The following is a 123969-nucleotide window of genomic DNA, read 5'->3' as shown; positions in this document are numbered from 1 at the left end:
TGCTGGGCTAAACCTCCAGCCAGGACGGGTTGTTCAGGCCCTTAGTTCGAGACCTCCAGTGCTCCTCCATGGACCGGTTTATCCTGTGCCTCTTCCAAGGACCAGGCCTCCAGTAGATCTCTCCAGCCTGGTGAGTACTGTGCCTGTTCTAAGAACCAAGTCTCCTGTCTCCCTCCAGTCCGGATCTGCCAGAGTCTCCCTCCAGTCCGGATCTGCCAGAGTCTCCCTCCAGTCCGGGTCTGCCAGAGTCTCCCTCCAGTCCGGGTCTGCCAGAGTCTCCCTCCAGTCCGGGTCTGCCAGAGTCTCCCTCCAGTCCGGGTCTGCCAGAGTCTCCCTCCAGTCCGGGTCTGCCAGAGTCTCCCTCCAGTCCGGGTCTGCCAGAGTCTCCCTCCAGTCCGGGTCTGCCAGAGTCTCCCTCCAGTCCGGATCTGCCAGAGTTGCCCGTCTATTCGGAGCCCGCTGAAAGGGTACCCAGTCCGGGGTCAGCGGCGAGGGTCGCCGCTCCAAAGGCGCCTAGACTAAGGTGGGCCTAGACTAAGGTGGAGTCCCACGCCAGAGCCGCCACCGCGGACAGATGCCCGCCCAGACCCTCCCCTATGGGTTTAGGTTTTGCGGCTGGAGTCCGCACCTTGGGGGGGGGGGGGGGGGGGGTGTACTGTCACTTCCTGACCTTAGTTCCTTTTTTAATATCTCTGTTTTAGGTTGGTCAGGGCGTGAGTTGGGGTGGGCATTCTATGCTGTTCTGTTTGTATTTCTATGTGTTTGGCCTGGTATGGTTCCCAATCAGAGGCAGCTGTCAATCATTGTCTCTGATTGAGAACCATACTTAGGCAGCCTGTTTTCACCCTTGAGTTGTGGGTAGTTTTCTGTCTCTGTACCAGACAGGACTGTTTTGTTTGTTCTGTTTTGTTCTAGTGTTCAGTGTAATTAAAAGATCATGAACACATACCACGCTGCACCTTGGTCCTCTCCTTCTTCCACCAACGACAACCGTTACAAGTTGACATCATGCAAAATTACAAATCCCTGCAAGCTCCTGCACGTCGTCTCTAGCAGACACCTTTGCTGAATCAATTTTAAACTTGTACAAGACAGTTCACAGAATTTTACATTGAAATAAATATTGCCAATTTATTCATTACTACATCAGATAATCAATCCAGAGATTCTTACCTTTGCCTCGATTTGGCAGTCTCATCCAGATCATCGTGGCATTTATAGTTCTTTATGATCGCCACATTAAAAGCTAATTTGCATTTAATTTAGGGGGGGGGGTAAATACAGCCGACTGTATTGATAATATTCACCTTGTCCAAGAGATTTACACTTATCAAAACGTCCCGCCAGGGTAAGCCTACACGTGCTTTTAAAATCCCCTATGTGAAAAATGAATGGTGGGAAAATGATTGGAACCATTTCCCTGTTTGATCGCTAGGTTTTATGGGTATTATGACTCATACTGTGGCTATTGTATGACTGAGTAAGACGTATGACGCAAGTGTCATATGAAAAACAAGGTCTTCTGGTGCACTTTGTCCATAAGAAAAATATGCCTACAATCTTTAGAGCTTTGCTTGGTGAGATAAGAACACTTGTCACAACAGTGAGTTTAAATAGTGCATTGGGATGTGTCTGCCTAACCTGCATATGGTATTTCACAATTTTTTCAAACCGCTCTATGGTAAACATTTAATCTATAACAATGTATTATATACATATTTTTACCTCTAACAATGTATCATATTTTAAAAAATGGCTTACCTCCTTTTTCGTGATTTCCAGTCTTGTCCCAACCCTGCAACTCCCGTACGGACTCTGGAGAGGTGAAGGTCGAGAGCCATGCGTCCTCCGAAACATGACCTTACCAAGCCACACTGCTCGCTTAACCTGGAAGCCAGCCGCACCAATGTGTCGGAGGAAACACTGTACAACTGGTGACCGTGTTAGTGTGCATGCGCCCGGCCCGCCACAGGAGTCGCTAGAACACAATGGGACAAGGTCATCCCGGCCAACCAAACCCTCCCCTAACCCGGGCGACGCTGGGCCAATTGTGCATTGCCTCATGTGTCTCCCGGTCGCAGCGGGCTGCAACACAGCCTGGAATCGAACCCGGGTCTGTAGTGACGACTCAAGCTGACTGGAATGGTCTCCTGCCCCCCTCACATATAAAAGTACTGTTTCACTCCCAAAGTATTTCCCTGTCTAGAAAATGTCACTGGACCAAAGAAGTTCATGAGTGTTTTTAAGCATTTAATATGCTTTGAACTGTTTAGTAAGACCCTCAATAGTTTGGCTATAAACAAAGAATACGCCTGCAAGCAAAGTTATAATAAAATGACTTCAGTTTATTGCATTTTGTGCAGACAAATCTATAAAATGGTTTGAGGAAACCATTAGCCATTGATGTATACGCCTTTGACATGGTAAAACAACACAGTAAAACAACTGTTTATATATCATTATTGAACACAATAGAGAATACATAGTTCTATATCTGTAAAATATTAAACTTGCATTGACACACAAATTAAACATCTAAGCTCTACTTTGATAATTACTGTTTTATTTACAGATGTCCCATCTTTATTCTTCATCTTTTCATTAAATACAATGTCCTCTCTCAAACAAACACATGCATACACATACACACACACTCAGCAGACACTGACATAACTGAACACGCCACTACATTTTTTTCTACATCATCACTCCTTGTTCCTAGGAGAGGGAACATAAAATTGTGAACACAAAACAATTACTAATCAAGATAGCTATTCATAGATCTACATAAAGGTCTACATTTAAAAATGCATTACAATGCTCTTATGGACCCAGTATAAATACAGTATCATACGTGACGATTTAGAAACACTAGCTTTAGTTTTTTTTCTCCTGCTTGCGTTAAGTGCTCACACTTCTTGAGATGATGAAGGAATCATGAGGGTTGCACAACAATTCAACCTTCTAAAAAAAAAAGGAGGCTTATTCAACATTAATACAATGTGTTGAGGTTTACTTTACTGTCATGAAAACGGCACATCTACATGCATATACTAGGTTCTAAAGTCTTAGGAAACCAGAATAGAGAACACACAGTAGTCCATTCTCAGTAAAAGCTACAAAATCCCCCTCACACTATGCATTGTTATCAGTTAAATCAGCAAAACAGTTCCTTGCTTAATCAAGAATAGGTCTGTATGAAAAACAATTGGTATTTTAGAAGAATATGGGTGGAAGTGCAATGCAGCAGTTGGAGCTTGTACATAAAATGGCAGTTTTTTTCTTCTTCAAATTCATCCATATAGTGCACAGATTTTGACCAAGTCCAAAAGTGCCCAACATTGCAAATAAAGGGTGTCATTTGAGACACAGATGTAGAGGAAGGTTCTACGAATAGAATGATGTGTCTAGATTTCCTTGGACTGAATAACTCTTCACAAGGGTTATGATTGATTAGAGTTGTATTTCCCCTGTGACTTGTGATTACACTGGAAGCCGCTGACATACTTGTATTGGGGGTCAAACTCAGTGTTTCAGTTAAATAATTACATAATTATTCATTTTCAATCTAAATCAACATGTATCAAGAATTATTGAGCAAATGTGCACAGTAAGACCATTGCAGTTATATTACCACTGTGATTTACTTTTTGTGGCCACAAATGCTTTACCTAAATTGTAAAATAAATACATTTAAATAAATATAAAAATGCGGAATATTAAATTGCAGAAACACACTACATTACGTGCATGCATTAAACCAATCACAATTATTCACAATTGTGCACATATGCGCTAGAACTATCACAGTGAAAAGCCTGTCCCTGCTTTGGACTGACACAAATAGCCTCTCAGCAATATAACATGTTGGATTCTAAATGAATAAATCAATGGTCTAAAGAAATTGGCTGAGTTTATTCAGGTTCTTTTACAGGGTTGTAAACAGAAGTGCATTCCAGATGAACACTTTCATAACTTCAATGTAGTCTGCGCAAGTAAAGGTCCAATGTAACAGGGTAAGGATACATGGATTTGAGAGCCCTTATCACACCCTGTTTGTTAAAAGATTTAGATTATCTGACATCTTGTTTTACTCAAGAGAAGGTTTCTAATGTACACTGAGTGTACAAAACATTGCTCTTTCCATGACAGACTGACCAGGTGAAAGATATGATCTCTTATTGATGTCACGTTAAATCCACTTCAATCAGTGTAGATGAAGGGGAGGAGACAGGTTAAAGAAAGATTTTTAAGCCTTGAGACAATTGAGACATGGATTGTGTATGTGTGCCATTCAGAGGATGAATGGTCAAGACAAAATATTTAAGTGACTTTGAACAGGGTATACTAGGTGCCAGGGGCACAGGTTTCAGTGTGTCAAGAACTGCAACGCTGGGTTTTTCACGCTCAACAGTTTTCCATGTGTATCAAGAATGGTTCACCACCCAAGGACATCCAACCAACTTGACACAACTGTGGGAAGCATTGGACTCAACTTGGTTCAGCATCCCTGTGGAATGCTTCAACACCTTGTAGTCCATGCTTCGAAGAATGTAGGCTTTTCTGAGGGCAAAAGGGGGTGCAACTCAATAATACGAAGGTGTTTCTAATGTTTTGTACACTCAGTGAATATTTCTAGGGCTGTCAAACAATTAAGAACATTTCATCGAATTAAATTGCAGGATTTGCTGTGATTAATCTCAAATTCAGAATTAACTCAAATTGAGCAGTAATTTAAGATTTCTTTTGTACAGAAAAAGCATTACAATAATATTGACACCTTGATTTTGTCCAAACTAATGGTAAGCAAAATTAGGTACATTGTTAAAGCACATTTTCTTTATCGTCAATGTCAACTTGTTTGTCAACTTGTCAACTTGTTTTTTAGCTATATATTAGGTATTTTGAACATTTCCAGACAATGCAATTAATTAGTACACTACAATTACAAAAAGTTAACTCAAGTTAACTCTGACAGCCCTGATATTTGGGACATGATACTTGGGAAACACCTGAAGGATGGTAGTTTTACTGCAACAATTCTGTCACTGACATCCTTCCCCCTTCTAAAGATGGAGTCATCAAACATGTGAATATAATACCATACTGTAAAGGTCTCTCTGACCTCTGCCAAAGGTGGAAGCCCTGGTTTTGTTGTAATATTAATAACTACCACAGTCAAACTGCTGGTGAATCAGTAGGTTGGTTGGTTATAAGGGAGGATTTTATGTGTCTATAGAAACCACATATCTAAGAACCATACTGTAGCCAAACATACAGATGATCTGCACAACGGACATCCATGTGCCAACACACAGCCATTTTCCAAAACATAGATATTCTAGTTCTATAGTTCGATGGCTCCAACACTCGTCATCTCATGTACTCAATAACTCCACACACAAAAAAGCTATGAATCTACTTGATTCCGAAGATTGCAGCATTTGAAACTTCAGCTTCATGCAACAACAATAGGCTCAGCAGTGTACTCCCAAGCCCGGATAACATCTTTCACCCATGTCAAACTGTTGATATGGCGATGGACACAGCTGAACTTTGCACATATTCTGACAAAATATATGTCCAAGAAATGCCTTATGTTTTAGTTTTACAGTAGATTTGAAATGCATAGATACCCAGTTGACACAAAAATTCATATTCCAAATCGCCATATCTTTTAAAGTTTTCTGTAGTTAATTGATGACTGAGGCCAAACATATTGAATCAATTACTAGTCTCCCTAGCCAGGCGGGTTGTAAACAATGTTCCAGCTGTGTCTGGGTTTTCCGAGACTAAACAATGACATATTTTGAGTTCAAAAGATACTCTTTGGACAATTTACTTTATGCATTACTCAATCCAAATAAGATTTCAGCGAGAATAAAACGTAAGAAAACCATATGAAACTACTGTTACAAACACCATGCAAACAGGGATATAATACATTATTTTTAATCATATTAATATTTTGAGTTACTGTATATACATTATAGTATTTTAGATTTTATTTAAATAGTTAGATATTTATATATACTGTATAGCTAAATATTTCCAAGATGATATTATTTTGATTGTAGGTAGTATTTGTGTGACACTTAGTAAGTGTGCTGAGTGAGGTTAACTATTTACCACTAACTTCTAGAAAAGACCCCAGACCTAATCACCTCTTTCCCAGCTAAGAGCTGTCAACAAAACGTACTGGCGTGTCTTACTGGGATCCAAGGGACCAGTCAAACACCTAAAAAGGTCAGTCCCCTCATTGACTTCAGCATATTTTAAAATCTATTTGGGAAACACCTGAATATTTTATATCTCAAATAAACTCTATATATTTTTTATCTGCCCTCAGAACTGCCCTTAGATATCTAGTTCAAATGATTGTTTCAGGTCTTCAATCTAAACTTAACTTAATTGAGCAATATTCGTCAATGTTGGTCCTCAAGTAGGCTGCATTTGCTCCAACTAAATAATGCTCAGTAGAGATGTTGGTTGACTAATGTCAGCTGTGAATCCCTTTGTATATATATTTTTTTATCACAAAAACAGCGTCATGTCAACATCAATAGTCAGTTAACAACTCTATTGACTATGTGATTTGTTGGAGCAAAACGTAGCTGACTGTTGAACCTCAAGGACAGTGTTGAAAACCACTGACTAGCTGCCTTGCTATTCAAGTCACCCCAACCCTGTATGCCCTTTCTACTCCCCCATATGTTTTTGGTTCAATATTTACACATGGATCAGTATAGCAGCTTTTGAAATGTTAGAACCTCTATAATGTCCTAATATGTTAGATAAACGATATCCTTCACATAAATACAGTGCACATCACACAAAATATCCAGTTTTTACATAAACTATTCAATAAATAAAATTCAACAATTTTCTTTTGAAAACAATATAATACAAAAAATAATTGAGTTATTTATATAGATAAGACTTTATATAATATGTTTCTACCACATGGTAAACAGTGCCCTCCACGGCACAGAAACTAATATGTGAAATACTTGCAAATATGAGGTCTGTATGTACACATATGTATCTATTTCCATATAATATTTGTTTACAAAAATAATTAATGATTCATGTATTAGTTCAGGGTTGATGCTTTAGACATGACCTTGTAAATATGCAGAACTTAGGAATTGACAGTAATATTATATTTAGCAAATAAATAGCTGTGCCACATTGAAAATAAATGATGTTTCTTCCCATTCTAGTACAAAGTTGTGAAGATTCGCAGTAATGCTGGGTTCAAAACTATCCATTCAAACCAGTTGTAATTTCACTGCTAAATTCCACCTTACACATAGTCAATTCGATACACAGTTTTGCCTTGGTACTACAAAGAGGTTTGTATCAAAAAGGTATTTATTTTCATATGGCACAATTTGTATGTTTGTATTTGGCAAGAATTATAGAATTCACATTTCTAGACTGGAATTAGTGTAAACCAAATCATGATGAAGAAAAATATGTATTTACTAAAAATATATCACAAACATAGTTTGAGTGTCTCTAAATTAGCAATTCACATTTTCTAATGTAAACTACTACATGGTAAAATATTGAAATGTTTGCCATTTGGTATGATAGTATTAAACAAATATAATGTTGTTTTAGATGATAACACAGTAGTTTCTTGCAATTACTATCTACGTTATATCAATACATTTTTCACGGTTTCTTCTTACAGTCCTATCACTGGTATAACAATAGTTTATGCCACCTAAAAGTCTTGTCAGCACTCTAGGTATAGCTAGTAGTAATATATATTAAATGATTGGACAAAGGACACTATTTACAGTAATCAGCTTTTTTTTGAGGGGGGGGGGGGGGGGGTCAAAGGTTGAGGTCATGATGTGTCTCTTAGCAACTTCAAATATCTCATTGTACTGTTTTCTTCACAGTATCACAGTATAAAAAGCCAGGGTTGTGATCAACACCAACTCCATCATAATTGAGTCAATTCAATGACAAATTAAATGTATTCAATTCATTAAGCACATTTCAAATACCGCCTGTGAACTGACTGGTATGAACGCTGTTCCTCTCTCCTTCCTTCCGACTGTAATATACTTCACTGCTGCTCAGGTGTCCTCAAGGTAACAATCCATAGGAAGACATGTTGCTGATGACTGATGAATTCTCGACCCACCCTCCTCCCTCAATGATTTCAACACATCGTATCGTACATAACATAAAACAACCAAATGCACAACAAAAAAACATACTGTATTCTCTAAATAAATTAATGCATACATTTAAAAAAAAAAGTAAAACATGAAATAGACCAGCAATGAGAATATATCCATCCTTCTCTTGCAAGTAACCCACATCCCTACAAAAATAAGAAGAAAAGCAACAAGATTGACAGACAGATAAAATAAAACACAAGGACAAACACAACAAAAACATCTGACCTCTAGTTTGGGGAATAATTTGTCTTTTGAATATGTCCACTCCTCTGTATAAGAAGAAACTCATGTGCCATTTGACATCTAGTGATCTGATAGCCATTGAAGAACCTAAACAGGTTTGATTCCACAGCTTTCTAGATGATGAGATGAGCAGACATTATGCTGGTAGAGGTGATTGAGAGTAAAGGAGAATTGAGCTGGTGCCTTTGGGGGGGGGGGGGGGGGTACTAACTACGTAGTGCAAAGTGAGCTGATATGTTTTGGGACGGGTTTATGTGTATATGGGTATGTGTGTGTGGGGGGAGGGGTGTTGGTGGGATGTGAGGGATGTGACTGAAGTAAAGATGCAGGGGGCGTGGAAGCAGGGGCCATAAACCATTAAGATGCAAGGTGAAGGGGTGTGGATTTGATTTGAGGTCTCTCAGGAGTAGATGGTGATGACCTCGCGTCCACCACCACGTACTAGGAGGACCCGGTTGAGACCCTCGGTGAGGACTTCCAGGAACTCCATATCTGAGAAAGGATTAGAGTTAAGGAATAAGCAAGTTTTCACATCTGGCTTTTGTAGCCTATTCATGCTAGCTATCCTGTTGAGCCTTTTGGTTTCACTTACATTTATGACAGTAGAAGCTACGTATTGTTATAGTATTATAAAATAGAGAAGTCTATAATATAACATATCTATGACAAAGATATGATAGGATACAGTTTTCCTCTCCCATGCGGTTCTTGGGTGGTCCAGGCATGTTGAGCAGCACTAGCTTGGCCTCCTTGGACTTCTTCATGATGACCTCATTGAGCCTCAGCGCTGTGTGCATGCGCCTCACGTTGGACTGGTTCCTGACGGGAGTAGGTTACAGAATGCATGTTGCATCATTACTGCTATTTCACAACAAGCATGGAAAACATTTAAACATCATGCTAATATAATACTTACAGGCTCTCCCACTCCCTGCAGCATGTTAAGAAGAGAATGACAATGCAGAGATCTTTACAACACTGAACTTACATTGAGAAGTTGTGTTGTGCGGATGACACTCAAAGCCTTTCAAACCTTTGTGGTATTACTTCTGAAACTAGCTTATAAACAACTGCCACCCCCCAACAGTAACAACCTATAAATACTTTGACCTTATTTTCTATTTACTTTAAAGGGAAAGGGGGATACCTAGTCAGCTGTACAACTGAATGCATTCAACTGAAATGTCTCTTCCGCATTTAACACGGTTTAGGAATACACTCCCAGAAAAAAGGGTTCCAAAAGCATTCTTCGGCTGTCCCCAAAGGAGAACCCTCGTTGGTTCCAGATAAAACCCTTTTTGGTTCCAGGTAGAACACTTTTGGGTTCCATGTAGAACCAACCCTCTGTTGAAAGAGATGGTTCTACATGGAACCAAAAGGGTTCTATCTGAAACCAAAAGTGGTTATTCAAAGGGCTCTCCTATGGGGACAGCCGAAGAACCTTTAAAGGTTCTAGATAGCACCTTTTTTCCCTAAGAGAGTAGTCCACACAAGCCTTCGGACACGTGATTGAAAGTGAAAGTGACAGCAGACTCACGGCTTCATGTTGAAGATGTCTTTGACCCCGCCCTGCTCTGGGTGGCCTGCTGCAGCCTGGGTCTCAGCCTTGTCTGTCCAGGTCATCTGCACCTCCGACCCGGGGGTGGCAGCGCTCCCTGCGGGCGTGGTGGGGGACGTGGGGTTCTTATTGTGGATCAGCTGCACCTGTTTAGGGCGGGAGACAGCCACAGACTAAGAGAGGGACACCACACAACAACGTGACAGGGTGAAGGAAAGAAAGAGATCTGTCAGTTGGGGTGACGCAATAAAAACACCAGACCACCACTGGGCGGTGAGTTGAAAGCACAATTGGGGCACTGTAACAAAGAAACTAGGTAAGATGCCGTTCTGTCATATCCCTTCTTTATGCTGTAGAGGAAAAGGTCCCCTTAAAATGCTACACGCCAGAGAACAATGTCAAAGTGAGAGAATTGGCATTTTGACAGAGGATGAGGTAAGGCAGTAGGCCTAGAGTTGACAGAGGATAGACAGAACAAATAAAAAAATGCAGCGGATGAGAGAGATGGTGAAAAATAGAACCATTTAAATACAGCAGAATGAAGGACAGATAGAGTAGCACATGGGGATGTGTGAAACTTACTCCTCAGCCTGAAGTGTCCCCAATTATGCCAGAGAATAGCTAGCTTTTCATGTGGTGCTGACTGGTAAGACGCTTTAGGAGGGGTGGTCACGTCTGCAAGCAAGGCACAGGTCCTGGGTTTGAGGCTCGGTGTGAGTTGAATCAGTAGGATGTGGTACTAGCTAAGCAAGCAGCGTGGTGTCCTTTACAGTGGTGCCTAGTGACTCGGATCTACAGTTGCGCTCAGCTCAACACTGGGATCAATGTTGAGTAAGTTCTAGGGGTGAATGTAGAACGTGGGAATGTGTGAAACTTACTCCTCAGCCTGAAGTGTCCCCACTTATGCCAGAGAATAGCTAGCTTTTCACGTGACGCTGACTGGTAAGATGCTTTAGGAGGGCGGTCACGTGCGCTAGCAAGGCACAGGTCCTTGGTTGGAGCCTCGGTGTGAGCCAAATCAGGAAGAATCGGTGCTCGTTAAGCAAGCAGTGTGGCATCCTTTACACATAGTACAAAGGTTGATCAGAGAGTTAGGTATGAGGACACTTCTGTACCTCCTCCTCTGGTTTCTCCTCCACGCTGACTCCTGCCGGCTCCTCACTGCTCTGCTGAGACTGCAAGTTAGACGGGTTCTTACGACGGATAGAACCACGGGATGAATCAGTGATGCTCTGGATCTGTGAAAATCAAAGCAGCAAGAGGTTTTAAAGAAAGACAAAGAGTTCAAACATGAGACTTCGAGTTGAGATATGTAAGTTACTGGTACAACAAATCACAGAGAAGCAATGTGTCAATACTTGACAGATTATAACTGGAGGGGTGGATAGCTCAACGCAAAGCCAGATTTGATGCTTATGTTCTGTAGCATGTGTTTTTCTGTATTTTTTTTATTTTTACATGCATGACATTATAGAATGAATACTTGTTTTTGAAGTGGAATAGTCATTGTTAGAGCACACAGGTTGTTCTGTAAGTCCTCACACTTTATCTTATCTGATGTTAATATTGTTCAGTCTGCTTTCTTGATTAATGAGATAGATCAGTCCAGGGCAAGTGCAGACACAGAGATTGCATTTTAAACCTAGCTCAGTAATTATAATCATTCCCCTGCTGCCTTCCCCTGTTGCCTGCATTTCAAAACCAGTGAGTGATGATGGCTGGCTGAATACAAATAACAAGGTAGAGGTGAACTATGAGTTATACATTAGAGGAGGGAGGTGTCAGGGCTTACTTCTCTCTCCATCTCATTTTTGGTGAGGTGCATCTGTTTGAGGATCTGGGAGCGCTGCTCCATCACCAGGGTCTTCTCATATGTATAGGCTGAGATGTCACTGTCATGCTAAAAATGGGTGTTAAAACATACTGTATCAATGCACATTATTTGACTGAACTGCCATTGCTCTCACCAATACATCACCTTACGGAGCATATGTTAAAAACATTTAACATGGTTTTGTCTCTCACCATTTCCACCACCTCGACCTCGGCATCGATACGCAGGTGATACAGGAAGGTGATCAGGTCTTTCTTCATCTGGATGCTGTTGTCGTCCATTTGGGCCACGGTGAAAATGCGCATCTTACACTTCCTCCAAACCTGTCAACACAAGAAAGTCTATGGCTGATTGCTGAATAACAAACACTGAAAAACATGTTCTCTCCAAATCCCCAAAATGTGATCCCACCTTGTGCTGGCGGAGAAGGAAGGGCAGCAGCATCAGCATGCCTCCATCATGGACGATCCACCACACGTCAATGTGGCCTTCAGTGAAGCGTTCTCCGTTCGACGGGTAGGCAGCGATGTTTTTAGGGACCAGCAGAGCCATGCTTGCTGCAGTCGTCTCCCTAACCACCTCTGCAGAGGTGTTGAACATGAGTTAGGATATGATGATGATAACACACAAAACCTTCCCAAAGCATTCTTAGCATAGTGAAAAACCTGTCATCTGACCACCTCTAACTCACCGATGAAGTTCCTGAAGCGCAGGTTGTCCTCTGCCTGTTTCCAGGTGCGTGGCCAGCTGACCAGCACAGTGTTGTGCTTCAGGCCTCCCAGCCCCCCGACCTGGATCAGGTGGGAGGTCCCATCCCTCAGGTTGGAGGAGATCACCACCTGGGAGAAACCCTTCACCTTCTCTGTCTCCATCAGCTTCCTCAGAGACTGGAGCACACAGTGGAAGAGAGACCAGGGTGTTATAAATGATTCATAAATGATTCATCACTGTTTCTGTGTGTGTGTCTCTCAGACAGTACAAACCTGATCTGCCTTCTGGGCCTCTGCATGGTTGTTGAGGAAGGTGCCCACCACTGAGGTACCCACGATGGTAAGACCTTTTCCTGCTTTCAGCTGATTGGTCAGGGACAGCAGACGGGGCTGCTCCACATTCTGTTCTGAATCCATGCTCACCAGAACCATAATCTGAGGCCTAACCAGCAAGAATATCAACCATCAGTCACATTCAGATTTACAGAGAGACTAAAGCTGGAAACCGGCAGAAATACCATAGATAATGTATTTTTTATTATTATTCATGAATATCAAATATCAATATCAAATCTCAATATAATCAAATAAATTTCCCTTGAGTTCAGTATGGTATAGATGATGACTAAAGCTTGTGCAATAATGGAAGTGTATCTTGTAGTTGTGAGTACCCCTCTCTGTGACTCACTGACCTCCAGTTCTTGGTGTGAGGCGGTCCCTCCTCCAGCCTCATGAGGGCGAAGCGAGCAGCGCTGAGTGAGATGCCACGTATACCATCTCCCCACTCCTTCTCTGCCCTGTCACACAACACCGAGCAGAGAGTTAGAGCCAATTAACCATCAATGAACTGAAATGTTCACTGATGCTTAGTATGTGTGTTTAATAGCCTGTGAGTGTGAACATGAGAACATCCCAACAGTGTTTAACCATTGTATTTCAAAATCTCCAGTTTGATTTATATTTCATTCACATATATTTTTTAATGCCAAGAGTGTGCAAAGCTGTCATGAAGGCAAAGGGTGGCTACTTTGAAGAATCTCAAATATAAAATATATTTTGATTTGTTTCACACTTTTTTTTCACTATTATTTTACAATGTCGAAAATAGTAAAAATAAATACTTTCGACTGGTACTGTGTGTGTATTGTAATATATATATATATATATATATGAGGACAATATTAGCATTACATGTAAGTCAGTTTTTACCATCTCCTCTTTGGTCACTGTGAGAGTTCCACATGTTGTGTCTGAAAGTGGTGACATGCCAAATGGTGCTAACCGGACAAATGTAACTGCTATTCCTACTTTCTTTTCTTTTCCTAATACGTATAATCCAATCTTTGAGTCTCCTGTTGCTCTGAAATCTCAAAGTAATCTGACTTGTATTGAAACTCTGTGATTTTAAATGCAGAAAAGGCTTGACATTTTAACAACTTAACATGCATAGTTTATTACCTAAAATGGATCATGTCAGGATGTGGACCTCTCAGGCAGACCCTGATATTTTTATTTGATCTGAAACTTGGTTAACTGATAAAACTCTGATTAAAATGTGTTTAGGGCTGATAGGAAAGGCCAAGGTGGTGGTGTTGCAATTTACACAAATAATCTTCTTTCTTTGTCTCTGTTAAAGGCTACCACCAGTCCTTAACAATTTGAATTTTTGGCTTTAAGTCTTTAGTTGGGTTTAAACCAAAAAATAACAGTTATGTGAACCTATCGTCCACCCTCCACCAAGAAGTGTGTACTAAAGGAACTCACTGATTTAATTGCAATATTTATAACCCCAGAGGTGTTGATCGCAGGAGATTTTAATCTTGCATGGGGAATGCAGGATGCTGACTGACTGTTTAAATTATTTTTGTACTAAATCTAAATTTGTGCCAGCTGATGACAAAGCCTACTCGTCCAAACTTAAAGGACCCTACGAACTTTGATTGACGTCATATTTACAAATACTCCAGAGTAATATGCTTGGAGTGGGGTATTTTCTTTGGATATTAGTGACCACTGTCCCATTGTATGTGTCAAAGATATACGGATGACTAGATCCATAGAGGAATACATTTTTTTTTAATGAACAGGCCTTTTTTTGTGATCTTTATTTTGGTGACTTTGATTGTATTGCATGACCTGACCCAGAGTTGGCTCTGAATCCCTTCTCAAATGTTTTCAACTGTATTGCAGATAAACATGCTCCCTTTAAAAAACTGAGAATTAAAAAATAGGTCTTGCCCTTGGTTCAGTCCTGAGCTATCTGAAGTCATACACAACAGAGATGCTGCCTGGGCGAAAGCTAGATTCACAGACTCGGGCCCAGACTGGCAGTCTTTCAGGCGATTGAGAAATCGGTGTGTATAAAAATAGTTAAAAAAGCAAAATCGGATTATTATGTTAATACACTATCTGAATGTACAGGGAAACCAGCTACATTCTGGAAAGTTGTTATGTCACTGAAAGGTTGTGTCTCCTCTTCTCTCCCCCAATAAATAAATGTAGATTTAATTTTAATCGCCATTTTATCTCTGCAGGCTATGTATTTGAATGTATTTCAAAGCCAGCTCTTGAAAATAATAGTTTGTTGATGGTGAAAATATATTGACTGAAAATGCTGGTCAGGAGTTTTCTTTTTGGAAATTCACCGATAAAGAGGTCCTGGATGCTTTGCTAACATTAGACAAAATAAATCCACAGGGGCTGATCATTTGCAGCCTGGTCTGCTTAAGTGTGCAGCTCCCTTTATTGCTGGCTCTGTAGCACACATTTGAATTAACATTGTTATCAGGAAGTATTCCCAAACCATGGAAATCCACATGTGCTGCCACTACATTAGGAGGGATACAAAGGTTCTTGACAACTATCGCACCATTTCAAGACGACCTTCTTTAGTGAAGATTCCTGAATCCTTGGTTAATGTACAACTTAATTCCTTTTTACCTGATAATTGTATTTTTAATATAAACCAATCAGGGTTTAGGCCTGGGCATAATATTACCACAGCAACAATGCTAGTTGTTAATGATCTTGTCAATACCTTGGGTGCTAAAAAGAGCTGCGCTGCTTTGTTTATTGACCTGTCAAAGGCGTTCGACACTGTTAATCATTCTGTTTTGCTGAAGAAGTTATCAAAAATAGGCCTGGGATATACAGCCCGTTTAAGGTTTCAGAATTATCTTAGTGACAGAACTCAGGTCATCTTCACAGATGGGGTTAAATCTGAATTCCTTGAGATTCAAAAAGGTGTTCCTCAGGGTTTGATTTATTAGTACTGTTGTTCACCTTGTACATTCATGACATAGGAAACACTGTTAATACTTGTAACATTCATCTCTATGCAGATGACACAGTTTCGTATTCCTGTGCCACCTCGGTGCAGCAGGCCATTCGTGAACTTCAGCATGAATTCAGAAATCACTTACAGATCTTAAATTAAATCAATTTTACTTGTCACATGCGTCAAATACAACCGGTGTAGACGTTACAGTGAAATGCTTACTTCACAAGCCCTTAACCAACAATGCAGCTTTAAGAAAATAAGAGAGATAAGAATAACAAATAATTAAAGAGCAGCATTAAATAACAACAGCGGGGCTATATAAATGGGGTACCTGTACAGAGGCAATGTGCGAGGGCCCTGGTGCCGAGGTAATATGTACATGTAGGTAGAGTTATTAAAGTTACTATGCATAGATAACAGTGAGTAGCAGTAGCGTGGGGAGGGGGGGGGGGGGGGGGTGCAAATAGTCTGGGTAGCCATTTGATTAGCTGTTCAGGAGTCTTATGGCTTGGGGGTAGAAGTTGTTTAGAAGCCTCGTGGACCTAGACTTGGCACTCCGGTAACGCATGCCGTGCGGTAACAGAGAGAACAGTCTATGACTAGGGTGGCTGGAGTCTTTGACAATTTTTAGGGCCTTCCTCTGACACTGCCTGGTATAGAGGTCCTGGATGGCAGGAAGCTTGGTCCCTGTGATGTACTGGGCCGTACGCACTACCCCCTGTAGTGCCTTGCGGTCGGAAAGCCGAGCAGTTGCCATACCAGGCAGTGATGCAACCCGTCAGGATGCTCTCGATAGTGCAGCTGTAAAGACTTTTGAGGATCTGAGGACCCATGCCAAATCTTTTCAGTCTCCTGAGAGGGAATAGGTTCTGTTGTGCCCTCTTCACAAATGTCTTGGTGTGCTTGGACCATGTTAGTTTCTTGATGATGTGGATGCCAAGGAAATTGAAGCTCTTAACCTGCTCCACTACAGCCCCATCGATGAGAATGGGGGCATGCTTGGTCCTCCTTTTCCTGTAGTCCACAATCATCTCCTTTGTCTTGATCATGTTGAGGGAGACGTTGTTGTCCTTGCACCACACGGTCAGGTCTCTGACCTCCTCCCTATAGGCTGTCTCATCATTGTCGGTTATCAAGCTTACCACTATTATGTCATCAGTAAACTTAATGATGGTGTTGGAGTCGTGCCTGGCCGTGCAGTCATGAGTGAACAGGGAGTACAGGAGGAGACTGAGCACGCACCCCTGAGGGGCCCCTGTGTTGAAGATCAGCGTGGCGGATGTGATGTTACCTACCCTTAACACTCGTCAGGGAGTCCAGGATCCAGTTGCAGAGGGAGGTGTTCAGTCCCAGGGTCCTTAGCTTAGTGATGAGCTTTGAGGGCACTATGGTGTTTGAACGCTGAGCTGTATTCAATGAATAACATTCTCACACAGGTGTGCCTTTTGTCCAGGTGTGAAAGGGCAGTGTGGAGTGCAATAGAGATTGCATCATCTGTGGATCTGTTTGTGTGGTATGCAAATTGGAGTGGGTCTAGGGTTTCTGGGATAACGGTGTTGATATGAGCCTTTCAAAGCATTTCATGGCTACATACGTGAGTGCTACGGGTTGGTAGTCATGTAGGCAGGTTACCGTAGTGTTCTTGGGCACAAGGACTATGGTGGTCTGCTTTAAACATGTTGGTATTGCAGACTCAGACAGGGAGAGGTTGAAAATGTCAGTGAAGACACTTGCCAGTTGGTCAGCGCATGCTCGGAGTACACGTCCTGGTAATCCGCCTGGCCCTGTGGCTTTGTGACCTGTTTTAAGGTCTTACTTACATCGGCTCCGGAGAGCGTGATCACACAGTCATCGGGAAAACAGCTGATGCTCTCATGCATGTTTCAATGTTACTTGTCTTGAAGTGAGCATAGAAGTTATTTAGCTTGCCTTGTAGGCTCATGTTACTGGGAAGCTCTTGGCTGTGTTTCCCTTTGTAGTCTGTAATAGTTTGCAAGCCCTGCCACATCCAACGATCGTCGGAGTTGGTGTAGTGCGATTCGATCTTAGTCCTGTAATGAAGCTTTGCTTGTTTGATGGTTCATCTGATGGCAAAGTGGGATTTCTTATAAGCTTCTGGGTTAGAGTCCCATTCCTTGAAAGCAGCAGCAGCAGCAGCTTTATCTCAGTGCAAATGTTGCCTGTAAATCATGGCTTCTGGTTGGGGTATGTATGTACAGTCACTGTAGGGACGACGTCCTCGATGTACTTATTGATAAAGCCAGTGACTGATGTGCTGTACTCTTCAATGTCATTTGAAGAATCTCGGAACATATTCCATTCTGTGCTAGCAAAACAGTCCTGTAGTTTAGCATCTGCTTCATCTGACCACTTTTTTTATAGGCCGAGTCACTGGTGCTTCCTGCATTAATTTTTGCTTGTAAGCAGGAATCAGGAGGATAGAATTATGGTTAGATTTGCCAAATGGAGGGCGAGCTGTGTTGAGTAAAGGTGGTCTAGAATTTTTTTCCCTCTGGTTGCACATTTAACATGCTGATAGAAAATTAGGTAAAACTGATTTAAATTTCCCTGCATTAAAGTCCCCGGCCACTAGGAGCACCGCCTCTGGATGAGTGTTTTCCTGTTTGCTTATGGCGGTAGACAGCTCATTGAGTGCGGTTTTAGTGCCAGCATCGATCTGTGGTGGTATGTAGACAGCTACCAAAAATACAGATGAAAACTCTCTAGGTAGATAGTATGGTCTACAGCTTATCATGAGATACTCTACCTCAGTTGAGCAAATGGAGCCCAAATTGAACTTGTTTCTCAATACGTACCTGGGTGTCTGGATTGATGACAAGTTGTCCTTCGTAACTCATATAGAAAATATGTCTAAGAAGCTAAGATTCAAGATTGTCTGTTCATATCGAAATAAATCATGCCTCTATATTGAAAACAGGAGAACAATTGTTCAAACAACGCTTCTCCATGTATTGGATTTTGGTGAAATTGTTTACATGCATGCGGCAACCTTTGTACCATTCCGCAATACGTTTTATCACAGGGGACAATTTTAGGACTCATCATTGTCGTCTGTATAAAAATGTGATGGACCTCTGTCCGTAAGAAGAGAGCTGCATTCTCTTTGATTTATTTACAAAGCAATCTTACAGAAACTCCCCTCATATGTAACTTCATTCATTAAGTTAAGAATCATAAGTTACCAAACCTGTTCTCAGGAATGGATAATACTAGCGATCCCTTCAGTCTCCACAGATTTGGGAAAATCTGAGTTTTGTTATTTTGTTATTGTGTGCTGAATTATATAGTTTTATACACATATATGAGTATTATGTTTTTATTGTAATATGTACAGGGCTCTCTTGTGAAATAGATTTTAAATCTCAAGGTTAAATAAATAAAAATATACATACAGTACCAGTCAAAAGTTTAGACACACTTACTCATTCCAGGGTTTTTCTTTATTTTGACTATTATATATAATTTCTTAGTTGCGATTTTTCTTTGCTTTGTAGTCCAAAGTTGGAAGCTCACTCACCCAGCGAACTCAATGTATTTGTAGATGCAGGTAGCAATCACCATGGCAACAATGGCGTAGTACCAGGAACAGATAAACATGAGCGACAGACACAAGCTCATGCCCAAGAAGGAGAGAGCCCTGTTGGGGAGAGGGACAGGAAGTTATATCCTCAGTCTGTTGCTGCGATAGTCAAACCAGTCACTGATTATAATAATGGCCACAGATTGGAGACAGGATATCTTGTCTCTCTGTCTGCTGTTGTTACATTCAAGCCAGTAGAGGATCATTATAGGCTAAGCCAGGCTCCAGATTCCCACAGTGTCTCTGGCAGACTACTCAGGTAAATAACTGCTTCCTAACAGGAACCTACCTGGTCTGGCTTGATATCCAGTGCAAAACACAAATGCTGTAGTAGACTGTTTCACACCTGAGAATATTAGCTAAGCAGCGCTCTTTGGCGATGATCCCATGGCTAAGATCTAGAGCTATGTCTGCTATGTTGAGTTGTTTAACCAACCAGTGGTAGAACTTGAAGCGAGGCCTCCAGTTGGGGGTTCTCAGCAGAGTTTGCAGGGCACAGGCCAGGTTGACAAACATGTAGCACATCAAGAAGAACCTACACAGAGAGAGAAAGAAGAACTCAGAACAGCTATACTTGCTACCAAGACATAACCATCTCCATAGTGTGTTCAGGAGAAGCAGAGTATATATTAGACATGTGGTTGTCTTACATGGAGAGGATGGGGGCAACAGCGTCCAGAGAGGCGATGATGATGCCTATCTCACAGATACTGGCTGTGAGGAGTAGGGCCCAGGTAGGCTCTCCGTTGGCCTTGCCATGCCCAAAAACCTACAGACAATGCACAACAGTGAGGTACAATGAACTATTAACACCCACACCTGAATCTATAGCACGGCACATTGTAGTATTAAGTTGAGTGGACTGCAAGAGTTTCAGCCCCTCTCGTCCTCTCATTCAGGTCACACTGGTCCTTGCTGCAGCATGATTAATCACTATCGTCCCTATATCACACGTTAGACATGTCTGCTCAGTCTGGGAAACTTTTCCTAATTTAATCAGTGGGGGTGACAGACGGCTCCTGTCACAGCAACTCAACCTGAGCCTGGACTATAGTAGGACCATGAATTAGTAATCACTGCTAGCCCCGACACACTTGAGGGCTATTTGAGTAGAGTGGATCTACATTTCTCTGAACAAACAGAGAAATTGTCTCGATGGTATTAGAAGAGTAGAAATAGTGGTTCTGGTAATAATATGCAGTATAACATATACAGAAAATTACTAATGTCCGCTGATTGACCACTCCACGAAGTAAATAGTGCTAGTGTATGTATGTATGTATGTATGTATGTATGTATGTATGTATGTATGTATGTGTGTGTGTGTGTGTGTGTGTTCACTCACTTTAAGGAAAGGGATTACGCTATCGCGGGAGATGGCCTGCAGGAGGCGTGGCGCTCCAGTCAAACTCTGAAGCCCTGCCCCACAGGTGGAGAAGAAGGAGCCAATCACGATCACCCATGGTGAAGGCCATGCCAGGGTACCAATTACAAGGTTACCATCCACCCCCTCACCAAACCTGAAGTCAGAGAGACAGATCTAAGTTGCCTTTTTCAATTCGTTTTTGTCATAACAGCTACCCTCGTCCACTGTCCATTGCAGTATCAATTCAGTGCACACATTCTCAATCAAGTCCTTTAAGTATTATTTGTTATTCTATGTGTTGCATCTGATTACATGGACAATTAGTGGGAGAGTATTGATTTTGAGATGGGCAAGACTCACGAGGCAACGATGCTAGCTATAGTAATACAGGAAGTGGATGTAGAGTGGAATACAAATAACTCACTTGTCCCTCAGGACCACCCCTTCAATGCAGGCCCCAAACAGGACCACGGCAGACATGTCTGGGAGGAGCAGTGAAGGAACACACACACAGACCTCACAATACACACATTACACAATGAAGAGCAACAATACGCTGCACTTGACCCATTTATGAAATTGCTTATTCCAGTTACTAATAAGCATGCACCCGTTAAGAAAACGTCTGTAACAACTGTTAAATCCCTGTGGATTGATAAGGAATGGAAAAATTGTATGGTTGAGAGGGATGAGGCAAAAGGAATGGCAAATAAGTGTCTGCACAAAAACATACTGCAAATTGAGAAATTATGTGAATAAACTGAATAAAAAAAACAAGAAACTACACTATGAAACAAAGATAAATTATATGAAGAACGATAGTTCTGAAATTCTGGGCAAAAGGCAAACTCAGCTCCATCATTTATTGAATCAGATGGCTCCATCATAAAACCCAGTGATATTGCCAACTATTTTAATGTTTTTTTCATTAGAAAGGTTAGCAAACTTAGGCATGCCATGCCAGCAATAAAACTCTGACACTATACATCCATGACAAAATTATGAAAGACAAGAACTGTAATTTGGAAGACTAGGTTTTTTGTTGTTGTCAAGCCACCTGGGTCTGACAACTTGGATGGAAAATGACAGCGGATGGTATTGCTACTCCTATTTGCCATATCTTCAATCTAAGTCTACAATCTAGGTAAACCTTTGGGAAAAAATGTGTTTGACCAGACAGACTTTTAGCACACTTATAGGGAAAGACATTCAACATGCAGGGGCACAAATTACTGATGATTGGCTGAGAGAAATTGTTGATAACAAGATTGTGGGAGCTATTTTGTTAGACTTCAATGCGGCTTTTGACATTATTGATCATAGTCTGCTGCTGTAAATACGTATGTGATATGGCTTTACACCCCCTGCTATATTGTGGATAAAGAGTTACTTGTCTAACAGAACACAGAGGGTGTTCTTTAATGGAAGTCTCTCCAACATTATCCAGTTAGAATCAGGAATTCCCCAGGGCAGCTTTCTAGGCCTCTTACTTTTTTCAATCTTTACTAATGACATGCAACTTGCTTTGAGTAAAACCAGTGTGTCCTTTGTATGCAGATGACTCAATGCTATACATGTCAGCTACTACAGCGAGAGAAACTCAATGCTACACATGTCAGCTACTACAGCGAGTGAAACTCAACACTATACATGGCAGCTACTACAGCGAGTGAAATTACTGCAACACTTAACAAAGAGCTGCAGTCAGTTTCAGAATGGGTGGCAAGAAATAAGTTAGTCCTAAATATTTCAAAATCAACAAGTATTGTATTTTGGACAAATCATTCACTAAACCCTAAACCTAAAATAAATCTTATAATGAATAGTGTGGAAATTAAGCAAGTTGAGGTGACTAAACAGCTTGGAGTAACCCTGGATTGTAAACCGTCATGGACAAACCATATTGTTTTGACAGTAGCTAAGATGGGGAGAAGTCTGTCCATAATAAAGCGCTGCTCTACCTTCTTAACAGCACTATCAACAAGGCAGATCCTACAGGCCCTGGTTTTGTCGCACCTGGACTACTGTCCAGTCGTGTGGTCAGGTGCCACAAAGAAGGATTTAGGAAAATTACAATTGGCTCAGAATAAGGCATCACGGCTGGCCTTTAAATGTACACAGAGAGCTAACATTAATAATATGCATGTCAATCTCTCATGGCTCAAAGTGGAGGAGAGGTTCACTTCATCACTACTTGTTTTTGTAAGAAGTATTGCTATGCTGAATACACCAAGCTGTCTGTTCAAACTACAAGCACACAGCTCGGACACCCATACATAACCCACAAGACATGTCACCAGAGGTCTGTCTAAACTACTAACACACAGCTCGGACACCCATGCATAACCCACAAGACATGTCACCAGAGGTCTGTCTAAACTACTAACACACAGCTCAGACACCCATGCATACCCCACAAGACATGTCACCAGAGGTCTGTCTAAACTACTAACACACAGCTCGGACACCCATGCATAACCCACAAGACATGTCACCAGAGGTCTGTCTAAACTACTAACACACAGCTCGGACACCCATGCATACCCCACAAGACATGTCACCAGAGGTCTGTCTAAACTACTAACACACAGCTCGGACACCCATGCATACCCCACAAGACATGTCACCAGATGTCTGTCTAAACTACTAACACACAGCTCGGACACCCATGCATACCCCACAAGACATGTCACCAGAGGTCTGTCTAAACTACTAACACACAGCTCAGACACCCATGCATACCCCACAAGACATGTCACCAGAGGTCTGTCTAAACTACTAACACACAGCTCGGACACCCATGCATAACCCACAAGACATGTCACCAGAGGTCTGTCTAAACTACTAACACACAGCTCGGACACCCATGCATACCCCACAAGACATGTCACCAGAGGTCTGTCTAAACTACTAACACACAGCTCGGACACCCATGCATATCCCACAAGACATGTCACCAGAGGTCTGTTTAAACTACTAACACACAGCTCGGACACCCATGCATACCCCACAAGACATGCCACAAGAGGTCTCTTCCCAATCCCCGAGTCCAGGAAAGACTATAGGAGGCTCACAGTACTACATAGAGCCATGACTACATGGAACTCTATTCCACATCAGGTAACTGATCCAAGCAGTAGAATCAGATATAAAAAAAAAACACTTTTGGAACAGCGGGGACTGTGAAGAGACACACACACAGGCACAGACACAAGCATACACATACACATGCTAACACACGCACTCTACACACAATGGATTTTGTATTGTAGATATGTGGTAGTGGAGTAGTGACCTGGGGGCACACTTAATGCGTTGTGAAAAGTGTTATGAAATGTATTTTTAATTGTATATATCTGCCGTAATGTTGCTGGACCCCAGGAAGAGTATCTGCTGCCTTGGCAACAGCTGAAAGAGATCCTTAATCAATAAACAAATAAATACACTGTACCTACAGGCTTTAGTACAAACTGTCTCCCAAGCATTTACAAAACCTGAAACTAAATTAAGAATCAAATGCTTCATATTGTCTATTCAAACGTCACCCATATTATATGGAACATTCCAGTGTATTTTCGTCATTAGTCCCAGAGAAGTTTAAAAAAAACATGGACTGCTCCAGTAAGACTGGCAGTATTTACTGTAGTAAAGGATACACACTATAGAAGTAGTGGTAATGGCTGCTATGGTGCCTATGGGGATGGACTTCTGGGCATCGCGCAGGTCTCCAGAGCGGTTAGAGCCAGCCATGATGCCTGGGAGGCAGAGGGACAGAAGTGTAGAGGGACAGAAGAGGGGGGGGGGGGGGGGGAGAAACAGGATCAAACAGGAACCATTCCCATCCTTCACACTTGATGTGTAATGGCTTGTCCTATGTTTCACACATGTTTTTTTACTTATTTATTTTTACTGGGCTAGCTAGGGAGTGCTGTCTGAAAGTGATAAAGTGGAGGCCCAACAACAACAACAAAAAATCTGAATTTTTGATTAACAACTTTTAAAAAACGAATTCTTTACTTGTAATAGCAACGGCGTTTTTTTGTTTGTTGTTTTTACAATCCAGAAAACTGGTGAAGTGTTCAACAAACCATTTTACATCACCAGCAGCAGCTCTCACAAAACATGATAATACTAATGTCACAGAGCAAATGCTTGTACACAATGGGCATTTTATTCAGCGGTTATGAAACTGGGATGATAGTGGGAATGTGACTCATGTATTCCCCAGACTTTCTGCTGATGTGGTTTTTGGCAGAAATTCCACTTGATCTAATTTCACCTCATTCATCTCCTCTAGTGTCATCAGTTCTGGAAAGCATTTCTCTGTCTCTCTCTCTGCATTTGGGACTGTGGAGAGACTCCCAGGTTACTACAAAGTGGATATAACAATAGGAATGATGTTTCGCATGTGAGAAATCCAATACTTCCGTTAGGTGCCCTTGTATAAGCAAATTATTAGTCAAAGGATACAAGCAGTGCTTTTTTTAATGTAGCATTTACTTTGAAATCAAAAGGTAAAATGTTAATTTAATTATAATAACTTAATATAGGTGATTAGATTGATCAGGTTTGTGCTTGGCTGAAACAAAAGCATGTACCCATACTGTCCTTTTGGAATATGATTGGCCTAGTCCGTCCCTAGCAGTGACCCCTGACCGTTGACCCAGTGATTGACCTGTGACCCCAGCAGTGACTGACCTGTGACAGAGGGGAAATAGATCCCCACCAGCAGGGTGAAGAAGCTGGTGATGTCAGCCAGGACATAACGGTTGGAGTTGGTGATGGGAGCGTCAGGGTCCTGCATGGCTGAGATTCCCCGCTTCTCCAAGAAGTCTCCCTTCTCCAGGTAGTAACCAAACAGGTTCTCTGTGAGAGTGAGACAGAGACAGAGAGATGCACAAACATCATAATAATAACATACCTTTTGTGGAGTACCAGTATGTCTCTCTGTTACAGACTACATTAGCTTACAATATGTTCTGAATGTGGCACTTCTTACCAGCCAGTATACCACTGCTAACCCCTGGGATGCCCTGGATCTCAGAAACATTGTTGTTGGCAAAGTACTCATCACAGGTAGCGTTGAGGAACTCCGAGTCGCAGAAAATCTTCCACAGCTTGGTGGTGACCGTGCCGTTGTCCCTCTCAATGACCTTGGCACACACGTCAAATCCCTTGGAGATCAGAGTGCGGTTCCCCAGGATGCACACGCTGTAGGGGGAGGACAGACAAGACATCATCAGTCACCGGTCTATTTAGAGGTTAGGAAAACATTACAAAAATTAACATAAATATGCAAGTCTCATGACTTAACTAAGTAAATGAAGTAAACATTAAACATGACCAGAGACAGGGTCATCATGACATTTGTTTAGTTTTTTTGTAAAGCTCTAACAACTTTAAAGTTGGAAACCTTAATTGGTCGAACTCCCATGTCTGTTTGGTATAATACAACAACAAAGAAGTTACTGCAAACAACAAACACCATTCCCCCTGGACATTATTCCACGCGTGGTAGGACAGCAGAATATGCAGTGCAATTTTTTTTCTCCCATGCTGACAAATGCGTCTCTCCTCTGTTTTCATCAACAAAATCAAAACAATAACAACGGCCCTGGGGCGAACAATGGCTCAGTCAGGTCAGACTTACGGGAAAACAGGGGGTTCAAAGGCCGTCTTGATGACCCCAGCATAAACAGCCAGGATGGACAGAATAACGCACGCCAGGAAGACCAGAGCCAGCTTGTTGACATATTTGACCCCCACAAACACCACCGTGGCCATGAAACTGAGCACAATGGTGCCGTACACGCGCATGTTGTTCAGCATCGCTGCCTCCATATCAGCCCCTTCCAGACCCTCCATCTTAAAAATGGCTGCCTGGGGAAGGATGTAAATCTAGAGAAGGGAAAGATGGAGGGAGAGAGAGAAAGGGAGGGGAAGAGAACATGAGAGAAGAAGAGAGGAGAGAGTAAGAATAGGATGGAGGGAGAGAAAGGGTGTGTTAAAAAAATGATAGAGGGAGGTGTGAGGATGGAGGGAGAGAATGGGAGCAAGTGTCAGAAAAGGAGGATGAAGGAAAAACGGAGGAAGGGAGTGAGAAGAGAGATCAGACATGATCTCAAACATTGGAGACATCAGATAAACGTAATAAAAATGGTATTGTTTTTATGATGGTGGATGACGGAACAGACAAGGCACTAACAAATGAACCAGCATATGAAAGGAAATGCACTTAGTATTATTTTGAAAAAGCATCAGATCTAAATAAATCTCTGAGTGTGACAGCTTGCTGGATGAATTCATGATGATTGAGATATTATGTCTCTAAGGAAAACTCACTCAGGAATTGCAACAACTTTTCATATTTGTCTAAAATGAAAATATATTAACATAATGGGTTTCAATTTATTGTATTTAGTGGGTAACTTTCGGCATCCTCATCCCTTGCATTACAATCTACACTGAAGAACACAGACATGTGAGTGCACATCTTCCCTTTGCATTAATCAATGTTGTGGTCTCACCCCAATATAAATGCTGGAAAAGGCACAGAGGAATACAAAACAGATAGTAAACAAAACAATAAAATAATAACAAGCATCTATCCTTACCAGCAGAAGTTCGATGGCACCAAGGATGTACATGGCACCCGCAAAAGTAGTCCCCAAATAGAAGCAGATTCCGACAGCTCCGCCAAACTCAGGTCCCAGGGAACGGGAGATCATGTAGTAGGAGCCTCCGGCTGAGACACACAAACACAACCACCGGCATTTCTCTTTGGCTCTATTTCTGCAACATTGTCTTCAAAGATTAACCACAGGTCTGCACAAAAGTCTAAAGAATTGGGGCTTGAATCTGCGAAAGCAGTAGTTTGTAAACAAAAAGATAGTGCTGCATAGACATTGCTTAGGCATGTTAGAGAGAGCTTGAATACAGTTCTAGACTTTCTCTACATTACTATGGTTCTATGGATAGGAACAAAATATATTATAGGTTTCTGAATAGAATAGTTTCACACTGACTTTGTGCAGGTGGTGGAAGCGGCGCTAATACAGTGTGGTTCTGATTTAGCCATGCTAGCATTATCTAAGCTGTGTTCGAGTACCCATACTAACATACTGTATACTACATACTTAATGAGTATATACTACACTGCTCAAAAAAATAAAGGGAACACTTAAACAACACAATGTAACTCCAAGTCAATCACACTTCTGTGAAATCAAACTGTCCACTAAGGAAGCAACACTGATTGATAATAAATTCCACATGCTGTTGTGCAAATGGAATAGACAACAGGTGGAAATTATAGGCAATTAGCAAGACACCCCCAATAAAGGAGTGGTTCTGCAGGTGGGGACCACAGACCACTTCTCTTTTCCTATGCTTCCTGGCTGATGTTTTGGTCACTTTTGAATGCTGGCGGTGCTTTCACTCTAGTGGTAGCATGAGACGGAGTCTACAACCCACACAAGTGGCTCAGGTAGTGCAGCTCATCCAGGATGGAACATCAATGCGAGCTGTGGCAAGAAGGTTTGCTGTGTCTGTCAACGTAGTGTCCAGAGCATGGAGGCGCTACCAGGAGACAGGCCAGTACATCAGGAGATGTGGAGGAGGCCGTAGGAGGGCAGCAAACCAGCAGCAGGACCGCTACCTCCGCCTTTGTGCAAGGAGGAGCAGGAGGAGCGCTGCCAGAGCCCTGCAAAATGACCTCCAGCAGGCCACAAATGTGCATGTGTCTGCTCAAACGGTCAGAAACAGACTCTGTGAGGGTGGTATGAGGGCCCGACGTCCACAGGTGGGGGTTGTGCTTACAGCCCAACACCGTGCAGGACGTTTGGCATTTGCCAGAGAACACCAAGATTGGCAAATTCGCCACTGGCGCCCTGTGCTCTTCACAGATGAAAGCAGGTTCACACTGCGCACATGTGACAGACGTGACAGAGTCTGGAGAGGCCGTGGAGAACGTTCTGCTGCCTGCAACATCCTCCAGCATGACCGGTTTGGCGGTGGGTCAGTCATGGTGTGGGGTGGCATTTCTTTGGGGGGCCGCACAGCCCTCCATGTGCTCGTCAGAGGTAGCCTGACTGCCATTAGGTACCGAGATGAGATCCTCAGACCCCTTGTGAGACCATATGCTTGGTACGGTTGGCCCTGGGTTCCTCCTAATGCAAGACAATGCTAGACCTCATGTGGCTGGAGTGTGTCAGCAGTTCCTGCAAGAGGAAGGCATTGATGCTATGGACTGGCCCGCCCGTTCCCCAGACCTGAATCCAATTGAGCACATCTGGGACATCACGTCTCGCTCCATCCACCAACGTCACGTTGCACCACAGACTGTCCAGACTGTCCAGGTCTTGGAGGAGATCCCTCAGGAGACCATCCGCCACCTCATCAGGAGCATGCCCAGGCAGCATGCCCAGGCAGGGAGGTCATACAGGCACGTGGAGGCCACACACACTACTGAGCCTCATTTAGACTTGTTTTAAGGACATTACATCAAAGTTGGATCAGCCTGTAGTGTGGTTTTCCACTTTAATTTTGAGTGTGACTCCAAATCCAGACCTCCATGGGTTGATAAATTTGATTTCCATTGATACTTTTTATGTGATTTTGTTGTCAGCACATTCAACTATGTAAAGGAAAAAGTATTTAATGAGAATATTTCATTCATTCAGATCTAGGATGTGTTATTTTAGTGTTCCCTTCATTTTTTTGAGCAGTGTATATACTATTAGTTAATTTTAGTATACTGTAAACGAGCAGTATGCTTTCAGTTGAGCATACTAGCGCTTTGCCTGTCTACCGGAAGTTGATACTGTTGCTATACAACCTCTTGCTAGATACTTAGCATAACAAATTACTAGTTAGACATTTTACGACTTCGGGTGTGTTCTTAAATTCAATCTGGAGTGCCAGAGTGTGCTCGTAAATTCAGAGCGTTGTCAGGTTGGCCGTTTGTAAACTCAGGGTGTTTCGCTCTCGGAGGGCACACTGGACGCTCGGGCCGAGGAGTAGGGTTGATTTGAGTGTTCTGACCCTTACAATGGCAGCCAAGCTAACTTGCTAGCTACTTCCAGACACAAATGAGACCACTGACCATTTTACTCGCCCTAGAAGAGCTGGTTACGCAGTTCTCATGTTATCCAGAGCGTTGGTGACTGTAACTGTGCTGCCGGCAACAATTTAATCATGATTTTTTGCCAACATTTACTGACACCGGCCATATTCAACAGGTGTTGAGCGCTCATGAATTCATTATTCTGAGTATATGGCCAGAGTGAATTTACAAAAGCACCCGAATGTCCATCAAACGCACAACGACTATACCATTTAGCTAAGCTAAGAATGACGAGAATAATCAAGTCAGTAAACGTTGGGTAGTTAGATAGCCTATAGTTAATATACTGGCAAGTTTGATGTATAAGTAGCCAACTAACATTATGTAGCTGGCTAACATACCGGTACATACTGCTGTAATGATATGCTATGTGGTTCGTCAGGACAGCGTAGCTAACAAATTGTCAGCCAATATAACGTGTAAGGTAACTTATTTGAAAAGTAATTACTTTATAACGTTGCTCAACACTCTCTTTGTATCTGCTCAATGAATTTGTATCTGCTCTCGTTGTACTTCGGCTGCAAATTTTCAAATGCCTCTGCTTAACAGCGTCTGTATGTAATAGAACGTCATTTTGGCATAGTGGAACTGCCTACGTCACTACCTTATCTGCTTGAATAGAATACTAAATAGTAGCTAGCCAGATGAAGATCACAGAGGTCATTTTTAATGAGTGCATTTAGAAAGTGAATAGTTTGCATCAACTACCTTTGCTAAAACCACTGCAAAGGTTTTGCTTGCAAACTTTGGTTTCGAATCGTGAGTTTCTGACATGTCTGCCTCGTGATTTGTTGGGAGAGTTCTCTGTCTGAGCACACACCCCAGATTTCTTTTTTCCTTATCAAAGTTGTCAAAAGAGTCCGTTGTCGAAACCAGACCCTAGTTACTGTTGCATAGGGTCGGGTTTTCGAGACTAAGTATTACCTGTCCATAGACCTGAGCAATATCAGAGAACATGAAAACCTAATTGCTTGGAAATAACAACAGGATTGCCCTGCGGCACCCAGGCCTCCCACGCATGCACACACTGTGTTACGCACTCACCTGGCACCACTCCATTCGTTGCGATGGCACTCATGGAGATCGCTGTCAGCATGGTCTGAGACAAGAGAGTCAGTGGGGAGAGAAACCGGTATATTTCAAATGGAGGAGCAGTTAAATATATTTTATTCACCAGCTGCAGAGTTCTGATTCTTAGTTTAATAATATATTGTTTGTGATGCTCCATCCTTATGCCATACTTCAGTATGAACATAGTGAAGATGGTTCAAAATAGTTTCTTAGTTATATACTGAACAAAAATACACTATATATACAAAAGTGTGTGGACACCCCTTCAAATGAGTGAATTTGGCTATTTTAGCCACTCAGCCATTGCTGACTGGTGTATAAAATCGAGAACACAGACATGCAATCTCCATATCCAAACATTGGCAGTAAAATGGCATTATAGAAGAGCTCAGTGACTTTCAACGTGGCACCGTCATAGGATGCCACCTTTCCAACAAGTCAGTTTATTACATTTCTGCCCTGCTAGAGCTTTCCCAGTGAACTGTAAGTGCTTTAATTGTGGAGTAGAATGTCTAGGAGCAACAACGGCTCAGCTGCAAAGTGGTAGGCCACACAAGCTCACAGAATGAGACTGCCGAGTGCTGAAGCGCATAGCGTGTAAAAGCGTCTGTCCTCTGTTGCAGCACTCACTACCGAGTTCCAAACTGCCTCTGGAAGCAATGCCACAAGAACTGTTCTCCGGGAGCTTCATAAAATGGGTTTCCATGGTCAAGCAGCTGCACACAAGCCAAAGATCACCATACGCAATGCCAAGCTTTGGCTGGAGTGGTTCAAAGTTCACCACATTTCGACTCTGAAGCAGTGGAAACGTGTTCTCTGGAGTGATGAATCACACTTCACTATCTGGCAGTCCGACGGATGCCAGGAGAACACTACCCACCCGAATGCATAGTGACAAATGTAAAGATTGGTGGAGGAGGAATAATGGTCTGGGGCTGTTTTTCTTGGTTCAAGCTAGGCCCCTTAGTTCCAGTGAAGGGAAATCTTAATGCTACAGCATACAATGACATTCTAGACGATTCTGTGCTTCCAACTTTGTGGTAACAGTTTGGGGAAGGCCTTTTCCTGTTTCAGCATGACAATGCCCTCGTGCACAAAGCGAGGTACGTACAGAAATGGTTTGTCGAGATCGCTGTGGAAGAACTTAACTGCACCGGCACAGAGCCCTGACCTCACCCCCTTTGAACAACTTTGGGATGAATTGGAATGCTGGCTGCGAGCCAGGCCTAATCGCCCAACATCAGTGCGCGACCTCACTAATGCTATTGTGGCTGAATGGAAGCAAGTCCCCGGAGCAATGTTCAAACATCTAGTGGAAAGCCTTCCCGCAAAGGGGGGAACAACTCCATATTACTGACCATGTTTTTGGAATGAGATGTTTGACAAGCAGATGTCCACATACTTTTGGTCATGTAGTGTATAAACGCAACATGTAAAGTGCTGGTCCCATGTTTCATGAGTTGAAATAAAATATCCCAGAAATGTTCCATACGCACAAAAAGCTTATTTCTCTCAAATGTTGTTCACAAATGTGTTTACATCCCTTTTAGTGAGCGTTTGTACTTTCCCAAAGATTATCCATCCACCTGACAGGTGTGGCATATCAAGAAGCTGATGAAACAACATGATCATTACTGGGGACAATAAAAGGCCACTCTAAAATGTGCCTTTTTGTCACACAACACAATACTACAGATGTCTCAAAGTGTGTAATTGGCATGCTGACTGCAGCGTCATTTTAGAGAATTTAAAGAATCTGCCTCACAACCGCAGACAACATGTAATCACACTAGCCCAGGTCCTACCAGTCAGACTTCTTCACCTGCGGGATTATCTGAGACCAGCCACCCAGACAGCTGATGAAACTCTGGGTTTGCACAACCAAAGAATTTCTGCACAAACTGTCAGAAACCAGCTCATGGAAGCTCATCTGCGTGATCATCGTCTCACCAGGGCCTTGAACTGACTGCAGTTTGGCGACGTAAACCGACTTCAGTGGGGAAATGCTCACCTTCAATGGCCACTGGCACGCTGGAGAATTGTGCTCTTCACAGATGAATCCCGGTTTCAACTGTACCGGGCAGATGGCAGACAGCATGTATGGCGTTTTGTGGGTGAGTGGTTTGCTGATGTCAACGTTGTGAACAGAGTGGTGGGGTTATGGTGGCGGTGGGGTTATGGTATGGGCAGGCATAATATATGGACAATGAGCACAATTGAATTTGATCAATGGCAATTTGAATGCACAGAGATATCTTGACGAGATCCTGAGGCCCATTGTTGTGACATTCATCCATCAGCTTATGTTTCAGCATGATAATGCACGGCCACATGTTGCAAGGATCTGTATGTACACAATTCCTGGAAGCTGAAAAAACCCAGTTCTTACTTGGCCTGCATACTCACCACACATGTCACCCATTGAGCATGTTTGGGATGCTCTGGATCAACTTGTACAACAGCGTGTTCCAGTTCCCGCCAAGTGGGACAACATTTCAACGGCCACAATCAACAGCTGGATCAAGATCTATGCGAAGGAGATGTGTCGTGCTGCGTGAGGCAAATGGTGGTCCCACCAGATACTGATTGGTTTTCTGATCCACGCCCCTACCTTTTTTTGTAAGGTATCTGTGACCAACAGATGCATATCTGTATTCCCAGTCATGTGAAATCCATAGATGAGGTACTAATGAATTGATTTCAATTGACTGATTTCCTTATATGAATTGTAACATGAAATTGTTGCATGTTGCGTTTATATTTTTGTTCAGTGTATTTGGCAGATGATCGATCATGACAACATACAATGCAACCTTGAACTAACCTGACAACTCATCAATCTAATCATCATCCTGGCAGAAATAAAAGACAGAGATCATAGACATCTATAGTGTCAGTATTTATATCTAAGGTGGGGACAATCTGCAGGCTTGAGATAAAAGTTTCCCTTAGATTTAGGATCAGATAACCCATTGTATAAATAACATTAATAACAGATTTAGGATCAAATGAGCATACCTGTAAATAACCTTACTTATTTGATGGGTGTAAAAATATCAATGTCAAAAATATCTGACCACTGAATCAGTGGTTAGAAGCAACTTCTACACAACCTGTGTGTTCTATCCTCTTAACTGGGTCCCAGAGCCCCAGATGACCCAGATGGTCAGATGGCATTGGCTAAATAAAGGATAAATAAAGGAGTCATAATAAATATGTTTGGGAAGGCAGACCAACCATCTCTGCTAAAGCTCAGCGATGCAGATAGGGCATTTCACAAATCCACAAGGCAGAATGACAATGTGGAGAGAGAGGGGGGGATGTAAGAGAGGAAATGTAGAGTGGAGAGAGAATGAAAGGGACAGACAGGGAGGGAAGTGGGGAGAGAGGGAGGGGTGTAAGAGAGAAAATGGAGAGTGGAGAGAGACTGAAAGGGACAGACAGGGAGGGAAGTGGGGAGAGAGGGAGTGAGAAGTTAGGTTTAGTAGGAATCATGAGAGAATAAGAATGAGAGGGAGAAACAGGTGTATGTGAGAAGTGGAGACAGGTGTCTGTGAGAGAGAGACAGGTGTATGTGAGAGGGAGAGGTATGTGTCTGTGAGAGGGAGGGACAGGTGTCTGTGAGAGGGAGAGATAGGTGTCTGTGAGAGGGAGGGACAGGTGTCTGTGAGAGGGAGAGATAGGTGTCTGTGAGAGGGAGAGATAGGTGTCTGTGAGAGGGAGATATAGGTGTCTGTGAGAGGGAGGGACAGGTGTCTGTGAGAGGGAGGGACAGGTGTCTGTGAGAGGGAGAGATAGGTGTCTGTGAGAGGGAGAGATAGGTGTCTGTGAGCGGGGAAGAGTTGAAGTAAATAAAAGAGACAGAAGAGAGAAAGACAGAGACAGTCAGAGTTGGAAAAAAAAGAGAGCGAGTGAAGTAATTAGGCCAGAGAAAGAGAGTTAGTCAGAATGGTTAGATGGAGACAAATACTGACTGGATCATGGAGGAATCAGAGGGAGAAAGAACAAGATATCTGGATTAAAGGAAAGAGATGGATAGAGAAAGACAATGAAGGAAATAGATCTCAGGACACAGGGAGAGAGAATGAGTCACGGAGAGACAAAAAGAGAGTGACATTATGAACACGATAGAGAGAGATGATTACGCTCAATCAATACCTCTTCAGTGTGGGTTTCCAGTGGCACGCCTGGAGCTGTGTGTGTGTGTGTGTGTGTGTGTGTGTGTATTAAATGGCGACGGGGCCCTCTCAGAGCCCAACAGGCCTGGTGACGTGGCACTGCTATGAGACTCCTTATCAGCTGGTAATGAAGTGACCCTGCTCTCTGAGGAGCACAGATAAAGCCCTAATTGTTTTACTGTTATCTGATGCTGCAGGCAAGGGACCCCGGGACTGCTCTACTGGGAATCATGCTCCTTGAGCATCCCTGGGCAGACAGACAAGCTCCGGGAAGAAGTTGCCCTTTGACACAGATCTGGGATCACCTTACCCCTCATCAAGTGAGGACACATGATATATGTAAATTGACAGTGATGTGAACTGATGACCATGTACAAAGCTGACCTGGGTTCAAATACAATTTCAGGTATTTAAATTACTTTTCAAATCAAATATTCTTTTGTCATTTCAAATGCACATGTATTTGAACCCATGTCTGGTACAATGTAGAACAAGACAGGAAAACATGAAGCGTCAAATCATCGTTGGGTTATAATCTCTTATAAGAGATAGCTTGGACACTTCTCCCATCCTGTGAAACCCTGCTGTCCTTTCTATCTAAAGGTGTCCGTCAGCATGCTTCCCATCCGAAAGAGTTCGGAACAGACCCCTTGACTTTTTCCAAAGGTTGTTACGTTACAGAGTTATCTAAAATTGATTAAATTGTTTTTTTCCTCTCATCAATCTACACACAATACCCCATAATGACAAAGCAAAAACTGTTTTTTAGACATTTGAGAAAAAATATTAAATATGAAATATCACATTTAAAGTACATAAGTATTCAGACCCTTTACTCAGTACTTTGTTGAAGCACCTTTGACAACGATTAAAGCCTCAAGTCTTATGATGCTACAAGCTTGGCACACCTGTATTTGGGGAGTTTCTCCCATTCTTTGCAGATCCTCTCAAGCTCTGTCAGGTTGGATGGGGAGCGTTGCTGCACAGCTATTTTCAGGTCTCTCCAGAGATGTCCGATCGGGTTCAAGTCCAGGCTCTGGCTGGGCCACTCAAGGACATTCAGAGACTTGTCCCGAAGCCACTCCTGCTTTGTCTTGGCTGTGTGCTTAGGGTCATTGTCCTGTTGGAAGGTAAACCTTTACCCCAGTCTGAGTTCCTGAGCGCTGTGGAGCAGGTTTTCATCAAGGATCTCTCTGTACTTTGCTCCGTTCATCTTTGCCTTGATCCTGACAAGTCACCCAGTCCCTGCCGCTGACAAACACCATGCTTCACCGTAGGGATTGTGCCAAGTTTCTTCCAGATGAGACGCTTGGCATTCAGGCAAAATAGTTAAATCTTGGTTTCATCAGACTAGAGAATCTTGTTTCTCATTGTCTGAGAGTCTTTAGGTGCCTTTTGGCAAACTCCAAGTGGGCTGTCATGTGCCTTTTACTGAGGAGTGGCTTCCGTATGGCCACTCTACCATAAAGGCCAAATTGGTGGAGTGCTGCAGAGATGATTGTGCTTCTGGAAGGTTCTCCCATCTCCACAGAAGAACTCCTCCCTAACCAAGGCCCTTGTTACGGATACAAGTATCCTGTGTGTGTATCCTGTGTGTGTGTTTCTTTTCTCTCATTCTCCCCTCACAGGTGAAAATCAACACTCCCCAATCAGTCACCAATCAATCATCAATCAGAAGACACACCTCCTCCTGTTTCCTACCCAATCACAGTTCCTTTCCCTTGGTTTAAAAACCCTGTCAGTTGTTTGCTCTGGAGCGCAATCTCTCTGTAAATGCCATGTCTGTAGAGCTCTCTGTTTCACTCTCTATGTATTGAGCTATCTTTTGTTTGAGCACCTCCATATCACTTTGTCCTCACCTGTGAGTATTGTTTTTGGTTATGGTGTTTGTTTGATGGTGGGAAAATGGGGAACCAAGACAAGTCGCCCATGGGCATACACTACCCGTAGGTAAACTTTGTTAAATACCCTAGTTAGAACTGGGCGGACCACCCACTGTATTTTTGGTTAGTTAGTTAGTTGTTGTTGAAATAGGCTTGTCTAGCTTAGGGGTGTTTTTGAATACTTATTATTTCTTTCCTTGGGTCCAGCTCAGCCCCTTTTCCTGCTCCCCCCATCACCATGTGTTTTCCAATAAACCCTGAGTTTGACGGTAGATTTCAGTAGTCGTGGTTATTTCGTTCTCACTTTTACTTTGTCACTATTATAAATTGCATGAGTTATGTTACGGTTCTCATTACCATCCCCCCTGACTGTCGGGCCAAAAGGGATTCGTAACAGCCCTTCTCCCCCGATTGCTCAGTCTGGCCGGGCGGCCAGCTCTAGGAAGAGTGTTGGTGGTTCCAAACTTCTTCCATTTAAGAATGATGGAGGCCACTGTGTTCTCGGGGGGCCTTCAATGCTGCATAAATGTTTTGGTACACTTCCCCAGATCTATGCCTCGACACAATCCTCAAGCTCTACGGACAATACCTTCGACCTCATGGCTTGGTTTTTACTCTGACATGCACTGTCAACTGTGGGACCTTACATAGACAGGTGTGTGCCTTTCCAAATCATGTCCAATCAATTGAATTTACCACAGTTGGAATCCAATCAAGTTGTAGAAACATCTCAACAATGATCAATGGAAACAGGATGGACCTGAGCTCAATTTCGAGTCTCATAGCAAAGGGTCTGAATACTTATGTAAATAAGGTATTTCTGTTTTTATTAAATGTGCAAAAATGTTTTTACAAATATTTTCACTTTGTCGTTACATGGTATTGTGTGTAGATTGCTGAGGAAATAGTTTAATTTAATACATTTTAGAATAAGGCTGTGATGTAACAAAATGTGGAAAAAGAATAAGTCTGAATATTTTCCGAAGGCACTGTATATTACTACGACATTTTGTGCTGATTTTGTTTGTTTTGGTCTTCGCCGAGGGTTTTTTAGGCTGTTCATACGCATTACATTTTTTCTCGAGGAAAGCCGAAGTTTGGTAGCCGAAGTCTACGCACCTTCGTCTGTGATTGGACAACAGAAGGGATTCTTCAATATAGTGTTTGTTGTCATTCAATGAGAGATGACTCGATTTCATGCACATTTTTTCACTTCAGATATATGGCACCTAACATCTTAATTTGTAAAATTGCATGACTTAGATCTCTGCAAAAGCTCAAGAAATCCATCTTAAATTTTGAAGTTATCTTAGATTAATTCTGACCATTTCGAGGAAGTACATACTGGTTACGGCATCTCAAGGTGGACGAACTCGTTTTCTTCTCGTTTTTCAGGCAAAGGTCTTTTAAGAGAGTATGCGAGGCACAGAAGTTCACTTCGTCTAGCAGAACTCTGCTAGGATCAAACCCAACGTAGAATACAGATGCCTTTATCTGAAGGATCCTCCACATGTATGTCCAGACTGCAGAACAAAGAGGCTCAGGGTCTACTAGTCCATTAGTAATTTAACACTTTCCTATCCAGAACTAGACAGATCACTGCACCTGTACATAGCCCATCTGTAAATAGCCCATCCAACTACCTCATCCCCATACTGTATTTATTTATCTTGCTCCTTTGCACCCCAGTATCTCTACTTGCACATTCATCTCCTGCACATCTACCATTCCAGTGTTTAATTGCTATATTGTAATTACTTAGCCACCATGGCCTATTTATTGCCTTCTCCCTTATCCTACCTCATTTGCACATGACGTGTATATATACTTTTTCTACTGTATAATTTATTGTATGTTTGTTTATTCCATGTGTAACTCCGCGTTGTATGTGTCAAACTGCTCTGCTTTATCTTGGCCAGGTTGCAATTGTAAATGAGAACTTGTTCTCAACTAGCCTACCTGGTTAAATAAAGGTGAAATATTTTTTTTTTAAATCCCTGCGGTGGGACTGGTACAGATGTCCCACTGGTCCCACTCGAGTCCAGGTCACGACCTCTATGTATGGCCCAAGGTACAGTAGCAGTCTTTTAGAGTCCTGAGCTCACTGCCTAATCAGAGCTGTTGGGGTTTGATGTTGTCTTTGATCTGTCATGTTCTGACCTTAGTTATTTTGTTATGTCTTTGTTTTAGTATGGTCAGGGCGTGAGTTGGGTGGGTTGTCTATGTTCGTTTTTCTATGATTTGCTATTTCTGTGTTTGGCCTGGTATGGTTCTCAATCAGAGAAAGCTGTCAATCGTTGTCCCTGATTGAGAACCATATTTAGGGAGCCTGTTTTCTATTGTGTTTCGTGGGTGATTATTTTCTGTTCTGTGTTTTATTTCACTGTTCAGGACTGCTCGTTTGTTTTATTGTTTTTTGTTTCAGTGTTCACTATTCGTATTAAAAATCAGGATGAACACTTACCACTCTGCGCTTTGGTCCTCCTTCAAACGACGACCGTGACATGATCAGTCCTTTGATCTGATGGGCTGTATCTGCCTTTTTTTAGTACTGTTGCTGACATGCTAATCGGCAGTGATGGAGCTGATAGTAGCTTAGAGTGCTAGCTAGCCTTCATTTGTTACTGGATCTTGAGATAGACGGGGGTAAGGTTGGTCACCTATTGTTTGGAGGTTGGCTCATGGGGGGAGATAGTCCTCAAGGCTAGTACTACTAAGGCTATAGCTTTTAGTCCCTTGGAGACAAACCAGAATTAATCAAAAGGAACACCATTATGATTTTTTTTTATCCTATATTCCAAATGCATTCTGGAATTGAAGTTTCAGTTCTGGGTTATATAATTATTTTTAGTAACAAATGATGAAATTTCTATGAATCAGCATGTATAGAATCCCAAAATATACTTATGTATACAACACTGTAAATTAATAGCTATTTCTGTAAGTGAAGGGATGAATTGTAAATGTATTCTGTAAAGCTTGTAGGGTTACCTCAGGTCAAAACAGGATTAAACTAGGATTTACTCAACTGGGAGAGCTTTGGACATCAAACAGAATTAAAATGGAAGTGGTGTTAAGTATATCCTTATCAGAGCTGCAAACTGGCCTCTGCTCTGGCAGGCACAGTGCCCATTCTAACACTGATGGACATTAGGATAGAGAGGGAGAAGGGGAAATAGAGAGAGTGGATGGAAGATAAAAAAGAGCTATCCCGACAAAGGGAAACATGGAGGGTGATATAAAGAGCGAGAGGATGAGGGGAAGAAAGAAGGAGAACAGAAGAGAGTAGGTTTGTGAGAAGGATATGGTCCAGACTCACCGTGGAGCAGCACATGAAGACTATGATGAAGGAGCCAAAGACCCCTCCGATGCCCACCATCCAGGTCATCCGCAGGAACAGGATCACACCAAATATATTCTGGATGCAGGGTAGGTACACCCCCATCAGAGTGCCCAGCGATGGTGCCTGGAGAACAAACACAGCGCAAAACGGATTAATACTGTGTGTGTGTGTGTGTGTGTGCACCCGATATGAACATTTAACAGTGGCACGGCAGTACAACCATTAATATACAAGTACAGCAATGTACCCAACACCTTAGTGGAACAAAACAAATTCCTCCAGTGACCAAATCTTGCATCTGAGTTTGGTGGATACAGTACAGACTCATTCTGCACTCATCATACTGAAATACAGTACAGACTCATTCTGCACTCATCATACTGAAATACAGTACATACTCATCAGAAGCTCACAGGCCCTCCTCTATCCCATCACAAAGAGACAGTAATCAAATGAAGAGGGAATGACAAGCTCTTTATTCAGTCATAATGGAGACATCTCCTCCCCATTAACCTATTTGAATGGCAGCAGGAAGATAACGCTTTTCCTTTTCTTCGTTATTTTGGAGAGCGATTCTGTCCGTCCATGACTGAAAGCTTTTCTTCTGAGGCAATTAAGCTGAAATTCAGGCAGCAGAGATTCCTCTGTGTCTCACTACACAGAGAGAAAATAATCCATATATGTGATATCATAGTTAAGTAGTAGAAACTTACTTTCACACTCTTCTATTCATGCAGGTGGAAGTGGCTCTAGGATACTAGCTCTGGCTGCCCAAACCCAATGTCCTCTATCGCTCTGCCAGCCCATTTAGCTAATGGCTAGCACAGTTGTCCTGTTGCCAGGGAGAAGGACCCTCTCATTAATTTCTTCACATGGGCCTATCTGTTTAGCTATGTATGTGGGAGAAAATGTAATTATCCCAACAATGTCATCCCACAGTGTCGTTCTCAAACGCTACCCTTGATTAGACATAGCTTTCAGCTATTGAGTTCAATGGGATTGGATCTGCCATAGGACTCCACTTGTGACCAGACCTCCAGTAGCTAATACCCGTATGGGACATTACTAACACATTATGGTAGTGTAGGATTCACACTTTTTTATTACTTTTAAATGCAATTTATTCTAGGATAAGATTGGAAAGTCAGTTTAAATTCCAATCGCCTATGAAACAGGGTTTTGGTCATATCCAGTAGTGACAACAATGACAGCGTCTTATAAGACAGTACAAGTAGAGGTACAAGCAATTATTTGTCCTCTTAGTCCTTGCTTGTCTTCCTTACACCAAATAAGTGTCTGAAGCTCCTCATTTAAATTCTGTGGAGTCCAGGGAGGAGACGAGACATGGGAAGGAAATTGAAATCTGTATATAGAGAGAGATGTCTTAGCCCCAAGGGTTCTGCAGAGCCACAGGGGAGAGCCAGTGAGAGGTAGCCTACTGCAGGGCCACTCTGACAGACTGTCTACCTCAGGTTTTGCCCTTGGACCTCAGGTCCTCCAGGTGACTCATCACAATAGGAGCCTCGCCACACCATATATGGAATTACTTAGCATTCAGTGACAGGCTCCACGGCAGCCTGTCTCTTTCACTGTAGAGCAGTGTTTCTCAATCCTGGTCCTGGGGACCTAAAGGGGTGCACATTTTTATTTTTGCCCATGTACAAACAAAGCTGATTCAAATAATTAATCATGAACAAGCTGAAGCTGGTCATTTGAAAGGTGTGTTAGGGCAAAAACAAAAAATGAGAGGAATTGTAGTCAGGTGATTGAGTAAGGCTGGTATGATGCTACTCCTCATCTTGTCTAAGATAAAAAATAAAATAAAAACATTATCCCATCCTCTCAGGTTAATATCTACTACCCGTTTAGAATTCTCTTATATCAGCCTCTTTTGGCCTCTTGGCCGGAAGAAGCTATCAAATGAAGATGCAGATAACAAGAAAAAGAGTGGAGGGGAATGATGCAGTAACCTGCCTCAGACCAGGGTAACAAGACAGGACGAAAGAGCAGCTTGTTGTATCAGGGTAATGACAGGCCAAGAGAGCAGCTTGTTGTATCAGGGTAACGGCAGGACGAGAGAGCAGCTTGTTGTATCAGGGTAACAAGACAGGCCAAGAGAGCCGCTTGTTGTATCAGGGTAACGACAGGACGAGAGAGCAGCTTGTTGTATCAGGGTAACAAGACAGGCCAAAAGAGCATCTTGTTGTATCAGGGTAACAAGACAGGCCAAGAGAGCATCTTGTTGTATCAGGGTAACAAGACAGGCCAAGAGAGCATCTTGTTGTATCAGGGTAACAAGACAGGCCAAGAGAGCATCTTGTTGTATCAGGGTAACGACAGGCCAAGAGAGTAGCTTGTTGTATCAGGGTAACGACAGGACGAGAGAGCAACTTGTTGTATCAGGGTAACGACAGGACGAGAGAGCAGCTTGTTGTATCAGGGTAACAAGACAGCCCAAGAGAGCCGCTTGTTGTATCAGGGTAACGACAGGACGAGAGAGCAGCTTGTTGTATCAGGGTAACAAGACAGGCCAAGAGAGCATCTTGTTGTATCAGGGTAACAAGACAGGCCAAGAGAGCATCTTGTTGTATCAGGGTAACAAGACAGGCCAAGAGAGCATCTTGTTGTATCAGGGTAACAAGACAGGCCAAGAGAGCATCTTGTTGTATCAGGGTAACGACAGGCCAAGAGAGTAGCTTGTTGTATCAGGGTAACGACAGGACGAGAGAGCAACTTGTTGTATCAGGGTAACAAGACAGGCCAAGAGAGCATCTTGTTGTATCAGGGTAACGACAGGACGAGAGAGTAGCTTGTTGTATCAGGGTAACGACAGGCCAAAAGAGCAGCTTGTTGTATCTGGGTAACGACAGGACGAGAGAGCAGCTTGTTGTATCAGGGTAACGACAGGACAAGAGAGCAGCTTGTTATATCAGGGTAACGACAGGACAAGAGAGCAGCTTGTTGTATCGGGGTAACGACAGGACAAGAGAGCAGCTTGTTGTATCAGGGTAACGACAGGACAAGAGAGCAGCTTGTTGTAACAGGGTAACAAGACAGGCCAAGAGAGCAGCTTGTTGTATCAGGGTAACAAGACAGGCCAAGAGAGCAGCTTGTTGTATCAGGGTAACGCCAGGACGAGAGAGTAGCTTGTTGTATCAGGGTAACGACAGGACAAGCGAGCAGCTTGTTGTATCGGGGCAACGGCAGGACAAGAGAGCAGCTTGTTGTATCAGGGTAACAACAAGCCAAGAGAGCAGCTTGTTGTTTCTGGGTAACGACAGGATGAGAGAGCAGCTTGTTGTATCAGGGTAATGACAAGCCAAGAGAGCAGCTTGTTGTTTCGGGGTAACGACAGGACGAGAGAGCAGCTTGTTGTATATGGCAACTGCTTGGCATCCGACTGCAAGACACTACAGAGCGTAGTGTATATGGCCCAGTACATCACTGCGGCAGAGCTCCCTGCCATCCAGGACCTCTTTCCACAGCCTGCTCTCATAGACTAGACTTAACATAGTAAACGTAAATCTGAGACACTGAAATTAGTATGATATGTTATGTTTGGTATGGTTACATAACACAGATGGTTACATAAGGAAAATGCAAAAGTAGGGTGGTTGGTCGGGGTGGATAGGTTTGCATATCATGCAAACGTCTAGCAACTTGAAGGTTGCGATTTCGAATCTCATCACGGACAACTTGAGCATTTTAGCTAATTAGCAACTTTTCAACTACTCATTACTTTTGAGCTACTTTGCAATTACTTAGCATGTTAGCTAACTCTTCCCTTAACCCTAACCCTAATCTTAACCCTTTTAGCTAACTGTTCCCCTTACCCTAACCCCAACCTTAACCCTTTAATCTAACTCCTAAATGTAACCTTAACCCTAACCCCTAGCCTAGCTAACATTAGCCACCTAGCTAGAATTAGTAAGATTTCATACATTTTGCAGAATCGTAACTTATTGTACGTCTTGCAAATTCGTAACATATAATACGAATTGTAATTTGTAACATATTGTACAAAATCGATGATGGACATCCACAAATTAATATATACCATACGAAACGTAACATATAATACTAAATGGAGTAGTTACGTACAGAATAATACGAAGTGCTCTGAGACCAGGTTGCTATATCAGGCGATGTCAGATGAAGCCCCTAAAAATTGTCAAAACTCCAGCCACCCAAGTCATAGACTGTTCTCTCTGCTACCACATGGCAAGCGATACGGATGCACCAAGTCTGGAACCAACAGAACCCTGAACAGCTTCTACACTAGAAGACTCCTGAGGTTAAGAGGTTAAATAGTTAACCAATAGCTACCCAGACTATCTACATTGACCCTTCTTGCATTAACTCTTTTGACTTATCACATACGCTGCTGCTTCTGTTTATTTTGTATCCTGTTGCCTAGTCACTTTATCCCTACCTGTGTGTACATATCTACCTCAATTACCTTGTACCGCTGCACATCGACTCGGGACTGGTACACTGTGTATGTAGTCAAGTTATCATGACTCATTGTTTATTTATTCCTGGTATTATTATTATTTTATTTTTCTATTACTTCTATTTTTTTCTCTTTGCATTGTTGGGAAGGGTCCGTAAGTAAGAAAGTCACTGTTAGTCTACACCTGTTGTCTATGAAGAATGTGGCAAATACAATTTGATTTAATTTGTGTCAGGGTAACAAGACAGGCTGAGAGAGCAGCTTGTTGTATCAGGGTAACAAGACAGGCTGAGAGAGCAGCTTGTTGTATCAGGGTAACAAGACAGGTTGAGAGAGCAGCTTGTTGTATCAGGGTAACAAGACAGGTTGAGAGAGCAGCTTGTTGTATCAGGGTTATGTTCCACTGCACATAACAGGCCTAATGTGGCCCTGCTCAGGCAGGTTAGCATTTTTCATCATGAATCTTTTTCTAGATGCAGCTCTGCAGAGTGGTGACTAGTTTGCACAGCCACAAAGTCATAAAATTAGATTTTAAACCTGTAACCTTTATTTAACTATGCAAGTCAGTTAAGAACAAATTCTTATTTACAATGACAGCCTACCCTGGCCAAACCCAGACGACGCTGGGTCAGTTGTGCGCCGCCAAATGGGACACCCAATCACGGCCGGATGTGATGCAACCTAATCTTAACCCTAACCTTAACCACACTGATAACCATAATGCCTAACCATAAACTTTAATTAAGACCAAAGAGCTAATTATGATTTCTTACAATATAGCCAATTTTGAATTTGCAGTTGGCCTTTCTAAGGGGAAATGGCTCAGTTCTGCCTCCAGGACAAGATTCATGGCAATAAACGTCAACCAGCCCTGCTCAGGCCCGATAAATGACCAAACGGCTGTGAATCGGCAGGGAAGGAAATGGACAGCGTGCACAGCCATCAATAATGTCCTGTCCAGGCCTAAACATGGCCGACAGCGTCATCAATAACATCCTTTCCAGGCCTAAACATGGCAGACAGCGTCATCAATAACATCCTTTCCAGGCCTAAACATGGCAGACAGCGTCATCAATAACATCCTTTCCAGGCCTAAACATGGCAGACAGCGTCATTAATAACATCCTTTCTAGGCCCTCTTTTCATCCAGGTGGAGGATGGAGACCTGGGAGGGATACACTCTGCCACCTCAGATCAAGTCAAACTTCAGCTAATGTTTATGTTTAGGATAAGACTTTAGTTAGATTAGATGGAGTACCTTGACAGCAGGTTTTTTTTTGGATGGTGCCGCCCCCTCCTCGTTCTCGGCCTCCTCGTGCTCTTTGCTGCCCTGAGGCAGGTTGGAATAGTTGGCCAGACTGCTAAGTATGGACGACACCATAGGACTGTTGTCCATCTCCTCCTGCAGGACAGAGAGAAAGATGGACAGACACACCATATCACTATACCAGAGGACAAAAGTAGGAAACATGCAGGTAATATTGAATTTTACAGTCCTCTCAGCTGATATTGACAACTGAGAAACTATATGATTAAGCCAGTTCTTATTTCAAAGAATTCAACCCACCTGCTGTAAGATGGTAAGTAAGTAAGCAAGGCTTCATATATACTGTAGGTGCTTGTTTCATCGAAACCAATGGAACAAAGCAATTTGATAATTACTAGATCATTACTATGTAATTATATGTAAGCAAGTGAAGGAGCCTCATGTTACAGACCTCAAACAGGGCCATGTTCTTGCCATCGTACTGCTGGCTCTTCTCCACGTCGCTGGCACTGCTGCTGTTGATGAAGGGACTGCTCTCCTTGGGGTTCCCATCGCCTGTAACACACAGACAGCACGCTAAGGGTTAACAGAGAAACACACACGCACACGCACACACACACACACACACACACACACACACACACACACACACACACACACACACACACACACACACACACACACACACACACACACACAAATAATCCTTAAAAGAGAGATGTTGATTCAAATGGGGATAATATTTAATTAATATGAATGTTTGCAAAACACAGACATTGGTAACACTGAAATATTACTTTCTCAATATGTAGTTTTAGTGACAGACCCAGGTTGTTTTAACAGGAGGAGTGAAATGATTGGTTTTCGATTAATATGAATGTGTTGTTTGTTAATAAATGATGTTAGCTTGGAGAAATGATTCATCGTTCAGGATTGAATTATGTTAAGACACATGAGGTAGTCGCTAGAGCCAGGAAATTCTCTCTTTAGATGAATCTGTACAGGCTTTGTGTGGGAAGGGTTCATGCTGGGAATGACAAATGGAACCAGAGATTCTAAATTGTGTATATTCATCATATCACACAGAGAACCTCATAGAAAGTCAAACATCAGTGTGATTTAGACATTAGGTGTTATTTCACTGTTCAGGAATATAGAGGGGTACTTAAGCAGTTCACACACACATACACACAAGCCCAGTCATCCAATCGATACTTTTTGGATTGCCTGCCCTGTTCCCTCTCCAGCCTGGCATGCAGTTCTGATTGTGGCCCCTGTCAGCTGCCTGACACAGACTCTGTGCACAGGGCCTATTAATAGCGTTAAGGGAGGGAGGGAGGGAGGGAGGGAGGGAGGGAGGGAGGGAGGGAAGGAAGGAAGGAAGGAAGGAAGGAAGGAAGGGGAGAGAGAGAGAGAGGGGGGGGGGGGGGGAGAGGGAGAGGGAGAGGGAGAGAGAGAGCGGTGGTAGATATGGGCACTGGCTCCGCTCCAGTCCCAGAGGAGACCCTTCTCAGAAGGCAGGAGAGGAATACTAAAGATCCACTGCAGTGCATCAGCGCCAGGCAGCCAGGCAGCACACAACGATCGACCACACCAGCCATCACTAGAACACACAGCACAGTCAACCTGGCATATCGCTGCACACCAAAACTAGCACAGGACATGCAGTGTGTGTGCTGCATTACATTAAAGCCAAACCAACCACATCAGCCAACAGTACAGGGGCTCTAGCTAGAAGTTGCCCTAAGGCACAAATCTAAGATGGGAGGGGGGGGGGGGGCTTCATCCTACTCTGAGCACAGGGAGTGCAGTGAATTAGCAGTTTATGGCCTATATACTGTAGCTCTGGCTCTTTGGTAACAAGCTGCTCTATATATTTTATTCTGTGTGCTTTACATGGAGCTTACTGCTGTGTTTTATGTTATGTAACAAAACTGTACATTCAATGATTCAGCATGTTTGTAAGATTGGTGAATAGGTTATGTAAGATCGAAGGTTTGAAATGTAATCTCACAAAGCATGGCATGTCATGGGACTGCCCGTATTGACATATTCGTGTCTAATAAGCATTTACACTATGATCTTGCTAGGTACAGATGTAGGATATTAATTTGATCACCCTGTTGCAGGAGAACATTCCAGAAAAAAAAATGTATAGTGTATTTATTGTGTAAAAAGGCTTCTGAAATTTGTAATTTCCACTTCGAAATTTCAGACTTGATTTTTCAAAAATGTCCATTAACTATAATCCACATAGTAATTCAAATGTCCTGTTGTTGCAGGATTAGTTTCCTTCTGTATCCTATATTTGTAGAACCCCTATACTTTATGGATCTGGATAGCACCATGTCAGCTAGATAACATTTTCAGTTTATTTTGCAGTATGTACACCTGACCGTCGTTCTGATCACATTCATGGCAGGCATGCATACTGTACTGTAGTCCTGTATGTAAAAATACATTCGCCATGAAAGTTTCTTAATTTACCTTTGGTGGAATGACCCAGTATGAGAGATGCCCATTGGAGAGCAGATAGAGCGGCTCATATCGTTACCCACAGCCCGGATGGTTTGATCAGCAGGCATGGCCTCGGAACGCGCACAGCAGTTGATTCTGCTTTATGAGTTTATATTGACCCATCCAAGTGCATGTCATGAATTAGTCCCTGTCTTGGTGCTTTATAGAAATGGGCCATGAATTGCATTTACAATATGTAGCTAGTGCTTCTCATAAGATCTCGAAGCTTTTTAAAGATGGATTTTTATTTATGTGCATGCTCTGTTTGGCATTCAAATTGCTCTCTAAAAATATTGTTGCTGTAGTTATTAATCATACAATTATTGTAAACGACATAGATTTACATAGAAAGAGAGAATGTGTTGTTAGAAAGGGTCTCCTTTCCTGTTCCATCTCTCTGTGTGTGTTTGGGTGCGTGTGTGTGTATGGTGTGCGCGTGTGTGTGTGTGTGTGTGCGTGTAGGGGGGGTGCGAGGTAGATCAATTTGACCTCTGTCAGATTTACATACAGTCTCCCTGTTCATCCTTTACCTACAATATTGATCTTGCCAGGGAAGGACATCCACACTCTTTAGTTGTGAAATGATTCTCCCACTCAGCTCTGCTGCACTGCATAACAGGGTGGCAGGTAGTCTAGTGATTGCGAGCATTGGGCCAGTAACACAAAGGTTGCTGGTTTGAATCCCCGAGCCGACTAGGTTAAAAATATTGCAATGTGACCTTGCGCAAGGCAATTAACCCTAATTGGTCCTGAAAGTTGCTCAAAGATCACTCACTACCTCCACAGTAGAACTTGGAGAGAGGGAGAAAATACTAGAGAAGGAGGCTGTTTAGTGAGAGGTGTGTGTGACTATACATTCTATTTAATTAAGACTACAGTGTGTGAGCTCATGATAAAGGTCCCCTCATACAACGTGTCCTCTGAGTCTCCAAGTTCATGTTGATTAATGCTCCCATTAAGGATGAGGCTTCATAGTCTTAAGACCACTCTCCCTTCCTTTGCCTCTAAAGGTCCCTGCAGTGTGGTTGTGGGTCCTCAGCTAGCTCGCTGACACTATCCAGTCCTATCTCCCAATGATGTTTAAAGCATTAACTATTCACAACCTGACTGAAATAACAAAACAGCAAATCCAATACTTTCACCGTCAGCTAACATGAATATAATCAAAAACATCAACGCCCAGATCAAATAAAAAATCTAATAAAATCTAAATGTATTTGTCACAGGCTAAATATAACAGTTTCATAAGTATTCACACCCCTGAGTCAGTACTTTGTAGAAGCGCCTTTGGCATTGATTACAGCGGTAGGTCTTTCTGGGTAAGTCTTTAAGAGCTTTCCACACCTGGATTGTGCAACACTTGCCCATTATTCTTTTCAAAATTCTTCAAGTTCTTTCAAATTGGTTGTTGATCATTGCTAGACAACCATTTTCAATAGCAGATTTCAGTCAAAACTTTAACCCTGCCACGCAGGAACATTCAGTGTCTTCTTGGTAAGCAACTCCAGTGTAGATTTGGCCTTGTGTTTTAGGTTATTTTCCTGCTGAAAGGGGAATTCATGTCCCAGTGTCTGGTGGAAAGCAGACTGAACCAGATTTACCTTTAGTAATTTGCTCCATTCTGTTTATTTTTTTATCCTTAAAAACTCCCCAGTCCTTAATGATTGCAAGCATACACATAACATGATGCAGCCACCACTATGTTTGAAAATATGGAGAGTGGTACTCAGTAATGTGTTGTATTGGATTTGCCACAAACATAACACTTTGTATTCAGGACAGAAAGTTAATTGTTTTGCCACATCTTTTACAGTATTACTTTAGAGCCTTGTTGCAAACAGGATGCATTCATCATTTTATTCTGTACAGGCTTCCTTCTTTTCACTCTGTCAATTAGGTTAGTATTGTGGTGTAACTACAATGTTGTTGATCAATCCTTAGTTTTTCCCATCACATTTTTACCCATCTACCAATAGGTGCCCTTCTTTGCGAGGCATTGAAAACCTCCCAGGTCTTTGTGGTTGAATCAGTGTTTGAAATTCACTGATTGACTGAGTGACCTAACAGATAATTGTATGTGTGGGGTACAGACAGGAGCTGGTCATAATAAAATCATGTTAAACACTATTATTGCACACAGAGTGAGTCCATGCAACTTACGTGATTTGTTAAGCCAATTCATACTCCTGAACATATTTAGGCTTGCCATAATAAAGGGTTTGAATACTGTAGAACATTTCGAAAAATATAATTTCACTTTGACATTATGGGATATACTGTATAGGCCAGTGACACAAAATCTGAATTTAAACCATTTTAAATTCAGGCTACAACATAACAAAATGTTGAAAAAGTCAAGGGGTGTGAATACTTTCTGAATGAACTGTATAGGTAGGGGTAAAGTGATTAGGCAACCAGATAAATAATTAATAGTAGCAGCAGCGTATGTGATGAGTCAAAAGAGTTAGTGCAAACAGGGTCAATGCAGATAGCCCAGGTAGCTACTTTGTTAACTATTTAACCAACTACTGTATATACAGTAGCTATCTTATGGCTTGGGAGTAGAAGCTCTTCAGGGTCCTGTCGGTTCCAGACTTGGCCGATCGGTACCGCTTGCCTTGCAGTAGCAAAGAGAACAGTCTGTGACTTGGGTGGCTGGAGTCTTTGACAGTTTTTAGGACCTTCCTCTTGAGGACCTTCCTCCTCATCCAGAGGTCCTGGATGGCATGGATCTTGGCCCCAGTTGCGTAATGGGCCTTATGCACTACCCTCTGTAGTGCCTTGCGGTCGGATGCCAAGCAGTGCCATACCAAGCAGTAATGCAGCCAGTCAAGATGCTCTTAATAGTGCAGCTGTATAACTTTTTGAGGAGGCCCATCAAATCTTTTCAGCCTCCTAAGGGGGAAGAGGCATTGTCATCCCTTCTTCACAAATGTGTTGGTGTTTGTGGACCATGCTAATTCCTTAGTGATGTGGATACCAAGGAACTTAAAGCTCTCGACCCACTCCACTACAGTCCCGTCGATGTGGATGGGGGCGTGCTTGGCCCTCTGTTTCTTGTAGTCCACTATTAGCTCCTTTGTCTGGGATAATGGTGTTGATGTGAGCCATGACCAGCCTTTGAAAGCATTTCATGGCTACAGAGGTGAGTGCTACGGGGCGATAGTCATTTAGAAAGGTTACCTTGGTGTTCTTGGGCACAGGGACTATGGTGGTCTGCTTGAAACATGTAGGTATTACAGACTGGTTCGGGGAGAGGTAGAAAATGCTTACGATTGTGACACCGCGTCACAACATTGTCCATTTGTTGTAATCTGTGTAATGTATCCGGTGTAGATAATCACATCAGTATAGAGACAAGCAGAAAACCACACAAACTCAAGACCTTAATCCCTGTGGTGTTTTAAAACACTGAAACACAACAGTACCTGAGTAGATGAGCCAACACACTTGTGGGGAGAGTGCCAAGCAGCAGAAGAGACACAGCCCTTTATTGATTGGATGGAGAGAGAAGAGAGGAGTCTGGGGGATAGGGCTGTGAAAACAGCAATAAATCTTCTGTCTCTCTCATAAAGTTACACTGGTGGTCTCTGTGGAGAGATACTAACTAAAATACCAGCCAAAAGATCAGCCATTCACAATTGCAACGCTGCCAGTTAAATTAGCTACAGAAGGAATCTATTTGAACTGTATTAGCTAGAACAGAACCATGGAACAGAATGGGTGCATCACAAATCCTGCTCCGTACCAGTCTGCTTCCTTCTTCATTTACATGCAAAGCCTGCCTCACTGTTTATCAGTCAAACCTGTGCACAACACTGATGTGATCAGACAGCTGCAGAATCACTATTCATGTGCAGCCGAAGTGGTGCATCTTTTCTTCAGCTTGATCTCAGATATTAGGAGGTGCTGAATGAATGAGCCATAGAGGTTAAGTGGAGCTCATCCATACCCATGAGCTACAGTTGGGCCGGGGTAAGGTCGGGTGCTACATGCATTCTAAAGCAGCTTGGACTGAGAGACAGTACATTTGAAACAGCTGATAACGTTGTGTGTAAATCATGCACTGGAACACTCTAGTTGAGCACAAAGAACATCTCAAGTCAAGTTAGGCCCTGAGCAGCTGGGTGGGGCTCCGTCTTGTTTGTAGCCATCCAGGGCAAGTCCTGTCAAAGTTGCTGTATTCTAACAGTAACATGCTGTACCCTTTCCCCCTGGCAGTGGATTATCTATTCAGGAATTACACTAAATAAATAAGTGTCCTGTGGGCCAAGTCAGCACCCTCAGCAGGGACAGAGACAATGTGCACTTCCTTTTCAGAGTCTGACACCTCCTCTAACTTCCTCTTGATATGAGCCAAAACAAACCTTCTACTAGAAAATTGAGGGTAAGGCCAAAAGTGTGCTCCCACGACTGCACATGGACTACACTGTGAAGAATAGTGATATATTTGTAAATACATTTCTGATGATGAACATGTAGCATTAGCTACAGGCTGGACATAATATCACAGTCAATTGTGTTTCTGTATCGGTGGCTCCAACGGCATTATACTCTAATCTTAAAACCAAGGAGACAAAGTCAAATAGCAGCCAAATTGCTCTCACACAGCACAGTAATCCTTTGAAACTTGGAACATTTCCCTAAAGACGCATTACCTGTCAAATTGGATAAGCAAACATTTAATTTTCATGTAATTTGAGGTTGCACAGAGGATAACAGCATTTAGCTGCATTGTTGAACCTATACACTCACCCCATACCTGAACCTAATGCTCCCTGAATATAAAGCAGTGCTCTCTTTCACATGGAATAAGACCAAAAACATGCCCCAAACTCACTGCTTTGATTAACATATTAGTCATTCAGGACAGTAGTTCCCAACCATTTTCATTTACTGTACCACCAGCTGAATGTTGCTCTGCCCAGGTAGCCCCGAAGTACACCCTCATGTGCATTTTACCAGTAACCCTATGGTCTCATGAGTCTTCTCAAGTAACCCTGTGGATAGGCCAAGTACCCGCAGGGGTTCTATTACCCCTGCTTGGGAACCACTGATTTAGCAGAGACTCTTATGCAAAGCAACTAAGGTTAAGTGCCTTGCTCAAGAGCACATCAACAGATTTACACTTAGTCTGCTTGGGGATTCGAATTAGCAACCTTTCGGTTACTGGCCCAACGCTCTTAACTTCTAGGCTACCTGCCATCATATCAGTGCAGTTGATGCTTTTTATTCCCATTGTAATACCACCTTAAAATACAGTAATCCACCACAGTTTAAAAATCTGCATTTAAACCCCATTTTTAGCCTTCGGCTTAGAATGTAATCTGTTATGAATTTTTTGTACCTTTTCCATGTTTTCTAAAACATATTTTTGTAAATATTTTTATATACGTGTATGAATGCATGCGTGTCCATGTATGTGTATGAATGCATGCGTGTCCATGTATGTGTATGAATGCATGCGTGTCCATGTATGTGTATGAATGCATGCATGTCCATGTATGTGTATGAATGCATGCGTGTCCATGTATGTGTATGAATGCATGCATGTCCATGTATGTGTATGAATGCATGCATGTCCATGTATGTGTATCGGTGTGTGTATATTTTCCTCTATGCCATATTTTCTGGTGATGATTTTCCCTCTACACTTTGAGCCCCAGTCTCCCAACATGAGCACCACGTATCTGAAATGTATAATCTTCGATGGGATGGCAGAGGCAGGGGGATTACCTGACACCGAGGTCAAGCATGCAAACATCCCACAGCTTGGCTGCTGATTTAACCTCCGCCAATACTCTTTCAAACCCTGGACACACAGTGTAGAACTGCTGTACGCTCTCTCTCTAAGCCTCACTCTCTCTCTCTCTCTCTCTCTCTCTGTGTCTCTCTCTCTCTCTCTCTGTGTCGCTCTCTCTCTCTCTCTATCGCTCTCTATCTTGCTCATTCTCTCTTTCTTGCTCATTCTTTCTCTCATTCTCTCTCTCTCTCTCTCTCTCTCTCTCCTTCTCTCTCTCCTTCTCCCCCTCTCTCTCATTCTCTCTCCCTCTCTCTTTCTCCGTCCAGCCTAAGCCATCTCCAGCCTCTAAACCATGTTGACACTCTTGCTCTTGTAATGACGTGGCCTGTCAACGTCTATAAATTAATAGTGATGTATCCTCGCATTGGCCCTAAAATATTACCCTGGGACCACTGTAAATATCTTCCATTACAGGACATCAAGTTAACACAGCAAAAATAGGCCATATTTTCCTGGGTGGGGATGTCTAGAGGTCAGATTTGCTATAAGTCTGAATCAGTGCAGAGTTTGCATGTTATTTCTCTAACACTTGAGATGCTATTGAAGAAAACTACCTAACAATATCACTGGTTTCATGCATAGTATGACATCAGAAAATCATCACCAACCCCACCGGCAGATTGGTCCATCCATAATCTTCTCCTTCATAAAGACTTAAAGATGAAAAAAGCCCTGCTAGTTCATAAATCATTACAGAGCATGAAGTATTTCCTGACCACAATCCACAGGGTTTTAACTGCATACTCATCCCTACTACCTCTCCTTCATTCCATCTACCAAACTATCTTAGAACCGTCCCAATGAACCCTCACCTTTGAACCTGTTCTGACATCACTCTGACTCCATACTGATTGAAGCTTTTACAATCTGTCAGTAAAAATGAGATGTTTGATTAACCCACACTGATAACCTCAAGTTATTTTGTAGATGTCACTTAACGGTGTGTATGCTGTTCTTTTCCCCCAGGCATACATTGTGTGTGTGTGTGCCAGTTTCATTTTTTTTATTTTTAATACATTTGCAGAAATGTCTAAAAACCTGTTTGGGTAATTGTCTGTAGATTGATGAGGGGAAGTTGACATTTTAAAATAAGGCTGTACTGTAACAAAATTTGGAAAAAGTCAAGGGGTCTGCATACTTTCCAAACGCACTGTATCATGGATTCTGAAGTGTGCAGATTATACAAGTGTGAAATCCCACCGTAGTCGTCAAAGCTTGTTGTTAAAGCACATGGTATCGAAACAATGTCCTTTGTTCCTATAGCTGCTATAACAGGCCCAGTCCCCTCTACACACAATGATTTCCCTTGTTCCTATAGCTGCTATAACAGGCCCAGTCCCCTCTACACACAATGATTTCCCTTGTTTCTATAGCTGCTATAACAGGCCCAGTCCCCTCTACACACAATTATTTACCTTGTTCCTATAGCTGCTATAACAGGCCCAGTCCCCTCTACACACAATGATTTCCCTTGTTCCTTTAGCTGCTATAACAGGCCCAGTCCCCTTCACACACAATGATTTACCTTGTTCCTATAGCTGCTATAACAGGCCTAGTCCTCTTCACACACAATGATTTCCATTGTTCCTATAGCTGCTATAACAGGCCCAGTCCCCTTCACACACAATGATTTCCCTTGCTTCTATCGATGCTATATTAGGCCCAGTCCCCTCTACACAATCTTAGAAAAAAAGGTGCTATCTAGAACCCTAAAGGTTTTTTTGTCTGTCGCCATAGGAGAATCGCTTGAATAACCCTTTTTGGTTCTTAATTAAGGATCTGCCCCTTTTTTTCAATTTTTGCCTAAAATTACATACCCAAATCTGCCTGTAGCTCAGGCCCTGAAGCAAGGATATTTTATTGGATATTTTATTGGTACCATTTGAAAGGAAACACTTTGAAGTCTGTGGAAATGTGAAAGTAATGTAGGAGAATATAACACATTAGATCTGGTAAAAGATAATACAAAGAAAAAAAAATCATTATTTTGAATTTGTTTGTACCATCATCTTTGAAATACAAGAGAAAGGCCATAATGTATTGTTCCAGCCTAGGTTCAATGTAGATTTCGGCCACTAGATGGCAGCAGTGTATTTGCAAAGTTTTATGCTGATCCAATGAACCATTGTATTTCTGTTCGAAATTTTGTATCAAGACTGCCCAAATGTGCCTAATTTGTTAATTAATATCTTTACATGTTCAAAATTGTGTACTCTCCTCAAACAATAGCATGGTTTTATTTCACTGTAATAGCTACTGTCAATTGGACAGTGCAGTTAGAGTAACAAGAATTGAAGCTTTCTGCCAATATCAGATATGTCTATGTCCTGGGAAATTTTCTTGTTACTTACAACCTAATGCTAATCGCCTATGTTAGCCCAGCCGTCCCATGGAAGGGACACCGATCATGAAGAAGTTTTAAAGGAACAAAGAGTTAACAAGCAATGTAACAGTCAGCTCAGTGCCACAATGTCTGCTTCGGAGTCTGCTCCAATCAAACTTTTCTGTATCCCAGTAAGTTTCACCCAATTAGAATTTCTCAGTCTTTTCTCTCTCAGTGAGCCTACCTGCCCAGAGGGCAGAGGTTAATCCTGACTGCCGCTCTGCTGCTCGAGTGAGGAGGGGATAAGGTGTGAGTAGTTTTGGAGATGCACTCCCCTTTTCAGTCCCTCCCCTGCAACTGACATCCCTAAATTCACTCTTGTTCTTGTTCTTCTTCTGCACTGTCTGTCTAACTAACAACTGCCCTAACTCTGCCACACACACTCTCTCTCCCAATCCTGCAACATGAGACACAGAATCCCTTTCATCCATCAGCACCAAATGATGGTCTGTTTTAACAGAGAGCAGACAGACCGTATCGATCTCACCATTGACATACCGTGTAAATCAGAAGCATCAGAAATTCCCCAGTCAACCTGGTGGCAATAGTTATGGAGACAACAATGCCAATACAAATGGTGACTAATTGATTGCTTTGGCTGTGTGTGTGGCTGTGAATTATTCATTTACACACTAATTATATGCATCCAAGCCTCGAGGTTATGCCAAGAAGTGCAAGTAAAGAAATAGAACTACTAGTGACCATTCATTACACTACAAAGAGATAGGGCATGTTGAATAATTAAGCAATAAGGCACGGGGGGGTGTGGTATATGGCCGATGTACCACGGCTAAGGGCTGTTCCTAAGCAAGACGCAACGCGGAGAGCCTGGACACAGCCCTTAGTCGTGGTATATTAGCCATATATCACAAACCCCAGAGGTGCCTTATTGCTATTATAAACTGGTTACAAATGTAATTAGAGCAGTAAAAATAAATGTTTTGTCATACTTGTGGTATGCGGTCTGATATACCACATCTGTCAGCAAATCACCATTCAGGGCTCGAACCACCCAGTTTATAAGTAATGATAAGAAATTGTCAACTTTATTACTCCTCTGTTTCCATCTATTTTCTTCACTGCATTATGTAATCACTGCATATTCATACCTGATGCATAATAACATAGCACTAAAGCAACATAATATATTCACCAATTGACCACATCCAAGGTAGAGTTCTGCACTGTAGTGCCGAGGAAGTGGGACCAGTCTCACCTGGTGGGTTAATTTTCATAGGCAGAGTGAGCCTGCCATGTTTGTGGGGTTAATATGGACATGTGTAGGAGCACAGAGCTACCGTAATCCCTGCTATCCCACAGATTCTCATTTTGTAGGTCAGACATCACGAGGAGGAAGAGGAGACTCATCTGACCCATATTTGGCCTGCTCATGGCAAAAATCTGCTCAAAGATGGGCATAGAACACACACATACGCACACATAATGGCTTACAGCACAGACATAGAGCACGAAGACATAGAGCACCAAACACAGTGAGACTCCACAACTCTCTGTCCGCACTAGCATATCCGCCACGGTCAAAAACCACATTCCACATCCAATGACTCAGCTTCCAAATGTCTATGTGCAGGGCTGGAGGTTAAGGGCTTAAAAATGCAGACAAAGGGTGTTAAACTCAGAATCTAAAATTGTCATTAGTTGTCAGGATAAATCCTTTGTGGCCCAGTCAAAGTTTGGCATTTAGGAGAGAGGGGTTCTGCGTAGCAGATAAGCTACCATTCTCTACCCAGCCTAATTGCCATAGCAGATCCATTTGCAAATGTAACAAATTGACTTGTCATGCTGGTGGCACATTTGGAGGCAACAGCATGATTATTCTGGTGACTCTACCTTGTCAAGATAATGATCTGTCAAAAAAAAGTATGCAGCCAAATGTATCATGCCTTTTTGTAGAGAATCACTCTCTCACTCTCTCTCTCTCCCTCTCTTTCTTCCACACATACTTGCTCTCGCTCTCTCTCTCTGATGTCATAAAGTTCTGCCGCAGCAACAGCAGGACCAAGGTAGCTGCTGCTGCAGCCAGGTTGAAAAGCTGTGGGAGTGCAGATTGATGTGAAATGGTTATTTCAAAATGGACAGTTTATACCGGCTTTTAAAAGCTTAATAGAAGGCTGGCTCAAGAGGATTATCCAACAGCTGCTGGAGGCCACAGTGGAAGAGAGAAATTAACATCTGCATGTGAGAGAGATCCCTCTCCGTCACTCTCTGACCATCTGACACATGCACACAGATCACAGATCACACGCACGGGACTGGAGTGACACAGACACGCATCTGTCTGTGTTCTCTTCTAGGATAGTGTTTTGTCTCTAATAGAGTGACAGCATTGCGTGCTACCTGCCTACCTGCCTGTCTGCCTGTCTGCCTGTCTGCTTGCCTGCCTGCTTTCCTGCCTACCAACCTGCCTTTCTGCTTGCCTGCCTGCCTATCTGCCTGTCTGCTTGCCTGCCTACCTGCCTGTCTGCTTGCCTGCCTACCTGCCTGTCTGCTTGTATGCATACCTGCCTATCTGCCTACCTGCCTGTCTGCTTGCTTACCTATCTGCCTGTCTGCCTACCTGCCTGTCTGCTTGCCTGCCTGTCTGCTTGCCTGCCTACCTGCCTGTCTGCTTGCCTGCCTGTCTGCTTGCCTGCCTATCTGCCTGTCTGCCTACCTGTCTGTCTGCTCGCATGCCTGTCTGCTTGGCTGTTTGTCTGCCTGTCTGTCTGTCCGTCAGTCTTTTTCTCAGCGATGTCGCAGTGCTGCTCACATCCCCAGCCACCAGAGATAACTCTCAAATGTAGCTCAGTCCGCAAACAACGCATCCAACTTAAATGTCAAATGTGCATTTCATTGCCACTTGTCATCAAAATAGATTAATTGCTGTGTAAAAAGTAAGTAGCCCTAGCGGCAGTGCGGAGGGAATACCAAAAGGAGGAATGATGCTGCATTTTCTGTGATGGGGGGGACTCAATGTCATACAGTAGAGATGTGCCCTTGTCAGGCAGAGTGAACATGGGGTGAATTACAGTGTTATCAAGTTGAATGAACCAAACTGAGTACCATATTGCTTACCTGCTTATGGCAGCACAATGTGCAGAATGATTGCATGCCATAGCTCTGTGTCCTTCATAGAAGTTGGGGAATCTGGCACTCTGTAATGCAATAGTTGTATGTTCAACTATTGCATACTCCTGAATACTCTGTTGCATAATCCTGACCCCTTTTTTGAAGTAGACTCTCTGTATAGTTAATGTAACAAGGGAGACAGGTGAATATTGCAATTAAAACAGCATAAATCATTGGGTTTCCAATAACATCTACCCACTGCTATTGTCATTGAATGCTTTGCGTCGTTGCTTTTAATCTCTGACAGGTATGGTGCCTTGTAAACCTGTCAGGTGAAACTGCCACCTGAGGTGCTAGTCTTTGTGGATAACAGCATTAAACACACTCCTCCTTCCACATAAACACCCACTGTGAGATTGTTCAGGGAGATTGTAGAGTGAGATCATTAAACTGCATTCACACCGCTATTTAACTGCACTGAAGACTCATCGGCAGATCAGATCCTCAATGATCCCCCTTTCTCTCCCCCCCCCCCCCCCCCCCTCCCCCTCCTCTCGCCCCCTCGGGCGAGGCAGCGGCACCTGCTGTGGGCTGGAGAGATAAGATGGCCCAGGGACAAAAGATAAGAGAGAGAGGGTGACAGAGCGGCGGGTCGACCCGATCTGTCCAAAATTAAATTACGCCCCTGTTGTCGTCTGAGTTATAGCTATCGACAGGGCTGCAAGTATTAATGGAATAAGAGTTTGATATGCTGTCTGGCTGGCGCTGACAGGTCTGATACGGGTGCTAGGAGTGGTCACTCATAGTCCAGGCCCTGCTTTTAATTTACAGTAATGCTCTGCCTGGCAGAGGGATGGATCTTGCTCATAATACATGCTCTCTCTCTCTCTCTCTCTCTCTCTCTCTCTCTCTCTCTCTCTCTCTCTCTCTCTCTCTTTCTCTCTCTCCCTTTATCTCTCTTCCTCTCTCTCTCAATTCAAAGGGCTTTATTAGCATGGGAAACATATTTTTACATTGCCAAAGCAAGTGAAATAGATAATAAACAAAAGTGAAATAAACAATAAAAAATTAACAATAAACGTTACACTCACAAAAGTTCCAAAGGAATAGAGACATTTCAAATGTCATATTATGGCTCTATACAGTGTTGTAATGATGAGCAAATAGTTAAAGTACAAAAGGGAAAATAAACAAATACAAATATGGGTTGTATTTACAATGGTGTCCGTTCTTCACATGTTGCCCTTTTCTTGTGGTAACAAGTCACAAATATTGCTGTTGTGATGGCACACTGTGGTATTTCACCCAATAGTTATCGGAATTTATCAAAATGTGATTTGTTTTTAATTCTTTCTCTCTCACACACATGCTCTCTCTCTCTTTTTCTCTCTCACTCTCTCACTCTCTTTCTCCCTTTCTCTTATCTCTCTGTTTCACTACCTATCTCTTTCTCTCTTTCTCTCGCTCAATCTCATTCTTTCTCTATCTGCACTGGAGCCAATGGGTACACATCAGTGTTCTCGTACAGAGGCTTCAGAGGGACCTGAGCGCAGGAGAGGATGTTATGGAGCTCTTGTTTGTACATCTTACATCCTTCTATGTCTGCTTCCATTTGTTGAATAAATAATACACAAATCGCACAATGTGCATCATATGCAGCACTTCCCATTTCCATTTGCACCAACCCCAAAGTACCTTACACTACCCCATCATTGCCTCAGCTACTGTAGTAGTCTACACTACTGGATTAGAGAGAGAGACAGAGAGAGACAGAGAGAGAGAGAGAGCGAGAGAGAGAGAGAGAGAGAGAGAGAGAGAGAGAGAGAGAGAGAGAGAGAGAGAGAGAGAGAGAGAGAGAGAGAGAGAGAGAGAGAGAGAGAGAGAGAGAGAGAGAGAGAGAGAGAGAGAGAGAGAGAGAGAGAGAGAGAGAGAGAGAGAGAGAGAGAGAGAGAGAGAGAGAGAGCTGAGAGAGAATAACAAACACTATTGTAAATACAACCATATATTTCCTTTTGTAATTATTTGCTCAACGTTACGACACTGTATATAGACATAATATGACATTTGAAATGTCTCTATTATTTTTGGAACTTTTGTGTAATGTTTTTTTATTGTTCATTTCACTTTGTTTATCTATTTGTAAACACATGTTTTCCATGCCAATAAAGCCCCTTGAATTGAAGTGAGAGAAGGAGAGGGACAGAGGGAGCGGGAGAGGGAGCGGGAGAGGGAGAGGGAGAGGGAGAGGGAGCGGGAGAGGGAGCGGGAGCAGGAGCGGGAGCAGGAGAGGGAGAGGGAGCAGGAGCGGGAGAGGTAGCGGGAGAGGGAGCGGGAGAGGGAGAGGGAGCGGGAGAGGGAACGGGAGAGGGAGCGGGAGCGGGAGCGGGAGCGGGAGAGGGAGCGGGAGCGGGAGAGGGAGAGGGAGCGGGAGAGGGAGCGGGAGAGGGAGAGGGAGCGGGAGCGGGAGAGGTAGCGGGAGCGGGAGAGGGAGCGGGAGAGGGAGCGGGAGAGGGAGCGGGAGAGGGAGAGGGAGAGGGAGCGGGAGAGGGAGCGGGAGCGGGAGAGGGAGAGGGAGCGGGAGAGGGAGAGAGCACTGTGATTCCTGTGGTTGCTGGTTATGTAACTGTCTTTCTCTGTATTCTCACTCCGCCCAGGTATCTGCTGTCTGCCTGTGGATGGGGTTATAAATACATCTGCAGAGGGTCTTCAAAGCATGCCTGGGAGAGAGAAGAGAACGTAGAGCACAGAGACGGATCCTCGGCAGCAGCTGCCATGTTTGTGTGTGCGGAGGAGGACATGACGTGACCCAGATAGAGACTGTTCAAATTCACTGCTACTGTCTACAGGTGAATCCACATCACCAGCATGTCAATTATCCCACCTTTGGCATAGCTACTAGTCAGAGATTATCATCAATCAGCTATTAACTGAGCTTGTGATGTCAAATGTAAGATATAAAGCGCACAATGAGTACCTTAGAAGTAGCAATACCAAGTATCCGCCCATTGTTGTACAGTATAAGGTAGGAATAAGGAATAAAATCCCTTTTCTCACATCTAAAACACTGTTCTCACTGCCAAGGCATCCTCTCAGCATCATCTCTCACATCTTAAACACTGTTCTCACCACCAAGGCATCCTCTCAGCATCATCTCTCACATCTAAAACACTGTTCTCACCACCAAGGCATCCTCTCAGCATCATCTCTCACATCTAAAACACTGTTCTCACCACCAAGGCATCCTCTCAGCATCATCTCTCACATCCATGAAATCATCACCTTCACGAGCGTGTGATGCTGCAGCTTGAAAACATGACTGTTCCCTGAGGGTAGCAGCGACCCGCTGAGCTCCTGGTGACAATACACTCGGGAGCACAGGCGATAACGAGAGCATTCTGTCCCACTGTTTGTTGGCGCGTTAGCAGCTGATGGAGAGGGAGAGGGAAGGAAGGAACCATGACAGTCATGGTCCTGTGGAGGCAGGCATGCTTTCTCTTTCTCTCTCTCCTTCTCACTGTCACCCTCACTCAGGGACCCTTTTTTGTAGAAAGAAAAGTTGGGACACCTGAAAAGGGGCTGAAGTACAAGACTGTCCCCTGTGACAAGTGCAGCCAACAAGACTTTATTTTCATATTTACCACCGTAGCAGCACAAAGAGCATGTTAAACAAATAGGAGAATGGTTACATTTCCACTCTGCTTTCTCTGCATCTATTTCATTATGCCAAGCTCATTACCACCCTTCAAACGCTGCATAGTATGTGGTTTAATCTTATGTCCTTTAATGTCATCAGGCTTCTAATATCACGCTCGCACAAAACGCCTGCCTACCCCCCCCCCCCCCCCCCCCCCCCCCCCGGAGTGAGAATACAGAAAAAGACAGTTATATAACCAGCAACCACAGGAATCACAGCGCTCTCTCTCTCTCTCGCTCTCTCTCGCTCCCGCTCCCTCTCCCGCTCCCTCTCCCTCTCCCGCTCCCTCTCCCGCTCCCTCTCCCACTCCCGCTCCCTCTCCCTCTCCCGCTCCCTCTCCCGCTTCCTCTCCCTCTCCCGCTCCCTCTCCCTCTCCCGCTCCCTCTCCCGCTCCCGTTCCCTCTCCCGCTCCCTCTCCCGCTCCCGCTCCCTCTCCCGCTCCCGCTCCCGCTCCCGCTCCCGCTCCCTCTCCCGCTCCCGCTCCCTCTCCCTCTCCCTCTCCCTCTCCCGCTCCCTCTCCCCCCCCCCGCCCCTCTCTCTTTCTCACTCTCTCGCTATCTTTGTAATCTCTCTTTCCTTCCTCTCTGGCTCTCTTTTGCTCTTTCTCTCTCAATCTCTCTCATTGCCTGCCTGCAGTTTGTCTCTGAGTGCCACCGACCGTTTCTCTGTGCTACAGATGTTTTTGTGGTTGATTAATTAGTCACATGCACAGGGTCGCAGGTGTAGTTACAGTGTACAGCAAAAATTCCTAAGCTCTGAGTTCCAACAGTGCAGGTGTGAATGAAGCAAAACAACAAAGCAAAAAATACATACATGTTTACAATTGTGACAATCATAGATATAAAGGTCCTTTGAGGTGTGGGCAGGGTAATTGTCCGTTGAGTGTGTCACACTGCAGAGGAAGCAAAGCACACACACTATGAGCCTCAATATGGTCCACAGCAAAAACACAGTCAGACTGTGACACACGCCATCCCTAGCTGTGTGAGAGGGAAAGGTCTGATCTGAGGCCTGATCTCAGACTGTTGTCGACTTTGTCTCCTTTTGCTCAGTCCACCGCACTGCAGCAGGGCTGCTCTTTATACAGGCAGACATGCAACGGTGATGTCATTTAGAATCCTCCTGCCATTCTGGAACTCACCCTATGGCACATGTTCACGTCAGCCAAATTACACAGAGCTGATCCACTCCATACGAGGACAACTGACCCTGTTAAGTGACTGATGGTGAAGACTTCCATCTCAAATAAAAAAAAATTTTTGGGGCAACAAAATGTCCAGGGCCTGAAAAGAGAGGCTACACTCTTATCTTTACCTTTACCTTGTGCAAAAGCCAAAACATTCTCTCCCCTCCTTCCCTATACCTTGTACAACTATCCAGAAGTCTCGCAAGCGTACATTCTGTTTCGCTACACAAATTGATAGAGCAGCTTTAATCAGTCTGGTAATTACGAGGCTACCTGTTTGTCCCTTCCTGATGTTCTCTTTCAGGTAGGCAGGAACTGGCCTTCGACCCTCCTGGGATCCAATCAGTCATTAAAGGTCTGTTGGTTACAGGCGGCCAATTCCCCCCAGTGGTTCTGTCTCATTCCTGACTAGTGGAAAGTGAAAATGTCCTCTCTCTGCAGAACATTCTTGTTTTACTGAATAAACCGGCTGGTTGTACTGTACATTACCTGCCTCCAAAGTGTTTTTGTTCCTCCACAGACAGAAGGATTTCCGAGGTGAGGTTCCATTTCTGTTTTTATTACAACTCCTAAACAATTTCCAGGAAAAAAAAGGTGGACGTTAATATCCTGAAACGGAATTGACCCCCCAACCCTGCGTAGGAGATGGAAATGAAGCTGGGATGCAAAGATGTTAGACAATACTATAAAGCAAAGTGCCACACCATGCCATGTACTTGAAATGATAGTAATTCTTGTCAACATCACTGCATTTTTTGCATGGTCAAAATGGTTCTCCTTATCTCCAGTGTGAGCAGCACCTACTAACTGCCCAGTAACATGGCTCTGAAACACTGTCCTGCCATCCAGCTACTGTTAGGCCTGACTAAGCCCAAACAGGAAGAACAATAATCTTTTTCAACATAGTGCTCTGGGGACTAGATGACCTGGATTAGGACTCACAAACAGAGGATTACTATCAGCACAGAAAAAAGGTAGTTAAACTGTTAGAAAAAAAGGTGCTATCTAGAAACTAAAAGTGTTCTTAGCCTGTCCCTATGGGATAACCTTTTGAAGAACCCTTGTTGGTTCCAGATAGAAGCCTTTTGGTTCCAAGTATAACAGTTTTGGGTTCCATGTAGAACCCTTTCCACAAAGGGTTCAACAGGATTTCACCTGGAACCAACAAGGGTTCCTCAAAGGGTTCTCCTATGGGGACAGGCTAAGAACACTTTTAGTTTCTAGATAGCACCTGTTTTTCTAAAAGTTTAGCTACCTTTTGCTGAGACTGATTTTACAGCCATGCAATCATTTGCCAAACCACACCTCTTAAATGTATTTTACATTTTTATTTAACCAGGCCAGTCAGTTAAGAACAAATTCTTATTTACAATGACAGCCTACACCGACACTGGGCCAATTGTGCACCACCCTATGGGACTCCCAATCATGGCCGGTTGTGATACAGCCTGGATTCAAACCAGAGTGTCTGTAGTGACACCTCTAGCACTGAGATGCAGTGCCTATGACCGATGCGCCACTCGGGAGCCTTAAAGCCCGGTTTACAAAATATGCGGGTTCTTGCTTCCAGCTTACAATAAAGACAGTTTAGTAACTCTTTAAAATGCTTTTCCCAAATCAAATAACTGGAAGCCTAGTGCTCAAGACTTCTCAGTATCTTGCCTGCCTGCAGGCAGAGGCAGTGTTCAGCAAAAAAAAAAATTGACTATATGATTTACCCCTAATTGCTATAGTATATTTACGCTTTTCTCAACATTAATATAAAAGTGCTCATTCCAATGATGGATCCTATACCCCCTCAAAATCAAATCTCAACACCGAACCTCAAAACTATTTATTGATTGTTACAGAACGTGTTCTGGACTAGAGCATTATCAGAGAGTGTTCTAGACTAGAGCAGTATCAGGGAGTGTTTTAGACTAGAGCAGTAGCAGGGAGTGTTCTAGTCTAGAGTATTATCAGAGAGTGTTCTAGACTAGAGCAGTATGAGATAGTGTTCTAGACAAGAGCAGTATCAGGGAGTGTTCTAGTCTAGAGCATTATCAGAGAGTGTTCTAGACTAGAGCAGTATCAGAGAGTGTTCTCGACTAGAGCAGTATCAGAGTGTTCTAGACTAGAGCAATACCAAGGAGTGTTCTAGACTAGAGCAGGATCAGGGAGTGTTCTAGACCAGGGGTTCCCAAACTTTTTCACTCAGGCCCCCCTTACAGCATTGGGGAACATCCCGCGTCCCCCCTCAGCGCGTACCATGTCTATTTCTACGGGCACAAGCACTGTTCATCTTGTTGGCAGAGAGAACATTTAGCAGTTTAAAGCTTCTTTCCTGTAACTCTACACATTTTGTTATGGGTTGCAAAGAAAATGTTGCAGTTTTGATGCACATTTTCTTGCAATTCTATATATTTGTCCATGTCTAATGTGCATTCATGTGAAATTTGAGTGACTCTATGGGCTAAAAAACCTATCTGAAATGTTTTAGCTGACATGGGCCAGTTGATGTCCATTTCTAACAAGTTACAAATAGCTCTCCACTGTGTGCAATGATAAGAGGAATACTGATGACGCACTACCCAATTATTAAAACTAGAGTAAGTTGAAAGCTGGACTTTTTTCCTTAATTAATTGATTTAATTGATAAAAAAAAAAAATGTAACTGGGGGGGCCCCGTAACCCCCCTGCAGACACTAAGAGGAGACGTGTCTGCAATGCCAAGCATTCCAGAGACGTCCCACACGTCACGGCAGACCTCAAAGCCACAATCAATGATGCATATGCTTAATCTAATAACTGTGCCTTTATGTGTTTTGCACAAATGAAGTGAAAAAGCGACCTCTACCCAGCACCAGCCGAGGCTGTGTGATGATCAGTCATATGAGCTATTTGGAAGAAAACAAGTCGCACCCCAAGGCCATCATGCATTATGCAACCATCCCCTCTTTACCCCTACCCCTTCCACAGCCCTGTCAATTTCTTCCCAGGTGCGTACTTTGCTTGAGGTGTTCACAGGTGTGTGACATAGCCTCTAAGGTGGGTGTTGGCCCTTACAAGGCTAAGGGAAGATACGTTGGCTCCTACTGAGCATGTCAGAGCTATTTACCTCTGTCGTGTGGTACAATGCTCTGGTGTAGAACAGTGAGCGTGCGAGTGAGACAGATGCAGAGAGAGAGAGAGAGAGAGAGAGAGAGAGAGAGAGAGAGAGAGAGAGAGAGAGAGAGAGAGAGAGAGAGAGAGAGAGAGAGAGAAAGAAAGAAAGCAACAGAGAGAGAGATACAGCGACCGAGCCAGAAGGAGTGGGCATCTAGTCTCAATCAGCACACCAGCCTGATGCAGTGATGTAATAACTCAACCCTGGTTGGCTCTGACTGACCCCTCAAGGGGGTACACTCACATCCCTCAATCAAGGACAAAAAGACTCAAAAAGACTGTCGTAATCTAATCTTCTTTAAGCTGTTTTTAAATGGATCAGATTTCTAAGATTTCTAAGCACCCATCGCACATTTGTGTTGCTTAAGTACAGGATTTATCCTACTAGGAAGCATATTATTGTGTAATAATGTTATTGTATGTATGGAAGAGGCATATTTTTATTTTTATTTGATTGAACCTTTATTTAACTAGGCAGTTACTCCCTGCTGTGTATGCTTCCAGTACTGGGACTTCACATGGCTGCATTTCCATGGATTCATGGACCTTATTAAGTGTGATCCCATCTTGCAGGCAGAAGGGAAGGGAATACCAAGGTGGGAAAAGGCTGCAGCCATGGATCCTCTCCTGTTCTCACTCTGCCCATCATAAACACTCCCATAAACGTCTCCCCTGGACACAGCTGCCTGTCACGTTCAGAGGATTCTTCAGTAATCTATGTAGACTTTTGGAGCCTGTTTTTTCCCCTCTCTCTTATTCTCCCTAGTAACAGTACAAGCCTATATAATCTCATCTCAGCCCCTTTTCAAGGATGTAGAAATGCTAAGATGCACGAAATACTGATTATGCTGAATATCTACAACTAGAGATAGTGTACAGTGCAGCCTGTGCCTGTGGAGAGAGCACATTGTCAATAAGCAGATGATAATTTGTGTCAGGGAGTTGGTAAGCAGTTTCCATTTATTTCCACACTTGCTCTGAAGTTAGTGTGGTGTGACACACTGGAACAGTGTGAGCTGGTTGTGAGAGGAAACGTGATGAGAAGGGAGAGGAGGAGGTAGAGGAGGAAGAAAGGATTACATGATAGCTATATTTCCTAATCTCCAATCTAAGCAGACAGGGTGTGAGAGAAAGTATCAGATGTATCAGCTTAGCTTGAGGATTAGTGTGGGTCTCTCTCTCTCCATCCCTCTCTCTCCCCCACCCCTCTCCCTCTCCCGTTCTCTCATTCACTCCCATATCTCTTTCTCTGCACTGTGCAAAGTTCTGTCAACACAAAATAAAACAGAGGACTAAACACTAAAGACAAAAGGTATTTCTACCCCAACAAGTAGCAGAGATTTCCTACCCATTATTTAGGCAGGTAGGCCCTAGCTATAAAAAGATCTGTTTGAGGTTTCTCATACCAAAGCCAACAGAAGCCTTTCTGGCATCCTGATGATCCCTGTGATCTCATTCAAAGAACAGGGAGTTAACACAGCTTCAATCAGAAGGATGAGCTGGTGTGATGCAGTGTGGTGTGGTGTGATGTGGTGGTGTGATGTGATGTAGTGTGGTGTGGTGTGGTGTGATGTGGTGTGATGTGGTGGTGTGGTGTGACGTGGTGTGATGTGGTGTGGTGGTCTGACGTGGTGTGGTGTGATGTGGTGGTGGGGTAATGTGGTGGTGTGATGTGGTGTGGTGGTGTGGTGGGGTAATGTGGTAATGTGATGTGGTGGTGGGGTAATGTGGTGGTGTGATGTGGTGTGATGTGGTGTGGTGGGGTAATGTGGTGGTGTGATGTGGTGTGGTGTGGTGTGATGTGGTGGTGGGGTAATGTGGTGGTGTGATGTGGTGTGATGTGGTGGTGGGGTAATGTGGTGGTGTGATGTGGTGTGGTGGGGTAATGTGGTGGTGTGATGTGGTGTGATGTGGTGGTGGGGCAATGTGGTGGTGTGATGTGGTGTGATGTGGTGTGGTGTGGTGTGATGTGGTGGTGGGGTAATGTGGTGATGTGATGTGGTGTAATGTGTGGTGGGGTAATGTGGTGGTGTGATGTGGTGTGATGTGGTGTGACATGGTGGTCTGATGTGGTGTGATGTGGTGTGGTGTGAGATGATGTGGTGGTATGGTGATGTCGTGGTGTGATGTGGTGGTGTGATGTGGTGTGAGGTGATGTAGTGATGTGGTGGTGTGGTGGTGTGATGTGATGTGGTGTGGCGGTGTGATGTGGTGTGATGTGGTGTGACGTGGTGTGAGGTGATGTGGTGGTATGGTGATGTCGTGGTGTGATGTGGTGGTGTGGTGTGGTGGTGTGGTGTGAGGTGATGTGGTGATGTGGTGGTGTGGTGGTGTGATGTGATGTGGTGATGTGATGTGGTGTGATGTGGTGTGATGTGGTGGTGTGATGTGGTGTGATGTGATGTGGAGGTGGGGTAATGTGGTGGTGTGATGTGATGTGGTGGTGTGGCATGGCGTGGCATGGTGGTGTGGTGTGGTGTGATGTGATGTGATGTGGCATGATGTGGTGGTTTAGTGTGGCGTGGTGTGGTGGTGTGGCATCACATGACGTAGTGTGGTGTGGTGTGGTGTGATGTGGTGTGATGTGGTGGTGTGGTGTGACGTGGTGTGATGTGGTGTGGTGGTCTGACGTGGTGTGGTGTGATGCGGTGGTGGGGTAATGTGGTGGTGTGATGTGGTGTGGTGGTGTGGTGGGGTAATGTGGTGGTGTGATGTGGTGGTGGGGTAATGTGGTGGTGTGATGTGGTGTGATGTGGTGTGGTGGGGTAATGTGGTGGTGTGATGTGGTGTGGTGTGATGTGGTGGTGGGGTAATGTGGTGGTGTGATGTGGTGTGATGTGGTGGTGGGGTAATGTGGTGGTGTGATGTGGTGTGATGTGGTGTGGTGGGGTAATGTGGTGGTGTGATGTGGTGGTGGGGCAATGTGGTGGTGTGATGTGGTGTGATGTGGTGTGGTGTGGTGTGGTGTGATGTGGTGGTCTGATGTGGTGTGATGTGGTGTGGTGTGAGGTGATGTGGTGGTATGGTGATGTCGTGGTGTGATGTGGTGGTGGGGTAATGTGGTGGTGTGATGTGGTGTAATGTGTGGTGGGGTAATGTGGTGGTGTGATGTGGTGTGATGTGGTGTGACATGGTGGTCTGATGTGGTGTGATGTGGTGTGGTGTGAGGTGATGTGGTGGTATGGTGATGTCATGGTGTGATGTGGTGGTGTGGTGTGGTGGTGTGATGTGGTGTGAGGTGATGTGGTGATGTGGTGGTGTGGTGGTGTGATGTGATGTGGTGTGGCGGTGTGATGTGGTGTGATGTGGTGGTGGGGTAATGTGGTGGTGTGATGTGGTGTGATGTGGTGTGAGGTGATGTGGTGGTATGGTGATGTCGTGGTGTGATGTGGTGGTGTGGTGTGGTGGTGTGGTGTGAGGTGATGTGGTGATGTGGTGGTGTGGTGGTGTGATGTGATGTGGTGATGTGTTGGTGTGATGTGGTGTGATGTGGAGGTGGGGTAATGTGGTGGTGTGATGTGGTGTGATGTGATGTGGTGGTGTGGCATGGCGTGGCATGGTGGTGTGGTGTGGTGTGGTGTGATGTGATGTGGCATGATGTGGTGGTTTAGTGTGGCGTGGTGTGGTGGTGTGGCATCACATGACGTAGTGTGATGTGGTGGTGTGATGTGTGTGATGTGGTGTGATATGGTGGTGTGATGTCATGACTGGCCTGCTCGGGTCAGGTTACCGTGGACCACAATCCTACAGAAAGATCTCTCACACCCACCAGAGGGGAAGAGATCGAGAGGTATGGAGATGGGGAGGAGACACCTCACGCCCATTGTAAATCTAAGGCAGCAGACAAAATTCCTTTGTCCTCAGAACATTAACATGTAATACATGGACTTTGGGTCAACCACAATGGTGATAATGACGATAGATGGAATATGAAAGTTGATGTCGTTTTTGTTATGTTATTAAAAGTTAAAGGACAACGTTATAACGAAAACATTGTACCTTTAAGAGTTTTCCTAGTATATGCTTGATGTTTGTACATTGTACGTTGTGTGGAAAATGTCCAGATCAAAGAGAATGTTTTTGTAAAGATGAAATGTGTGGTTAGTTGTCTAAATTTGATCTGAGTAAAATCCAGACCTTTCCTCATAACTTGGTACGCCCAGAGAATTGCCCTAAAGCCGGAAACACTACAGGGCTGGTTGTTCTCAAAAGACCCCTTTCAGAACAAGGGCGAGGAAACTAAGACAAAGGACACTGAGACAAAGGACACTGACAAAGGACACTGACATCGTGAGGACAACCAGAGAGTTACACCCTGTAACCAGAGAAGTGCGTCATCAGAGAAGCCGAAACGGTCCATGCAGAGAACCCCATCGGAGACCTTCAACACGTAATAACATCATTATATTCTGACCCATAGTCGGAGATCTTCAACACGTAATGACATCATTATATTCTGACCCATAGTCGAAGACCTTCAACACGTAATGACATCATTATATTCTGACCCATAAGGGCGGCAGTTTGGGGAAAGGTTATGGTTAAAATAAGCATAGCTGACAAATGCACCCAAGTGTACTTTTCTCTCGTGTACTCTCTCTCTCTTTCTCTCTCTTTTGAAATCCCCATTTTGTGTAACATGTGTCATATTGTGTTGGCCCGCTAGGGAGCTGTTTCGTTGTGCTAAGTTCTAATCAATAGCTTAGACTGTATGTTTGTGTATGTGTATCTTATTTTATCATTTAATCATCAACTCAATTGGTGTGGTACGGACTCATTGGTGGGACTCGGGTTTGTGCAGATTCCCGGATTATGCAACGTTCAGAATGAGACTTTAGAGGAAATTGATTGATTAACGACTGTTGTAAAATCAATATCCTGATTCGTTGAGTTAATTTGGGAAATAGAAACTCAATAAAACCAAACTTTCCCACGGTGCCCCAGGTTAATGAGTTAATAATTCCCTGATTCAATTAATCACGTATTTAGAAACCGTTAATCATTCGATGAGCAGCAGTCGTCACATGAATCAATACAACGTCACTACAGCGGTGTGGTGTGATGTGATGTGATGGTGTGGCGTGATGTGGTGTGATCTGGTGTGGTGTGGTGGTGTGATGTGGTGTGATGTGGAGTGGTGTGGCTTGGCATCATGTCGTGTGGTGTGATGTGGCGTGATGTGGTGGTGTGTTGTGGTGATGTGGCGTGATGTGGTGTGATCTGGTGTGGTGTGGTGGTGTGATGTGGTGTGATGTGCCGTGGTGTGGTGTGGCTTGGCATCATGTGGTGTGGTGTGATGTGGCGTGATGTGGTGGTGTGTTGTGGCGTGGTGTAGTGGTGTGGCGTGATCTGGTGGTGTGGTGTGTTTAACTCTGATAGAACTAAATGTGCACTATTGTTTTGTATGGAATAAGGTTTCATTTGTAGTTCTGACTATGCTTTTGAAATAGAGGAGATGGCAACCATGTGTTGGTTTTTAGAGTGAATCTACATCAATCACCATTTTGAATCTGATCATTTATATACATTAATGAGTACAAGATATTCAAACCTTTATGACATTTTAATTCGCTGTAGATTAATGACAGTTTCTGACACTGGAATATAAGAGTGGGCAGATAGGCACTACTAAGCTAAGCAAGCACAAGAGGATTGATGAACTTCAGACAACCTATTGACATTCCTTGACCTCCTTTGGTTCAGATCAGATCAGTTACTCTCCTCACCTCGTTGGGATGTAGAAGTAGGTCTGAGATATTTAACCTGCATCACTACAACCACCACCATCATCACCGCACAGATAAATGGCCAATGTCCTATCATCCAATCCAGCCAGAAACAGGTGGCAATCACAATTTAGCAAAGCCGTAAGTCAACTGAGACTACATCAGTGGAATTACGAGCAAGCAGCAGCAATATTAAAGAACTGTATATGGTATTAAGAGGAGGAACGCATTACATAATGCAATGCTCTTCTGAAATTATATAATACCTAACACCCTGCACAGTGATATAATACCTAACACACTCCACAATGATATAATACCTAACACACTCCACAATGATGTAAACACTGCTCAATTCTCTCACAACAGCCTGCAGGTGAATACACAAATTAATGAATGAATGAATGAACCCATTATTGAATAGAATGAATAAAATAAAAAGTGAAACAATTAAATGAATAGACACTGCAAAGAAGGGAGAGTACATTCACAAACATTACTGCACTGTCTGCAATGTGTTCCCCTTTCTGCCTTTTATATGTTGCAGGTATTTTGGCCCACAAAATGAAGAAACATTTTCACATATCTACTGTGAACCTGTTATTGCAAGCACACCACACCACATCACACCACACAACATCAAACCAAACCAAACCACATCACACCACATCACATCACACCAGACTACGCCATACTACACCACAACACATCACACCACACGACACCTCCCTGCTGGTTGGGATGGGGAAAGCTGACCCTAGACCCGTGGGAAAGCACCGGACCACAGGTGACCCCTGCCAAGTTGGCCACACTACACCACATCACACCACGCTACAACACACTACACCACATTACATCACACACATCACACCACCACATCACTCCACATCACACCAAACCACCACAGCACATCATACCATATTACACCAGAACACTCATGACTGTTTTTCTGTCCAGTCAACTTGGAAACAATATGCAAGGAAAATACTTTGAGAACCTGAAGCATCTGATGGAGGGTAATGTAACACACAGCACAGACCTGGAATCTGTTTTATTTCTGCCTCCCTGCTGGCTGGGATGGGGAAAGCTGACCCTAGATCCGTGGGAAAGCACCTGAACACAGGTGACCCCTGCCGAGTTGAGATGAGATGCTCCCTGCATTGCAGTGGAAGGACAGACTGTGTTGCACTTTCACTGCTTCCCAAAGACCAGCCAAACAAGTCTCAAGACAGAAAAGACTGACAGCAAAGACATCAGGACCAGATGAGGGTGAGGACAACTGCTGCTCCTGACATTTCTCACTCTTTCGCTCTTTGTAAAATTACAATGGACTCATTCTGCATTAGTGTATGGGCAATTACACAAATTGATTCAGATCCAAAACACTGGTGGGACGGGGTGGGGACATCTGGTAAGCAGATTAGACCATGAGAGATCTCTCTCTCTCTCTCTCTCTCTCTCTCTCTCTCTCTCTCACTCTCTCTCTCTCTCTCTCTCTCTATCTCTCTCTCTCTCTCTCTCTCTCTCTCACTCTCTCTCTCTCTCTCTCTATATATATATATATATATATATATATATATATATACACAGTATATACACAGTGGGGCAAAAAAGTATTTAGTCAGCCACCAATTGTGCAAGTTCTCCCACTTAAAAAGATCAGAGAGGCCTGTAATTGTCATCATAGGTACACGATAACTATGACAGACAAAATGAGAAAAAAAATCCAGAAAATCACATTGTAGGATTTTTAATGAATTTATTTGCAAATTATGGTGGAAAATAAGTATTTGGTCACCTACAAACAAGCAAGATTTCTGGCTCTCACAGACCTGTAACTTCTTCTTTAAGAGGCTCCTCTGTCCTCCACTCGTTACCTGTATTAATGGCACCTGTTTGAACTTGTTGTCAGTATAAAATACACTTGTCCACAACCTCAAACAGTCACACTCCAAACTCCACTATGGCCAAGACCAAAGAGCTGTCAAAGGACACCAGAAACAAAATTGTAGACCTGCACCAGGCTGGGAAGAATGAATCTGCAATAGGTAAGCAGCTTGGTTTGAAGAAATCAACTATGGGAGCAATTATTAGGAAATGGAAGACATACAAGACCACTGATAATCTCCCTCGATCTGGGGCTCCACTCAAGATCTCACCCCGTGGGGTCAAAATGATCACAAGAACGGTGAGCAAAAATCCCAGAACCACATGGACCTAGTGAATGACCTGCAGAGAGCTGGGACCAAAGTAACAAAGCCTACCATCAGTAACACACTACGCCGCCAGGGACTCAAATCCTGCAGTGCCAGACGTGTCCCCCTGCTTAAGCCAGTACATGTCCAGGCTCGTCTGAAGATTGCTAGAGAGCATTTGGATGATCCAGAAGAAGATTGGGAGAATGTCATATGGTCAGATGAAACACTCGTCGTGTTTGGAGGACAAAGAATGCTGAGTTGCATCCAAAGAACACCATACCTACTGTGAAGCATGGGGGTGGAAACATCATGCTTTGGGGCTGTTTTTCTGCAAAGGGACCAGGATGACTGATCCGTGTAAAGGAAAGAAGGAATGGGGCCATGTATCATGAGATTTTGAGTGAAAACCTCCTTCCATCAGCAAGGGCATTGAAGATGAAACGTGGCTGGGTCTTTCAGCATGACAATGATCCCAAACACACCGCCCGGGCAACGAAGGAGTGGCTTTGTAAGAAGCATTTCAATGTCCTGGAGTCGCCTAGCCAGTCTCCAGATCTCAACCCCATAGAAAATCTTTGGAGGGAGTTGAAAGTCCGTGTTGTCCAGCAACAGCCCCAAAACATCACTGCTCTAGAGGAGATCTGCATGGAGGAATGGGCCAAAATACCAGCAACAGTGTGTAAAAACCTTGTGAAGACTTACAGAAAACGTTTGACCTCTGTCATTGCCTACGAAGGGTATATAACAAAGTATTGAGATAAACTTTTGTTATTGACCAAATACTTATTTTCCATCATAATTTGCAAATAAATTCATTCAAAATCCTACAATGTGATTTTCTGGATTTTTTTCCCCCTCATTTTGTCTGTCATAGTTGAAGTGTACCTATGATGAAAATTACAGGCCTCTCTCATATTTTTAAGTAGGAGAACTTGCACAATTGGTGGCTGACTAAATACTTTTTTGCCCCACTTTTTTGCCTCACTCAGGGATTCAAACTAGCAACCTTTCTTTTACTGGTCCAACACTCTAACCACTAGGCTACCTGCCACCCAGATGGCAGGTAGCCTAGAGAGAAGACAGGCTATGTGCACAATCCAATTTTGATTAACTCCCATATCTATTGGGTGAATTACCAGTGTGCCATCACAGCAGCAAGATTTGTGACCTGTTGCCACTAGAAAAGGGCAACCAGTGATGAACAAACACCAATGTAGATACAACACATGTTTATGTTAATATATTTTCCCTTTTGTACTTAAACTATTTGCTCATCATTACAACACTGTACATCGACAATATACAGTGCATTGCGAAAGTATTCGGCCCCCTTGAACTTTGCGACCTTTTGCCACATTTCAGGCTTCAAACATAAAGATATAAAACTGTATTTTTTGTGAAGAATCAACAACAAGTGGGACACAATCATGAAGTGGAACGACATTTATTGGATATTTCAAACTTTTTTAACAAATCAAAAACTGAAAAATTGGGCGTGCAAAATTATTCAGCCCCTTTACTTTCAGTGCAGCAAACTCTCTCCAGAAGTTCAGTGAGGATCTCTGAATGATCCAATGTTGACCTAAATGACTAATGATGATAAATACAATCCACCTGTGTGTAATCAAGTCTCCGTATAAATGCACCTGCACTGTGATAGTCTCAGAGGTCCGTTAAAAGCGCAGAGAGCATCATGAAGAACAAGAAACACACCAGGCAGGTCCGAGATACTGTTGTGAAGAAGTTTAAAGCCGGATTTGGATACAAAAATATTTCCCAAGCTTTAAACATCCCAAGGAGCACTGCACAAGCGATAATATTGAAATGGAAGGAGTATCAGACCACTGCAAATCTACCAAGACCTGGCCGTCCCTCTAAACTTTCAGCTCATACAAGGAGAAGACTGATCAGAGATGCAGCCAAGAGGCCCATGATCACTCTGGATGAACTGCAGAGTTCTACAGCTGAGGTGGGAGACTCTGTCCATAGGACAACAATCAGTCGTATATTGCACAAATCTGGCCATAATGGAAGAGTGGCAAGAAGAAAGCCATTTCTTAAAGATATCCATAAAAAGTGTTGTTTAAAGTTTGCCACAAGCCACCTGGGAGACACACCAAACATGTGGAAGAAGGTGCTCTGGTCAGATGAAACCAAAATTTAACTTTTTGGCAACAATGCAAAACGTTATGTTTGGCGTAAAAGCAACACAGCTGAACACACCATCCCCACTGTCAATCATGGTGGTGGCAGCATCAAGGTTTGGGCCTGCTTTTCTTCAGCAGGGACAGGGAAGATGGTTAAAATTGATGGGAAGATGGATGGAGCCAAATACAGGACCATTCTGGAAGAAAACCTGATGGAGTCTGCAAAAGACCTGAGACTGGGATGGAGATTTGTCTTCCAACAAGACAATGATCCAAAACATTAAGGAAAATCTACAATGGAATGGTTCAAAAATAAACATATCCAGGTGTTAGAATGGCCAAGTCAAAGTCCAGACCTGAATCCAATCGAGAATCTGTGGAAAGAACTGAAAACTGCTGTTCACAAATGCTCTCCATCCAACCTCACTGAGCTCGAGCTGTTTTGCAAGGAGGAATGGGAAAAAATGTCAGTCTCTCGATGTGCAAAACTGATAGAGACATACCCCAAGCGACTTACAGCTGTAATCGCAGCAAAAGGTGGCGCTACAAAGTATTAACTTAAGGGGGCTGAATAATTTTGCACGCCCAATTTTTCAGTTTTTGATTTGTTAAAAACGTTTTGAAATATCCAATAAAGGTCGTTCCACTTCATGATTGTGTCCCACTTGTTGTTGATTCTTCACAAAAAAATACAGTTTTATATCTTTATGTTTGAAGCCTGAAATGTGGCAAAAGGTCGCAAAGTTCAAGGGGGCCGAATACTTTCGCAAGGCACTGTATTTCCATTAGCCAACGCAGCTCTACTACCTAATGCCGCTACGTTCATCATTTACCTTGGAGTGTGCAGAGGTGATGTGTTGGGGAGCATTTTCGTTAAAGCAATCTTATCGAAAGTAATACATTTCAGTAAGAAGCAATACATGATGAAGAGGCAGGGGGTTGCCTGCTCTGAAGGAATGAATGGCCGTGGATGGAGAGACAGCAAATCACACCTGTCGTAAGTAGGATACGCATTGCATGCCTGTGTCTGATAGTCGTGAAGTCATGTTGTACATGTAAACTAAAAAGTGCTAGATTAGTGCCAGTACATGCCAATAAGAGCTAGATTGTTGTCAGATGTTGTAGGTTACATTGTAAATCCATGAATCAATATGCTGTTGTATAGGTAGAGTTGTTGTACCAGACATATTCACAAATGTGCCAAACAACAATGATGCCATGGCCACAGAGTCACGGTGCTTACGAGGGATACTAAGCATTAAGTGGGTGAATGAATGTTACCCCATAATGTCTTCTTCTCTACATTCCATGGTTCCATGGTTCCAGCACTTGTTTAACCTCTGTCAGTTCAAACAGACCCAATAAGCGGTTTGGACCATCTGCCTGGTGCTCCAAGATGAATGTCCCAATTGATGTTCTGTGACTACCTACTGTTTCCGCAGCTAAGAATGACGCAGCCTTGAACTCAGAACTTGAATATCAAATCTACAGTTCCAAGACATGTCTTTCCTGTGTAATCTTCTTTGGATAATAATATTCTGTCTTTCTCAACTACATTTTCATTACACAGTATTCTACATGCTCAAAGCAAATTCGGGGCATTCGGTTGATTTGGCAGCGCTGTGCTTGTGCTTTATTTTTAACAGTCGTCTGTCTATCCGTCATAATAATACCCTAACCTCTGACCTGTGTCTTGCTCAGACATGCCAACATTCTGTCTGTACATGCTGTTGTTACATAAGTGGTGACCAAACTTTTCTGTGTCATGCTGTGTAACACTGCTTTAAGAGGTAAAGCCTTTAAGATGTTCTTCTGAATCCACCATATAATCATATACATGTTTTTATCCATAATCATGTTTTTGTTTACTGTAGGCTACATGTTGGCATCATTGTTGTTACATGAATGGACTGATAACAGCATTGTCAACAGAAACGGACAAGATGGAGGAAAATAAGCCCAATATTTAGAGACGGAAATGAAATGAAGGATCTCCAAGTGTATGGATGTCAGTCAAATAATAAAACGTTGTGTGTCTCTGATTTGACTTCAGTAAGGAAATGCAGAGGTATTTATGGTGATTTGATTACAGCCTCAACAGGGGGCTGTTAGAGGGCCTGTCAGCTACAGGCAGTAGAAACAGGCATACAGTAGCATCGATTAAACAAAATAACTCTAACAACCATCATGTGAGGAATTAATTGTGTGTGTGTTTGTTGGGGGCTGGGGAAAACAAGGTAGAATGCAGTGTCCTGGGGCATATGCAGTAGTGTGCAATATTAAGATACAATCCAAATCAAATATTATTGGTCATATCCGACAAATACAACAGGTGTAGGCTTTACAGGGAAATGCTTAATTATGAGCCCATTCCCAAAAAGTAAGGCAAACATTTGCTGAATAAAACAAATGAATTGGTAACAGAATAAAACCCACAATGAGATGGAAAAGTGGTGTATACTGTGAAAAACCTAAAAGAACATACAGTCCACACCCCCTATACTGTGAACAACCGAGAAGAACATACAGTCCACATCCCCTATACTGTGAAGAACCTAGAAGAACATACAGTCCACATCCCTTTTACTGTGAAGAACCTAGAAGAACATACAGTCCACATCCCTTTTACTGTGAAGAACCTAGAAGAAAATACAGTCCACATCCCTTTTACTGTGAAGAACCTAGAGGAAAATACAGTCCACATCCCCTATCATGATGCCTTGAGAGAATGAGTGAAAAGGAGAAAAGGAGCGAGAAAGAGGGCGAGAGAGAGTAAGCCAACAGAGAGTAGAGGAACCTTTTCGTCTGACTGTAATTGATCAAAATCAATGCGTATGAAGACTGATAGGTGCTTTAAGGGAATTAGATCTCAGATGTTACAAGAAGTGAGATTGATAAACACAAACAATGAAGTGAAGTGATTTGAAGTGGTTTATCGTAAATGAAGTGGTTTACCGTAAAAGTCCTATGCGCTAGATTTTGAGTTACTTGGCAACTTTAGTTGTGAATGATACACACCTTTGAGCGTCTCAGAAATCAAAACAAATATGGGCTGCATGATGCAACTATAGACTATTGATGATTTGAGAATGTTGCAAAAAAAAGCTTCATCTCTGTTCCTTGCCTCTGGCAGCACATGCTGTGAAGCTGTGACTATCAGACCATTCTCAATTAAATCTTTGTCTTCAGTTTGGATTTATAATGGCCCATTATCAATTGGGCAGGAACAGGGGGAAAAAATACATGTCATCCGCCCGAGTGGCTCCCGAGTGGCGCACGGAGGCATCACTGCAGACCCTGGTTCGATCCTGGGCTGTATCACAACCAGCCGTGATTGGGAGTCCCATACGGACTCGGAGGGTTTGGCCGGAGGAGGCCGCCATTAGAAAAATAAGAATTTGTTCTTAACTGACTTGCCTATTTAAATAAAATCCGTATGCACTCGAATGGTGAATGGAGGCCGCTTTCACAAAATTAGTTTTTCAATCATGCCAGCGTAGGTTACTCCAGTTTTATTGCAGAGCATGTGCTTAATATGAGCAGCTCAGACATAAATATAGTAGCAGCTGAGATCTTCCTCTTAAGTGGCAAACATTTTATTTAACTAGGTAAGTCAGTTAAGAACAAATTCTTATTTACAATGATAGCCTACCGGGAACAGTGGGTTAATTGCCTTGTTCAGGGGCAGAACAACATATTTTTACCTTGTCAACTCGGGGATTCGATCCAGCAACCTTTTGGTCAAAACACTGCTTTCACACAGGATTGCATATAGAAATGTCTGGGCTTGCCTCCCAGGTGGCGTAGTGGTCTAAGGCACTGCATCGCAGTGCTAGCTGTGCCACCAGAGCCCAGGCTCTGTCGCAGCTGGCCGCGACCGGGAGGTCCATGGGGCTACGCACAATTGGCCTAGCCAATTCCGGGTTAGGGAGGGTTTGGCCGGTAGGGATATCCTTGTCTCATCGCGCACTAGCGACTCCTGTGGCGGGCAAGGTGCAGTGCATGCTAACCAGGTCACCAGGTGCACAGTGTTTCCTCCGACGCATTGGTGCGTCTGACTTCCGGGTTGGATGCGCGCTGTGTTAAGAAGCAGTGCGTTGTGTTTCGGAGGACGCATGGCTTTCGACCTTCGTCTCTCCCGAGCCCGTACGATAGTAACTACTAACAATTGGATACCACGAAATGGTGGAGAAAAAGGGGGTAAAAAAAATATATAAAAAATAGAAATGTCTGGGCTTATAAGAACACTTACTGTATTTCACTCCATGCATCAACCACTGTTTGAGGAGCATGCAGCCTGCGCTACAGGTCATATTCTGTCCAAACTCGGTATGCCATGGGCTCTCCAACCCTGTTCCTGCAGCTATTAAGTGAAATCTGTTCGGGAACATCGATAGTAACATATTTTCATAAGAAAACATATTTAATTAAAACTGTTGACAGCTCCTCTCTCTGCGCACTCGAGAAAGGAATGAAGGAGAGAGAGGAGATGGAAATGCATGGTGGTGAGATAATCTGTAGCTAAAGGTAATGTGTCAGCCTATTGATTATGAAAATATAAAAAATGCCCTATTACTAGGTTATTCAAAATCCAATACAAATTCACTGTAATTGTAGGCTAACTGTAAGCCGCCCTTACACAATCAATGAACTAATAGCATCGCCAAGGCCTATATGTTCTTTCCCAGACTCATGGATATACATTTTGGAGCGTAAGGTAACCAGTTCGTCTAGTATGCTTAATAATACAGTCCACATTCAATGGCGATTACTAGAATTTGTTTAATTTTGTTGTAAAGGCAAGACCACTTATGTACCAAAGACATTTTAAATATAATTTTTTTTAAACGTTTTTCTACTGTTTGGAATATGCGGTAAGCTATTAGGCTACAGTGCATTCTGAAAGTAGTCAGACACTTTCCCTTTTTTCACATTTTGTTCCACATTTGTTAATACATTTTTGCAACTGTATTAAAAATAAAAAACTGAAATACCTTATTTATTCAGTCCCTTTGCTATGAGACTCGAACTTAAGCTCAGGTGCATCCTGTTTCCATTAATCATCCTTGAGAAGTTTCTACAACAGTCCACCTCTGCTAAATTCAATCGATTAGACATGATTTGGAAAGGCACACACCTGTCTAGTGCATGTCAGAGCAAAAACCAAGCCATGAGGTCGAAGGAATGGTCCGTAGAGCTCTGAGACAGGATTGTGTCGAGGCACAGATCTGGAGAAGGGTATCAAACCATTTCTGCAGCATTGAAGGTCTCAAAGAACATAGTGGCCTCCATCATTCTTAAATGGAAGAGGGGAGGTGAGAGAAGGGCCTTGATCACCTCAGGGAGGTGATCACGAACCCAATGGTCACTCTGACAGAGCTCTAGAGTTCCTCTGTGGGGATGGAAGAACCTTCCAGAAGGACAACCATCTTTGCACCACTCCACCAATCAGGCCTTTATGTTACAGTGGCCAGACGGAAGCCACTCCTCAGTAAAAGGCATATGACACCCCACTTGGAGTTTGCCAAAACACACCTAAAGGACTCTCAGACCATAAGAAACATGATTCTCTGGTCTGATGAAATCAAGATGGAACTCTCTGGCCTGAATACTAAGCGTCACATCTGGAGGAAACCTGTCACCATCCCTACGGTGAAGCATGGTGGTGGCAGCATCATGCTGTGAGTTGTTTGTCAGCGGCAGGGACTGGGAGACTAGTCAGGATCTGTCACGCCCTGACCATAGAGAGCCTTTTATTCTCTATGTTGGTTAGGTCGGGGTGTGACTAGGGTGGGTTATCTAGGTTATTGTATGTTTATGTTGGCCTGGTATGGTTCCCAATCAGAGGCATCTGTTTATCGTTGTCTCTGATTGGGGATCATATTTAGGCAGCCATTTCCCCCACTGTGTTATGTGGGATCTTGTTTTTTGGATAGTTATCTGTGAGCACACCATTTGCTGCACGAACTCTACGTACGCTGCGCCTTGGTCCGTCATTCATTATAACGATCGTGACAGGATCGAGGGAAAGATGAACAAAGTACAGAGAAATCCATGATTAAAACCTGCTCCAGAGCACTCAGGACTCCAGACTGTGGCGAAGGTTCACCTTCCAAGAGGACAACGACCCTAAGCACACAGTAAAGATAATGCAGGAGTGGCTTCGGGACAAGTCTCTGAATATCCTTGAGTGGCCCAGCCAGAGCCCGGACTTGAACCCGATCGAACATCTCTGGAGAGACCTGAAAATAGCTGTGCAGCGAAGTTCCACATCCAACCTGACAGAGATTGAGAGGATATGCAGAGAAGAATAGGTGAAACTCCCCAAATACTGGTGTGCCAAACTTGTAGAGTCATATCCAAGAAGACTCAAGGCTGTATTCGCTGCCAAAGGTGTTTCAACAAGTACTGAGTAAAGTGTCTGAAAACTTATGTAAATGTAATATTTTATGTTTCTTTTCCTTTTTCCTCTTTTTTCCCTAATTTCATGATATCCAATTGGTAGTTACAGTCTTGTCCCATCGCTGCAACTCCCCTATGGACTCGGGAGAGGCAAAGGTCGAGAGCCATGCGTTCTCCGAAACACGACCCTGCCAAGCCGCACTGCTTCTTGACACACTGCTCACTTAATCTGGAAGCAAGCCACACCAATGTGTCAGAGGGAACACAGTCCAACTGGCGACTGACGTCAGTTTGCAGGCGCCCGGCTCGCCACAATGAGTCGCCAGAGAGCGACGGGACAAGGAAATCCTAGCCAGCCAAACCCTCCCCTTTTTCCCTTTGCTAAGCTTTGAAACAACATCCACAATGACCATGTTTTCCACTCAGTTCCAATGTGTGGTTGAACTTCTTCCTTCAAATTGATCAATCACAGTGGGTTTTTAAAGCATGATACTGTTTTGGTAATAAGTGTTTGATGGGATTGCCTTTCATTGCTGTCATGGTGGTTAGAGGGACAATAGAGCCCTGAGTACAAGACCATTAGGCGAGTTGGGTACTAGTTGGGTACTACCAACAGTGCGAAGATTAGTGTGACTCAACTGTCACGTGGAATTTGACTTTGGTCATGATGATCTATTGAAATCATTAGCTGTCAGAGCAGCTTACCGATCGCTGCAGCTGTAACACAGCACATCTGTAAATAGCCCATCCAACCAACTACCTACCTCATCCCCATATTTGTTTTTGTTTTTCTGCTCTTTTGCACAACAGTATTTCTACTTGCACATTCTCATCTGCACACCTATCACTCCAGTGTAAATTGCTATATTGTAATTACTTCGCCACAATTGGCCTATTTATTGCCTTACCTCCTTACTTCATTTGCACACACTGTATACAGATTTTTCTATTGTGTTATTAACTGTACCTTTGTTTATCCCATGTGTAACTCTGTGTTGTTGTTTCTCAAAAACAATGTTGGAGGTGGCTTATGGTAGAAAATTAACATAAAATCTGGCAACAGCTCTGGTGGACATTCCTGCAGAACATTTTAGGGAAGTAAGCTTTTAGTCCATATGGAACATTTCTGTGAGCTTTTATTTCAGCTAATGAAACACTTTCCATGTTGCGCTTACAATTTTGTTCAGTATATATGGAACCCAAAAGCGTTCTACCTGGAACAAAAAGAGTTCTACCTGGAACAAAAAAGGGTTCTTCAAAGGGTTATCCTATGGGGACAACCAAAGAACCCTTTAAGGTTCTATAGCACCTTTTTTTCTAAGAGTGTACTCTCCTAAGTTCAAAACTGCAAACATGTAATGTATGCATCACAGGACACAAACGCAACGCTATTATATTAGCCAATGATCCTTGTTGCTACAGTATGCACCTAGCAACTAGCTTGGGGGGGTTAGGTACATCAGAACTCCATTGCGTGGGATGGGAGAAGGGAGATTATTTACGAGGTGGAGTCGATGCTTCTTTCCCACAGAAAGGGAGTGAATGAAATTGTTTCTGATGTGCGAGCCCACTCCAGAGGTGAGCCACCTGTCCTCCCACCTCAGTACGACTCCCATTGCTGGACTATTGATTAGCCCCCAACGTGTCAGTTTTTATTGCTGCTTGGTAGGCTGTAAACTCTGGGCTCTAGGGACTCCACAGCCACAGTTTCCATTGGAATGTTCAGTTTTTCACATCCCAACTTATTTTTACGTAGTATCTCTTTGAAGACGATCAGAAGAATGTATTATTTTAAAGAGGATAGAAGGGCTCTTTTTCATTTTGGGGTTGTTTGCTCCAAAGCCTGTTTCATTATTATGTTCTCTTTCTCTATGGGGCTGATGATCACTCTACTTTGTGTGTGTGTGTGTGTGTGTGTGTGTGTGTGTGTGTGTGTGTGTGTGTGTGTGTGTGTGTGTGTGTGTGTTGACTGCAGACTGCCTCATTATCCCATAATGATGTATATCAAATGCTGGATTGAAAACAAAAGGTCACCCTCCACCTGTGAGCCATGTCTGATACCCATATAATTAGAATTTGGTGCATTTCCCAATCTCCAATCTCCATAGACAACAATAGCCAATTCTGGTGTGGAGCCATATTGGATGGAGAGTGAAATCATGTGGATTCTAGGACTGTGTCCACTGACTGCTTCACTGTATGTTGTGGGTGCAATATGTGTTGGGCATATTTCCTCTGCACTGTCCGTTCAAATGCATATTCTACACTTTAAATGTTCAGACATAAGTATTGGGACATAGAACCACAACCTTGAAGAACCATCCTCAAATGAGGGGGACCTGAGAGGGGTATTTCAACTTACAGTTTCACAGCTGCCAACCTAGATTGTGTATCAGCCAGAGATCTTTGTCTGTACCAGGCACGTTTGTGCTGATGTCTGGCTCGATGTACAGAATACTAATATTTGAGAAGTCATTATCTGAGATCACACGCAGGGGACAGATGGAGCCAGACATAACCAGAGCATAGATTAGAGTACAGGAGGAAGAAGAAGAGGAGGAGGAAAAGGAGGAGGTAGTGGAGGAAGAAGGCAAAGGAAGGAGTGACTCATGTCCCTCCCTCCCTCCCTCCCTCCCTCCCTCCCTCCCTCCCTCCCTCCCTCCCTCCCTCCCTCCCTTCCTCCCTTCCTTCCTTCCTTCCTTCCTTCCTTCCTTCCTTCCTTCCTTCCTTCCTTCCTTCCTTCCCAGTTATCTGCATCCCTTTCATCTATGTGTCTGTCTCTTTCTTTCTATCTACTTTATCTCTATATCCCTGTTTCTCTCTTTATAAACACTATACAATTTTCTATGAGATCATGTATAAAATACTGACTAAACAATCTGAAGTACAGTGCCTTCGGAAAGTATTCAGACCCCTTCACCCTTTCCACATTTTGGTAAGTTGCAGCCTTATCCAAAAATTGATTATTTTTTTAAAATCCTCAGAAATCTACACACAATACCCCATAATGACAAAGTGAAAAGAGGTTTTAAAAATGTTTGCACATTTATTCAAAATTAAAACCAGAAATAACTTATTTACATAAGTAGTCAGACCCTTTGCCATGAGACTCGAAATTGAGCTCAGGTGCATCCTGTTTCCATTGATCATCGTTGAGATGTTTCTACAACTTGATTGGAGTCCACCTGTGGTAAATTCAATTGATTGGACATGATGTGAAAAGGCACACACATGTCTATATAAGGTCCCGCAGATGACAGTGCATGTCAGAGAAAAAACCAAGCCATGAGGTCGAAGGAATTGTCCGTAGAGCTCCGAGACAGGACTCTGTCGGGGCACAGATCTGGGGAAGGGTACCAAAACATTTCTGCAGCATTGAAGGTCCCCAAGAACACAGTTGCCTCCATTATTCTTAAACCCCAACCCCCTCTCCCCAAATCTGTATGTTCTTCAATGACTTACTTCAGGCACATTACCATTGACATTACACGCCTTCTAGCCACCCAACACTAAATAATGACATGAATTGCCCCTGATCCTTGTGTATTTCTGCACAGGATCCTGAATCATGGGGAGACATGGCTGAACAATCCTTTTCCTCCAGAGATAACATTCTGACTGCTGGTCTGACAGCAGGACACTGCTTATTTATCAAGCATATCCATTTCCATTTGTCTTGTCATTATACTCCTCTGTGGCTGTCCACTTACTCCATAGCAATTTTCACAAACATGCTCTCTCTCCCTCATTCCACCTGTCTCTCTTTGTCTCTCTCTCTGTCATTCCATCTCTCTCTCTCTCTCTCTCTCTCTCTCACAGAGACCATCCTAGAGACATTAACGACACTCAGGTGTGTCCTATTTAATTGTTATGTTGTCCTTTGCCGAAGTTTGAATTGTTAACTGTGTGCTTTTGTTTCCTGAGGTAGTTTTCGAGACTTAGTGTTTGTTGTTTTTTCATGTGTACTGGGATCCTGCGGCTACCGTTTCAAAGTAAAGCTTTATGTTTATCCTTAACCACTGAGTCCTCGTCTGGGCTCTTCTCTGCACCTGGGTGCAACCTCACCACGTCACATCACCTACAGAGAGATTAACCTACAGAAGAGTCAACTCAGCCAGGTGGTTCTGAGCCACAGGACAGAAACACATTTATACCCAACCAAATTAAAAGAAAGCAAAAAGATAACTACAGTGCCTTTGGAAAGTACTCAGACCCCTTGACTTTTTCCACGTTTTGTTACGTTACAGCCTTATTATAAAACGGATTAAAGAGAGAGAGAGAGAGAGAGAGAGAGAGAGAGAGAGAGAGAGAGAGAATAAGCGAGTGCCAAGCGAAATCAGATGACACAGATTTAATTTTACAGGTTTGTGAAAATTGCTACGGAGTATGTGCACAGCCACAGAGTGTAATGACAAGACAAATGGAAATGGATATGCTCTTTCTCGCCCTCTCTCTCTCTCTCTCTCCCTCTCCCTCCTTCTCCCTCTCTCCCTCCCTCCCTCCCTCTCCCCCTCCCTCCCTCCCTCCCTCCCTCCGTCTCCCTCCCTCTCTCCCTCTCCCTCTCCCTCTCCCTCTCCCTCCCTCCCTCCCTCCCTCCCTCTCTCTCTCTCTCTCTCTCTCTCTCTCTCTCTCTCTCTCTCTTTCTCTCTCTCTCTCTCTCTCTCTCTCTCTTTCCCTTTCTCAGTCTGATTGGGAGAAATAAAAGTCTCAGAATAGGATCTGGACCTCTCTGGTCACTCACCCTCATTAGCAATGAGCTACAAAAACACAGTTTTAATCACTGCTAAACAAAAAAACAATAATGTCACCCTCACCAGGGCCCACGTGCATCAACTAGAATAAATATAAGTTGGAACTGAAGTAATGACTATATACTTAAACAGCCATTAAGTAGATGGCAGAGCCAGATGCATAATTGGAGTTTCCTATATATTTTATTCATTAAGTTAATACTGTATATTCAGCCTTTATTAGCAATATACTATGGGGCAGGTTTAATTGAATGCTGATGTTTATTGTCATGAGTCTTGTCCTAGAGGCAGAATTGAGTGATTTCCCCTAAATAGGCCAGATGCAAAGTAAAAAATGTTGATATTGTAAAAGTTAGTGAAAGATTAATTTAAGCATTAGAATTAGGCATTAGTGTTAGCGGTGTGGTTAAGATTAGGGTTAAGGTTAGTGTTTGGTTTAAAATCAGATGTTATAACTTTGTGGCTGTGCCAGCTAGTGACCACTCTACAGAGCTGCCTGCAGAAGAAGATCAGTGCAAGAATCCCTGTTATTGTTCCCTTCTTGAAATACAAGGTGCCTATGTTTATTTGAATAAGCCTTTCCAACAACAAGTTATGAGCAACATTTTTCATGAAGCTCTATTTGAAGTTGAAATGTTTGGATGAAGTTTGCTCTCCTGAGGTGGGTGTTTAGTGGAGTGCCTTGACTTTTTCACATTTTGTTGTGTTACATTTAACATTATTTTTAATTGACTACCCCATCTCTTTACCCCACACATGCAATTATCTGTAAGGTTCCTCAGTTGAGCAGTGAATTTCAAGCACAGAATGAACCACAAAGACCAGGGAGGTTTTCCAATGGTTCGTAAAGAAGGGCACCTATTGGTAGATGGGTAAAAAAAGCAGACATTGAATATCCCTTTGAGCATGGTGCAGTTATTAATTACACTTTGGATGGTGTACCACTACACCAGTCACTACAAAGATACAGACACCCTTCCTAACCCAGTTGCCGGAAAGTAAACCGCTCAGCGATTTCACCATGAGGCCATTGGGGATTTTAAAATGAGTTACAGTTTAATGGCTGTGATAGGAGATTTCTGAGGGTGGATCAATAACATTGCAGTTACTCCACAATACTAACGTAAATGACAGTGAGACTTACCCTGAAAGACTCGCAGCTGTAATCGCTGCAAAAGGTGATTCTAACATCTAATGACTCAGGGGGTTGAATACTTATCTAACCAAGATATATTACTGTTTTATTTTCCTAAATTAATTGAAAAACGTTTTTTGAATTTTTCTTCCATTTTGACATTACAGAATATTTTGTGAAGAATTTTGACCCCAAAAATTACAATTAAATACATTTCAAACCCACTTTGTAACACAACAAAATGTGGAAAAGGGGTGTGAATCCTTTCTGAAGGCACTGTATATATACTGGCTAATAACGGTTTGATTTGACCAGTGTGTGTGTGTGCGTGTGTTTGTGCGGGTGCATGTGTGCATGTGTGTCAATGTGTCAGTGTTCTCAGCAGCTCCAGGAGACTGCAGGAGGGTGCATGTGTGCATGAATGTCAATGAGTCAGTGTTCTCAGCAGCTCCAGGAGACTGCAGGAGGGTGCATGTTCACAGAATTTCAAGTCAATAAACATATTGCACATCTTCCCTGTTAATCCAATTTCGAGCTTAATCCTGTAAAACTCAGTCAGGCAGTCGATCCCAACGTTTACACACCCCTTCATTGACAAAGACATAAGTTGGACAGGGATTACGATAACACTGTCTATGAACCACCTGTATAATGCAATTTCAATGAGTTTATATGGACCTCTATCACATTTTGGAATATAACAGTTGCCATAAGCCTTCATAACAGGTCACAAGGCTTTTAACATCATTTAGGCTATGCATTCAAAACGCATCACACAGCATTATAAAACATGCTCGAAAACGTAGCAGAAACGGATAAATGGTTATAATAGATATACAGCTGAAGTCAGAAGTTTACATACACCTTAGCCAAACACATTTAAACTCAGTTTTTCATAATTCCTGATATTTTATCTGAGTAAAAATTCCCTGTCTTAGGTCAGTTAGGATCACCACTTTATTTTAAGAATGTGAAATGTCAGAATAATAGTAGAGATAATGATTTATTTCAGCTTTCATTTCTTTCATCACATTCCCAGTGGGTCAGAAGTTTACATACACTCAATTAGTATTTGGTAGCATTGCCATTAAATTGGTTAACTTGGGTCAAATGTTTTGGGTAGCCTTCCACAAGCTTCCCACAATAAGTTGGGTGAATTTTGGCCCATTCCTCCTGACAGAGCTGGTGTAACTGAGTCAGGTTTGTAGGCCTCCTTGCTCGCACAGGCTTTTGCAGTTCTGTTCACACATTTTCTATAGGATTGAGGTCAGGGCTTTGTGATAGTCACTCCAATACCTTGACTTTGTTGTCCTTAAGCCATTTTGCCACAACTTTGGAAGTATGCTTGAGGTCATTGTCCATTTGGAAAACCCATTTGCGACCAAGCTTTAACTTCCTGACTGATGTCTTGAGATGTTGCTTCAATATATCCACATTATTTTCCCTCCTCATGATGCCACTTTTGTGAAGTGCACCAGTCCCTCCTGCAGCAAAGCACCCCCACAACATGATGCTGTCACCCCCGTGCTTCACGGTTGTTATGGTGTTCTATGGCTTGCAAGCTTCCCCCTTTTTCCTCCAAACATAACGATGGTCATTATGGCCAAACAGTTATATTTTTGTTTCATCAGACCAGAGGACATTTCTCCAAAAAGTACAACCTTTGTCCCCATGTGCAGTTGCAAACAATAGTCTGGCATTTTTAAGGCGGTTTTGGAGCAGTGGCTTCTTCCTTGCTGAGCGGCCTTTCAGGTTATGTCGATATAGGACTCATTTTACTGTGGATATAGATAATTCTGTACCTGCTTCCTCCAGCATCTTCACAAGGTCCTTTGCTGTGGTTCTGGAATTGATTTTCACTTTTCGAACCAAAGTATGTAGGAGACAGAACGCGTCTCCTTCCTGAGCGGTATGACAGCTGCGTAGTCCCATGGTGTTTATACTTGCGTACTATTGTTTGTACAGATGAACATGGTACCTTCAGCCATATGGAAATTGTTCCCAAGGATAAACCAGACTTGTGGAGGTCTACAACTTTTTTTCTGAGTTCTTGGCTTATTTTGTTGGATTTTCCCATGATGTCAAGCAAAAAGGCACTGAGTTTGGAGGTATGCCTTGAAATACATCCACAGGTACACCTCCAATTGACTCAAATAATATCAATTAGCCTATCAGGAGCTTCTAAAGCCATGACATAATTTTCTGGAATTTTCCAAGCTGTTTAGTCAACTTAGTGTATGTAAACTTCTGACCCACTGGAATTTTTAAAATTAATTAAAAAAATATATATATTTAAACTTCCGGTGCCGACACAGATGGCCGCCTCGCTTCGCTTTCCTAGTTTTTTTACGTGTTATTTCTTACATTGGTACCCCAGGTAATCTTAGGTTTCATTACATAGAGGAACTACTGATTACAAGAGCAACCTCAACTCACCATCATTACGACCAGGAATACGACTTTCCCGAAGCGAATCCTGTGTTTTGCCCACCACCCAGGACAATGGATCGGATCCCAGCCGGCGAACCTAAACAACGTCGCCGTAAAAGGGGCAAAGGAAGCGGTCTTCTGGTCAGGCTCCGGAGACGGGCACATCGCGCACCACTCCCTACCATACTACTCGCCAATGTCCAGTCTCTTGACAACAAGGTTGATGAAATCCGAGCAAGGGTAGCATTCCAGAGAAACCTCAGAGACTGTAACGTTCTTTGCTTCACGGAAACATGGCTCACTCGAGAGACGCTAACGAAGTCGGTGCAGCCAGCTGGTTTATTCACGCATCACACCGACAGAAACAAGCATCTTTCTGGTAAGAAGAGGGGCGGGGGTGGGGGGGGGGTGGGGGGGGTATGCCTTATGATTAACGAGAAGTGGTGTGATCATAACAACATACAGAAACTCAAGTCCTTCTGTTCACCTGACTTAGAATTCCTCACAATGAAATGTCGACCACATTATCTACCAGGAGAATTCTCTTCGATTATAATCACAGCCGTATATATTCCCCCCCAAGCAGACACATCGATGGCCCTGAACAAACTTTATTTGACTCTATGTAAACTGGAAACCACATATCCTGAGGCTGCATTCATTGTAGCTGGGGATTTTAACAAGGCTAATCTGAAAACAAGACTCCCTAAATTCTGTCAGCATATTGATTGTGCAACCAAGGCTGAAGAAACCCTGGATCATTGTTATTCTAACTTCCGCGACGCATATAAGGCCCTCCCCCGCCCTCCTTTCGGAAAAGCTGACCACGACTCCATTTTGTTGCTTCCAGCCTATAGACAGAAACTAAAACAGGAAGCTCCCGCGTTCAGGTCTGTTCAACGTTGGTCCGACCAATCTGATTCCACGCTTCAAGACTGCTTCAATCACGTGGATTGGGATATGTTCCGCATTGCGGCCAACAACAACAATGACGAATACGCTGATTCGGTGAGCAAGTTCATTAGAAAGTGCATCGGCGATGTCGTACCCACAGCAACTATTAAAACACTCCCAAACCAGAAACCGTGGATTCATGGCAGCATTCGCACGAAACTGAAAGTGTGAACCACTGCTTTTAACCAGGGCAAGGTGAACGGAAACATGACCGAATACAAACAGTGTAGCTATTCCCTCCGCAAGGCAATCAAACAAGCTAAGCGTCAGTATAGAGACAAAGTTGAGTTGCAATTCAAAGGCTCAGAAACAAGAGGTATGTGTCAGGGTCTACAGTCAATCACAGATTACAAAAAGAAAACCTACCCCGTCACGGACCAGGAAGTCTTGCTCCCAGACAGACTAAATAACTTCTTTGCTCGCTTTGAGGACAATACAGTGCCACTGACATGGCCCGCTACCAAAACCTGCGGACTCTCCTTCACTGCAGCCGACGTAAGTAAAACATTTAAACGTGTTAACCCTCGCAGGGCTGCAGGCCCAGACGGCATCCCCAGCTGCGTCCTCAGTGCATGCGCAGACCAGCTGGCTGGTGTGTTTACCGACATATTCAATCAATCCTTATCTCAGTCTGCTGTCCCCACATGCTTCAAGAGGGCCACCATTGTTCCTGTTCCCAAGAAAGCTAAGGTAACTGAGCTAAACGACTACCTCACTACCACTCACTTCCGTCATCATGAAGTGCTTTGAGAGACTAGTCAAGGACCATATCACCTCCACCCTACCCGACACCCTAGACCCACTCCAATTTGCTTACCGCCCCAATAGGTCCACAGATGACGCAAACGCAACCACACTGCACACTGCCCTAACCCATCTGGACAAGAGGAATACCTATGTGAGAATGCTGTTCATCGACTACAGATCAGCATTTAACACCATAGTACCCTCCAAACTTGTCATCAAGCTCGAGACCCTGGGTCTCGACCCTGTCCTGTGCAACTGGGTACTGGAGTTCCTGACGGGCCGCCCCCAGGTGGTGAGGGTAGGTAACAACATCTCCACCCCGCTGATCCTCAACACTGGGGCCCCACAAGGGTGCGTTCTGAGCCCTCTCCTGTACTCCCTGTTCACCCACGACTACGTGGCCATGCACACCTACAACTCAATCATCAAGTTTGCGGACGACACTACAGTGGTTGGCTTGATTACCAACAACGACGAGACGGCCTACAGGGAGGAGGTGAGGGCCCTCGGAGTGTGGTGTGAGGAAAATAACCTCACTCTCAACGTCAACAAAACAAAGGAGATGATCGTGGACTTCATGAAACAGCAGAGGAAGCACCCCCCTATCCACATCGACGGGACAGTAGTGGAGCGGGTAGTACGTTTTAAGTTCCTCGGCGTACACATCACAGACAAACTGAATTGGTCCACCCACACAGACAGCGTTGTGAAGAAGGCGCAGCAGCACCTCTTCAACCTCAGGAGGCTGAAGAAATTCAGCCACCTGAGGTTGGCTTGTGACCAAGCCAAGGCTTGTCACCAAAAGCACTCACAAACTTTTACAGATGCACAATCGAGAGCATCCTGTCGGGCCTGGTACAGCAACTACTCCGCCCACAACCGTAAGGCTCTCCAGAGGGTAGTGAGGTCTGCACAACGCATCACCGGGGGCAAACTACCTGCCCTCCAAGACACCTACACCACCCGATGTCACAGGAAGGCCATAAAGATCATCAAGAACAACAACCACCCGAGCCACTGCCTGTTCACCCCCATATCATCCAGAAGGCAAGGTCAGTACAGGTGCATCAACGCAGGGACCGAGAGACTGAAAAACAGCTTCTATCTCAAGGCCATCAGACTGTTAAACAGCCACCACTAACATTGAGTGGCTGCTGCCAACATACTGTCTCAACTCCAGCTCACTTTAATAATGGAAATGTATGTAAATTGATGTAAAAAAATGTATCACTAGCCACTTTAAACAATGCCACTTAATATAATGTTTATATACCCTTCATTACTCATCTCATATGTATATGTATATACTGTATTCTATACCATCTACTGCATCTTGCCATCTTTATGTAATACATGTATCACTAGCCACTTTAAACTATGGCACTTTTTATGCCACTATGCCACTGCATCTTGCCTATGCCGTTCTGTACCATCACTCATTCATATATCTTTATGTACATATTCTTTATCCCTTTACACTTGTGTGTATAAGGTAGTAGTTGTGGAATTGTTAGGTTAGATTACTCGTTGGTTATTACTGCATTGTCGTAACTAGAAGCACAAGCATTTCGCTACACTCGCATTAACATCTGCTAACCATGTGCATGTGACAAATACAATTTGATTTGAAGTGAAATAATCAGTCTGTAAACAATTGTTGGAAAAATTGCTCGTGTCGTGCACAAAGTAGATGTTCTAACCGACTTGCCAAAACTACAGTTTGTTAACAAGAAATTTGTGGAGTGGTTGAAAAACGTGTTTTAATGACTTCTGACTTCAACTGTATAATGTAGAAGGCTCATAGAAACTGTTACTAGACTTTATTCCAATTGAAGAATATACAGTAACAGTCGAAAGTTTGGACACATCTACTCATTCAAGGCCTTTTCTTTATTTTTTACTATTTTCTACATTGTAGAATAGTGAAGACATCAAAACTCTGAAATTACACATATGGAATCATGGAGTAACCAAAAAAGTGTTAAACAAATCTAAATATATTTTATATTTTAGATTCTTCAAGGTAGCCACCCTTTGCCTTGATGAGAGCCTTGCACACTCTTGGCATTCTTTGTGCCTATTTCTGATTACTACATGATTCCATTTGTATTATTTCATAAGTTTGATGTCTAGAATCTCACACAACTGTCCACACGATAAGAGAATGAGAGATAGCTATCTGTCAAGCAGGGGCATAGTCACTGGGGAGCCAGGCCCCCCCAATCAGATTGAGCAACAACAACAAAAATGTTTTATTTTATTTCTTTACTTGTCAGTGTTCCAAACGGGGCATTATTGCTATTTTTATCTAAAGATGCAAACACCATCAGATAGAATTCATAGCACACAGTCCACTGGGTTACTCAGATTTGATGAAATATACAGTGCCTTGCGAAAGTATTCGGCCCCCTTGAACTTTGCGACCTATTGCTACATTTCAGGCTTCAAACATAAAGATATAAAACTGTATTGTTTTATGAAGAATCAACAACAAGTGGGACAGAATCATGAAGTGGAACGACATTTATTGGATATTTCAAACTTTTTTAACAAATCAAAAACTGAAAAATTGGGCGTGCAAAATTATTCAGCCCCCTTAAGTTAATACTTTGTAGCGCCACCTTTTGCTGCGATTACAGCTGTAAGTCGCTTGGGGTATGTCTCTATCAGTTTTGCACATCGAGAGACTGAAATGTTTTCCCATTCCTCCTTGCAAAACAGCTCGAGCTCAGTGAGGTTGGATGGAGAGCATTTGTGAACAGCAGTTTTCAGTTCTTTCCACAGATTCTCGATTGGATTCAGGTCTGGACTTTGACTTGGCCATTCTAACACCTGGATATGTTTATTTTTGAACCATTCCATTGTAGATTTTGCTTTATGTTTAGGATCATTGTCTTGTTGGAAGACAAATCTCCGTCCCAGTCTCAGGTCTTTTGCAGACTCCATCAGGTTTTCTTCCAGAATGGTCCTGTATTTGGCTCCATCCATCTTCCTATCAATTTGAACCATCTTCCCTGTCCCTGCTGAAGAAAAGCAGGCCCAAACCATGATGCTGCCACCACCATGTTTGACAGTGGGGATGGTGTGTTCAGCTGTGTTGCTTTTACGCCAAACATAACGTTTTGCATTGTTGCCAAAAAGTTAAATTTTGGTTTCATCTGACCAGAGCACCTTCTTCCACATGTTTGGTGTGTCTCCCAGGTGGCTTGTGGCAAACTTTAAACTACACTTTTTATGGATATCTTTAAGAAATGGCTTTCTTCTTGCCACTCTTCCATAAAGGCCAGATTTGTGCAATATACGACTGATTGTTGTCCTATGGACAGAGTCTCCCACCTCAGCTGTAGATCTCTGCAGTTCATCCAGAGTGATCATGGGCCTCTTGGCTGCATCTCTGATCAGTCTTCTCCTTGTATGAGCTGAAAGTTTAGAGGGACGGCCAGGTCTTGGTAGATTTGCAGTGGTCTGATACTCCTTCCATTTCAATATTATCGCTTGCACAGTGCTCCTTGGGATGTTTAAAGCTTGGGAAATCTTTTTGTATCCAAATCCGGCTTTAAACTTCTTCGCAATTTATCTCGGACTTGCCTGGTGTGTTCCTTGTTCTTCATGATGCTCTCTGCGCTTTTAACGGACCTCTGAGACTATCACAGTGCAGGTGCATTTATACGGAGACTTGATTACACACAGGTGGATTGTATTTATCATCATTAGTCATTTAGGTCAACATTGGATCATTCAGAGATCCTCACTGAACTTCTGGAGAGAGTTTGCTGCACTGAAAGTAAAGGGGCTGAATAATTTTGCACGCCCAATTTTTCAGTTTTTGATTTGTTAAAAAAGTTTGAAATATCCAATAAATGTCGTTCCACTTCATGATTGTGTCCCACTTGTTGTTGATTCTTCACAAAAAAATACAGTTTTATATCTTTATGTTTGAAGCCTGAAATGTGGCAAAAGGTCGCAAAGTTCAAGGGGGCCGAATACTTTCGCAAGGCACTGTACACTTAGAGAAAAAGGTTCCAAAAGTTTTTTTGCTGTCCTCATAGGATAACCCTTTTCGGTTCCAGGTAAAACTGTGGAAAAGATTCTACATGCAACCCAAAAGGGTTCTACTTGGTACCAAAATTATTCTTCAAAGGGTTCTCCTATGTTGACAGCCGAAAAAGCTTTCTAGGTTCTAGATAGCACCTTTTTATCTAAGAGTGTATAAAAGAAGAGATTAACTGGAATGACATTCACTCTCAAGGGATAGGTCGCCAAAAATAACTAACTGAAAGCCTCACCCCTAGTAAGTCAGAATAGCATGAGATTAGTTATACAACTGCAAATGTTGCTCTTTGCCCCATGGCAAAATGTGTAAAATTTTAGGAAGTTAGCTGTGACAAATGTCTGGCTACGCCACTGCTGAAGTGTAGTTTCAGCACCATGGACAGAGTCTAATCCGAGCAATGTGTGCACGTCACTGTATTACCAAATGCAGTAGACATAAACATAAGGGCATGCATCCAGGAACAACAGTATTTTAACAGCCCAATTTCAGCACCACAGACAGCGACAGTGCAAATATCAAGATTTATGCTTGCACCAAGTAGTTTAGACTGCAGTGGCTGGGAAAGCGTTGCTTCACATCAATACAAGTATGGAGTTCAAAAGCAGAATTGAAATGTACAGAAATATCAGCAGTTTAATACATTTTGGGAAATCCCTGTGATTCATAATTCATTTGTCTTATCAGTGTATAATTAATCCTGCCTTACGGCAGAGGTGATTTGGAGAGAGATCTCCCATGTAGAGCACAAACACACACACTTATAGATGTAGGATCATAATTTGAGCCTGTTTGAGCCAGTTTGCTACAGCAGGACAATAATCCCGCAGCAACAGGAAATGTGAATTATTATGTGGATTATAATTAATGGACATTTTGGTAGGGTTTGATACATTTTCCAAAAGGGAAAGTAAAGTCTGAAATGTCAAAGTGGATGTCACGCCCTGACCATAGAGAGCCCTTGGTTCTCTACGGTGTAGTTGGTTAGGGTGTGACTAGGGGGTGTTCTAATATGTCTATGTTGGTGCTAATATGGTTCCCAATTAGAGGCAGCTGTTTATCGTTGCCTCTGATTGGGTATCATATTTAGGCAGCCATTTCCCCACCTGTGTTTTGTGGGATATTGTTTGTGATTAGTTGCCTGTGTGCAGGTCATGACTTCACGTTTCGTACCTGTACCGGCTCCATGCACTAGGCCTCCAGTGCGCAATCACAGTCCAGAGCTTCCGGCGATGGTTCACAGTCCAGAGCTTCCGGCGACGGTTCACAGTCCGGAGCTTCCGGCGGCGGTTCACAGTCTGGAGCTTCCGGCGACGGTTCACAGTCCGGAGCTTCCGGCGACGGTTCACAGTTCGGAACCTCCAGCGACAGTCCACAGTCTGGAATCTCCAGCAACGGTTCACAGTCCAGAACCTCCAGCGACGGTCCACGGTCCGGAAACCTCCAGCGACGGTCAATGGTCCGGATCCTCCAGCGGCGGTCAATGGTCCGGAACCTCCAGGCATGGTGTCCAGTCCCGCTCAAGGGCAGGAGCCTTCCTCTGCGCCGGTGTCCGATCCAAGCACGGCGTACAGTTCGCGCCATGGCAAGAGCCCTCCTCTGCGCTGGTGCCCAGTCCAGACACGGCGTCCAGTCCCGCTCCAGGGCAGGAGCCTTCCTCTGCGCCAATGCCCAGTCCAGGCACAGTGTCCAGTCCCGCTCCAGGGCAGGAGCCTTCCTCTGCGCCGATGCCCAGTCCAGGCACGGTGTCCAGTCCTGCTCCAGGGCAGGAGCCTTCCTCTGCGCCAGTGCCCAGTCCAGGCACGGCGTCTAACCCAGCTCCATGGCCAGAGCCCTCCTTTGCGGCGATGTCCTGGCACGGCGTCCAACACAGCTCCATGGCCGGAGCCCTCCTTTGCGCCAATGCCCAGTCCAGGCACGGCGTTCAGCCCGGCTCCATGGCCGGATCCGGGGTCTGGGCGGGAGCTACGACCTGCACCGGAGCCGCCACCGTCACTAATCACCCCCCCTACCCTCCCCATTTGGTTTCAGGTTTTGGTTCCCAAATAGAGGCAGCTGTTAATCATTGTCTCTGATTGGGGATCATACTTAGGTAGCCATTTCCCCACCTGTGTTTTGTGGGATATTGTTTGTGTTCAGCTGCCTGTGTGCACGTCATGACTTCACGTTTCGTTGTTTCTTTATTGTTTTGTTTGTTTCACGCAGATAAAAAATATGTGGAACTATAATCACGCTGCGCATTGATCCGCTCATTACGATGATCGTGAGAGTGGAAGGTACAAACAGAAACCTTTTTAAACTTCAAATACACTACACATTTTAAATTGCCCGTGATGCAGGAAAGTTCTCCTGCAACAGGGTAATCAAATTAAGATACTACATCTGTACACGTATGCACGCACATACACAGGCACACACAGAAGGAGCACCCAAAAGCCTGTCATGGGAAGTCGTTTTGTTGCATTGCTCACATACGCATACTGTCGACCCCAATCAAAGAAATGGCTTTTCAATATGATTTAAGATGTGAATGCACACGCACATGCACACACGCAAGCAGGCACGTGCGCACACACACTCAACCACACACACACACACACACACACACACACACACACACACACACACACACACACACACACACACACACACACACACACACAAACAAAGGCTATCGGGCTATCATAGTTTCCACCATTGTGAATGGCTCTTCTTTCCCCCATGGGAAGATAATCCTTGATGGGGCGAGACATCAGAATGAATGAGTTCTGTAGATCCCTGGAGTTGAATCTAAACACCTAAAGAGAGGATTGATTCCCCAGACGCTCTCCAGGAGCTCTCTAAGCCTTATCACAGACCAGACAAGATGCCTATGACGTGGATCTATACATCTACAAGCAAGGGCTGAAATCACTGCAAGCCACATCTAAAGGAAAGAAGTGTCTCTGCAGAAACACACAAATGTTACTGCACCGCTCTGCTCTGCCGCAAAGACCCAGCGTTCCAGGGACATTCGTCCTCCCACTGTATTTACTCAACTTCAGAAAAACCAGAGGGTTTATAGTCAAGATAAAAGAGGAAATGGCCTGAACGCTTGGCAAACAGATGGGGGTTGACATATGCATCCCCAGGCGGTCCCCTTGCCCAAACATGACTCTGCTTGGGAGCCAAGTGACAGTGCCATGAGGCAGACTGGTCCTCTGGCTGTCGCACTACAGGACTTTATCTGCTGCTCCTCTTCTCTTCTTAACACTGAAACACCATTATTATTCCTGCCACAGAGTCACAGCAGCCTTGCAGTAACAGCCACAGCTGAGGATTGTATAAGCCAGTGGAGGAAGAGGAGTGCAGAGATACAGATACATTCCTCTGTCCATCCATTTTTCTCTGTCTCTCTCTCTCTCTGTCTCTGTCATGAAGTGAGAGACACAGGCAAACACACCATATCCCTGGAAACAGACACACACTCTCTCATACATACTGTAACTTGCAAAGACGTGCACTGTACTCACATGCACACATTTATGCGCACTTGCACACACATACACCCCCCCCTGCCCCCCCAAAAACTGCTATTGTACACACATTTAAACTCCCCCTCACAAACACACTTATTAACCTCCCTCCCCTCCCACCACCCAGCACAAACACACATTCACCCCCACACTCCCCTGCACACCCGCTCACAGCTCAGTGACATATTTCATAACTCACCCTGGCTGTTGGGTCCCCCCTCTCCCTCCTCGGTGTCTGTCATGTTATTAAGCATCCTCTCTTCCTCAGGCTGCAGTCTGCAGAGAGAGAGACACTGCTACTGCTCTAGCACTGGCAATCAGAGCTCTGTGGGCTGGAGCCACAGCAGAGAAAGCAGCACGGACGACAAGAAGCACTGTTTTATTTCTGTAGCTCACTGCCTCCCTCTCTCTCCCTCTTCCCTTCCCTCTCACGCTCAGCAAAAGAGCAGTGCAGAGAGGAGAGAGTTTTTTTATCTTCTCCACTTCTTCTTTCTGGCGTGTTGCGTGATTCTCTCTTTCCCTCTCTCTCTTCAGGAGGAGGATAAGAGAGTGAGAGAGGCTGCAGGGTATAGCTGATGATGGAGTGCCTGTGAGCAAGGTCTCGCACACACTCACTCACACGCACGCTTGTTCGCTCGCTTGCTCTGCGCACTGCACAGCTACGATCGGCCCCCAGTCAGCCTAAGCCTGATGACTAAATTCATCATGCATTCAGAAGGCATTATCTCTCTCTCTCCCTTTCTCTATCTCACTCCCTTGTTCATACACTCATCCCCATCAACCATCTATTCACGAGAGAGGGAGAGAGCGAGAGAGAGCGAGAGAGGGAGAGACAGAGAGAGAGAGAGACAGAGAGAGAGAGAGAGAGAGAGAGAGAGCGAGGGAGAGACAGAGAGAGAGAGAGCGAGGGAGAGACAGAGAGAGAGAGAGACAGAGAGAGAGCAAGTGCGAGGGAGGGAGGGAGGGAGGGAGGGAGGGAGGGAGGGAGGGAGGGAGGGAGGGAGGGAGGGAGGGAGGGAGATTGCACATCAAATGTAAGGTTGCCTTCTGTGTTTGAGCATCTCTTTTGATGTTCTTTTTAGATTCAAGACAAGATTCCATCAAATTTTTGCTTATGTATTCCTCTATTTTGTTTTCCTCTCCTCTATGGTTACTGCCAGTTATCTGAAGTAGGCTGCAGGGCTTGAATAGAATTCTCTGAACCTAATTATTTGAAACTAAAAGCTTTCACTGTCACCATGCACTGGTTGCACTGGTCTGACAGCTACTACACTATGTCAAGGTCAAGACTGCCTCGGTTCACCATCAGGTTCAGTCAAGTGTTCATGACTTTTCCTTTGGGGTTATTTTCTGCCGAAGTTGTAAAAAATACAAAATGAATCATTATGTATATGAATAGGGGGCAAAGAAGCACTTACAGCGTAGGGGAGAGTGGGATAAGTTGAGCAAAGGGTTAGTTGAACCTCCCCTTGTTTCTAGGAAACCATACACAAAATGAATCATGTGACCAAATATTGAGGAAGAGGTCATCATTTCAGGGAGTCTGTGAAGGAAGAAACCACATGGAAAAAGTGGTAAGCAAGTTAGGTCCAGAAAACAGATTTTCACAAAAGTCAAATGAATGTCTTGTGTTAGAGGTTTTATGATGCTTATATCTCAACCAAAGTATATTGTTTTAATACCCCATCAGTTGGGGTCTCTTTAAACTACAATAGGAGGTCCTGAGCCTAGTATGAAAGTTAAATAGGGGGTGCTTATATGTGTCCTTATTCACTCAAGTGTGTAACCTGTACAAGTGTGTGGTGTGAAATTCTTTCATATCTCACTGAGAGTGGGGTCATGGCTAGGGATCAGCCATTATTGACAGTGACCATGGGGCAACTCGGGTTCAGTGCCTTGCTCTAGGACAGATCAACATATTTTTCACCTAGTCACCTCAGGGATTTGAAATTAGCAACCGTTTGGTTACTGGCCCAACACTCTAACTGCTATGCTACCTGCCATCCTGTAGTGCATCCTTGTAGCTGTGTGGACGAATATTGTCAAAATGTTTGCCTTGGAGTATAAGTTGAGCCAATGGCCATTGGGTATGTTGAGCCAATGGCCACCATACCCCATACAAATGATGATTACATGTTGTAAGGTTTTATGCATAGTATTTGTGCAATGTGTCATGCATATGAACTTCAGATAGAGCATTTTATTGTTACAGAGCAGACATCATATCCTGTGTGTACAAACGTAAAACAAGAAGGGGTCTAGCCTCCCTTCATGTTCTTGAGAGAGCAGCCAAGGAAGTGAGAGAAGGGTAGAAGTCTAATCAAATAGAAGCAAGGGATGAAAACATAAGCTGAATGACACTGAGGAGGTACATTGGCAAAACAGAAAATTAACATGTACCTGTGAAAGGCTATGATAGAGTAGCAGAGTCACACGAGGTCTTATCTTATGACATGGAGTCTGAGCTTGATAAACATATCAAGAATCTCTGACCAGTTTCATGTGCTTAGTAGCCTTAAATGCAGAGAACTTGCCTATGAATTGGCACTTCGAAACAACCCTGTCCCAGACAACTGGTCAAGAAGTTGAAAGGTAAGTGATATTGAACAGAGAGATCTACAGTGCCTTCAGAAAGTATTCACACCAATCGACTTCCCACATTTTAAAGACTGAATTTAAAATGGATAAAATAGAGATTGTGTCACACAATACCCCATAATGTGAAAGTGGAACTTTTTCAAATTAATAAAAATGGAAAAGCTGAAATGTCTTGAGTGAATAAATATTCAACCCCTTTGTTATGGCAAGGAGTAAAGATTTGCTTAACAAGTCACATAATCAATCAGTCAATCAATCAATCAATCAATCAGTCAATCAATTAAATGTATTTATTAAGCCCTTTTTACATGAGCCAATGTCACAAAGTGCTATACAGAAACCCAGCCTAAAACCCCAAACAGCAAGCAATGCAGATGTAGAAGCACAGTGGCTAGGAAAAACTCCCTAGAAAGGCAGGAACCTAGGAAGAAATCTAGAGAGGAACCAGGCTCTCAGGGGTGGCCGATCCTTTTCTGGCTGTGCAGGGTGGCGATTATAACCGTATATGGCCAAGATGTTCAAACGTTCATAGATGACCAGCAGGGTCAATTAATATAATCACAGTGGTTGTAGAGGGTATAACAGGTCAGCACCTCAGGAGTAAATGTCAGTTGACTTTTCATAGGCGATCATTCAGAGTTAGAGACAGCAGGTGCGGTAGAGAAAGGGAGTCGAAAACAGCAGGTCTCGGGACAAGGTAGCACGTCCGGTAAACAGGTCAGGTTTCCATAGCCGCAGACAGAACCGTTGAAACTGAAGCAGCAGCACAACCAGGTGGACTGGGGACAGCAAAGAGTCATCAGGCCAGGTAGTCAAGCATGGTCCTAGGGCTGAGGTCCTCCAAGAGAAGAGAAGAGAAAGAGAAAGAGAGAGGGAATTAGAGGAAGTACACAAATTTACACAGGACACCGGATAAGACGAGGCCGGATATAACACTTTGCCAAAGCACAGCCCTCACACCACTACTCTGAGACAAGGCAGAGTAAAGCCCACAAAGATCTCCCCCATGGCATGAACCCGAGGAGGGCGCCAACCCGGACAGGAAGATCACATCAGAGACTCAACCCACTCAAGTGACGCACCTCTCCTAGGGACGGCATGGAAGAGCACTAGTAAGTCAGTAACTTATCCCCCGTAATAGGGTTAAAGGCAGAGAATCCCAGTGGAGAGAAGTGAACCGGTCAGGCAGAGACAGCAAGGGTGGTTCGTCGTTCCAGTGCCTTTCCGTTCACTTTCACACCCCTGGGCTTGACTACACTCAATCATAGGACCTACTGAAGAGATGGGTCTTCAATAAAGACTTAAAGACAGACCATTCCATAAAAATGGAGCTCTATAGAAGAAAGTTGCATGGACTCACTCTGTGTGCAATAACAGTGTCTCACATGATTTTTCAATGACTACCTTTTTGTACCCCACACAACCAATTATCTGTAAGGTCCATCAGTCAAGCAGTGAATTTCAAACACAGATTCAACCACAAAGACCAGGGAGGTTTTCCAATGCCTTGCGAACGTAACAGTGTTGCTTCCGTCCCTCTCCTCGCCCGTACCTGGGCTCGAACCTGGGACCCTCTGCACATAGACAGTCACCCTCGAAGCATCGTTACCCATCGCGCCATAAGGGGAACAACTACTTCAAGGTCTCAGAGCGAGTGACATCGCCAATTGAAACGCTATTAGCACGCACCCCGCTAACTAGCTAGCCATTTCACATCGGTTACACTCACCCCCTTGTTACACTCACCCCCTTTTCCGCAGCAACCATCCCTTTCCTCCCCCCGAACCAGGGACCCTCTGCACACATCAACAACTTCCACCCTTGAAGCATCGTCACCCATCACGTCACAAAAGCCGCAGCCCTTGCAGAGCAAGGGGAACAACTACTTCAAGGTCTCAGAGCGAGTGACGTCACTGATTGAAACGCTATTAGCGCGCACCCCGTTAACTAGCTAGCCATTTCAAATTGATTACACAAAGAAGGGCACTTATTGGTAGATGGGTAAAAATGTAAAAAGCAGACATTGAATATCCCTTTGAGCATGATAAAGTTATTAATTACACTTTGGATGGTGTTTCAATACACCCAGTCACTACAAAGATACAGGCGTCCTTCCTAACCCAGTTGCCGTAAAGGAAGGAATCCGCTCAGGATTTTGCCATGAGGCCAATGGTGACTTTAAAACAGTTACATAGTTTAATGGCTGTGATAAGAGAAAACTTAGGATGGATCAACAACAATGTAGTTACGCCACAATACTAACCTAATTGACAGTGAAAAGGAGCCTGTACAGAATACAAATATTCTAAAACATGCATTCTGTTTGCAACAAGGCAGTAAAGTAAAACTGCAAAAAAGGTGGCAAAGATATGTACTTTATGTCCTGAATACAAATTATTTTTAGATCAAATCCAACACAACACATCACTGAGTACCACTCTTCATATTTTCAAGCATGATGGTGGCTGCATCATGGGTATGCTTGTCATCGGCAAGGGAGATTTTTAGGATAAAAATAAACGGAATAGAGCTAAACACAGGCAAAATCCTAAAGAAAAACCTGCTTCAGTTTGCTTTCAAACAGACACTGGGATAGAAATTCACCTTTCAGCAGAACAGTAACCTAAAACACAAGGCCAAATATACACTGGAGTTACCAAGCCAACATTTAATGTTCCTAAGTGGCCTAGTTACAGGTTTGACGTAAATCGGCTTGAAAATCTATGGCAAGACTTGAAAATTGCTGTCTAGTGATTATCAACAACCAACTTGACAGAGCTTGAAGAATTGTAAAATGAATCATGTGCAAATATTACACAATCCAGGTGTGCAAAGCTCTTTGAGAAAAATAAGTACAGTAGTGGTTCTACATTAAAAAATTATGTCAACGGCCTTTCACTAGCTAGAGCTTTTACTGGAACTCCATGTCAACTCGAGGGGTCACTTTAAGACCTTAATGCTTTAACCATGATAGAATACACATGAGAGAAAGAGAGAAAGAGAGTGCCTTCTAAAAATAAATGACAGAGATGGGGTGAATGTGAAAACGGTGCTCCTGAAAGAGAGGGAAAGGACCTCAGAAAAAAAGCCTGAGTGCCAGCGGAAATGTTACCCTCTGGAAGAGTAAAGCCACTCAACACAAAGGGGGAGAGAAGACGAGAGAGGGGAGAGAGCCTGGGAGAGTGGAGAGAAGAGGTGAGATGGGATGGGAGGGGGGTAGAATGGGAGAGAGGAAGAGAGGGGGAGTATAGAGGAGAGAGAAAGAGAGAACGTAGAGAGGGATGGGGAGAGATGGGAGGGTGGGATAGAGTTTGGGAGAGAGGAGAGAGGGGGAGAATAGTGGAGAGTGGGAAAGAGAGCGGGAGAGTATTAAAGACCGGGGAGAGTATTAAAGACCGTGGCTGTGTTCGTGGATTATAGATTCTTAGATGTGTGTGAATAGAGGCTACCTTGGGTGTGCACAGTGCAGCAGTGGAGTGGAGAAAGCACTAATCCATAGCACTCACTCTGCCTGTCTATGTGACCTGGTACCAGAGAGATGGAGAGAGAGAGAAAACTACATCAGGCTTTTTAAAACCATTAGTACTTATATGTTTGTCATTGTAGCCAGAGTGCCCTGTGCAACTACCTCTGTTAGGATTATTCTATTTCTTGGCAGCCATTCAGGAGTACGTTATTCTCACATTCTCACGAGCTTCAATGCCGTACAACACTCCTTCTGTGGCCTTCAACAGTTCGTAAATGCTAGTAAAACTAAGTGCATGCTCTCCAACCGATTGCTGCCCACACACTCCTGCACAACTAGCATCACTACTCTGGACGGTTCTGACTTGGAATATATGGACAACTACAAATTCCTAGGTGTCTGGTTAGACTGTAAACTCTCCTTCCAGACTCACATTAGCATCTCCAATCCAAAATGAAATATAGAATCAGCTTCCTATTTCACAACAAAGCCTCCTTCACTCATGCTGCCAAACATACCAATGTAAAACTGACTATCCTACTGATCCTTGACTTCGGCGATGTCATTTACAAAATAGCCTCCAATACTCAACTCAGCAAACTGGATGTAGTCTATCACAGTGCCCTCCGTTTTGTCACCAAAGCCCCATACACTATCCACCACTGAGGCCAGTATGCTCTTGTTGGCTAGCCCTCACTACATATTCGTCACCAAATCCACTGGCTCTAGGTCATCCATAAGTCTATGCTAGGTAAAGCCCCACCTTATCTCAGCTCACTGGTCACAATAGCAACACCCACCCGTAGCGTGGGCTCCAACAGATATATTTCACTGGTCATCCCCAAAGCCAACACTTCCTTTGGCCGCCTTTTCCTTCCAGTGCTCTGCTGCCAATGACTTCAACAAATTGCAAAAATCACTGAAGCTGGAGACTTATATCTCATTCTCTAACTTTAAGCATCAGCTGTCAGAGTAGCTTGCCAATCACTGTACCTGTACACAGCTAATCTGTAAATAGCCCTCCTGTAACGCTCGAAGAGTGATGGGTGTGGAGTCAGGCGCAGAGAGCAGAGGATTCGGGAAAAAAAAAACATTTTAATGTCCAACAGAAAAATGTACAACAGGTGACGCCGAACACAGGCGTAATAAACTCTACCCAAGTACAAACTGGTACCTCACCAGACAGCCCCCCCCCCCAAAAAAAAAACACAACAATGATCAGGTACACCTCTTGACATAACAGTAACAAGCCCACACAAACACAGGCGGGCTAACCGAAATTAAATAACCCCAACCCAAAAACCCCAACAAGGAACAGGTGAAACCAATTAGACAAAACCAAACGAAATGGAGAAAAAGGGATCGTGGCAGCTAGTAGACCGGCTAAGACGACGACTGCCGAGCACCACCCGAACGGGAAGGGGAACCACCTTCGGTGATATTCGTGACACCACCTACCTCATCCCTATATTGTTACTTATTCTCTTGCTCTTTTGCACCCCAGTATCTCTACTTGCACATCATCATCTGCACATCTATCACTCCAGTGTTAATGCTAAATTGTAATTATTTAGCCTCTATGGCCTATTTATTGCCTTACCTCCCAACTCTTCTACATTTGCACACACTGTACATAGATTTTTCTATAGTGTTATTGACTGTACGTTTGTTTATGTGAAACTCTGTGTTGTTGTTTTTTGTTTTTGTTGCTAGGTTGCAGATGTAAATGAGAACTTGTTCTCAACTGGCCTATCTGGTTAAATAAAGGTGAATTTAAAAAAAAAGTTTAAACAGTAAGCAACTACTGTACATTACTGTCCACTGAAAACCACATCTTCACAGCTGATTATTTTAGTGGTCAGGTGATGCGACATTCAAATTCATTGGCAGGTAGGCCTACATTGTTTTTGGAGCCTGTTGAAAAATACACCAACATAGATTATTTTCTACGTTGACCTACAGTACTGTAAAAAACATCAATTTGTATAAACTGTACAAATAACAGTTATATTGCAGAAAGCTGGATACAAAGGAGATTGTATTGGTTTTTGAGTTCCACAAAGCTCCCAGTCAGAGAAACACTATTAGGTGAAATATTGGACAATGGCACAGCAGTCAGGAGAATGCAATTACTACTCTCTGTGTGAGATAGCCAACCTCACAGGACCTCAGTGTTATCAGGAGAGAGGAGAGTGGTGGTTGGTGGTGGTTGGGGGGAGATTCGAGTATGCTGCTTTGCTGGTAAGTGGATGGGGCAGAGTGGGTGGTGATCGGGAAGATAGAGGGTGATAGAGGGGGAAGGTGTGGAGTTGGGTTTTGGATATGATAAGATATAGGGTGCAGAGCAGCCTACACAGCAGGTGAGGGAGAACAGAAAATAAAGTAGGGCATTGACAAGAGGGCTGAAGTAAGGTAACGGATAGTGAATTAGGGGAGATAGTTTGGTTCCTGATATAAAACCACTAGGAATTCAACATCATAGCCCAGAGGTTCTGTATTACCTTATTCCACAGCAAAAACAACTTGGAGCTACAATAACTTCTCACTAACCAAGTACAATTTAAGTGTTTCTTAATTTAGATACTTCATCCTCAAATCACAAAACCTTTGAACTCCCTGGCATCTAAGCAGCAAAATATTTATTTAGCACACTATACAAGGCACACTAGGATCTCTGAGGGAGCATTGCAATCTGGGTCATACAGACGGTGTATTGTACGGTTGTGCTGTGCTGGGCTGCTGTGCAAGAGAAGACTCACTGGCAGCCTAATTAAAAGCATCACTAATGAGGAACTTCCTGACCATTAAGCTTCGAACATGAAATCCTCCAGATGCTTCTGTCTCCTTTGATCCGATGTGGAAGGGTGAGCCACTGCTTCGGCACCTTTGCAAAATACCTTGCTTGTTCATATCATGTAGCAGGTATGTTGTCAGGGAGATGGATCTGATATCAAAACCATTTCAATAAAGACACTTTCATCTTGGTGCCGATGGGGGAAGGATGATATGGCATTTGACTCGTCCTCAGAGATGCTTGTGGAAGACGAATAACGAACGGTCACGGTGGGTTTCTACCCGGCAACAGTAATGGAGAATAATGTTTCCTCCTAAAAGCATTTGAGAGTTTAATGTTGTCTATTATTAGGAGCTGGGATTGAGAGCAAACCTTCCTGTGTGTTCTCCCTTAGGGAAAGGGAAGGAGAGATTGAGTCAGGGAAGGAGAGAATGAGTCGGGAAGGAGTGATTGAGTCAGTTTGAGTCAGGGAAGGAGAGATTAAGTCAGGGAAGGAGCGATTTAGTCAGGTTGAGTCAGGGAAGGATAGATTGAGTCTCTGACGAGGAGTAGTCAAGATCGGACCAATGCGCAGCGTGGTATGTGTCCATGTTAATATTTAATAAATCAACTGAACGCTGAATAACAAAACAAAGTGAAAGAACGAAACAACAACGAAACAGTCCTGTCTGGTGAAGACACAAAACATAAAATAATCACCCACAAAACACAGGTGGGAAAAGGCTACCTAAGTATGATTCTCAATCAGAGGCAGGTGTCGTTCGTTGTCTCTGATTGAGAATCATACTTAGGTAACCATACTAGGCCAAACACATAGAAAAAAATAACATAGACTACCCACCCCAACTCACGCCCTGACCAACCTAAAACAAAGACATAACAAAGGAACTAAGGTCAGAACGTGACAGTGAGGTTGAATCAGGGAAGGAGTGATTGAGTCAGTGAAGGAGTGATTGAGTCAGGTTGAGTGAGGGAAGGAGAGATTGAGTCAGGTTGAGTCAGGGAAGGAGTGATTGAGTCAGGGAAGGCACTTCTCTCTCTTCTCTCTCTCCTAGCTCAGGGTTTAGCCTGCTTTACTGAAGACATGTTGAATCATATCCAGCAGGACAAAACCTGATATGGCTAAATAGCTCTTCTAAAACTGTGCATATGCAGATTGATTCAAACCCCGAGGGATATTGCTCAGTACAATTGATCATGGCTTAATTTCCTCTTCCTTATTCATCCTTTCTATACTTGTATAGAGACCAGAACCACCAATTCAGTGATACACTGTCTCATCCAGTCTTGGAAATTACAACCTGTCACGACTTCCGCCGAAGTCGGTCCCTCTCCTTGTTCGGGAGGCGTTCGGCGGTCGACGTCACAGGCCTTCTAGCCATCGCCGATCCACTTTTAATTTTCCATTTGTTTTGTCTTTGTTTTACACACCTGGTTTCAATTCCTCAATTACATTTTCATTATTTAACCCTCTGTTTTCCCCATGGTTTTTGTGGGTGATTGTTTTATGTATGTTCGGTCCGTTATTGTGGGCTCGGTATTACGACATGTTATTGGAATATTTGAGTAAAGTTACTTGTGTTACTCATCTCTGCTGTCCTGCGCCTGACTCCTCTGCACCAGCTACACCCAGACCACTACACAACCCTTTCCTGAACAAATCGCCCTCTAATGGTCTCATGGGTGGAATGTTATTCATATGTTTTATAATTTCATAATTAATAAACATTTTAAGGTTAAAAGGTTAAAAACACACATTAAGACAAAAATATAGCGTACTTTATCAGAATGCCTCAATTCAACAGATTTGATTAACATTTTACTGCACTGGGCTAAATCAGGGTCACAGAGTGTTTCTTAGTAGCCTTTAAGATTGATTCCAAGAACACAGGATGAGATGTTACTATCCTTTGTGCATGCACTTCCAAGAGTTCATGAACAGTGAGCCTGGTGAAATTTGGGGAGCGCATCGTCAGTAGTGTACCTTTAGTTCCTAGGGTGTTTCGGCCTTTCACACTATACACCCTCCCCAAAGGCGGCCAGCGACAGGGTGATAAATCCTACGCTAGTCATAGGAGTTGCCTTGTTGTTGATAGCCAACATCCCATGGGACTATGCATGGCAGGGGCGTCCTCCTCCTTGAGTCAAGCATTGTTGACCGCATACCTCCTGGCCCTCTCACTTCGGGGCCCAGCTGGGGTCTTTCCTCTTCATCCAGAGCCACTGACTGCTGCCTTCTGCCGCCTCCGATACAGCTTTGATTGCCGAACGCTGGCTCTGGCCCTTAATTCCCAGGTCACTAAGCAGTCTGGTTGTAGATGTTGCCACAAAACCTCTGCAGCCCACCTCCACTGGTCGGACTTCTGTGTTCCAGCCATGATGCCGTGCTTCGGCAGCTAGATCGGCATAGCGCAGATTTTTTACCTTTATTTAACCAGGTAGGCAAGTTGAGAACAAGTTCTCATTTACAATTGTGACCTGGCCAAGATAAAGCAAAGCAGTTCGACAGATACAACGACACAGAGTTACACATGGAGTAAAACAAACATACAGTCAATAATACAGTATAAACAAGTCTATATACAATGTGAGCAAATGAGGTGAGAAGGGAGGTAAAGGCAAAAAAGGCCATGGTGGCAAGGTAAATACAATATAGCAAGTAAAACACTAGAATGGTAGTTTTGCAATGGAAGAATGTGCAAAGTAGAAATAAAAATAATGGGGTGCAAAGGAGCTAAATAAATTAAATACAGTTGGGAAAGAGGTAGTTGTTTGGGCTAAATTATAGGTGGGCTATGTACAGGTGCAGTAATCTGTGAGCTGCTCTGACAGTTGGTGCTTAAAGCTAGTGAGGGAGATGAGTGTTTCCAGTTTCAGAGATTTTCGTAGTTCGTTCCAGTCATTGGCAGCAGAGAACTGGAAAGAGAGGCGGCCAAAGAAATAATTGGTTTTGGGGGTGACTAGAGAGATATACCTGCTGGAGCGTGTGCTACAGGTGGGAGATGCTATGGTGACCAGCGAGCTGAGATAAGGGGGGACTTTACCTAGCAGGGTCTTGTAGATGACATGGAGCCAGTGGGTTTGGCGACGAGTATGAAGCGAGGGCCAGCCAACGAGAGCGTACAGGTCGCAATGGTGGGTAGTATATGGGGCTTTGGTGACAAAACGGATTGCACTGTGATAGACTGCATCCAATTTGTTGAGTAGGGTATTGGAGGCTATTTTGTAAATGACATCGCCAAAGTCGAGGATTGGTAGGATGGTCAGTTTTACATTGGTATGTTTGGCAGCATGAGTGAAGGATGCTTTGTTGCGAAATAGGAAGCCAATTCTAGATTTAACTTTGGATTGGAGATGTTTGATATGGGTCTGGAAGGAGAGTTTACAGTCTAACCAGACACCTAAGTATTTGTAGTTGTCCACGTATTCTAAGTCAGAGCCGTCCAGAGTAGTGATGTTGGACAGGCGGGTAGGTGAAGGTAGCGATCGGTTGAAGAGCATGCATTTAGTTTTACTTGCATTTAAGAGCAATTGGAGGCCACGGAAGGAGAGTTGTATGGCATTGAAGCTTGCCTGGAGGGTTGTTAACACAGTGTCCAAAGAAGGGCCGGAAGTATACAGAATGGTGTCGTCTGCGTAGAGGTGGATCAGAGACTCACCAGCAGCAAGAGCGACCTCATTGATGTATACAGAGAAGAGAGTCGGTCCAAGAATTGAACCCTGTGGCACCCCCATAGAGACTGCCAGAGGTCCGGACAACAGACCCTCCGATTTGACACACTGAACTCTATCAGAGAAGTAGTTGGTGAACCAGGCGAGGCAATCATTTGAGAAACCAAGGCTGTTGAGTCTGCCGATGAGGATGTGGTGATTGACAGAGTCGAAAGCCTTGGCCAGATCAATGTATATGGCTGCACAGTAATGTTTCTTATCGATGGCGGTTAAGATATCGTTTAGGACCTTGAGCGTGGCTGAGGTGCACCCATGACCAGCTCTGAAACCAGATTGCATAGCAGAGAAGGTATGGTGAGATTCGAAATGGTCGGTAATCTGTTTGTTGACTTGGCTTTTGAAGACCTTAGAAAGGCATGGTAGGATAGATATAGGTCTGTAGCAGTTTGGGTCAAGAGTGTCCCCCCCTTTGAAGAGGGGGATGACCGCAGCTGCTTTCCAATCTTTGGGAATCTCAGACGAAACGAAAGAGAGGTTGAACAGGCTAGTAATAGGGGTGGCAACAATTTCGGCAGATAATTTTAGAAAGAAAGGGTCCAGATTGTCTAGCCCGGCTGATTTGTAGGGGTCCAGATTTTGCAGCTCTTTCAGAACATCAGCTGAATGGATTTGGGAGAAGGAGAAATGGGAAAGGCTTGGGCGAGTTGCTGTTGGGGGTGCAGTGCTGTTGACAAGGGTAGGAGTAGCCAGGTGGAAAGCATGGCCAGCAGTAGAAAAATGCTTATTGAAATTTTCAATTATGGTGGATTTATCAGTGGTGACAGTGTTTCCTATCTTCAGTGCAGTGGGCAGCTGGGAGGAGGTGTTCTTATTCTCCATGGACTTTACAGTGTCCCAGAACTTTTTTGAGTTAGTGTTGCAAGAAGCAAATTTCTGCTTGAAAAAGCTAGCCTTGGCTTTTCTAACTGCCTGTGTATAATGGTTTCTAGCTTCCCTGAACAGCTGCATATCACGGGGGCTGTTCGATGCTAATGCAGAACGCCATAGGATGTTTTTGTGTTGGTTAAGGGCAGTCAGGTCTGGGGAGAACCAAGGGCTATATCTGTTCCTGGTTCTAAATTTCTTGAATGGGGCATGTTTATTTAAGATGGTTAGGAAGGCATTTTTTTAAAATATCCAGGCATCCTCTACTGACGGGATGAGGTCAATATCCTTCCAGGATACCCCGGCCAGGTCGATTAGAAAGGCCTGCTCGCTGAAGTGTTTCAGGGAGCGTTTTACAGTGATGAGAGGAGGTCGTTTGACCGCTGACCCATTACGGATGCAGGCAATGAGGCAGTGATCGCTGAGATCTTGGTTGAAGACAGCAGAGGTGTATTTAGAGGGGAAGTTGGTTAGGATGATATCTATGAGGGTGCCCGTGTTTAAGGCTTTGGGGAGGTACCTGGTAGGTTCATTGATAATTTGTGTGAGATTGAGGGCATCAAGTTTAGATTGTAGGATGGCTGGGGTGTTAAGCATGTTCCAGTTTAGGTCGCCTAGCAGCACGAGCTCTGAAGATAGATGGGGGGCAATCAGTTCACATATGGTGTCCAGAGCACAGCTGGGGGCAGAGGGTGGTCTATAGCAGGCGGCAACGGTGAGAGACTTGTTTTTAGAGAGGTGGATTTTTAAAAGTAGAAGTTCAAATTGTTTGGGTACAGACCTGGATAGTAGGACAGAACTCTGCAGGCTATCTTTGCAGTAGATTGCAACACCGCCCCCTTTGGCAGTTCTATCTTGTCTGAAAATGTTGTAGTTTGGAATTAAAATGTCTGAATTTTTGGTGGTCTTCCTAAGCCAGGATTCAGACACAGCTAGAACATCCGGGTTGGCAGAGTGTGGTAAAGCAGTCAATAGAACAAACTTAGGGAGGAGGCTTCTAATGTTAACATGCATGAAACCAAGGCTATTACGGTTACAGAAGTCGTCAAAAGAGAGCGCCTGGGGAATAGGAGTGGAGCTAGGCACTGCAGGGCCTGGATTCACCTCTACATCGCCAGAGGAACATAGGAGGAGTAGAATAAGGGTGCGGATAAAAGCAATAAGAATTGGTCGTCTAGAACGTCTGGAACAGAGAGTAAAAGGAGGTTTCTGGGGGCGATAAAATAGCATCAAGGTATAATGTACAGACAAAGGTAAGGTAGGATGTGAATACAGTGGAGGTAAACCTAGGTATTGAGTGATGAAGAGAGATATATTGTCTCTAGAAACATCATTGAAACCAGGAGATGTCATTGCATGTGTGGGTGGTGGAACTAATAGGTTGGATAAGGTATAGTGAGCAGGACTAGAGGCTCTACAGTGAAATAAGCCAATAAACACTAACCAGAACAGCAATGGACAAGACATATTGACATTAAGGAGAGGCATGCTTAGTCGAGTGATCAAAAGGGTCCAGTGAGTGGAGAGGTTGGTTGAGGTTCACGGCGATTTAGACAGCTAGCCAGGCCATCGGTAGCAAGCTAGCATAGGATGGAGGTATGTTGTTAGCCACCTCTTGCATTCGGTCAGTAGATTAGTGGGTTTCCGTGTGGTAGAGGGGATTAATCCAAATCACACAACAACAACAAAAATAAGAACAATAGATATAGTTATAGAGGCCCGAGAAGAAAACATAATAATAATAAAAATAAATAAATTGTCTGATTGTCTATTCAGATAGCAGCCGGTAAGACTGCTAACGGTTAGCGGGCCGCAGATGGGCGTTCAGGTAACGTCGCGACGGAGGAGCCAGCCGGATCTCCTTCAGGTAGATAACGTCGGCAGTCCAGTTGTGAAGGCCCGGTGGGGCTCCGCGTAGGCAGTAAAACGGGTCCGGATAGGTGACTGCAGCCCAGGAGTGAATGATGGAACTCAGGAGTGATTGACGGAGCTGGCTAGCACCGGAATAATTGATGTTTGCTCCGGAATCGACGAAAGCCGATTGTCACACGGATAGCAGGTAGAGATCCGGGTATGAATGTCCAGAGAGCAGTTGAAATCCAGGGACATGGAGAGAAAAATTGGTCCGGTATGTTCCGTTCCGAGCCGCGCTGTGCCGTACAAAACTGGCGATGGATTTTCGATAGATTTTCGAGCTAAAGGATAGCTGATGACCACAAACCGTGGTTAGCTGAATACTAACGATTTGCCAGTAAAGAAGCTAACTAGCTTCTGGATTAGCTTCTGGGCTAGCTCCTGGCTAGCTTCTGGCTAGTTTCTGGCTAGCTTCTTGGAGTTTCTGGCTAGCTTCTTGGAGGATTACAGATCTGAGGTAAATAATACTTTTTTATAAATATAAATTGGTGAGGCGGGTTGCAGGAGAGTGTTTTGAAGATGAGTTGATGGAAAATAAAAATAAAATGTATGTGAAAAAAGTTGTAAATATATATATATACAGGACACGACAAGACGAGGACAAAAGACGTCTGAACTGCTATGCGATCTTGGAGATGTTTTCGCTCATAAGCCTCATCTACTGAGTCCTCCCAGGGTACTGTGAGCTCAATGACCCCTAAATCAGGGTCACAGAGTGTTTCTTAGTAGCCTTTAAGAAATCTACTTTGAAACAAAGTATACACCTCAACACATGGTTATGGGCTTAAAAAAAGAAGCACATGTACCCTGTCAGCTTTAGAGTTGAAATGTTTTACATATTGAGCTTGCATCCCAATATTACGCTTTATATACATCACAGAAGACTGAAATATTACAAAACCGTGTTGATTAGTTATAAAATTATGGAAAATATGAATAACATTCCACACGAGGCCACTAGGTCATTTGGCTGCAGGAAAGGGATACATTAACAAATTTCATTCCTTAGAGACAACAGTGCTCTATTAGTAACAGAGCATGTTCAATTGCAATGACCTATTCAGTGGACCAGGCATGAAGCCAAGATGGCAAGAAGACATGAGTGATGTGTTTAAAAACATTGCAATGTAATTACATTTGAAAGGGACTTAAGGCGTGTGCTGGTTTTTGTTCCATCCCAGCAAAAAAAACATAGATTTCAACAAATCAGTAGAGAGTGCGAACACAGCGATTGAGAGGGAGAAGGCAGCAGTCTGACAGTCATGTCTGTGTGGGTGTGTCCTAGCTCACCGTCTCTCAGTGAGAGTGGGTTGCTGGCTGTGGTGAGATTGGCAGAGAGCCTGAGAGCCATCTCATCTGGGCCAAGCGGCTTTAGTTCTTAACCCGTGGCCACCTCCCTGCCTGCATGCCTACCACAAATGCAACACAAACACACATGCACGGACAAGTATGCACACACACGTGCGCGTACATGGATTAATTCGCAAGTATACACGCGTGCACACACATGCATGCATGCGCACACACACACATTCACACACACACACACACACACACACGTCCACACAAACACACAGTCACAGCATCATTTCTGATGCCCTAATCCCTCAGATTAAGGCCATAGAGCCCTGGGCTAGGCTGATCCATGTTTACTTTTTCCTGCTCAGGCACAGGCTACATACAAGCTATGTCCCACTGCTTTCGATAGTGTTTTATTTTGTATCTCCTTTCCTAACATACCACTGATGTGATGTTGGTTTCCTAGTCAGGACACATGGTCAGGGAATCGCCTGGCCATAGCTATGAATCATAATTAAAGTCAGAAGTTTTTCCTTTATTCCTTGACCTGTGCCCATATCCACAAAGCATCTCAGAGTATGAGTGCTGATCTAAGATCAGTTTTGCTTTCTGAAACACCAGCTATAAGAGATGGGAGCTGATCTTAGATCAGCACTGCTACTCTGAGATGCTTTATGAATTTCGGGCCCAGACCAGGGAAAACTCCATGTCCTACCCATAAGGGTTGCTCCAGGCTAGCTGCTTGTGATCCTGCTGACTTGCAGATGGCATGTCTTTCCTGCCTTCCTGCTTCTACCTCCAAGCCATAAGACTACTGAACAGCTAATGAAATGGCTACATTGCATTGACCCACCCCCCCCCCCCTTTTTTTTACGCTGCTGCTACTAGCTGTTTATTATCTATTATGTATGCATAGTCACATTACCCCTTACCTACATGTACATATTACCTGAATTACCTCGACTAACCTGTATCCCCGCACATTGACTTGGTACCGGTACTCCCTGTATATAGCCTCATTGTTGTTATTTTATTGTTGCTCTTTCATTTTTTACTTTAGTTTATTTAGTACATATTTTTCTTAACTCTTATTTTTCTTAAAACGGCATTATTGGTTAAGGGCAGTAAGTAAGCATTTCACAGTAAGGTCTACACCTGCATTCGGCGCATGAAACAAATCCATTTATTTTTGATTTGAGGAGACCTTGGGCCCAATCAGACCTTGATGGGAGTTGTTAAGAGCCCTGTAAATATTACATCTCTCCAAACTGCTACACAAACAATTTGATGCTCCATGGTGCATGTCATGTTAGATGTTGTTAACCATATTTCTCAACCTTGTCCTGCATCACCATGTTTCTGTTTAATAATGGCATGTTAAGGCTATAGAACGTACATTTCAATGTCATGCATTTTCTCCTGTTTGATATAAGGATATACCACGAATTAGTATAGCGTGTCAGTTGCTATACTGTTGCTCCTCAAAGTTTTTCCCTATTCTACCAGCAGAGAAAATGCCATGCTAGCAGTGCACGACTGAAGTTGATCCAGTGCAGTGTGCTAAATTCATTTAAGCCTATGGGGCCAACTCTGTCATTATTGGCTATGCAGGTTTTTGAGATTTACGACTGATATGGGATTCTGAGAGTGGTGTGAAAAAGTTGTGAGAGATTGAGCTGTCCTGAATCTATGCCCAGGGCTTTTCAAGGGCATCCAAAGGCAGGAGTGATGGTCTCTCAGCTCTGGGGCTGGTGCTGTCCTGACCTCAAAACAATCAGTATGCCAGCTCTAGTTCTCTCATAAAAATATGGTGAGAGAGACACACACACACACACACTGGTTCACATCTCACACACACACACACACACACACACACACACACACACACACACACACACACACACACACACACACACACACACACACACACTGTCATGTGACAAATTTACAGGTTAAATTGAGTCAGATTATCTAGGCTGGATGCAGTGCATACACTACATGCCCAAAAGTATGTGGATACCTACTCGTCAATTATCTAATTCAAAATCATGGGCATTAATATGGAGTTGGTCCCCTCTTTGCGGCTATAACAGCCTCCACTCTTCTGTGAAGGCTTTCCACTAGATGTTGGAACATTGCTGCAGGGACTTGCTTCCATTCAGCCACAAGAGCATTAGTGAGGTTGGGCACTGATTTTGGGCGATTAGGCCTGGCTCGCAGTCGGCATTCCAATTAATCTCAAAGGTGTTCGATGGGGTTGAGGTCAGGGCTCTGTGCATGCCAGTCATGTTTTCCACACCGATCTTGACAAACCATTTCTGTATGGACCTCACTTTGTGCATGGGGGCATTGTCATGTTGCCACAAAGTTGAAGGCACAGAATCACCTAGAATGTCATTGTATGCTGTAGCATTAAGATTTCCCTATCCCGCACCATGAAAAACAGCCCCAGACCATAATTCCTCCTCCACTAAACTTTACAGTTGGCACTATGCTTTGGGGCAGGCACCATTGTCCTGGCATCCGCCAAACCCAGATTCGTTCGTTGGACTGCCAGATGGTGAAGAGTGATTGATCACTCAAGAGAATGTATTTCCACTGTTCCAGAGTCAAATGGCGGCGAAATTTACACCACTCCAGCTGACGCTTGGCATTGTGTATAGTGATCTTAGGCTTGTGTGCGGCTGCTCGGCCATGGATACCCATTTCATGAAGCTCCCGGCGAACAGTTCTTGAGCTGACGTTGCTTCCAGAGGCAGTTTGGAACTCGAGTTGAGTGTTGCAACTGAGGACAGATGATTTTTTGTGGCCCACAACCTCACGGCTGAGCTGTAGTTGCTCCTAGATGATTCCAGAAATTTGATGAACTGACTTGTTGGAAAGGAGGCATCTTATGACAGTGCCACGTTGAAAGTCACTGAGCTCTTCAGTACGGGCCATTCTACTGCCGATGTTGGAAATTGCATGGCTGTGTGCTTTTATACACCTGTCAGCAACGGGTATGGCTGAAATAGCTGAATCCACTAATTTGAATGGATATACACATACTTCTAGACATGTTGTGTATATTGTGTATTTTACCCATTAGGAAAGAGATGGTTAAAAAAAACATGCAGAGATTTAATGAAATGAACTGAGCCAAAAGCACAACATAGACACAGGGCCTGTGAATCAGATGAGTCACCCCTGACCTTCCTTTGTCCAGTAGCAAAAATTGATACCAAATGGCCTTGGGTTAATGTGACCTTTTCATTCACATGATTTCATCATGCAGCTCTACTCCATTCCAGAGACTCAACTTATACCTTCCCTAACCTACATGGTGGTATTTAGAAATAACATGGTAATTGCATAATAATTACATAGTTATTTATTTATATACTGGTTTCTTTGGGATTCATTAAAACGAGCACCATTACATGCCGTTCATTATTTGAAGCATCAATTGCAACCACACACTTTTTATCAGCTGAAAGAGGATTTTGCGATACAACATGAGCTATGAGAAACATGCAGAAAACAAAGTGGAAAAACGCAATCTGCAGAATTCCAATGCAGCTTTTTAACTATGGCACTCATGTTAAAGGGCCAAGGGATGGAGCAAGTACCACCTGTCAAAATGTGGACTTTAGGTTTTTATCACACCAAACAGACAGTGGGCCCATACTCCATTTCTGCTCCCTTCTTTCCATATCAGTTGAAACCATACATTCCCTTGTCAAAGTGACTGTCATGCTGAGAAGTCAGCCCTATTGAAACTGAGGGGCCATGTGACTATTTAATTTGATACATTTCTTGGATAAAATATAAGAAGATATAATTTATTTTCACAACACTCTAAAACATTTGGTGCATGACCCCATAAGGTCATTGACCATAACAGATTTTTTATTTATTTTATTTATTATTATTTATTTTTAAAACATACAGTTGATAATAGAATAGAAAAAAATAGAAAAAGTCGATATACAGTGTGCAAAAGAGGTAAGATAAAGGGAGGTAAGGCAATAAATAAATACAATATAGCAATTAAACACTGGAATGGTAGATGTGCAGAAGATGAATGTGCAAGTAGAGATACTGGGGTGCAAAGGAGCAAGATAAATAAATAAACACAGTATGGGGATGAGGTAGATAGATGGGCTGTTTACAGATGGGCTATGTACAGGTGCAGTGATCTGTGAGCTGCTCTGACAGCTGGTGCTTAAAGCTAGTGAGAGAGATATGAGACTCCAGCTTCAGTGATTTTTTGCAGTTTGTTCCAGTCATTGGCATCATAGAACTGGAAGGAAAGGCGACCAAAGGAGGAATTGGCTTTGGGGGTGACCAGTGAGATATACCTGCTGGAGCGCGTGCTACGAGTGGGTGCTGCTATGGTGACAAGTGAGCTGAGATAAGGCGGGGCTTTACCTAGCAGAGACTTGTAGATAACCTGTAGCCAGTGGGTTTGGCGACGAGTATGAAGCGAGGGCCAACCAACGAGAGCACTCAGGTCGCAGTGGTGGGTAGTGTATGGGGCTTTGGTGACAAAACGGATGGCACTGTGATAGACTGCATCCAATTTGTTGAGTAGAGTGTTGGAGGCTATTTTATAGATGACATCGCCGAAGTTGAGGATCGGTAGGATAGTCAGTTTTACTAGGGTATGTTTGGCAGCATGAGTGAAGGATGCTGTGTTACGATATAGGAAGCTGATTCTAGATTTAATTTTGGAATGGAGATGCTTAATGTCCATCTGGAAGGAGAGTTTGCAGTCTAACCAGACACCTAGGAATTTGTAGTTGTCCATGTATTCTAAGTCAGAGCCGTCCAGAGTAGTGATGCTGGACGGGCGGGCAGGTGAGGGCAGTGATCGATTGAATAGCATTAATTTAGTTTTACTTGCATTTAAGAGCAGTTGGAGGCCATGGAATGAGAGTTGTATGGCATTGAAGCTCGTCTGGAGGTTAGTTAACACAGTATCCAAAGAGGGGCCAGAAGTATACAGAATGGTGTCGTCTGCGTAGAGGTGGATCAGAGAATCACCAGCAGCAAGAGTGACATCATTGATGTATACAGAGAAGAGAGTCGGCCCGAGAATTTAACCCTGTGGCACCCACATAGAGACTGCCAGAGGTCCGGACAACAGTCCCTCTGATTTGACACACTGAGCTCTATCAGAGAAGTAGTTGGTGAACCAGGCGAGGCAATCATTTGAGAAACCAAGGCTGTCGAGTCTGCCAATAAGAATGTGGTGATTGACAGAGTCGAAAGTCTTGGCCAAAAAGTCGATGGCGGTTATGAAATCGTTTAGGACCTTGAGCATGGCTGAGGTGCATCCATGACCAACTCTGAAACC

At 43.6% G+C, this 123969-nt stretch overlaps 1 protein-coding gene across 3 annotated transcripts; it reads right to left on the bottom strand.

The window, feature by feature from the left end:
* Positions 1 to 2327: 2327 nt before the first annotated feature.
* LOC110492468 (solute carrier family 12 member 5) lies at positions 2328 to 102760 on the bottom strand. 3 transcript variants are annotated; one of them, XM_021566815.3, is made up of 26 exons: positions 102164 to 102760; positions 46564 to 46667; positions 46104 to 46247; positions 40369 to 40515; positions 30962 to 31016; positions 27408 to 27538; positions 26444 to 26691; positions 25793 to 26004; positions 25492 to 25659; positions 24450 to 24548; positions 21218 to 21275; positions 20773 to 20947; positions 20078 to 20196; positions 19864 to 19962; positions 19365 to 19484; positions 13239 to 13343; positions 12820 to 12988; positions 12528 to 12723; positions 12248 to 12417; positions 12028 to 12159; positions 11795 to 11902; positions 11118 to 11240; positions 9982 to 10148; positions 9361 to 9375; positions 9130 to 9263; positions 2328 to 8936 (listed from the first exon to the last, which is right to left on the bottom strand). In XM_021566815.3, exons 1-26 carry the CDS (start codon positions 102216 to 102218, stop codon positions 8845 to 8847), a joined length of 3345 nt encoding a protein of 1114 aa, XP_021422490.1. In that variant the 5' UTR covers positions 102219 to 102760; the 3' UTR covers positions 2328 to 8844. The 3 variants fall into 3 exon arrangements, with proteins under 3 accessions (XP_021422490.1, XP_090059833.1, XP_090059835.1); XM_090203707.1 differs by having other exon boundaries at positions 9982 to 10175; positions 102164 to 102757; XM_090203709.1 differs by lacking the exons at positions 2328 to 8936; positions 9130 to 9263; positions 9361 to 9375 and having other exon boundaries at positions 9971 to 10175; positions 102164 to 102757.
* Between the last annotated feature and the right edge of the window lie 21209 nt (positions 102761 to 123969).

This window comes from Oncorhynchus mykiss, chromosome 16 (assembly GCF_057628025.1).
Source record: "Oncorhynchus mykiss isolate SJ-2025 chromosome 16, ASM5762802v1, whole genome shotgun sequence".
Taxonomy (NCBI): Eukaryota; Metazoa; Chordata; class Actinopteri; order Salmoniformes; family Salmonidae; genus Oncorhynchus; species Oncorhynchus mykiss.
This window is presented reverse-complemented; position numbering and strand designations above follow the sequence as displayed.

Excerpts from the sequence above, each read along its gene's own strand:
- LOC110492468 (XM_090203707.1), bottom strand. The coding sequence starts at position 102,218 with ATGCTTAATAACATGACAGACACCGAGGAGGGAGAGGGGGGACCCAAC. Across the intron at positions 31,017-40,368 it reads TCTTCATGTGCTGCTCCACG|ACCATGCTGACAGCGATCTC; the intron begins GTGAGTCTGGAC and ends CTCTTGTCTCAG. Across the intron at positions 12,989-13,238 it reads CCTCACACCAAGAACTGGAG|GCCTCAGATTATGGTTCTGG; the intron begins GTCAGTGAGTCA and ends CTTGCTGGTTAG.